Source organism: Aythya ferina, assembly GCF_964211825.1.
Source record: "Aythya ferina genome assembly, chromosome: 2".
In the NCBI taxonomy this organism is placed as follows: Eukaryota; Metazoa; Chordata; class Aves; order Anseriformes; family Anatidae; genus Aythya; species Aythya ferina.
Genome location: NC_140297.1, coordinates 131,731,027 through 131,875,205, shown reverse-complemented (window position 1 = coordinate 131,875,205; position 144,179 = coordinate 131,731,027). Strand labels below are relative to the sequence as shown.

Below are 144,179 nucleotides of genomic sequence, written 5' to 3'. Positions count from 1 at the left end.
TAGATGTTAGGAAGAACTTCTTCACTGAAAGGGTTGTGAGGCACTGGAACAGGCTGCCCAGGGAAGTGGTGGAGTCACCATCCCTGGAAGTCTTCAAAAGACGTTTAGATGTAGAGCTTAGGGATATGGTTTAGTGGAGGGCTGTTAGCGTTAGGTTGGAGGTTGGATTCGATGACCTTGAGGTCTCTTCCAACCTAGGAAATTCTGTGAAATTCTCTGTGAAATTCTGTGAAACATCTAAATTTTGTTCATAAAGATAGAAAATGTGGTGAGTTATCTTGAAGAATATCTTTGGTCCAATATACTACTTGCTTCAAAGAAGAGGCTGATAGCCAGACACTGGTATAAATAATCATGTTAATACAGTGAGTTCATTTTCATTGATAACTTTTTATTTATTTAAAATAAATCTTTTTTCCCACATTCATTTAATATCATTATTTTAAAACAAATTTTAAGATGAAGATAAAAGCTTAGTGTTATGAACATAGTATTTGGCAATGCCTCCTAAAGTCACCTATAAATCATATCATCTCTCTCACATATACCAATCTGATGCATGGAAGTAACATATACTTCTATAACTGGAGGCTTCAAATGCTGAGTACCATTTCTAAAGTTCACAATCATTTTTATTGTCATTTATAACTTTTTTTTTCTGTATAAGTTTCATTTATTGAAAATATTTTCTACATTCTTCAAGGGGGAGAATATACTATTTGTCTTCCATTTATTTATTTATTATGTTACATTTATTTATTTTGTTTATTCCAAATATTATTTATGTTCCATTTTAAAGTATTATGCAGCTTTTTATCATGAAGATAGAAAAAAAAAAAAAAAAGCCAAATGCATTTCACGTTTCTTTAAGTCACATTTTCAAATATAAACAAAATGCTATTCATTATCCCAAGGTTCACAGAATCACAGAATTGAAGGGGTTGGAAGGGACCTCGAAAGATCATTGGGTCCAATCCCCCTGCCAAAGCAGGTTCCTTAGAGCATGCTGCCCAGGTAGGCATCCAGACAGGCCTTGGATATCTCCAGAGAAGGATACTCCACAACCTCTCTGGGCAGCCTGTTCCAGTGCTCCATCACCCTCACTGTGAAGAAATTCTTTCGCATGTTGGTGTGGAACTTCCTGTGCTCTGTCTTATGGCCATCGCCCCTTGTCCCGTCCCTGCAAACCACTGAAAAGAGGTTGGCCAAATCTCTCTGTTGCCCACACCTCAGGTATTTATACACATCGATGAGATCCTCTCAGGTATAATAAAATCCCCTTTGCTATAATAAAATTCTTGTTTTAGCAACTGTTTGTTTTTTGTTGTTTTAGCAACTGGATAATACCATTTCCATAAGTTCCTCTGGAAAAATTAATAATAATAATAATAATAATTATGTATGCCAAGTCCCCATTTCCCTGAACAGAACTTTCAAGTACTGAAAGGAACAGTCAATCCCTTAGGAATATCACAATTAATTCTTTCTTCTACTCCCCTGTTAATCTCTTTTTTTTTTTTTTTTTTTTTTTAACATCAAACCTATTCACTTAATCATTAAAAATAACATGGATAGGATTCACATCACCTAACTTTAGAGATCTGTATTACAGGTCTCCTTGTGAAGTACTTATTCTCAGTTCAATTACATTAAGCAAAGAGAAACAGGTATCATTAGGATGAAATTCATATGACTAATTTAAGAGGTCTGCTATAGGTCATGAACACACTTTCCTGCATGAAATGATTTCTTACAAAGAATATATTGTGACTTGTAGACATTACAACACAAACATATACATTGCCTATTCTGTTTGTTCTACCCTATTCCTTATTGCTATCTTTTATAACAAAAAAAAAAAAAAAAAAAAAAAAAATCAGATTTTACTTTTTCATGATTTCTTCCCTCTTAATGGCATTTCAAATTTGGGAACTTGCCAAACAATCCAGTGACCATTCCACAGCAGAAACAAAAATCATTTTACTTCATCTGAGTGGACAACATAAGCGTGACCAAACTAAAACATTCTTAATGGTTTTGCAGAAAGGTTTATTCAGTGGGCTCATGCAGTAGAAATAAAATTACACATCAAGACTAGAACATTTCCATCTTCAAATTTCTCATTTCTGTGTTCTGTGCAGTAATAAAGAAGAAGAAAAGGAAAAGGAAAAGGAAAAGGGGAAAAGAGAAGAAAAAGGGGGGAAAAATAAACATCTTTTATAACAGTTTTACTCAATTTATCTATGATATAGATGGCACCGATCACAAAATAGTATAGTAGATGTTTGTCTGGATTTTTGCAAGGCTGAGAGGAAGGGGCAAGAAGCTGGAGAGACACTGAGATGATTTCAGGAATATATATATGTCCTCAGCCCAGTTGGAGTTCTGCACATGACCTCAATCAGGTTACTAGATACAGAAGCATAAATTTACAAGATCCAGTAGCCCACAGCCAAGGGGTTCATCTGTCTGTGACCAAAAGCCCAGTTTTGTGTAGCATAACTAGGTGACTTTTCAATCAGAGAAAATTGTTGCTGAGGTGTCAAAAAGTACAAAAAGTACAAAAGTTAAAGCCAACCAAGATAAGAAAAGTAAAAACATAGGCAGAATTTGTTTTAAAAATAGTTACTATTTCAAGGACTCAAGAATGGAAATAAAATAAAATAAAATAAAATAAAATAAAATAAAATAAAATAAAATAAAATAAAATAAAATAAAATAAAATAAAATAAAATAAAATAAAATAAAATAAAATAAACAAGTTTCATTGAAAAAAAAAAGGGGGGGGGAATATTTAAAGAATTAAAATATGGGCATTTAGCAACACAGAGAATCAACCGTTTGCAAGGAGCAAGGCAGTTCTGCAACTGACTGATGACTTCCCAGCCAGCAGAGGCTTGCTGTGTGTCTCCTCAGGGCCACTGAGCAAATTAATGCTTGGCCTAGTAGCATGTTAGAATTTTTATCAGCTGTGTACATGAGACAATAAATAATTGCTTTGAAGATTTACGTTGTATATTCTGCATGCAGGATCTCTGTTAATGGTAAAAGATGCCTGCACAAATGTGACCCAGTTAAAGAGTTTATAATTATTTATTTTACACTGGGCAACAATTTCTGTACGGAGAATATACCCCTCCTGAGAATGTCATTTACTTGCATGTTTTAATACAGTCTGTGAATGAACTCACTTTCTAGTAGTGCTAGTCCAGACTATTGCTCTGATCAGGACCAGAACAAAATTACATTTGGTCTGTAGAGGAAATATAATACTAGATAAAACATCCCTAGGAAATTCACAACACATTTGTATATTTCCACCAGCATTATAAATTCTACCTGATAAATTCTACAAGGTTAACATTCATTTTCATAACATAATTGCTGTGACTTCTGGAAGTTGCAATTATGCATTACACTCTTGACAACATCATTTTGCTAAAATGTCTGCAGTGTTGTTACAGTTAGATCTTTGTGTGGTGAAGATGCTTGTTTTGTTATTCCTCCATCTTATTTTACACCTCTCCCCTTAAATTTCTTCAAATTTTCATCAATTTCTACTGTATCATTAATGAGTTCAGTACTGTATTTTTCCCTCAGGAAGATTCTAATTGTGAAGCAGATCTCTCAAGTAACAAATAGCCGCTTTAATATTCCTTCTTTCCGCCAGTCTATATACAACAAGAGCTAAAACACTTCCTGTTCTATATATATAGTATTTTGATAGTTTTATAGCAAAAGTTTCTGTATAATCTACAAGCTACATGACAGCTTACAGAAACAGTAGTAAAGGAGTTGTAATAAACCTGAATTGCATTGTATTACCGAATCAGAACCTTTGCCAGTAAAGTATTTTAATCATGTGTATAGATATGTATACATCTAATTAAACACTTCCTTGAGCTTTAGGAAAAATACTGCAACTTTAATAGCTAAAATATTTTGCCAGTAGCCTTAATCAATATTTTATATTTTATTCCTTACAAAATAGACACAGGCAATATACTGATCAATACAATAGCTGAGCCATTCATTATTAATCTTAATCTGTTCTGGGTCAACATTCTGATACCTTCCACTGTGAACTTTTAGTGTTCATCTGATAAATAAGTATATTTTTTTCTTATTCCTTGGCATTGTACTTTTCCTACTCATCCCCAAACAGGGGACAAGCTTGTTTATGGTGACTTCTATTTTAATCCCAACATAAAATTCAACGTCAGGTGTTTTTTGTTGTTGTTGTTTGTTTGTTTGTTTCCTTTTTCTTTTTTCTTTTAATAAATCATTCTTACCAGGATGACAGTAAAGTGACGGCATTCATTTGAATTAGCTTTTCCAACACTATTATTTAGCACTCCATGTATTAGACAGATGTGGGAATTCTTGATGCTAAAAAGCTATCTCTGGAAAACACAGGCTCAGACAACTATTCCAGCTCTTACATGTTTTCTATCATTGAGGAATTGCCATGAACCGTGGAGCAAAACAATAGCTGAATAGCCATTATGGAGGGATGCAACTCCAGGTCACAGTGTTTCCCTTCCTAAGATGAATATCCAGAAGATAGGATAAACATCCTCAGTTATCATGAAGAAAACTAACATATGATGCCAGTTTGGCAGAATATCAGATTGATTATCCAGACTTCTAAGATCTGTTCAGCAAACGGTAGTAATAGTAGTAGTAGTAGTAGTAGTCATAGTCGTAGTAGTCGTCGTCATCTTTGGTACTAGCCACAGGTGTTTGAATTCATATCACATAATTGGGGCATCTAAGAATATTCATGAATTAAGAATCTAAGAATATTCAAGAATTCATGTGATGGAATGGATTCTGGGTGGAATCCTTCATGCTTTAGAGATGCCTCTGTCATTTCCTTTCCAGTGATTATGAGAGATAACCAGAATCATTTATAAGCTTTATGTTTTGATGGCTCAAATTGAGGTGAATTCAAACCTTCTTGGGCAACTGTAAAGGTTCTTCCTATAAAACAAGCTATGTATGGCTTAAAGCAAAAAGTATCAGATCTTTAATATGTTAGTAATATACAGAAACTGATTTCTTGACCATTCAAACAATTAGTGTAAAATCTATTTACTAGAGCTTTGAAATGTTTTAATATATTTAAAATCCTCAACCATTGCTAGAACTTGAGTCCTATACTTTGCCATGAACTGAATTCAGTACTAATGCTAGACTGTTTGGCCTGGAGTTTCCTTGACTGTTCCCTAAACTTTCAGAAAGGAGCTAGGTATTGACGCTGATTAATAATTTGCTTGGGATAGCAGCAGCCAAAATATTAACCATATAAAAAGAAAATTCAAAATATTTACTTTAAAATATTAATGGAAGTAAAATTTATTATAATTAAATTTATTATAATGAAAAAGAAAAATCTTACAAAATGAGAAATGTTATACTAGGACAAGAGAGCTACTTAGTTATTTCTGCTGATAGAAAAATAAACATAAAATCAAATGTAGCAATAGATATAAGCAATTAATCTGCCATGATTTAACCAACCTGAAAGTGATTAATTTTGAGTAATTGAGCTCATCTATTAGGCTTTTACTTAATTATCCTAGAAAGCAAACAAAGAACAGTTTACACAAATGTGTTTATCTGTATTGGGCTCCACTTGAATTGACACTGACAGAAAGCTGAAGTATCAACATTTCACATTAAGGTCAGAGAGAGATGGATATTTCTGCGAGATTAACACCAGAGACAATAATTCTGTTGTATAGGAACTCTTATTTCCCAATAAATTTGAACAATTCCCAATGTATTAATGCCTTGATTTCATTTTTGTTATTTTGTTTTGGTTTTGCTATTGTTGATTTATTTTCAATCATACTGTAATCAAAACAATAAAAAATAGTTCCCCTTTAAAACATACTGAATTTGGAAGTTTAAGTGGTTTCTAGAAATAAAGAGCCCCTGAATTTGATGGCATTTCTTCCATTTTCATCAACTGATAGTGGGGCATGTTTCTATAGGAATGGAAACCATCTCTGGGAACTGTAACCAATAATATATATGAACATATTTCTTATGGTTTATCTTGTGGTTTATGTTAATTACCAGCTAACCTGTACCACTGGTTGTAAGCATTAGGCTCAGAGGAAGGAAAGACACCCTAAAGATGCTAAGGAGCATGTAACAGAACCTGTATACTTACCCAAAACTACATATATGTCCTTGTCATCATTCACAGCTCAGAGCAACCAACCTTTCTTATTCTTTCACACCAAGTACATAGCATAACTATTCTACAAGTAGAAAACTATTTTTAAGGGAGTGCTGGGGTGACATACAAATAATAGATGTATATCTGCAATATGCATGGATTCCCCAGCTAGCTCCAAAACTAGAATTATTGAAATCTCCTAAACACTCTGTCAAAGCTAATTTAAAGCTACTGAAAAGAGGAGGTAATTAGCCAGGGAGCATCCCTTCACCGACAAAGCCTTATCTTTTCAGGTATCAAAACTTCTGAACCATGTTATTATTATTTAACAATATAAATATATAATAGCGCTGCTTAACAAGCTAAGGTGTCTTTTATGGTATGGCATTGACTAGTACAGATAGAGACTTCACAGCTGCTCCATGGCTCTGCAGTTTGGCCATCTGTTAAACACAGGATGCAGAAGGATGATAGCACCATTGTGTCTCACCAGTGTGGTACTAGGAAGTTGAACAGAGAGACAGGGACACTCCAAACATCAGATCTTGTACCATTTCCTGAAAACAGCAATGCTACATGCCTCTAGAATTACAGGAAAGGGCAGAGGGCTCAAGACATGAAAGCTGGTCCAGAAGAGAGAATGTAAATGGGAAATGGTGATATAGGCAGAGCCATGGGGTCCATCTAAACAAGCCCAGGAACCTCTGCTTAATAAATTAATTAATTAATTAATTAATTGATTGATTGAATAAAAATTTCCTCTGCTGTAGCTGTCCAGACTTCTAAGGTTCAGTTTGTGTAAATGAATATATTTTACGGACAAAATGAAAATGTTCATAACGTAAATGTCCATAATGTAAACTAAATATTGCATATTACTTCTGATGCAAAGGAATAAAGACAGACAGACTCTTCTCAGTGGTATCCAGAGACAGGGAAAGAGGCAACAGGCACAAACTAAAACATGAAAAGTTACACTTTAAAACATAAATAAAGTTTTTCACTTGACCAGACAGATAGTGGAGTGTCTGTCCTTGGAGATACTCAAAACCCAACTGGGCACAGCCCTGGTCAGCCTACTGTAGGGGGCCCCCTCTGAGCAGGGGCTGGATTGGCAATCCCCAGATGTGTTGTCCTACCTCAGCTTCTCTGTGGTTCCACAGCTAGTCAAATGTTCACACCCTCCACTCAATATAGCAGACACTAATAGTTTTCATTCCTAAGCCAGGCACACCTTATTTAATTCAGGTCGTAGCTAGATTATGAAACACAGGAGTCCTGAGTGGTTCAGCAGCCTCATTTTTAGATGAAATCAGATGCAAAAATTTATTCAGGATATTCAGGATTCAAATTAGGCCAAAGGGTTAAGTAAAAAAAAAAAAAAAAATTAATAATAATAATAATAATAATAATAATAATAATAATAATAAAGTTTGTTAAGAAAATATATATATATATTTGATCACAATCATTTAAGGATAATGCAGAGAAATCTAATAATTACGTGACACAGTTGATTTGAAATAATAGGAATAAAATGTCAAGAGGCAATTTGATTTATGTGTTTGATTTTGAGTTTCAAATGAAATACAAAAAGTAAGAATCTAGACAGACATTATACACAATAAAAGAACATATGTAATTATATCCTGAGCAGTATTGATCAGCATATGCTGTTGTACCACAGTGTATAGCTGGTATTCACTCCCACCCCATTTTTACAAGAATGCTCTGTCCTTAAAGAAAACACTGGTTTATTACCATCTGCACAGAGATAAATGTTCAGCTCAAGAACAGATATTATTTTACCTGACAAATGTATATTTTAGAAAAGGGCTGAGGGTTAATTAATAAATGGTAGGATTTTCTCTTTTGTTCCAATTGTAAGGCTCTTTTAGGCAAATGCTTTCACTGCTTTCAGTGGTACTTTTCTAGAAGTTTTATTCAGGAAAGGACCTGTGTTTAACAATGCTCTACATTGTAAAGGCAAATTTCTAAGTGGCTGGTTACGGTATGAGAAGGCACAGTCATTTATAAGGCATCTGTACTATGAATAGAGGTAGATATGCACATAAAAATGGGAAAAGAAAACCTGGAGTCTGACCCTGAATGTGCACAGGATTTGCTGCTCCACCTGGATCCATACAAGTCCATGGGTCTGTATGGGATTCATCCCAGGGTGCTTAAAGAGCTGGCTGATGTCATCGTGGGACCTCTCTCAATTATTTTTCAATGATCTTGGGAATCTGGAGAGGTCCCAGTAGACTGGAAGCTGGCAAATGTTGTGCCAATTTTCAAGAAAGGCAAGAAAGAAGACCATAGTAATTACAGGCCTTTCAGTCTCATATCAGTGCCTGGTAAAATTATGGAGAAGATGATCCTTGAAAGCGCACCTGGGGGCTTCGGCAAAAGCATAGTCAGCAAGCAAAGCAAAATATTTATTCCTTTCTGCCCGGCACTTACAAGGCTGCTTCTGGAGCATGTGCCCAATTTGAGGCCACTCTAATACAAGGTAGAAAAACAGATTGTCTGGAGAGACTGCAGAACCTCTTTTTTTTGGAGATTATGAAAAGGCAGCAAACTGAGCAACACAGACAAACATAGGAGTTCATCTTGCATTGGACCAGGTGACTCCAAGAGTCCTTTCCACCCTAAATGCTTGTTTGGCTCTGCTACTTATCCTTGAGCTGAGGAGTATGTCTTCCTGATATGTCTCGGTATTCACTCAACTCCTGCCCTCGAGACTTTCTCTGTGTGTGAATGAAGACCTGCAACCCCATCTTTTTCTTTTGACACTCAGGAGTATTTGGATCAGCTAATAAAAAGCAATATTTTTTCACTTTGAGAAATGTATCCCTTATTTCAGTCTGAAGTGTAATGAGTGTCCAGGAAACAACAATCCACAAACAATTATACTGGTCATTTATCTCATTCTAATATATGTAGGTAATCAATAAAAATTACCAACTAAGTCATTACTTCCAATAACAATGTGTCCACTTTAATTACAAAGAAATTGATAATAAATAGAATTCATTTAAATCTGACAAATTAGGGAAAATAACATTCACTGTATATGCTTATCACCATACATTTTATCACAATGAAGAATTCTCAAAGGAGATATGGATAAACTGTGTAATTGGAGATATTAATTGATTCAGCAACTGTTGTCCATAAAAGCTTATCCTGGTATCTAATACATTTTATGAAATCTCCAGAGAAAAAATATTTTCTTTGAAGAGCAGCAGTCATACAGCCTGAAATTGTAATCAGAACTCAAATTTCCCCATTACAGTAGGAAAGTATTAAATATTTGTTAAAAATAAAAGTCCTCTTGTATCCATCTATAGCCAGAGGTTTTCAAGACTGATAACTGTGGCTGTTGAACTAAGAGAGACTGTGTGTGTGGCCACCAAAGGTTGTCTTTTTCCTCGGAGACCTTCAAGAGCTTGGTCCTTTCAGGACATGGTCCTTGGAAATGGCCCTGCTTGGGCAGGGATCTGGACTAGATGACTTCCAGAGGTCTCTGCCAATCTTACATTCATTAGTATGTAACTGTATTATTACTCAGGTTTCCTGAATTGAGCTGCTACTACTCTTGCCAGTGCAAATATGCTGGTGTCACACATAAAAGATATAAATAAATAAATAAATAAATAAATAAATAAAATATTTCATCAGAGAAGCCATACAATAAATATACATTTCCATACCTAAAGAATATGTCTCAGACTCATTTAGCAGCCTGTTTCTCATTGTTTTACTGTTTTGTGTTTTGAAGTTACCATAGCTAAATTTTGATTAAAATGAAATAAGAATTCTGCATTTTTTAACATTCCATTTCAATAAAAATATGTTTTGAAAATGGTTGTTGAGAAATTCAAGTGCCATGAATTATAGAATAATAATTATTATAAATAAATAAATAAACAAATGAATAGAACCACTTCTAGTAAGCAGTTACATTTGAGGGGGAACATGATTAAAAAAAAAAAAAAGTGAATTTTGCACATTGCCTTAATTCTTAATACTGGTGGATGTATGGGGAGGGAGGTTCTGTCCCTGAGGGTGGAATTCCTCCATTCCACCACAGAGTGATGAAAAACAACATGTTTATAGCACAGAGTAAAATTCAAGAACATGGTACCTGATCTAAATTATCCAACCTGCAGTCTTCATCTAGCTCTTTAAAAAGGGATTGGCCATGATAAAATATTTCTCTAAATACCCAAAAGAATGATTTGTTCACAAGTGGTCTATAGTCTATGCTTTAAAGGAAAGGCACCTTAGCATATTGCATTTCATTTTAATTCCAAATAGTTCTTAGTGATAAAATTTTACATCACTTCTTTCCTAATTTCCTCTTTACAAAAAAAAATTTTAAGAAAAAGTGTGATACCTGGACTGTGATTGAAATGATGTGACAGCAGACTTCAGCATGGCTCCTGGTAGATTAGGGGTTATAAGTGTGAGTTATAAAAGCACAGACCTTGTATGACTGATGTCAGTGATTGCTCCTGACAGAGTAATTGGCCAGACTCATGAGTTTCTCAGCTTTCTTACCTCACATCCAGGAATGACTTTTGCAGCGCAGGAGCCTTGACCCTGGGAAGCATTCCATTTATGTTTGAACTCAAACTGAAGGAAGCCTTCATTATACATTCTGACTAAAAGTGACTACGCAAGGCCTTTTCCTTGATCTAACCAAATACTGCAGTGATCAGCATGTCATCTTTTGATATGGAAAAGAAGGTAGCTTTGTGCTGAAGGTCAATTAGCACTGAATAGTTATACATTATACCAAGCACGCTCAGCTTAGAAAGTTACAAGTTGGGAAAGTTCAGAGCTTCAGCAAGTGGCTCACAGCAACTCTGGTTCTAATTTGCCTTAGAAACAGAAAAGGCAGAAATACAGAAATAATACATAATGTATTGGTTCAATAATCAAGAAAACAGTGAATTGATTGGGAAAAAAAAAAAAAAAAAAGAAAAAAGAAAAAAGAAAAGAAAAAAAATGTGGCAGTGCTTTTACTCTTACTGTTGAATTAATTTTCACTTGCAGAGCATTTTTGTAAAAGTTGGGTTTGGAAAACTGGTTCAACTTTCAGGTAGAAAATATCAAATTAGCTTAATTATCAAATTATCAAATGTTTTGCACCTCAAAACAGCTTGTTTTGCTTTTGTTTTTGTTTTTTACCAGAAGTAGGTAAGAAAGTAGCCTTGCACACTTTAATCAAAACTATAAAAATTGTTCCAAAAGAAACAAGAATTATACAGCCTTCTAAAATATTTCTAAATGCACTAATTATATATACGGTATTTGTTTTTTTCTGTTTGCCACAAATCACCTGTCAGTGTCAATCTCAGCTAGTCCATAAAATCCATAAATCCTTATCATACCAAAGAATCCATAGGAATATACAGGACTGACAGGTAAATAAATCTCACCTTAAATGTATTTTTTATTCTATTTCCTACAGATTCATGCCATTTGTATTGACTTTTTCCAGACAACTTAATAACCACAACATAATATTGCTCTCCAGTGCACTACCTTTATTCATTTACAAGTGTCTAAAATGTTTTTCCAACTAAAATGAATCCATTTTGTCAGATGCAGAGTTTTAGGTACTTAGAGCTGGCAGCTAGGGGTCTTCTGGCCATAAAAATCTGCAAACTAGCTAAGTCAATGGAATTTAAACTCATGCTTAAATCTTGGAAAAAAACAGCAGTTAAGATGGGCTATGAAAGAATATTTCTAAGAAAGTAGACCTTTCTGGTAACTACTTCCCATCTTCTAAAAGTAGCAGAAATTGGCCTCCTGAGGGATCATAATTAGCATTACTGTAGTAACATCTCACCTATTACGTAACCATTATTATCATTTAAAATATATATATATCTTTAAGTGTAACAAGTAAACATTTACGTCCATATAGGATGTAAAGTACTTTCACATTATATCACATATTAATATACTGTTGGTTTGCAAGCTGCCACTGCTGTTGCAAACTCATTTAGTTCGTTGCTTAAATACCTTTTCTTGCATATTCCTATTTTCTATAAAAATGCAACTCTATATTGTATATGTGATTATATGTTTATTTTTGTGCGGAGGCTGAAGGACTTTTTTCCTTTTTTTTTTTTTTTTCATCACACAATAAAATCACACAATACCTCTAAAGTTCTGAGATATTTTGTTCTCTGAGCTAGTTCTCTCACTCACTTATGAACAGATCTTATGCTTATTAAGGCTGTTGTTTGCTGTTTTGTTATTGTTGTTGTGATGTTTGTTGCTGTTTTATCTCAACACAATAACCATCAATTCTGCTTACAAGTATTCAGAAGGTTCCCTAATCAAGGTAATTTTTCAACCTTGTTTAAATGCTCTAGCAAATTTGAAGATTTTTCCTCTTCCAAGTCCACTACAGCAGCTGATCATTGAGGATCAAGGGGATGTAGCAAATCTGTGATCTGTAGTAGCTAGACTCTGGATATCAATATGGCTCAAAGTCTGGAAAATCATAAAGAAAAAATATTGATTTAATGTCATCTTTGCAGGCATATCCTTAGAGCAGATATGCAAAGACCATACACCAGATCTGAATCCCTCACTGTTTTAGGCTTCTAAACTTTAATAACAAATAGAACCATTGTTCACTTGTAACTCCAACCACTTAATGGGAGACATTCAGGAAAAAGGAAAAAAAAAAAAAAAAAGTTACATATTTCTCTCCTAATCCTCTCAAATGCTCTGGTGGTTTCAGTTTACAGAACTGTGCGTGCTCATTTGGAATTATAACACAAGGTACAGAAGAGAATGATACACTGTTAATAAATAGAAAATGCATTGCCACTGATGGGTATGCATTTCCCTTGCAAGACAAGCATTATCTTACAATATATTTGCCCTTCCCTTTAACCACTTTGCTGTTAAATTGAGAAACAGAGACTGAGCTGTAGATTTTTTGAAGCAAGTCGGATACATCGTCTTGGTAATGTGGAAAATTCTCTAAAGATATTAAATAGCAATGAAAATGCCCTCGAAGCAGACACACCCATATGTTTGCATCGCTGCTGCTAAGCAACAAGAACAAAAATACAATTCAAGGCAATTCTCACCTAAAGAAACAATGCTATTTTCATTCTTGTTATGAAAACGGAAAGAAAGGGAAAGAAAACAGATGCAAAATGGAAAAAAAATAAAGGCTGTTTTTCTTCTACCACCTTTCTAATAATACAGTATGATTTATCTTATCAATTTATCTGAGTGAAAGAGAATAAAGATTTGTTGTTGTTATTAGCCACATGGAACAGAAGTTCATATGATGATTAGTACAATGAAGTCTAAGTCAGTGACCAGACTGAAATATTTCTACTGTTGATAATATTGGGATCTTTTTAATCAGCATGCATTTATCATTTTTCAGTTTGGACTCACAAGTTGTTCCTCAGATCAGATCCGGAGACCTAAGCCTTTTAGTACAAACTGTGGTTACCTCCAAAATAATGACCTCTTGATGAGACAAGATGACCTGTTCTCTGCAGAAATGCAAGTGTGAATTTCCAATTTCCACTAACAAATAAAAATTAAAAATAAAATAAAATAAAATAAAATAAAATAAAAATAAAAATAAAAAAAGAGCAAGAGAAAGCCAATGCCTAATTTAGAAATACCAGAAAATAGCAATTGCTACATTGATCTAAGGCAGGTTTCTCTGATATTCTCACATATGGAGATCTCACATATGGATATAAACAAAATACTTTTAGTTTTCTGAGTTTCAGTAAAAAACTGTGTTTTAGGGTAAACATCTCCATCCTTAAGGAATGCTTACTTAGGTTTATAAGGCTTCTCTCTTATATATTTCTGAAAGCAATAAGCATGAATTTGATAGTTGGAGTTTTAATATCTGCTCTATTTCTATCATAAATTGATTATCTGTAAAACAAACAATGAATATAACAATGATTTGGTACACAAACTCTGTGAGAGTCATTTTGCTGTCACATAGCAGGCAAAACATAAGGAACAAAATGCTACTGGCTTTGCAGATAAATGCCTGTTTTGCCACATGGTAAGTACCACTGCAGAGCAGACAGAAAAATAACACTTGGCAACAACTTGGAAATCAAAACTAATTGATGCCCCATGGTTGCTGATAAATTCAAAGATAGAGTGGACTCTGGCATCTTCTACAAGATGTATGAGAAAGAAATTCTTCTTAGGTGTCCTATTCCTAAATTTTTGGTATGGAATTAATTTTAGACAAGCTAACTGTAGTACTGATGCAAGTTACTGAGTACACTTACATTTCAGGTACCTGTCTGGCACAGAATATGTGTATGAAAGTAATCTGGTCCTTCCAAAAAATGCAGTAATGAAATATGCTTCCAAAACTGGAAGCAAAAACAGAGTTATGCTATGCCAAAACCCTTTTGCTAACAATGGGACCGGGTCATAGAAAGATGTGTAACCATCATATTCCATTTGAGATTAGAACAAATATCCTTGAAGTAACTTGGAAGAAGCATCACTGACAACTAATGAAGAGACTCATCTGGATTATACCTTACTGGTCTACTGACACTTATGTCTTTCTTGGGTGTTAACAAAGAGACCTAAAAAGCATAAATACAAGTGAAGTATTTCAGAGAGATAGGAAGCAGTAAACATTTCTTTTATTAAGATGAAATAAAATGAATAAAAGGAGACATGTACAATACCTTATGAATCATGGTCTGAGGCTAAGAAAGGATAGAAAACTGTCACCAGACTGGGCAAGAGAGAAAGAGGCAGAGGCAAAGGCAAGCTCCAAATTCCCATGACTAATTTCTTAATTACAGTGTTGTTTGTTTGTTTGTTTGTTTTTGTTTGTTTGTTTCATAGAATAAATTAGACCAGCTCATATATCTTTAAATTACATTTAATGGTACCTTTTTTTTTTTTTTTTTAAGAAAAGAAAGTGGATAGTGGATTCATGTGTTCTTGGAAAGCTATACAACTCAGATTTCCTAAAGGCACAATCTATTTCATATGTATGATTCAGTAAGATTTTGACATGGCGTTATCAATGTGTGCTTGATTTCCCATAATATGGCACATCTAAAATTTTTCCTAGTGTTACATAGCACTAGCTCTATTTCAGCTGTGTGTTATAATGCATGCAAGCTGCAAAACAAGTATTTATTTCTATTTTAATGTATAAGCCTGTATTAAGGATGTGTTCCTGGTACCAGCTGTTGGGCATTTTTTTTTTTTTTTTGGTATAACTGATTTGATGTCTAATCTATTTATGTAGTTCCCATTACTACAGGAATCTACAAACATCTCAAAAATATAGTGTCACTGCCTTTATAAGACCTTTCATATGAGAAAGCAATGACTTCCCCACATTTTACAGCGGATGACTGAGATTCAAATCCCTGGAGATGAAAGGTTCTGAATTCCTGCTAAAACCAGAGGAATACTGCCTTGATAGTTTGAAGATCTTCACCAGAGAGATTTGTGACAAGATTCACAAAGGATTCACATGTTGACATTCAAAATCCAAAATGAGTGTTAGTTACCTGGCTAAATAAGGGGCACTTCGACAAGTAAAGGCTGCAATATCATTCTTTCTCAGGGTTGGTTTCTGACCTTCAGGAGGTTATTAAAGTTATGGGACACAGAGAGAGAGAGGGGAGGGAGAGAGAGAGAGCAGTGTCTGGCCAGATGAACAAGCAGTATGAAAAAACATCTGAGTAACTTTGGGATTGAGCCTTCAGTAACACCGTTTTCAAGTCACAATATTGGTATGCACAGGGTGCTGTGCAGACAGCACATGCCATTAACAAGATGAAATGACTTAAAGAGATAATCTAAGGATATTTGAGATGAATGGAGAGTCTAAAAAGTTTTATTTTTATAAAATAATCTTCCTCCTGCTGAGTTGTGATATTGAAGGAATATGTGTGACTATCAAAATGTTATTTAGAGTTTAGTTTTATAGGCTTATTTGCAAATATTCCCGCATTCTCAGTATATAAGCTGTGGCTTTTTTTCCTGCAAAATAAACAAATTAGACGAAAAACTAAGGGTTTTTTTGTTTGTTTCTTTCTCAGTGTGGGTGAGAAAGGAACATGAAGTAATGTGTTGTGGGGATTTTTATCACCTTATTTTTAATTTATGGAGAACTTAACATACAGGCAATTTTTCTATGCTATGAAGGGAAGCAAGCATGAGTGATATAAGGAGGTATCTCAACCCTACCTCAGGCCACAGTCAGAAGCGTCTGATTGTCTGACCCATGCAGACTTCCTCCTGAGATATCTGCCAAACCTATCAAACTTAGATGAAGTAATTAGGAAAGGAACAGAAGATGAATAGGCTGACTAAGTCTGGTGCTGACCGAAGGTGAGACTTTGTTATGCCTAGAAGAAATGTTTTTTAGTACTTCAAGAACTACTGTGTTCCTGAAAGGAAGAGAAGGTTCATTAAAACTTCTCAGTGGCATGGAAATCTCAGTCATAAGTTCACCCTCTTGAAAGTCCAGTCGAACCTCTTTGTTAAGAAGACTGCTCAGACATCGTGCTAAGAGGCCTAAAGATCAGCTGGCTACGAATGCATTCTCCACGTGGAATGTGCAAACTGATTAATGTTAAAGAATGAAGGAATGATTCATCGGGTTCCTTGAAGAGCAAGGAAGATGTAGAAAGGGATCAGATATATGTGTCTTTGTACAAACACTTAGAGAGAAATTTCCAGATTTTTTAGGCAAAATAAAGCACTGTTTTCACCTGAGGCTTGCTTTGTTTATAGATCCTGCTAGTTTTATTTCTTTGGAGACAACTCCCACAGTGGCATACATGGAGAAATACTTATTTCAAGAAACAATTACAAGCAGTCCAGCAACATCAATATTCACTATATGGATAGAAATTGTCATGAGAGGGAAAAAAAAAAAAAAAAAAAAAAAAAAAAGGAAATAAAGAAATGAGGAGGATAGTAAACATTACAGAATTTTTTGATTGATTCAAAGTAATTGATAAGTGGTCAGCGTCAGATGATGAGGTCATCCAGACAAGTGTGGGTAGTTGCACTTCAGGCAACATTGGACAGAAAAAATTAGGTATATACTGTAAGATAAACTCTCTATGTACCTTCCAGGATCAACAGAAACAGATGGTTATTCTTAGGCTGCACACTATTTTAGATTGCACATTTCATGCTTTGATGGATGAAGTGAGACAAGATGAATCCCACCCTGAATCACCAGAAAAATAATGTCATTCCTAATGAATGTCACTTTTATTCAGAGCTTCAGAAACTTTCAATATTAACAAAGTTGCATAGTCTAAAAAGACCTACATCTGTTATTCACTTATTTTTTGTATTCCTAAGAAACCATTAATCAGAAATACTTTGTCCTTTTTATTTTCAGACTATGATGACAACAGAGATGTAAATGAAACAAATACACATCACTCATTCAATGTGACAGAGGAAGTTTTTCTTACACTCCAGGCTTCTGGTAGCAGCACATGCACAAAAGAATGCAGCAGTCTTGCACAATCCTCAGTGTGATTTTTTACTCATGGGAGGTTTACAGTGTTTTAGCAGTACTTCTTGTGTTACCTAAGTACTTGCTTTAGCATTATGCTTCCATTTGGAAGAATTTTCTCAAGAAAGAGAAGAGAATCTCTGTGACCTATTCCCAGGTGACTTTTCTGGCTCAATATCTGTGTATTACCCAGTAGCGTGGCTTTTATGTAAAATTCTATACTTGTTAGAACTATTTGTCCACTGCATATCCTGTTTATACACTCCTGTTTCCTGTACAGTGCTGCTCCAGTTGTTGATTTAATAAAATGTGCTGCACTGCAGTGTGAATGGTTACAGAAGTCAATTGAGCTAACTGTAATAAGTATAATATCAAGAAAGATTTCCATGAACATGTTATAGCAAAATATCTGTTTCTTTTGTATTAAATATATATATATATATATATATCATTTTGACCTACAAATATTACACTACAAGCAGATATTTTTCAAGTAGAAGATCTAGGAAGACCTCTTCAGCTTAGCAACAATGTCATATCCTTAAGCATTCAGGTTAAGAAAGAACATATTGGGACATCTCAATTTAAACAGGTATCTGAAATGGAATCTAGAGTGGGCTTGTGCTATTTTCCTAATTGCAGTACTTTAATTATTGCAGAATGGAATCTTTGAAAAGCCTATTTAATAAAGTTTATGGGCAATCTCATTTTCATTCCCAAGAAATTTCAAAAGGAAATGTTATTGTTCCTTTCTGAAGCAGAATGAAAAGCTGAAAATTCTATAGAAATATTTTAATGTCTGGAATTACTCAGATGCTTCAATTTGGAAATATAGGTTAATTTCATATTCTGAACATGAGTCAGCAATGTGCTCCTGCAGCATAGAGGGTCAATTGCATATAGTGCAGCCATCAGGACAAGGAAACTGATGTTTCCTTCCCACTTAGCACTCATGATACATCATCAACTACTGAATCCTGTCTTGGGCTCCCCAGTACAAGAGGGACATTGATAGATATGAGAATTTCTAGCAGATGGGCATTAGATGGGTAGGAGGTGAGAGGCTGTGGCATACCAGGACAGTCTGTTCAGTCTTAAAAACAGAAGATTCAGGGAATACATTATTGCAGTTTTCAGTTCCCTAAGAAGAAAGTATAGAGAACACAGGTCAGAAGGGTAACTTAGAAGAATGCAAGAGAGTGGACAAAACTTGGAATATGGGAAATTCTGACCTGATTAGGAAAAAAAGAAATGCAAAGATGATGCAAAAACACAGGACTAGTTGCTCAGAATGCTGTGAAATCTCCATTGTGGAGATGCACAGAGCTTAGTTGGACAGGGTTCTGAGCAACATGTACTAATTGGAACTGCTCTGAGCAGGAGATCAGATTACATGAGCTCTGAAAGTCCCTTCCAACCTATAGGATTCTATAAAATACAGTATATAAAACCTTTCAATACTTACTTGTTAATATTTTAACAAAGAAAAAAAAAAAAAGTTTAAACAGGTGATTTCCACCATAATCTAAAAACTTTCATTATTATTTTTCAAGTTTTTCACTTGTTTCCATAGTATTTTGACTAACAAAATCCCTTCCCAGAACATCACAGTATTATAAAATGTCTAAATTTCAGCAACTCTACATTACTTTAAATGAAAGTTTTGGAACACTCATTGTGAGAGAGCTTTTGTTGCATGGCTGTATCTCTGAAGGATAGTTTTAACTTACTGGGCATGGCCTTGAATTTGGGCAATGCAGAATCTCTCTGTTCCTGGAAGAATGCCAGCTCAGCTGGCTGGGTCTACTGGCCAGCATATGGGTAAGGCTAAAGCCCTGTCTCCTTTGAAGCCTCTTGTGTAAGAGAACAGAGGCAGAACATCTTGTCATCATTCTCCAAGCACAGTCAGGGACTAACCATAGGTTTAAGCAAAGAGGATGGACTGCTTTGTAATTCTTCATCCCCACCCCACCCCCATCCCCCTTTTCTCCTTTAAGAGTAAATCACTGTAGAGGAAGGTGAACTATATAGCTTGTCAGGGGAGATATGGAGATGAGAAAGTAATTACCATGGTAGCAGTAGAAAGTAGGTTTTCAGTCTTGGCTGAAAAGCATGGCTTTAGAGAAAAGTTCTTTTAGCTCATATACTCGTATTTGGACTCAATAAACCTGGGTTAAGTCACATAGGTAAGATTTGCTGCAGTTTCTGTAAAACTCTGTCTTGCTAAAGATACCCAAGGTAGCTCTAAATTAGCTTTTACACATACCTACACTACACGGTTTTCACTTCCGAAACTACATGGTACAAAATATATTTCAAAGCAACAGATTTCCCACTGCATAAAAGAGGATGAAGAGTGTGATGGAGCAAACATGTACAAAGTTGGCTATGGAGTAGAAGAGTGCAGTCCTGTACTGGGAGTTCTGGGGAAAGGTTCCTGTCTGCTCAGCTTTCAAGTTTTACTCCTGAACCTATCGGGATTTCAAGCCTATCTATGCAAAGTTTATTCAGCAGAAAATTCCAGGAGTCCAGGAAAATCTGGATGAGATATAGCCCTGCTTTGAATCACAGTTAAGAAGTTTTCAGAGTGGTAGCTCAGCAAGTGAGACAGCTCAGCTTCACATGCTCTATAATTTGGTAAAAGAATCAAAACAACAGTTGTTCAGGCATCCAAAACCAGGCTGGCCCTGGGAACCAGTCCATGTTGTTGGACTGTATGCCAGATACATGCGTTACGGATGGCTTGATGAATGTTGATCCAGTTATATGATGTAGCCAAGAGTGCAAGTCTATTCCTAGCCCTTTCCATAGCATGAGCTCTCTAAGGAAACTTTTCAGACTCTTTTTTTTTTTTTTTTAAGGATAAATTTTATTTAAATATGTAATTATGTTTGATCTTTTCAGATCTTTGAGTGTCTGAACTAACTTGTTCTTTGATATTACTTTACTATACTTCGTTCCTACAGCTTCCAAGTTCCTTCTCAAACAAGGTGCCTCTAAGATCACAGAGTCACAGAATGACAGAATGGTTGAGGTTGGAAGGAACCTCTGAAGATCTCCAAGGAAGGAGCCTCCACAGCCCCTCTGAGCAACCTGTGCAGTAAAATACTTCCTGGTGTTCAGAGGGAATCTCCTGTGTTCTAGTTTGTGGCCATTTTCTCTTGTCCTGCCCCGGCTCTGTCCACTTTGCAGCCTCCCTTTAGGTATTGATATACTTTGAGAAGATCCCCCATGAGCCTTCTTTTCTCCAGGATGAACAGTCCCAGCTCTCTCATCCTTTCCTTATAGAAGAGGTGCTCCAGACCCTTTATTATCTTGATGATCCTTCACCGGACTCTCTCCATTATGTCCATGTCTCTCCTGTACAGGGGAGCCCAAAACTGGACACAGTACTCCAGATATGGTCTCACCAGTGCTGGGCAGAAAGGAACAATCACCTCCTTCAACCTGTTGGGAATACTTTGCTTTAATGCAGCCCAGGATGCCATTAGCCAGGCTGTTTCCAGCTGGGTGAACCCCATCAAGCATTTTTGCATGGGGTGTTTCCTCCCCAGGTGCAGGACTTTGCAATTCCTCTTGATGAACTTCATGAGGTTCCTGTTAGCCCATTTCTCCAGTCTCTCCAGGTCCCCCTGGATGGCAGCACAACACTTTGGTGTATCAACTACTCCCCCCATTTTTGTGCAATTTGCTGATAGCACATTCTGCTGCATCATCTAGATCATTAATGAATATTTAAACAAGACTGTACTCAGTATTGACTCCTGGGGTACATCACTAGTTATTGCACTCTAGCTAGACTTTGTACCTCTGATCACTGTCCCCTGGGCTAAGTTATTCAATTATGTTTTGATCCAACACACTGTCTGCTCATTCATCAGCTTCAACAGCTTGTCTATGATGATCTTATGGAAGACAGTGTAAAAGGCATTACTGTCCATTTAGACAATACCCACTGCTTTCCTCACAACTACCAGGTCAACTATGTCATTGCAGAAGTTTATTAAGTTGGTCAAGCATGACTTTACCTTGGTGAAGAGAGAATCCTCCCTTTTCTTGCCTTTCATGTGTCTGAGCATGTTTTCATGATTCATTGCCCTATTATCTTCTTAGAGATCAAAGTGAGGCTGACTGGCCTGTAGTTCCCTGGATTCTCCCTCCTGGCCATGAATATAGGAGTGATATTTGCTTTCCTGCAGTCCTCATGCACCTCTTCCAATTGCAAAGATTGATTGAAGGTTATCACAACTGCCCTCACAGGAGGTCATTCCTAGTCTAAAGACCTCCTTACAAGGTCAGCTGTCATACTAGCAAAAATAGCTTTGGCCTTCTTAGTGGGATGAGTCCTGCATCTCCCAAGCCAATGCCATTCTGCAAACAGGGTCCCATGGTCATAGAACCCAAAACCCTGTCACCAGCACCAGTTCTGCAGACAGTTTTTGACCTGACCTATTACAGCCCCTCTCCTCACAGTTTCCCCTCACTAGCAGGATTTAGAAGAGCACCTGGGCCCCCATTCCCTTGAGTACTGCCCTCAGAACAATGTAGTCACTTTTGATACTGTCCAGTTTTCCCCTGGCAGTATCGTTTGTACCCTCATGGAATAACAGCAGGGGTAGTAATCAGAGGAGGAAGTAAACCTAACTAGTTGATAGGTGTACTGAGTCTGGCTGGGACGGAGCTAACACAGGTAGATCAACACAGGTATTACACCAATGTTTTGTCTATTACTGAGCAGTGCAGACACAGCATCCCTAAACCAACCAACCAAAGGGATATTCCATATTGTATGGAGTCACACTCAGCTATAAAATCTGGGAAAAGAGAAGGAGATGGAAGGGGCTCTCACTATGAAGACATCTGTCCTCCTGAACAACTGCTACATGTATTGAGGCCCCGTTTCCCAGGACATAGACAAACATTGCTTGTTGATGGGAAGTAGAGAATAATTGTTTTTTCTCTCTCTTTGCTTCCATGCAGCCTTTTTTGCATACTTTATTTTTTTATTTTTATTTTTTTACTCTTTCTTTTCCCTTTAATTAAATTATCCTTATCTCAACCTGTGAGCCTTTTCTTTCCATCATACTTTCTTCTCCCCCTCTCCCTTTGAGGAGGGGTAGTGAGTGAGTAGTTGTAGAATTCAGTTGCCTGTCAGTGTGAAACCATCAGAGTAGAAACCATCAGGTCTGCAGATGGGTGCCTCTGTCCCTCTGATGACAGAGATGACGATTGTTTCACTTGCATTAAGTTTTTGCTAAGGAATTTCTCTGAATTTTTGCATGTGCCAGAAAAAGTGTGATTTTCTGTTGTTTGTTTTTAGCACATTTTATGTTTTCAGAAGTATTTTAAAACTGTTTTTGTACCCAAGCTGCTGTGCAGATAAATCAGTAGTTGTAGTGCATGGGTCATAGCACTTTTCTTGAACCATAAAAATGGGATTTTAACCAAGAGTGCTAAACATCACAAGCCATTTATTCTGTGTTCACAGCACGGTTGAAAGAAACGTGACTATGTTACCTAATAAGTAAATGCCAGAGAGCAAGATTTATTCCAGACTGTTGACAATAGAATCATGGCTTGATTATGCTGGTTTTAAAGGCCATTAAAGCATTTTTTGAGGGAGAAAAAGAAGGGCAATATCATAATATGTCTTGAATTTCAACAAACTAACACTATTAATGTCAGACTGTGAGAATCATTAGGTCTAGGTTTGCTAATAGACTTTATATTTTCATTTAAATCCTTTGAAAGCTTGATTTCTGCCTTGTCCTATTTAAACAGGGGGCTGTATTTAGAATTTCTACTATACAGGGCAGCCAAATACCACATCTTAACTTTATTTCTGAGGAGATGTAGTAGTGATGTTTGAATTAGATGCTCACTGCAAGATGATTGTGTGGTTTAAGGACCCATGGTTGCTTTTCTCTAACTGTCTAGGACACCAAGATCTGCCTATCTTACATTGTAGGCTGCTGATGTTGGAGTCCCCATGTAGCTTGTATGCTCTTGCAGTGTTGTCCCAAGGCCAAAGTCAGACACATAGATCAGCTGTAGGGAGATTTCCAAAATGGTTCAGCCTTCATGTGTTATAGTAGTTTCGGAAGCAGCCTGTGGCTGGTCTCTGCTCTGGACAATGCAAGTGCAGGGAGATGGCTCAGGTATTGAGCCTACTATTCCCTCTGGCTGGGCCTCACAGAGTTGTCAGTATAGTGTGGTGTGGTGGTTGCAGCAGAATGGTATTAAAAACAACATCTGCTACAGGTCACACTGAGACTGCCTGCTACTGATGCCTCGTTTAATCAGCACAGCTACTCACAACTTCCTCCCCTATCTTTCTGATTCTTTGCAGAGTTAACAGAGTGGTCACTGTTAGCACTAGATACAGACATGCAAAGAGCCTGGCCATGAGCACAAGTCCAGACCCAGGACTAACAGGGGGCTTCTGCTCATCCCAGGGGCTGTGCGGAAATAAACTGAGGAAAAATGTCAGTAATCCTGTTGTATTAAAGTTTTCTACTGACATCTCTGTAAGATATGTCTAGTTGAACAAGTATATTAGTTTCTTTAAGTTCACGTAATTGGTCCATGATTTAACCACAATACTGATCCAAAAATAAAAAAATAAATAAATAAAAAAAATGACTGGATCAAAAGTTCTCCTCCCAAAAAAGTGTTTTAAATAATCACCCTACAGCAATAACTGTCCATCTGTGACTAAAAAAATGCATTTAGAACACTGCAGTTAACACAATATCAAAAAAACAGATAGAGAAATGACCTTCCTGAAGGGGTGCTGAAATGCCACCCATGGGGCATGCTCAGTAATGAGCTGCTCACAATTCCTGCTCTGTTAAAGCTGTGATGAACTGTCCCTAGTTGGTCTGTTACCTCTCACTCTTCTTTTGCGGCTACCTCCTTCCTCCCCCAGCTGTCACTACAATTTGATCCACTAATTATCTGTAAGGAATCCAGACTGTGTATTTCCTTTGCAGGCAAAGTTGATGACAAGAAATACTTCTGGCAGAAATATTTAGAAGAAAAATAATAAAAATAAATAAATAAAAGAATCAATGTAAAAACAAAAGCAAACACACATGACATCAAAACAATGGCTTGAAGAGTTTTATCCTATATAGAGAACAAAAATATTAATGTAGTAACAGAGATTGTACAAAATATGAAAGGTGAAAAAAATAAATAATTGATGAAGTCCAGAGGAGTCAATTTAGATATAATAGTCATTAAACTCTTCTGGAGATGGCTTGTAGTATTTGGGCCTTGCATGTTTCTGGTATAATCCAGGAGAATTTCATATATATTCATGCATACATTTTCATATATCTATGTTCTGTAACTGGGGAGAATGACTGTTGCACTTGTCAAACCAAACTGAGACAGCCTCAATCAAGTTAACCTCAGTATGAAAAATAGGAAGCCACAGATTCCAGATATTAGTCTCTAGAGAAAAAACAGGAAAGATTCTTCAGCATCATTTTCCTTGTCATCCAGAACAGATAAATTTAACCTAGTTTGCATGTCTGAAGTTGTTCTGTTCACCCATTTGATTACCTTGCAAACATGATCTGAATTCAGGTATTTTCAATGGAAGAGGCATTAAATGAACATGTTGCTGCACATCTTCTGAACAAAAGGAACTGCAAAGATGAGGGAACAAGAGAGGCACAACCAATAGGAACCAGCTGAGGAGGAATGGTATATTAATTTATTGGGGATGAAACATAGAATCATAGAATGTCTTCAGTTGGAAGGGACCTTAAAGAACTCATGGAGGTTCCAACCTCCATGCCATGGACACCACCGGGGGACACCACCCACTAGATCAATTGTCCAGGGCCTCATACAACCTTGTCTTTAATGGGATGAAGCTCAATGACAGCCAACTTATACCACAACTATCTTTTTACTTCACCCTGTTTGATTTCTTTTTGCTCTCTGGCTAGTTACCACTTTTTTCATACTAATTTTTCCACATGCTTTATTAACCTTGAGCTTTAGAGAAACTTATTTTTTCTTTGCAGTGTTACTGTGAGGTATTTTTTTAGGGGTGAAACCTAAAAAGCGTTCCAAGAATTCATTTGAAAATAACCATGTATAACATCCATCTGTGTAAGTGATATGAAGGGCAGTGATTTCCAAGTCACAACATCAGGTGAAGAAAAGAAGTCATCAGCTCAGAATAATAATTGTCCTTTAGAGGTCATCCTGAGAAAATCCATTTCCTAATTTGTCCATGCAGTAGCTCAGTGAATCCACCCACTCTGTTAAATTAAACAGCATAATGGTAGACATCTGCAGGAGATTCAAAGGAGCTTCTGAACTGTGCAAAAACATCAAATATTGACAAAAAGCCTGAGAATAGCTAATCATAGCTTCTGGTATATAACTGCTGTCCCACAAACATGAGTGATGACTATATTAAGTAAAGGGCAAGAATTAAGTAATGGTTCTACTTATCATAATGAATATTAGGTCAGATCTTCTAGTTTTCCAACATCTTATTGTCATTCTAGGTCTTCATTTCATCGTGTTTTATGGGATTGTGAGTTATGGAAGAGATTCAACAAGAAGAGATTTGTTTCTTTCTCTCCAGTTTGTGTTAGTAAAGAACTTAAATATGTCTTTTCATCCCACTTCTCTGCCACAAAGTGTTTAGTCTGGATCCGTATCATTGCTAAACCTTTTACCTCCCCAGGGAGAAGTGGAATGAGGTCCAGAATACTCTTACCTGTACACATGCATATATATATGCACACACGTGCACACGCGCACACAAATACACACACACACCTGGAAACAGCAGGTCGTAGTTGCAGAACATTAGGTGAAATTGACTGGGTGATTAACCATTTTTTTTTCCGTGACACCTGGAGAATAATTAGTCATCTGTGGTACTGCAGAAGAAGCATAAACACCAGATGTTTACACCCACTGAATACCTTAGCAGCATTTTATGAATTGTTTAATAAAATAACTAAGATTATAATTTCCTTTAAAATTTTCTGTTAATTGCATTTACCATTGTTTTAGAAAAACAGGTTTTCATTTCATTACTGTAGGATTGCTTTGAATTAATATGCACAGATGCATTGGCTGATTTGCATCATTAAGTCTTGAAAAGACTATTAAATTCTGATATCTTCCTATCTATTCTTATCATCTTTCTCAGTAAGCAAAATTGACTATTAGTGGATGAAGTATTTCAGCAGGATTACAGAAGCAACTTTGAAACTGTAGAATAAAATTTAAACATATAAATAATATTAGCTAACAATATAGGAGAATATTTAGTATATTTAGTTTATTGTTACTTAGTATAAGCTGGCCAATAAATATATAGATTGACTCACTATAATGAATAGGACTGTTTGTCTCACTATAATGATAAACTAAATCATAAAATTTAGTCTTGAATCTGAAACTAGTTTCAGATGTTCCCTTGGGTTCTAAGCAATGTGGAAGTGCAGGGAATCTTATATAGACTCAGGTTAAAAAAAACCTCCAGCGTCACTGCCAAAATAAGAATATAAATGGAAATGTTTAGCCCAACCTTATTTTAAAATGGGAATGCAATTTTCTAATTACTTTTGCTCATGCAATAATAGAATTAAGAAAATTCAGTTTAAAAAAAATATATGTATTTTGGAAACACCTTCAGGAGATCCCCATATTATAAAACCTTCTGGCAGAATATTAGTATTTTTCTTGAAATTTAACAAGATGTGTTCCTGTAGTTTTTCTGCTTGTAGGGTTATACCCCTTAAAGAGAATTTCCTGCCAAAATCAGATTCTAAACTATGTTGTGCTATCTCAAGCCAAAGTCATCTACTGAGAATACAGTAAATACATTTATTCAGAAATTTAATTTAAAGGTTAGCTGCCTCTACTTTAATCTTTTGAAAAACTGTGGCTTTACTCAATATTTGCCTCTGTTCTGGTGGATAAATCTAATTGATCACCCTGCTGAATAATTTTGTTTTGTAAAGACTGCATCTCACTGACTCACAAAATAAATAAATAAATAAATAGGTAGATTAAAAAAAAAAAAAAAAAAAAAAAAAGCTGTTTTAGAATAATACATCTGTAAACCATTTAAAAAATGTAGCATCTCAGTGTTGGAGTACTGTAAGTTTCTTACTATTGCTGCAGTAACATAGAAATAACTGTATTATGGGAACAGAATAACATTCCATTGCTTGTTTTTGCTTTATGGACAGCGATTCAGCTGCTGCATAGGTTCATTTTGTGACTGCTCAGCACAGTAGGTTAGATGAAGTATTTGCAGTTTAAAATAGACACGTACACTTTCAATTTCAGTGCAGCCCAATGATTTTTCCTATCTTGTCTGTTGGCGTCATTATGCAATCAAAACAGTGCTCTCAACATTAACGTCCTTGGAAGTTTTGTTTTGGCTCAAGGACATGTTGAGTGGCTAAACCTTGATCTCGTTCCCATTAAAATCAAAGCTTCCTTTGATTTCAATGGCTTAGGCAGAGATCTTAGCAAAACAGCAGGATCTGTCTGGTAAATTACAACAATAACAAGTACGGATAGATTTGTGAGACTACAAATGTTTTCTGTGCTGTGCTCTGAATGTTTTGAAAGTATATTACTCACAAAATGTAATGACCTTACATAGATGAATTGACCCAATGTTTTTTTTTGTTCTAACAGTAGAATAATTCTTTCCTGAATTATTTGTTCTATGTATAATTGCATTGCTCACTTATTCAGCAGTTTGTATTCACTGCTTCTGTCTGCATTTGATCTACAAACAGAAGTAGTCACTTCACCTTTTATAACCATTTCCTTCTTACTGCAAACAAAAATTGAATAATTCATAGTAATTATCTTCTTTCTGTATGTCTTGGGGAATAAGAATTTCAAAATTTTCATGGGTTTCATGAAGACCTAATAAATGAAAACTCTTGTTTTATACATTGTGAATATTCACAATTTACACAGTAATAGATCACATTTAATTGTTTCTCTTCACTGACTTAAGAAACTAACGCAATATGTACTCTATGTTGTGCAATCAGATGCCCATTTAAGAAAGAAAAATAATCTTAGAGTAATTATTCAGGCTTTTAAGTTTTAAATATATTGTTAAGGGAGTATTCTTGCCAACAAAGCATGATAGTGCTAATGTTTAAAGCCAAAATGGAAAAATCATGAATACCAATGAGAGAGCCAGGAAAGAAGAAGAAAGAAATGACATTTGTCACACACACACACAAAAGGTAAGACCTTTCTGATAAAATGTCCCATTTAGTCAAGTTATTATTCACTGTTCACTGAGATATTCCTTCAACTTCTTTCTCTTAAACTTTCAGCTCGGCTGGCCACCCATCTGTGCCATGCTGCTTTAGCTATCTGCAAGAGTAAAACTAGCTGGAGTTCCCTTTCTCTTTGCTGGTCACCCATTACAGCTCATCACTGTCTGTCTGAAATAAATAAATAAATAAATAAATAAATAAACAAACAAACACAGGGCTACACAAAATTCAGGGATGAACCAAAATGGACTGTTTGTTTTAGAACACATCTGCAGTTGTGTCCTTGCAAACAGGGCCCCTGAGTGCGGTTAGTGACTGTGTTTCTAGCTGCTGGCAGTATCACCATAATTCTGTAACAGAGACAAGGACTAATGGGTTGTGCTGGTGAAATATCTAGCATATCCATGGACTTCACCTTCAGTTTGGTACACAGGCTTCTTTTTGGTTTCAAACAAATATGATTATTTTCTTCAACCAGATGAAGAAAATATCCTCTCAGAGGATAGGACCCTCAGTAAATGTAAGGTAATTGCAATTATAATATAATGAATGTAATAAATGCTACTGTAATATAGTGTTAAGTGACAGAAAATTGCCAAGTACTACAGATACTTTTTTTTTACTTTAATTAGAGAGAAGCAACCATCTCATTTATTCTAGTTAAATCAGAGATGTAATTTTTGAAGTTAGCATCAAAGACCTCCTTATTTAACCTTACCAAGCACACTACTAATTTTAAGTGTACTTACATTAAGCAATAATAGCAGCTTTTCATTTTATTTTAAGATAATAATTTGGTCTTAGGGTAGATAAACCAGGTGATGGAAAGCCAAACTGGTGAACTGCAGGGTACCACAATATTGTTGTTAACCCTCTACTTCTGCAACCATCATTGAAATGGACCTCATTAAGCAGAAAAAGCATGCTCCTGAAGACTTTTAAAGCAAATATTTTTTGAGGATGGAGTGGCAGATGAGGTCATAGTGAAAATTTCAATATCTAGTACTAAATTATGTTGATTTGCTGAAAGAAGCAACTGTGACTGCAATTAGTAGGCACTTGAATATATGGAATAATTTCCCAAAGTTACAGTATGTTTCTAAACAGATGAATTACACACTGCTTGCTTTATTTTTTCTGATGATGGCAATAGGACTCTCAAGGGAGTAAGAAAAGGAAAATACGGACTTTTTCTAGTTTTTCCCATGGTGTTTTGAAAATAATGACACTGGTTTTTACTCGTTGCATACTCCTTAGAAATGAAGACATAAAAATCCACATAATATTGTCTGTCACTTGCTAGCTTTGTGCTATAGCATAGTGTTGTTTCTCCTGCTAAATTTGGTTTGAAATCACTCAAGCAATGGAGACTCCATTAAATAAATCATGTCACATGTCACAGTGTATTAGACCTCACTCTTCTCCATTACTGGAGAGGAGTTTCTGTTTGTTTCAGATGATATTGTTCATTTTGAAATATCCTTATTCCCACCTCACCATCACCCTCAAATTATTTATTCTAATGTCTAGATCTTGCATCTATCTTTTAATTAAACTTTACCCCAAAACACAACTGAAGCAGAATAAAACTTCACAATGAATTATGATTATTACTAAGGTCTTGAGGGACTTCCACACTGCAGATGATTAAGAACCTCAGAAGTACACCCAGAAGCTTTCTCACTGAAAAGCATCAGAGAACAGAACTTAAATTCATTTTCCTTTGGGAGATTCTGATCATTGTACAACACTGAATGGTTGCTTTGTACCATTGTGAGACACAAATGAATTTATTTTAGTCAGTTGCCTGTTACATCAGGTCCAGAGGAGAGTCACAAAGATAACCAGAGGTCTAGAGCACCTCTCCTATGTAGAAAGGCTGAGAAAGTTAGGATTGTTCAGTCTAGAGAAGAGAAGGCTCCAAAGAAACGTTATAGCGGCCTTCCGGCCTTCCAGTATTTAAAAGAGACCTACAAGAAAGATGGGGAGAGAATCCTTATCAGGGACCATAGCTAGAGGGCAAAGGGAGATGACTTTAAACTAAAATATTGTAGCTTTAAATTAGACATATGGAAGAAATTCTTCGCTTATAAAGACAGTGAGGCGCTGGCCCAGGTTGCCCAGAGAAGCTGTGGCTGTCCCATCCCTGGAGGTGTTCAAGACCAGGTTGGATGGGGCTTTGAGCAATCTGGTCTAGAGGGTGGTGTCCCATGGTGGTCCCATGGCAGGGGGTTGGAACTAGGTGATTTTTAAGGTTCCTTGCAACCCAAACCATTCTGTGATTCTATGATCCTGTTCACTTGAGACAGGCCAATAAGGACCTCCATGTATGTGCTTCTATATTGTTTATCTTTCCTAGGTTGTCTGGGTCTGAAATCTAAACCTGAGAAATAGCACCCATCAGGTTTTGTTTGGTTTGATTTGGTTTGTTTTGGCTTGGTTTGGTTTGGTTTCCTTTGGTTTGGTTTTTAGGCTGGGAGTATAGATGGAAAATAAACCAACTCAGCAGAACTGAAGATATCAGTTTTCTTCAAATTCAATATGTCTGGTCATCCAAATGCTTGTGCTGTCTGGAGGTTGTTTTTGTGTGTGTGTATGTGTTTGTATGTTTGTTTGTTTTGTTTTGTTTGTTGTTTTTTTGTTGTTGTTGTTGTTGTTTGACTGTGCTGTCTTGCCACAACTCTACATTTGTCTAGGTCTCTGCCTTTTTGCTTGATTTCTTCTCTCCCTTGATCTGTCTTTCTGCTTAGCTAATCTATGTAGCTAATAAAAAGAGTAACAAACACCAGAAAGACACAGACCTTCACGGTAAGGGTGCTACCTGGTTGCATGTAACTACCAGTAAGTTTTGAAGTAACTTACTTCAGAAGTTACTACAAGTAAGTTTTGAACCACAGTACTGGAAGATTTACCTGCTGCTAAACTCTCCAATATACTGTGTCCTGAACTTGTACAGCGTGAGAGATCCTGTGCCTATAGCTTTCTACAGAATCTGTTCATCACGTAGCATGCACAAAATCGATACATATGCTGAACTAAATGCTTAAGACTGCATTCTTACTTCTCTGTAGATATTTATTAAGTCTTACATATTTTCATACCCTTTTTTAAAAGCACTTTACATAGTTTTAAATCCAGGAGTCTTGCCACACCATATGTCTCTTCTGAATTGGTAATAAGAAACTACATTACTTATTCAGGATTTTGGAATCTTAGCCTCAGCCTCAATACAAGCAAAATACAGTTTTCATGCTATTTATATTTCTTTCAAAGGAAAATATATATTGAATTCCACTCCATTACTTTGAAGACAGTGAGTCTATGAAGTCTGCACTGGTGAAGTGGTAAATTAGAAAATCAGAACACAATTTTTTTTTGTCTAATACTCCAACTGAATTTAATGAACGTGAGGATTAAAAAGTCAAAAGAGCAAGAACGGCTGAAATAATGAGAACCAACCCCACCATTCAAATTCCAAGGTGTTATTTTCAGGATTTATTTTTATTTTATTTTAAACTACAAGCATCATTAATTTTCCCTTTCTTTTGGTAGCACAATATAACTTAAAAACACATGGAGGGGAAAAAAAAAATAAAAAAAATGGCAGCTTTCCAAAAATTGGTTAGCTGATTTAGGAGCTGAAATTGTATTTAAATCAGTAGGACAGATATTTAAATCTTCAGAGAGCTCAGATATTTTTGAAATTGTTATGCAAAATTCCCACTTGGAAAGGAGGAGAGGAGGAAGTGCCAAGCAAGTAGTCTGAACGTTAAAAGTAACCTCTACTAAAGCTATCCACATAGAATATTTACTGAGGTCTGGTACAATGCAGGGAATCTTATGTGGTTCGATCCCTTTACAGGACTTTTGGACTTACAGTACAAATATATCAAATTATTAAAGTTATTAGTAATACTTGAACAAAATATTATTCAATTAATAATTAATTTATAATATGATTTGAAAAAAATAGTATAACAACAGTTGAGTAATCTAAATATTGATGGTGTCAATATCAGTGTCAATGCTCTTTCTGGGCAGTGTGAGAGGGCTTGGGTTTTCCCTAATGTTCCTAGTTCCCCTGACATGCTGCTGAGGAGTCCCAACTACAGTCTGCCAGAAACACAATTAAATGACAATTTTGTTCTGGTAGAAATTAACTAACTATGTTCTGTTCAGCTAACACTAACAGAGCAGAAGATGAGGTAGTGTGAACTCATAAAAATTGTGTTATGTTCAAGAACCTACCTATCTACACAATCAGGTAAAATGCATCAAATGCTATGAGCTAGCTACAACTGTACTATGAAGTTTTATTTAGTTTGATCTACCTCAATTTCTTTCTTCCTCCAGTCTTTCCCTTTTCTATCTTGCTCATAACAGCTTGTCTCATAACTTTGTCTGAGCAGCATTTAGCACTACATCTGATGTTTTGGTCTGGTTTTTGAACACTGAAAGTCACCAAAAATGACTTCTGTACAACTAAAAGCTTTTTGAATTTAGGTTGAATTTGTTGAATAATTTTATTGTTAGAAATATTTAGAGACAAATTTAAATTTAAAGACAAACCATAAAATAAATGTGGTACCAGCAACTCAAAAGGTAAGCAGCAGTAAGCTGGCTACACAGACAGGCTAAATCAGCCATAGTGACCATGAAACAGTTGCAAACAAAATTTTGGTGGTAGGAAGAAAACAGCCACCAAAACTTCAAACCTGGATATGGGGACAGCAGACCTCAAGCTGCTCAGGGAACTAGTTAGTAAGGTTCTCTGGGAAACTGCTTTTGAAGACATCATTGCTGGTCATTTTTTATGTACCACCTCTTAGGAGCACAGAAACAGGCAATTACAGGGCCTTTGTTTAATATGTTAACAACACAAGGAGGACCAGAGAAAACATTGGTCCATTACTTGATGAGGACAATCACCTCACAATTAGGGATGTAGACAAAGCAGAGACATGGAATTGTCATTTCTGGGCAGATTCAAGCTCACAACTTTACATTTGTAGAGACAACATCTGTGCAAATGAAAAGGATATCAAGAGGTACAGTGATAGACAAGTAACAGACTGTCAAATAAAAAATCAACATTTGTAAAAAGAGAAAAGATAATCCAAGTCCAAAGCCTCTGCTTGACAGAGGACCAGAATTTGAACTCATATATTTTACTTTTCACATGAATGTCTTAATAAATAACTATTTAGGTATTCTGAGGCAGACGTTTCAGTCCCCACTTATACATTTCCTCTTTGTAAAAAAAAAAAAAAAAAAAGGCTTGAATTTTCATTATGCCAGGTTGCATAAATGATTCCATCCTGGTTGTTAGGCCATTTGCCTCATTGATGGATTCTAGAATCTGCACTAGCAAAGATCTAGCAATTTATTCAAAGTGCGAAAATGTGACAGAGTCTGCAGGAGGGACTGAAAGTACTTCTGCAGAGTGCTCCTACAGATTAGCAGGCTAGATTACTCTCTCAGAAGAGTAGTTTTTATCCTCTTTTTTTTTTTTTTTTTTTTTTCTCTTAATATCTTCAATGAGGTATTTTCTTTTGTGCCAGATAGAGAAGCAAAGAAAATATTTTGATTCTATTTTGTAATGCAACAAATAATGAAGCATTTTTAAATGCTGGCTACAACCCTCCAGTTGTTTTATTTTCTGAGTGCAGTTGAAAGAAAGAAAGCAGGGACTTGCACAGCCATGCACAGGGATGTACCCTGGCATCCATTTTACTCCTGGTAAAAATTAAAATAAGTGGAGAAAGAACAGAGAAGAACATCTGCTAAAAAAAAAAAAAAAAAAAAAAAAAAAAAAAAAAAAAAAGTCTTGACAGCAAAGAATTTATTTCAAACAGAAAATATGAGAAGTAAATTAACATGTTGTGGAAAAAAAAAATCAACTAAATCAACTAATTAATTACCTTGGTTGAAGATTTTAGAAATCTATAGTGTTTTCCTGAATTAATAAATGTTATAACAGTTTGAAAGGCCTTGGTTTTTAAGGGCTCTCTGCACATTATCTGCAGCAGCAGCAGCTTTATGCATGCATGAACTTAATGAACCAACAAAAACAAAGAAGTAAGATTATTAATGAGACATTTGCTCAAGGCAGGCTAAATGACTTGTTTCTGAGAACATCAGAGAGAGTTCTCTAATGATAGGCATAGAGGCACAGCTGCTGATTTGTTTTTATACAAAGATAGTGGTCAGTAGATTTATCACTGTGTGATGAAAGAGACACATTTGGTAGGCTCTTGAGTATAAATCTCTAAATATATGTTTCATCTCCTTTCTTCTTCTTTTTATGGTCTTTTCCCCCCTCTTTCTGTTCATGGCTCCTATAAGTTTTCTTAGTTTCTGACCCTTAAAATTCATTTTCAATTCTCTCTCTTCGTAAAATGTTTTATATTTATTCTTAACAACAGTTAGGCCAGTATAATCAGAACTGATCTAGGTAACTGCTTGAAAATTAGTTATCATTTTGAGTCACTGGGGCAATGACTCTCTTTGTATGAAATATTCAGTTCTTTCCTCAGTTTTTCAGTGCTGTATTCCTTTTTTACTATGCTGATGGGGAGATTAGTCCTCCAGTCCCCTTCAGTGAAGTTTACTTGTTCAGATATAAACAGGGAAAAAACAAAAATTCACATAATCACAGAACTGTAGGGGTTGGAAGGGACCTCCAGAGATCATCAGGTCTAACCCCCCTGCCAAAGCAGGTTCCCTAGAGTAGGTTGCCCAGGTAGGTATCCAGACGGGCCTTGAATACCTCCAGAGAAGGAGACTCCACAACCTTCCTGGGCAGCCTGTTCCAATGCTCCGTCACCCTCACTGTGAAGAAGTTCTTTTGCATGTTGGTGCAGAACTTTCTGTGATCCTTTCATGACGATTGCCCCTTGTCCTGTCCCCACAAACCACTGAAAAGAGGTTGACCATATCCCTTTGTTTTCCACACTTAAGATATTTGTAAACATTGATAATGTCTGTCTTCTTTTCTCAAGACTGAACAGATCCAGGTCTCTCAGTCTTTCCTTATAGGAAAAATGCTCCAGGCCCCATATCATCTTTGTGGCCCTCCACTGGACTCTTTCCAGGAGATCCCTGTCTTTTTTGTACCAGTGAGCCCAGAACTGGACACAGCACTCCAGGTGAGGCCTGACCAGGGCAGAGTAGAGGGGGAGGATCACCCCCCTTGACCTGCTGGCCACACTCCTTTTAATGCATGCCAGGATCCCATTAGCCCTCTTGGCCACCAGGGCACACCACTGGCTCATGGTCAACCTGTCATTCACCAGGACCCCCAGGTCCTTCTCAGAGCTCCTCTCCAGCAGGTCATCCCCCAGCCTGTACTGATACATGTGGTTGTTCCTTCCCAGGTGCAGGACACTTGCTCTTAATAAACCTAATTTTCTTTCTTCCTACCTCTCTCTCTAGCCCGTCCAGGTCTTGCTGAATGGCAGCACAGCCTTCTGGCATGTCAGCCACTCCTCCCAGCTTTGTGTCATCAGCGTACTTGCTGAGGGCAGACACTATTCCCTCATCAAGGTCATCAATGATGTTGAACAAAACATCACTTTTGTGTCAAGATGTTTAACAAAGACCTTCACCTCCAATGAGCCACACCATTTTTTGCAAGGCCTGGGTGGCCGCAAAAGTCTCACTTTTGAAGCCTTATAAGAGAAGTCACAATTACATTCACACAGACAATATCACAGAATCACAGAATCACAGAATTTCTAGGTTGGAAGAGACTTCAAGATCATCGAGTCCAACCTCTGACCTAACACTAACAAGTTCTCCACTAGACCATATCACTAAGCTCTACATCTAAACGTCTTTTAAAGACTTCCAGGGATGGTGACTCCACCACTTCCCTGGGCAGCCCGTTCCAATGTCTAACAACCCTCTCAGTAAAGAAGTTTTTCCTAACATCTAACCTAAAACTCCCCTGGCACAACTTTAGCCCATTCCCCCTCGTCCTGTCACCAGGCACGTGGGAAAATAGACCAACCCCCACCTCACTACAGCCTCCTTTAAGGTACTTGTAGAGAGCAATAAGGTTGCCCCTGAGCCTCCTTTTCTCCAGGCTGAACAAGCCCAGCTCCCTCAGCTGCTCCTCGTAAGACTTGTTCTCCAGACCCCTCACCATATCCATATCCATGGATATCCATTCCATTTCCACAGAATCATTATCTGAATTAAACTCTAAATTTACTGTGGCATTTGCATTATTTCAAAATCTTATGTAAATATAAGTAAAATAAGGATCTTCACAAGAGCTTAGTTGAGTATACTGGAAATATAAACTCATTTTGCTTTATGACTTGTCTGACCTTCTCCTGATAGTGAGAAAAATATAGATGTCATTGCCATGACATCAAAATCCATAACTGTTTCAAGACAAGAGAATAAAATATTTTTGTGTTCCTATGACAGAACTAGTTGAGGTTGAAAGAAATCATGTAGGCTACACTTGTGCACTGTGTCTCCACAGACTTTCAGAATTTTTCATCAGAATTTTTCGTCTCCAAGTGGAGCTCAGTGATTAAGTGTATAGTCTCTTCATGGGGGTTAAACAGGTGGTTTCACTGCTGCTGTTTCTGGGAGTTTCTTTAAGGCAATAAGCTTTTCTCCCCCATGGTTTTTTATCTCTCTATTGCGTTTTTCACTCTCCTGAATCCTGGATATTCAGAACAAGATCTGACTTTCTATTTTAGTGTTTTATCAAACCAATGCTATCTCCCACTGTAATATGATCCTACCTGTGATTTACATCTCCAGAACTAAAACTTAACAGTCCATGAAATTTATTGCATATTGTTTGATTCATTTGTATTGAGCTATACATATCACAAGCTAAATTGTAAATTTATCTCATATTGTTTTCAGAGTGAATGATTGGTCATAGTTCACATGCAAATCTGGAGCTGCAGTCAGAATTTTAACTGCTTCATAAAAATTAATGTCAGATGTTTTCTGATGACTGCCCCCATCTTCATTAATGGCCTTATTTTATTTATTTATTTATTTATTTTCCTGGACCAAGCTTGATGCAAGTCATTCTTTCCTATATATCTTCTGTAGCCCTGTGACAACAGTTTATTTTTAGACCTCTTTCTTTTTTTGCTGCTAAGTAGCATGAGGATTTGACAATAAAATCAAGATATTTCCTTCCACTTAACATTACATTTCATGCTTCAGTTTTCTGCACATTTCCCTATCTGTTTAAAACTTTACACAAGTCAGTGGTGTGTTTCTTAATGCCTACTTTTCCCCCCATTTGTCTCCTTTGAAAATGTTGACTCTAATCAGGTCCAGATGAATATAAAGTAGTCTCAGTCTAAATGCTGTGATCTTCTTAGGAAAGTGCATGCACGTGTCTATGGGGTGAGGGCAAGAAAAGGGGAATTAAGAAGGAGAAGAGGAAAAGCTATGGAAAGAGAAGACATGTAGGGTTTATTAATGGAAACCTATCAAAACCAAGTGCATTGCATGCTGAAGCTATATATATTTGATACTGAGCTATTAGAAGATGGTGCTCTTTATAACGGTATGAGTTCAGAAGACTCTAGTCTTTCCATCTTAACATAAGCGGGTCAGTCATTCTCAGTCATTTGTACTGAAATGAAAGAAAAGAGAAAAAATATCTTTAAGATATTTGCATCACTGTAAACATCATCCTTCAGGCAATTACTGCTGTGTTAACACTAGAAACATGAAGATGAAAGGGCCCAAGGTTAGGGAATTAGCCAAGTTTCACTGAGCTTTTCTTTACCACATATTAGTCACAGCCTTGGGAATGTCACATAGAACAAGATGTACAAACTCTATTTTGATGCCTGAAAAAAAGAATTCTGTGTAATTTTGATGTTCAAGCATAAGGAGCAGCCTACTCAGTTACCCAGAGACCTCTTCCCCTAGTAACACTACTGTCATCAAACTGTAGAGGCTCCACATCTCACTAGGTTCAATATGAAAGGAGCAACATTCTGGAGAGATTTATACCTAATCCATATTTAAAATCTGTTTCAATTCATATGCAGAAAGGAGAGAAACCTCTACTCTGCCCAAAGCCCAAGCAGTATCCAATGGGTTTGCTGTCAGCACACTGACAGCTTCTGTGCAGCACAAATTGATGGCATAGGAATTTTTATTCCAAAACCAAAGGATTGACATAATCCATCTTTTTGCGTAATTGTTCTTGTTAAATATCATTTAAATAAGACATAAAAGATCTGGGCTATGGAGGAGCTTGAACAAGAATGGTAACCATTTCTCCTAAAACTGCCCAAATGCGTGGACAAAAAATTAGTAGTCACGGATCTGAAAGAAAATCAAATAAGATGACCCTGTAACCAGTTGTCAGGATATTTTCTGAGGGCCAGAAAAAGTACTGCACTGTCTGTAGTTCAGGCAGTTCAGAATATAATGATTACAGAAGATACTTTCTTTTACTGTATTAAGTCCAAATTGATGACAGCCATCCTTAAGGTTTGTCAGAATGGTGCAGAAATCCAGATTCAAAATAGGCAGACTTAGATTACTGGAAAATATTGCATATTTATAACACTTTCAGAAATGTAACTCCAGTTTTATTCCTGAAAAGAAAGTCACATCTGCTTTAAAAAAAAATAAAAAAATGTTCAAAACATATGACTCTCTTTTTTTATAAATGTTTTTGCACAAGAATAGTTGTTTGGCATGACTATGGAACTTTGTTTCTAAATCAAGCAGTGGATGTCGCTGAATTATCTACTAACTTCCATTCTTTATATTGATATGAAAGCAGGATAAACAAGAGATTATGACATTTTATCTTTTAAAATAGTTGGTTTTCTGGTGTTGTTTTTTTTTTGTTTGTTTGTTTGTTTTGTTTTGTTTTGTTGTTTTTTTTGTTTGTTTGTTTGTTTGTTTGTTTGTTTTTGAAACTAATAATATGCTTTAGCAACATCAGGAGACCCTGTGACTAATTTACAGGTTTTCATTGCTTTTATAAAGTGGGGGGGGGGGACCGAATTCAAAGCTATTTCTTCTCTATGAGGTATAGTAGAATTTCAACTACCCTCACTACTTCTCTTCTTTAGCACAATCACTAAAATAAATGTGTGATATATAGTCACATTTTTAGTTAACTCAGCACTTGAAATAACGTATCAGCTCTCAAGAGTACAATTCACCAACCATGATGAATACACTAATGAGACTTGCTAATCTTTGCCTTCTGAATACAGCTTTTTGAAATTTTGATTCTTTAAGCTTCACATACACATTCTGTAAGGGATGAACATGAATTGCATCTTACAGGTATCAAGACCTGAAATGCATATTAAGCCTATTTATAATTGGCTTAATTGGATGCAAGTAGAGGCTTAGAAAAGCCTCTACTTAGATAGATACAATTTTTTAGATACAAGGTAGATACAATATTTCTGAATTTGGACAAAGACTGGAAATAATAGCAATTTCAACAACATAGTAGATAAATGTAATTTAATAGTGACATGCTTTAGTTATCAAGGGCTCCAATAAGTTATGCAAGCAATCCCACTAATGTTGGAACAAAAAAAACCTGTCATTTCAATGCTCAGGCCCACATCTGGCCCTGTTGGCCAGTATCATAGAATCATAGAATCATTAAAGTTGGAAAAGACCTCCAAGATAATCTCATCCAAAAGTCCCCCTACCACCAATGTTACCCACTAAACCATGTCCCTAAGTACCACATCCAACCTTTCCTTAAACACCCCCAGGGACAGTGATTCCACCACTTCCCTGGGCAACCTGTTCCAATGAAATGAGTACAGATGTAGTTTTGTGTTCTATTTTCTATGTTATGATGGATTGGCTACTAACCACTGTCAACTTACTCAACTGCTTGATGCTGTAGTTTTCTTGGGTAGAATAAGTTAAGCCACGCTTACCTGCTACACCACTGTGTGAGGCAGGTTTATCAAGTTTAAATGCTTTGGGGTCAATAGGTTAAACACTATTATACACTTTTTAAAATACCAAATTTATATGTTAAAAAAATAGCAGGGAATTTATTAAAAAAATAATCTTCATTAGGATAAGTTTTACTTCAAATTTGATAATCTAAAGTTTTGAAGAGGACATGATAACACTGAAAATTTTAGATTTAGATTCCTTCCTACCACTCGATACCACACAAGAAGTGCTTTACAGGATATTTATTTGTAAGTGTTTTAGTTTTGTTCTACGATGCTATTTTTATTGACCTTCCTTTCTCACTCCTCAGTCTAAGTGATAAGTAAATATCATAAAAGGATGGCCTTAAGTGTAAAGCTTCAAGATGTTTGGAGAGAAAAAAAAAATATATGCAAAAACATTGTTCCAAGAAAAGAAAAAGAAACACCTTTCAGATGAAAACAAACAAACAAACAAACAAACAAACAAAAACTAATATCAAGGCACTGTGTTTTAGACCTCTGGTGTCTTCATGCTCAGAAACCTAGATACATATTAAATGCATTAGTCTATCTGTGCCATTCTCAAGTTCTTTCTGCACAATAGGACTAACATCCTTAATGGTGAAAAATCTGAAATTTCTATATATACCTCCAACTGTTCCAGATATACCTCCAATTGTTCCGGTCACTGTGTAGGACTTCTGGAAGTCATGGCAAGTGTCTCAAGTGCTTTCTACACCTTTTTTTTCTTCATGTGGGTAGGATTTCCAAACATCAGATCTGAGAACACCTTCCACAGGGCAAAATGTTTGGAGAAACCTGAGTATCATGGTGAAAACTTGGTCCCTGGGTTTGCTTTTAAGGGGAGCATTTCAAAAAGCAGTGAGATATTTGCTATCCCACACATTGATATTAACTAAGATGACTGTATAAAGCATTTTAAAGATATAACTTCTTCCTGGGTTATTTAGCTATTAAAAATATATATATTAAAAAAAAATGTATGCAATTTATTTCCCAATTATTGCTTGCCTGTACAATTTCTTATGTTGTTTCAAAAGCATGTGACTTGACAGTTTATTAAAACTATAAGATGTACATATGAAGATTTATTTTTTTTCTGCCTTTTTTGTTCTTCATAGACCAGAGAATCAGCACCAGTATATATGGTGCTTTCATTGTCTTTTACTCAAAATTAAAATTTTTAAGCATAAAAGATCATAATTTATTTTATGAGCATAAAAGGTGTTCATAATTTAGAACTTTTAGCAAGACTATTCTAGCATTGATAAAAAATATTTTATCTTCCCAAAATAATACCATGTCTCTTAATTTCCTCTATAAAATTGCTCACCTACTTCAATATACTGTTTCACTTAGTTCCTCGTAATATATGATTTATAATTTCGGTAAAAAAAAAAAATATTAGATAGATCATTCCAGATCTACAACATTATTTTATTTTACAAAGGAGACTCATTCTGAGAGTCAAAAAAAAAAAAAAAAAAAAAAAAAATTACGATCCCTGTGGCAATATATAAAAGTCTATAAAAGTCTCTTCAGTACTTTGTTAAATGTCTTTGAATGCAAAGACTTGAATAAAGACACATTTTTAGAATAAAATTTCTGCACTAATTATTTGGCACTAGACTGATCTACAGGGACTTGGCTATATTTTGACATTTCATTTGGGGCTAGCAGAAACTGAAAGTCAGCAGGGTACCAATAAGGAAAACATTTAGTTTTAAATTACAGATGCCTAAGGGGGCTATGGTATGTTCATGAAACAAGTGGATTGACTGGAAAAAAAAAAAAATCAGAAAAAACTCAGACACTGTTTATCCCAGAGCTCATACACGACATTAATGTATTAACTAAAATCAAATTAGATCAAATTAGCAAGTAAAGCTTGCAATATTATTTGGGGCAAATTACCCTTATTATTTTATTTGAGGTAATTACATCAGATTTATATACTCAAGTAAACATAAACTCATTTACTTTTCCTACCACGGAAGAAAAGTTTAAGACAGAATACCTAATAAATCAAATAATTGTAACAGTGTTCTATGTCTCAAATGTAAACTACTTTCTACTCTCTAGCAGAATGCAGTGTGTTTTCATGTTTTACAGCCTCCCTTCACAGTTTCACTGTTGTGCAGCTTAGCATTCAAAGAGGGATGAATGCTGCATATCTAACAAAGTGAAAATAAATCTTTTTAAAATGCATAAAATTTAAAATACCTTACTACTGCTTTTCAGGTAATCATAATAACAATAAATAGTTAGAAATGCTTAATAAATAAATAAATAAATAAATAAAATCACAAACATGTTTTTCTGAGGCATGAAGCATTCCACTGACATGAAATAAAGGTGCTGGAGAAGCACTGGGATTAACAATAGACCTGCAATGCAAGGCAGTTCAAAGCAAGACAAAATATCTTCTTAAAATATCTCCAGAAAGTTGTAGTGATTTCAGCTGGGGAGAAGGAAACCATACTCTGCTTTGTCTACTAGACAGAGTAGAAGGTAGCTGAGGCCACTTTAGACAATCACAGAAGAAAGAAAAATCCGTTTTATATAAAGATTTATCCTAGGAGAATATGAAAAGGTAATGTCAGCCTTGGCCCACTGTGGAAATGGCAATCTTCAAGAACAGAGGATGGTTTTATACTCCTTAAAACTGCGCAAGGGAAGATAAATTGACAATCTTCTGATTTGGTTTGGGCAAGGAAACAACTAGGAATAACTTTTGGTGAAATACATATAATGAGATGAGAAGAGATGAGATGAGATGAGATGAGATGAGGTGATATTAAATATACAGATGGGAAGATAGACAGACAGAGAGACACCATCAGAATTGACTGATTTTGCCACAGACTCTGAATTCTTACTTCTTTTCTTTATAGCCATCCCAGTACTCCTGATCTGTATTTATTATTTATCAATCAAATAACTGACATTGGAAATAGAAATTGTAGTTATTTCTTATTGGCAACATTCACAAAGCTCTGCTGTAATGCAAAGAATGCAGCATTTGCAGCTAAATTTGTCTTTTCCATGCTTCCACAACATTCCCACCAATTACAGACAGAAAGGCTTTTTTTTTTTTTTTTTTTTTTTTCAGATAGAAAAGGCATAGAAGGACATCATAGTCCAGTACCTCTATCAAAAGCATAAGTTTTGTTTTTCTCTGTGAACAGCTTTGCAATTTACTGTTGGTCCCTAGCCCATTCTACAGAATTGCTTGATTTTTGACCAGTGCTTCAGTTTTTGACATCCTCAGGAGCTGAATTTGCCCAGGATATATTTGAAGCAATTTTGTAAGCCCATTCATTTTTAAGTCAATGCTCATGCACACATTTCCATGCCTTGTTGCAAGTCTGCCACTGTTTGTTGTATGCATGCTTTTTAAAAATTGTTTGGAGGGTGATCATGCTATTTCCAGAAGTAAATTTAAATTGGCTGAAGCATGAATTATATACCAAGTCTGTGGAACTTTTGATTTCTTTTATTTAGAAGAACAATTATCTTGATTTATAAAATCAGCTTCCAAAAACACTTTGTTATTCATTCAAATTCTTCTGCATTTTAAATACCCTTCATGCAGCCATGACCTAATATGGCTCTAATGAGCAGTTGTATTTTCCAGACTGAATGCCCATTCTGCTTCTTGATGCAGTTCTGTATTTTATCCTCTTTGTTATTCAAATAACTTCTGATAAATGATGAATATGAGCCAGCATTTAGTTCTAATTAATTGTATGGGGTAATCAGATATGACCAAATGACTGCATGGTGTATACAAAGCTTATGTATATATATATATATCTTTTTTCATGTTTTTCAGATTTAAATATGCATACAATACACATAAGAAGGCTCAATTCAAATATGCAGCTATTAATAAAGATTTCAGTAATGACCTGATACAGAAAATGAGGCATTTAATATTCCATGGATATCCACAGCTTTTTGTGTTTTTTATTTTTCACTTCAGACTGATGCATTCTGAAGACAGCTTAAAAACTAATATAGCAAATTGACATAGATCTACCCTCATTTATTACATTTCAGTAAGTGAGAACAGAGCTAAAGGAATTCTTCACATATCTAATTAGATTTGCTTTTGGCAATGTGTGTGATGTTTATCTAGAACATTAGATGAACAGTTGCCATTAAGCTTCATTAACAGGACACTAGTGTTTTATCTGATGCATTTTCATGTTCATATTTCAGTTTCAGAATAGAATGAGCTCCAGTATAAGCAGATTCAGCTTAATTTAGTTCAGCAGAGTTATACTCAATAACCTCCATTTTGAATGTTGTCTATTGTGGCATTTGAGGTTAGATACTATATTAAAGTCCAAGTACAACTTTCACAAAACAAACTTTGTAATGGATATTCAGTGATACTAATCCTTTCTTATAATAAATTCTCACCATCTGATCTAAATATAAAGGGGTAGAATGTATTGTTTGAAGTTTCATGAGAGAAATAAAATTAGTCTCATGGCAATGAGCAGTATGAAATAGTAATAATAAGATCTCTCATCACCATTTGACTATATACTAATAAAAGTGCAAAGAACTGGAGAAAAGTGTCTTTAAAACTCTGAACTATATGTGGGAATACAAAGAGACTTGACTGAAAGGATAATAGGAATAGAAAATGAGGAAACTTGAAAAGAAATGAAAAACACATAGATGTGAAATACAGTAAAATCAATTAAAAAGATGTAACCCAAAGAAGAATAAGCTTTTAAGTGATAACATTCAAAGTTTTGGCTGAGATGGAAGTGTCCTGAGCTGGATACTGACAGTTAGTATATACTCCTTTTATCTTAGCTGATTCAAAAAATGTGTGGAATGTTTCATTTGGCTTCAAAGTGATAAAACGTCTCAATAGAATAGCTTATAAATGTAACCTTGTAATTAATGTGAACTGATACTAAGGCACAGGATAATAGATTTACCTATTTCTGATTTCCTGTATTCCCTTCTCTACCCCATAGAAAGAGAAAGATGTAAATGAGACTCTACAAGCATTACCTAAAAGTGTCCTCTTAAAAAGCTGTGTCCACTTAAGAGATAAAAAAAATTATTATCTGTGAATCTGATGTTTCTCTAGCTCAGGAACTGGTATTTTAGGATGGGCATGTCAAATATAATGAGGGGGGCACAGATAACATAGAATATCTTTGTCCTGTTTCCACAGCTTTTTTGTTACTTTTATGCCAGAAGCAGGTAAAAAAAAACCTCTCCGATTTGTTGCTAAAGCTCACTACAACTGATGGTAACTTTGAGAACAAGAAGTATCTCTTTACAGTGGAATATTAACATTCCTGTTATAATTAACACTTATCATATGTATTTGCCTGGATGGGATGGAGACTTGAACAATGCAGAACATAATAATGGGACTTTTCTTGAAGTGCTTTACCAACTGCATATTCAAATTTATTTCTTGTCATGAAATGTTATTTAAAGGCTCATGAGAAACAAGCTATTTACCTTATATTTAACAAACAAATGCATACATGGATCCCAAGCATATCCAGCAGGGGTTATTACACTGTCCTTGACAGCAGTTTAAACAAAAAGACTTAAAACCTGTAAGCTACAAATAATTTTATTTTATTTTATTTTAAGTAATGCATATTCAGAGGTCTACTGCTGAAAAAGTGGTATAGGATGTTTGCCTTTAATGTTAGCAAAGAATACTTTTAGTGCCTGAAACTGTAAGTCCGATACCCCCATTCATAATGAAACTACCTGCCAAGGTACCTGGGATGTTAACTCCAGAAACAAATGATAATTGTGTGCCGCTATTAATGACATTATTTATTGCCTATGACTTTAGGAAATAGAGATGGGAAAAGTATTTCAAATGAAAATAGGAAGTAAGAAGTCAAAGGGAAAAAAGAATGACAAAAAAAAAAAAAAAAAAAAAAAAAAAAAAAAGGAATAAGTAATTTAGCCTCCCAAAAAGGAGTATGTTTCCGGACGAAGTGGTGCAGCAGTGACGCAGGTGAGGACAGGACAGGTTACATGGTAGATCCTAGTGCCCCTGAGGTGGCCAGAAAAAAACAGAAGTGCTCAGGAAGCTGACAAGTTCTGAAGTTTTTCTGAAAATAGGCCTTGTGCCTTAGTTTTGTGCTTGTGGAATTAGGGAACCCATCTCATTCCAGTCATGAAAGGGTGTGTTTGCCAAATGTTTTTCTTTGCTTAAGAATGGTTCTGTCAGAGGGGAGAAAAGGAACAGAAGACAGTAGATGAACAAAGACAACTTGGAGGATGACGAGTTGTTTTCTAGGAAACGGAGCACTCTCAAAGCTTCACCATGTTCAGTTTAGAGCCTCTCAGTACAAGAAAGACATTGAGGCCCTGGAGCATGTCCAGAGAAGGGCCAAGAAGCCGGTGAAGGGCCTGGAACACAAATCTTATGAGGAGCAGCTGAGGGAACTGAAGTTGTTTAGTCTGGAGAAGAGGAGGCTCAGGAGAGACGTTATTGCTCTCTACAACTACCTGAAAGGAAGGTGTGGGGAGCTGGGTTTAGCCTCTTCTTGCAGATAACTAGTGACAGGACTAGAGGGAATGGCCTCAAGTTGCACCAGGAGAGGCTTAGGTTGGAAATTAGGAGACATTGCTTCTCAGAAAGAGTAGTCGGGCATTCAAATGGGTTGCCTAGGGAGATGGTGGCATCACCGTCCCTGGGGTGTTTAAGGAAAGATTGGACTAAGGTCCCTAAGGAAAGGGACTTTGGAAGATGGTTTAGTTGTAATGTTGGTAGTTTCCAACCTTAATGATTCCATGATTCTGTGAAATTTCCAAAAATATTTAATAATAAATTATATAATTTTTGAACAGTCTCCTACAAAACATTTTGAAACTAATACCATTCAGCCATTTCTTTGAGCAAAAATAAGCAAATGCAAACAATCAGTTGAAAAATATCATTTGACATTAAATACTTCTGCACAATTCCTAGGTAAACTGCATTTCAAAAGCATTACGATATGTACTCAGTAATTCATCTACAAGGATAAATCATTATGGATGGCCATTTTATGCCTAGTGACTATGCTGATCCATAACAGATTTGAATAGTGAAGGTTTTATTTTTACTCAGAGTGGGTGCAATGGTTTTCTCAAGTGCATTAACTGAACAATGGAATCCTTTTTAACAGAAAGCAAGTGAGAAACCACAATTATACCTAGGCTGAATTCCACAGTAGGCTGTTAAATGATTGATGTTGAGTAATTTAGTTACAGAAAAAGATGTGTTGTTGGGGTTGGCCACAGCACCTTTTTTCATTTCCCACTAAGGCAAGCCTGTTATTTAAGGAAATAGATGGACAAGAGAACAGTGAGGTTATACACCTCAATTAATAGTATCTTGCAGGTCCCTTGGCTCTTTGTGTTGCATGCTTTTAGCTTGCAGAACTTGGTGCTTTGTAGGAAAAAGAAAACATTTATAATTGTAAGGCATGCTATGAGAAAAAAAAAATATATATTTTTGTAAATATTGAATGTTTCTCTACTATTCCTTAGGAATAGTCTATATACTATTTCTGAGACATAACTGAAAATCCTGGTAGCTAAAAATACTACCAAAAAAAAAAAAAAAAAAAAAACACTAACAAGTACAAAAAAAAATAATGCTGCAGGCTACCACAATATCAATAACAATCATCAGAGTATTTTGTGATAGTTGACCTTGAGAGCTTACTTGAACTCCGTTGTTTTGATATTTGTGTATCATCCAGATTTTTATGTGCTTATCCTCAGATCACCCTGGAAGACCAATTCAGTTATCCGAGGTCATAGAGGAAGACAGAAATGGCTTCTTTCCTGGACACTGTCCTTAGATTCATTCTTCTTCCTTTTAGCCATCAGAGTAACTAAACAAAATCACTTCAATGAGTATACTAACAGAAGAGGAAAGTGTTTAGTGATAAAAGCTCATCTGCACAATCACAAAGGAGCACAGAGAGACAATGGCAGAGGTGTGGGGAGCCCAAATAATATCCTGCCCCAGCTACTGTCAGGCCCATTACGGGAGCCATCAGACAGTCAAAGGGATGTTTGATGTCCACAAGCCAGAAGAGCACAGGGGCACATTGGCAGGTGGGAACACAAAAGAAGGACTCCTGAGGAACTAACTCCCTGTCCAGACCCCTCTCAGGCTTCCCCAGGAGATCCTCAGCCCCAGTGCCCAGGCACAAAAGCCATCACCACAAATCATCAGGAACTCTCTCCACTTCTCATGCCAGACTAAGGGTCATTGCTGCCTACTGGTGGATCACATTATGGGAGGCAGAAGAGTATATTGAAACTGCACAGGACTTCTACTGGAACATTTAGCGGAGGAACCAAAAGTAGAAAAGAGGAGAGATTTAGGTAATTTGGGGAAGAACGTATGTAAGAAATGGAAAGAAAAGGGGATAAAAAATGCTGGACTCATGTAAATATATGGTCATTATGCTTGCCTGGTCATGCCCTGTACATAGATAATGGTGTCTAGCAATGTTGACAGTTATCCTAGACAATCTGGCCTTGATATACAAAACAACAGTACAAATTGCTGTCCCTAAAATAATTAGCTACATTCAGAAGTTTCTATCTCATTTAAACATAGTGTCTCACCACCAACCCAGTTTGCTACCTTTTTTAATATCTATAACTTCACAAGTTTAAAATACAGATCTCTACATGATGTCATCCAAAGATTAAAGATTTTATGCTTCAGCATGCACGTTTATTACAGACCAACCAAGAAGTGTGAATAAGCATACATGTATCTGCAGCTGGATGGGATGGAGTTTCCCAGGTAACAGGAGATTATGTAAAATAGTAATCACAGATGTTGATATAAGAAATCTTAGTTCCTTATTAGACTTAGAATAAGCTTTGTATCCTTAAAGTATAAATTGACTGGGGTCTCAGTCAAAGGAGACTTCATTACAGCTATACCGTATCAGATTTTTAAATAAAACACAGTTTCTCAGTTTAGAAGCTAGAACCGTTCTAGCATGCAAATGATAGACTTAAAAGTATATCATGAAATGATTTCTCCAAATAAGTAAAGATTAGTTTCATTCTTGAAACTGATAAATTGAAATGAGCTGTACTATTAGCAAAACAAAAACTAATGTCAGCTAGGATCAGAATGACATCCACAATCTCCATATAAATGTTAAACAATGAGGCAGAGAGTATTCAAATGCCCACTTGGCACTTTCATGCAGCATTGACCATTTTTTATTCCTTTTCATGAGAAATATTAGTCATATCTTTTTTCTTTGGTTATTCCAGCAGAGCTCCCCTGAAGTAAATGCATTTGTACAGATGTAACTCAGATGAGAATTGTGGAATGATGTGAATCAAAGTATGCATCACCCTACTGAGATCACCCTACTGAGATCATCAGAGGTATTTGACAGCACCATTTGCTAATATTTTTCATTTTCAAATGCCCTAAAATATTAAAATAATGAACAGTGTGATCAACAATACCCTATTTTAATTGGTCATATTTTCAAATCAAGAAGCAAATCATCTCTGGCCAAATGTTATGCAGTCTAAAGCATGTGTTTATATTCCTGTAGATTATACAAGCTACAATGCAACTGTCACTTAGAGTTTCATCAGCAGATGAAAGTGCAAAATGTTTGTTTCTTAAAAACAGTCAAATTCTCTGGCTATTTCAAGCAACAACCTTTAAATAGAAAAAGCAAGAGCGCTAAGCTTTAGTACTCACACAGACAAAGCAATGCAGACATGTGGGAAAATTCCTCACATAGCCTTGAGATTGGAACCTACAAAAGTTAAACAAATTTTAGAAAAAAAAAATATATCATATGTATTTTTAAAATTGCCAGTATTCATCTTCAATTTATATTCATTAACCATTTGAGACAGAGCAAAGATGGAAAAGTAAAATGTTTATTATGTATTACAAGGAACAGCTTTGAATTACAAGCAGTACTGCATAAGGTTGCAGAGACACTGCAGTAAATCAAGGCAACTTGATGTCATAAAAACTCAGAGGTGTATTTATAGTCTTGTTCAAAGTTTCCCTTTTCATGAGGCAAATTGCATGAATCCTGTGAGATAGTTCTTGTTTAATTTAAAATAATAGGTATTGGAGATAGGAAAAAAAAAATATATATATGCATATATCATGCAGTCACTGCCAATGCCAGCACAAGATTGCTTTCTGCAATATATCCTCCAGAGCTCTAATATTGACTCCAATGATAAGTCTCCTACTACTTCCCAGTAAAGATTATTGCTCAGAATAATAGGCCTTACATCTTGAAAATATTATTTTGGAATTTCTTTGTATGATTTCTTTCCATTACTTCAGGACTGACTCTCTTTTTAAAAACAAAAACAAAAAAAAATAATCTACCTGGATTGCTGAAAGATGTGTCAAATGACACTGAATATGTCTAGAATAACTCTGGAATTGATTCTTACTATTTAAGCCTTCCTCAGCTACAAGGAGTGTTATATTTCCTTTATACTTTTCATTTTGATGTCATAAGGTTTAATTCACTATAAAGGATTTTTTTTTTTAATATTTGTGTAGAAAATGCTGTCAGAATTCTGCTATTAATTATTGCTCCAGCATGTATATTTGGATATCCTTTTCATCAGCCTAAATCCCTTGCCTTTCTTCATAGTTGTACTGTTAAAGTGTTTGGAGACTGTTACCTTTTCCTGCTAAGTTATCTGGCCAAGTTATAAACATTCAGATCCTTGAACAACTCCTCATAAGTCAGTCACTCTACCCCTCTACATTATTTCTAGCTCCTGACATTTACTAGGCATCTGAGAGCACAGAGTACGGATTCAGAGGTTTGCTTTTATACATGCTTGAAAACACGTTCCATCTTTATATTCAAGATTTAGTCAACCATGCATTTCAGACTTAACAACAAATCTGCCTTTAACTGTCAAGCCACATTATAATGCAGGTAGGAGAAAAGATTCACAATAAGTCTGAGGTAATCAATGATTTCATGTTTGAATTGTGCACTTCAAGAGATATTCAGCCTTGCTCTTGACCTTACCAAACTATGCAAGTGATGCTTACCAACCTGCTCTTGCCTTTATTCTGAGCTGTTAAAGCAAATACAGAAATTCAGGATTTTAATGTTTCCTTTTAAAGGATATTATCTGCTTCAGTTACCCACTAAAACCAAAGCATCTTTCCTCTTCTGTTTCATTTAACTCAAGGGGAAAAGCAATGAGCTAATGTATTAGGTGATTTCACTGGGCCGTATGTCAAGTTACAGCAGCAAAGAATGTGTCCTTATCACTACTGACATGGACCCCTGATGGTCTTCAAAGGAAGAGCTCTCACACTATTGACAAAATACATACAGAACTGAATGAGTGGTATGAAGGCCCAGCAAGAGAAAGAAAAGGGAATTTGGATTAGAGAGCAAAAATCAAGAGAGTAAGTGCTCCCATTCTAGTTTTGCACTGCAAGACGGTGGAAGAAACTGATAACGCTTAGAATCTTTTCACTTTGGAAAAGCTAGTAATGGTGATAAAAGGAGATAGATCCAACAACACCAAGTACAATGCCTTGTACATTTGTTTGTGACCAAAATTAACTCCTCACTAATCTTTGTGACTTAAATCATGGCAAGCCACTTTAGCAGAGGAAAAAGGTTTAAAGTCTGTGATCAGAAAACCTGAGGTGAAACATTTGCCTCAATATAGTTACGTGGTGTCATTTGAGATGCCTTGCATAATACAGCTGTCTGTCTCTCTGTGGTGGTTGGCCAGACCCAGTGCACAGTCCTCATTCAGGGAGGCAGGTCTCCCCAAGTCATATGTACCTGCCCTGTTTGGATGTCTCAGATGTGGCACAACATTTTAAATGTCGCTAAATGGCAACTGAATCACCAAACGGATGGAAAACAGTTCTGTAAAGGTCTTGAAGCCTGAGAAATATGCATCATCTTCATTTGGGCAAAGAGGGCCATAAGCACACCTACCACAGACAATAACAATGTTGTTATTGATTAAAGTGGAGGCGAATCTTACTGTTAGTCCCACTATGAATATTTAATCAAGTAAATTGGACAACATCAATGTGCTTTTTGTGCCTTTTGATCCACTCAGGAAAGATTTTCAGCTAAAGGTGGCTTCCTTTTTCTTTGAGCTAGCAAAAGAAGACTGTTTTCCTACCAAATCTATTTATCTTTATTGTCTTTTTTTTTTTTTTTAAATCATGACATTTCCTACTTTTGCCTTTTTAATCAGTTTTACTGGCCCTTAAGCTAAAAGCACATATTGTAGATGTTCGGTCCCATTTTCCTTAGCTGACTGCCAGTAAAATGACTAAAAACTTTTCAAACCTCCCAGATTTAGTCTTCCTTAATGGTTCTAGTTAAGAAAACTTTATCTGAGAGATGTGGTCTTTAGGATGCTCTTTTATTCTCATTACCTCTGTTATTGTGTGTCTGAGAGTAACTTCAAAATTCAAAAATAATAATGAGCAGTAATAGTAGAACTATTAATCCCTGTCTGCTTCTGGAATTCTGAAGTGTAAATTTTTACACTGTTTTTAGAGAAAGCAAGGTATGATGAACAAGAAGAGAGAGAAATAATTGTCTGCCTTTTTAATGGTTGCAGTAGAACAAATTAGAAACAGTTTGGAAATACAGAGATCATTTGGGTGGCTAACACTGATAAATGGGACTCTGAGTTAAAACCAATCAAAGAAAACTAGCAGTGTTTACACTGGGGCTGTGCTGACCTTTATTTTGATGTGTTATGCTCTGCTGATTTTGTGGAGGAAGGGCATTTCAGAGGGTTCACTCATTCATATTTGTTCTCTGGGTTGATATATTACTGGCTATATAAATTGTTTAGTGCCACAGGTATGACTGTTAGCAGCAAGAACAAGAGTGTGACCACACACAGACTGGCAAACATTATTTATCTTGAGGCTTAGCAGAACAAAATGCTAGACAATCTATTTCAGCTTTCACTTACACCATCCTCATTTTGACCAGTTTCTCCCATTGTACTGAAGACACAAAGCCCAGGAAATATCTGCTTTTCATAGGACAAAGCCATTGTTCCCATCTCAGACTAAAATGACAGTGTATAGAGTTATGAGCAATGACATTATGGAGACAGTCTGATGGAACTGGCAGTACTCACCCCATACTGAACATGCATCAGCTGTCAATGCCTGACAGTGGATAATCAGTGGATTCTGTTATTATCATTACTTAAATTTGCCTCAGTCACTTTCTAATTTCACGTTATTGGAAACTCATTTTAGAAAATTTTGTTAAACTTCCAAGTTTAACCTCTGAAATATAGCACAGAAACCTGGATGAAGAGGGACATAGAGCAAAAAGCAAAGGATTAATTGGATCAATTAATTGAACAGATAAAAAAGCCAAATTCTACAGCTGAAATTATTGAAATTTTTCTATTGTCGTAAAATCTTGTTTGTGGCAAACACAATGAAGTAAACCTATAACTGACAAAGCAACCCACCCTGAAAATTCCAGCATGGAAAAGTTTTAGTCCAATTTCCATATTTTTAGACCAGTCTTAATTATGCCTCTGTCACTTTGAATTCAACTGAATAACTCAGGATATTTACAGTAAATTTTACATTGTACACTGGATAGAATCCATAAGTATAGGCACTCCTACAGAGTCTGTTTGGTAATCATAGAGTTTAATCCATATTAAATTGCACAAGGTATTTCCTTAAGGTGGGATAATGCCCAAATCATTTCCAGATGCTTTCCCCTTTGTTTCTGTTATGAACCCCAATTGTTTCAATCATTTTACAATCAACTTGATTTTTTTGGATGTGACAGAATTAAAATGACAAAATATAAGATTTATGTAGTCAGAGAGCTGACTAAGCAAGAGCTGAATAATGAGATTTTAGATAAACAGTAGAGAGAAATTCTGGGGACAACTGTCATAAACCTACAGGAATGTTCACATTATACAGATTAAACTGCTTTTATTGCCTAGATTAGGCAGTATAAAGGCCTTTCACAGTATTTTTTTCCAGGCAGACACTAGTTAGAGACCCAGAAGACCTGGACAAACAGAGTGAGATTCTCACTGCTGAATAAAAGGCTTTCCTAGCTGGAGGCATGGAAGTAAACTTGGATTTAGGGATGAAATCTGGCCTCCACAGAAGAGCTAAAACAATAGCTGTAGTGATCAAGAAATGTAAGCACAAAACCACTCCCCCATTTGTTGGAGTCACCCCAACAAATTGAAATTATAAAGAAAAGTGAAAACTGACTTCTACTGAAGTTAAATTGTCCTCTTGTCATTCAAAATTGCAGCACTGATGTTCCCTATGTCCACAAATATTATTAGACAGAAATGCAAGAAACCACAACTGCAGTATTTTTGTTGGACTCAGTTTCTCCAAAGTTCCTAAGTTCCTAGAAGTGAATCAAACCCAAGTCTTTTTAGTGTTACAGTCTGGCTAATGGTATCCCAGAGGACAAAATTAAAGGGGCTCAGAAAATGAAAAGTGATATAAACTGCATAAATCCTTAATCCTCTGTGTGCAGTACCATTCCTAAAATGATTTAACCTGGAGAATTAATATCGTTTTGGCTTCCTTTTTTTTTTTTTTTTTTTTTTTTTTTTTTTTTTTTTTTCTGGATTTAAATTAGAATTAGGATATTTAAAAGTTATGAAGTGAAATGCAACAAAGCTCAAATTTCAAAACTAGGAAACACATATACTGCAGCAGGATTTACTGATTTGTCATTAATCTATACAAGAATTATCTCCAAATGCAGTAATTATAACCATTAGTTAGAAAGTTTATTTTATTTTGTAGTTCAGTTTTAGTCTGATCATGGATATTTCCTGAACATAAAATTAATGTACAAAGAGTAAATTACATTCTATAAAGTGCTTATCCACTTTTACTCTGTAATCAGTGTCACAAGATTTTTAAAGATCTCGTTCAACTGATTTATCTATAAGCTGAGAAAAATGTTTATAGGAAAATTCCCTTCTCAAAACTATCTCCACCTGTATTTCCTTTCCAGTGTTTTTTCTGTTTTTTGTTTGTTTTTCCTTCAGTACATGAACGTTTTAAAAAATAATAGGCAGATGAAACTGTTTCTTTTGTTTCCTTATTGTTCAAGAAGGCATTTAATTTGATCAGCTGTTTATGCCAGCAGCCTACAGTTTCGGAGCTTATAAAATCAAATTAAATGAGAGCATCTAACCCAGCTGCCTGCACTGCAAGCAGCATCCCATCCCAAGCAATTCACATCCTACATCATAAATGGAACAATACAAAAGCAATGAGTATTTTTTTCTGAAGTGGAATAAGCTACCTGGAAAAATGTCTGTGTTCTGATATCCTTTCATATTGTCTGCATTTTCTTATCTCATCATATTATAAATGTACTTCACTCTTTCTCTTTTAGAAGATAAGTCGAATGAAAGGTAATATTATAAAAATGAAAATACAGATGTTTTGTGTCCCTACTAGAAAGAAATACTAAAGCTTTCTTAATGCTATAATTAACTTATCAAGAAGGAAGACAGTAAAAAATATTTAAAAGTGTGTTATGTGTCATTAATATCATGCATAATATTTTTTTCTGTTCCTTAGGGAACTGCAGATAAGGGACAACCATACCAAAAGTAAAGACTTTACAAGACATCAGTTCTGAATTTCAGTTTTCTTTATTTAACACTACAAATCTATTTTTGGAATAAGCATTGAAAAATTAAACTCAGAGTAGTTCCTTTGTTCCCCTCTATCTAAACCTGTAACACAGGACATACTTTTCAATGTGCAATAATAAGATGACTCTACTTATTCTGCAGGTCAGTTCTTTACTCAGGTTTTAAAAGGCACGTTTCTGTATTTACATAATACATCATGCTAAACCATAGGTAATAGGAGCAGGATGAGCTAGAGATGCCAATATTTTTGTATCACAAACTTTCCTTCATTTTGCTTTCTCTGCAACTTTTTACTCATTTGCAACTGCATTTTTAATAGAAATGAAACTTGCAAACCTCTCCAAATAACTATTTGATGCTTTCGCTTTTAAAGGTGATTTTTTTCCTGTATTCCTAATGCATTTTTGTAGATTCAACTGCTGAAGGAATCAATTTTCTCCATAGATGGCAATGCTTTTCAGTAAGAAATGAAACCTGTGCTTCTTTTCGCTCAGCACTTCCTTCATGCTATTTCATTTTGCACAGAGTTCATTGCAACAGTCAACATTTCCTTGGACATCACTGTTAGAGGTTCATACAATTCCTAATACAATAGAGATAAACCTCCGAGTTTATTGTTGTCATAACCTACCACAAACACACACACACACACACAAAAATGTAAATATATATATATATAAAAAAAAAAAAATCTGCACATTTTGCCTCATCAGCCCTGCCTCATTTTTTGCCCCAGTGTAGCTGGGAGGCAGGAGGATTTCTTCTTGAAACCTTCACCACAGAGGACAGTGCAGAATAGCTGTTTGATGGCTGGAAGGAAGAAAAGCACCACTGGCAAGAAGGATTCGGTCCCTAATCTACGTCTGGCTCCTGATTTTAGAGGTGATGCACAGTGCAAGGAAACTAAATAAATGAATAATAAAAATTAAAGTGAAAAGAAGGAAGTCCAGGATTGTGAAATGTGATGTCAAAGATGTGTTGCAAATAGGCAGAAACAGGTTTTAGAACACTCCCTTGCTTCACAGCAATGAGAACATAAAGGAGAAAGAAAATAGAGTGATGGTGAGGGATACCTTTGCCAAAGAAAACTGTTGGGTTCTCATCCCTGCCATTGTCTGTGTAGGATGCAAGTCTGGCCCCTTAGACATTAGGAAGAAAATCTTCACTGAAAGGGTAGTGAGGCACTGGAACAGGCTGTCCAGAGAAGCTGTGGATGACCCATACCTGGAGGTATTCAAGGCCAGGCTGGGTTTTGAGCAATGTGTTCTAGAGGGAGGTGTCCCTGCCTACGGCAAGGAAGCCTGCAACTAGATGATCTTTAAGGTTCCTTCCAACCCCAGCCAATATTTGATTCTATGATTCTTTGATTCTATGATTCTGTGATTCTATGCTGGATTGCAGCATGATAGACATGTATATCATTGATCAGTTCCACAGCTCAAAAAGTATTTTCTGGGATATATTATTAATGTCCCTATACCTCTATTTACTCACTGCAAAATAAAAACCATAACTTCCAGTATTTGGGGGGTAATTTCCAATAGCACTTAGGAAAAGAAACAAGTAGGTCTTCAAGGTGAGCTGCTATGATAGTCTTCATAAGAAAACAATTAATCCTTTATTTGTTTTGGAAGGCCTAGTTGTGATTTATGAAAAAAATCTATAAAAAACTCCACCCCTAGTGCCCATGGAGAAAAAAAGAAAAAAAAAAAAAAAAAAAAGGAAGAAAAAAAAAAAAAAGATTTATGATGCTATCTGGGAAAAGATGAAATTCAGATAATAATACTTAAAAAAAAAAAAAAAGTGAATATATTATATCTTGCATTTCAGCAGCTGTCTTGAACATTCAGAGAGCACTCACAAGCATAGCCCAGGGGATCTTTGTCAGCCTGCATTTCAAGTGATGTAATTGTTCTCTTGATCAGTGGCAATAAGAATTCTGGCCCTGAAACAGCTAATGTAGAGTCTGACTCATGATCCGGGTCACAGAGCTATAAGGATTTGTTGCCTTCATCTGACCACCAATCCTTCTCCCATTGCAGAGCTGGCTGAATAAGTTTCCTGTTCAACCTTGACTTGCCACAGCCCATAACTCACTGTATTTATACAGACTGTCAACAGGTTCAGTTTATTTGCAAGCATCTCTGAGCTTAACCCAGAGGGGCAGGACTTAGATTCACAGTTCCTGAGGTGGTTAGGTGTGACTTCCCTGTCACTCAGGGACATCAACCATTGAATGTACTGCAAGTAAATTCAGTAGAGACTATGAATCCAACAAAGCCCTCCATACCAGGTGATATTTAGTCTGAAATATTTTAAAGTAGCAAAATGAGAAAAATGATTAAATATCCTGGTCCCCAGAATACCAGCCCCTCTCTCATCTAAGAGAAGAATTTGTTTTTAATTAAGATTTCCACTGGCTTGCCCCAGATCTGTAAATTGGCTTTGGGCCCTAACACTGGCCTGGGTGCACTAGGAAACCTTTATGTCTTGTTGCTTGGATGTTTAGGAAAAGTTAGCCAAGTTATTTCCCAAGGGTGACTAAGCTCTTCTAGTTTTGAAACAGACACCTGATAACAGTGGTGCTCAAAAAAATATACATGAAGCAATAATATAAAACAAATTGTCCTGCATGTGAGACTACATTCCTGTGGAACTTCATAGGTCTAGGTGCAAGAAGGCTATGAACTTCACCATGACTGTGGTTTCTCTGTGTTTGTAGCTGTGCTTTGTTAGCTGTGATAATTGTTTCTGATTAATCAAAGCTAACACTCCAAGGTGCTTTATAGAAAAACAATTTCTATCAATTTGGTATCACTGCAAATTGCACTCCAGGGCCCATATTCAGTTGAAGTGGTTTAAGAGCAAACTAATTCAAAAGATTCTGCTGAAGCTCTATATATTTCAGTAGCTTTATCTTTCAGGGCTTGTCTTCACCTTGGTTCTTATTACTTATCCTATTCAATCTCCCCTTTTCCAACTTTTTATTAAGTTCTTTTAAAGCTATCAGCAGATTCCACAGGAGCTTTTGAGTGAAACCAGCCAGAAAATTATTTACTTTAGTGTCTCCTTTCCTCATTTCCAGGAATATATAGGGAAGAAAAAATATCTCCCTCTGGTTACTATGCAGTACAAGAATGCCATATTGCAAGATGTGTACATACTGCCTGCAATAATGTGAAGATTAATTTGCCAGATTATGCACAGACCACAAGCTATATAGTTTGAATAATAATGATTGTGGAGCATAAAATATTATTGAAAATTTAGTGAATCCTATCTGAAAAACAATAGGGATATTCAAAAAATGTAAAATTGTAAATATTATTGTTCATTTATTCCTTCCAGTTAGTGGATTTTACACCATCTGAGAGACCTGAAATATCTAATTTTCATCTGTGAGGCAAAACAAATGTATGGAAGCCAAAAACATCAAGTTAGGCAGTTCTGCTTCTCCTATGATGGAGTTGGCTTCACTTGGTAGAGCACCTGAGCACAGATCAAGAAATTACATTTGTACAGCATCTTCAGCTGATTCTTATTTTAACAGACCGTATTCTTGTCCTTAACACAGACTTTAAATAATATTACATATTGTTTCCCTACACTGGGAAAATTCATCATAATAGAAAACATGTCAGTGCTTCTAGTGTTAACTATGAATAGCTGATACATTTTCTAACATGATGCATTTTGGTCATATATAAAAGAGATTCCTGACGTGTGACCATACTGCTCCAGAGAAAAAAAAACAAAAAAAAACAACAACAAAAAAAAGTAAAAAATAATAAAATAAAATCATATCAGGGCAATGGTTTAGACCATAAAACGTTTGCAGACCCATCAGTTATCACTGCCAAAATTATTGTTTTGAATCACAGACTATCATCCACCATGTTATGGAAAATGTGCTCAGCTACAGCAGTGACATGTGGTCATATAAAATCCTAAAATAGCTAAAGGCAATGCAATAGCAGCAATAAAAATATGCTGTCAGAAGAACTTTCTGAGGGTGGAAACAGTCTGTGGCTGAGGACTGAGAGATAATTATTGTATGCATATAATGCAAAGAAACTTGTGAGGTTGAAAGAAAGGGATGGGTTTAAAAAAAATAATTATTTCATGGATACACTTACAGCAGTAGATTCTTTGGAAAAATGTGGAATAAATATTTCAGGAAACCTCAGTCTCTGTTGAGATTCCTATTCTATCTGACATTGAAGAACTGGTCAAAAAAAAAAAATAAGCAAATCAATGCTTGTTTTTCATACTTTTGCATAGTTTTATGGTTCAAGCAGAAGTTTTCATCTTCATGTCAATACATCAAAAAAATATTTTCCTAAAATGTTAAAATTTCACTTTTTAAACATTTTTCAGTCTTCTAAACACGTTGTCATAAAGGGTCCACTGAAATTTTTGTGACTTTTAATGTGAAGAAGTAGGATCTTGCACAGTAGCAATGCTCAAAAAAGGCAAGAGAAATGTAACAAAAAAAAAAAAAAAAAAAAAAAAAAAAAAAAACTAGAGCAGTTCTCACAGTAAATTTTGCTTAAAATAATAAAAAAATACTTGAAAATGGAAAATTTGGGAAAGCATCATAACATATATTTTTTATTATTAAGTTAAAATTAAACATATTATTGTAAATATTTATGCCTTTGAAAAAGGTGCAGATAAAGAGCACCCAAAAGCCAAAGGGAGCTAGATTGCCACCTACTAAGTGCAATTTGTGGTAAGCAATCTTTTGGACAGGAAATTGTGGAAAATTTCTAAGATGTGTTTCAGATCCTTTTTCTTTATTTTGTATCCAATATCAAATCGAAGGCTTGCCCAGCTGTGACAATAAGGGATTTTACTTAAGGCAATAGACCCTGCAGGTAATCTTGGGCATCCTTTTGACCTGACTGCTCTGCAAAATAATGGAGTATACCCAAGGGTAACACTGCACCTCAACTTGTGTGAGGCTTCTTCTAATCTGAGTTTCTAAGTGCTCTGCAAGTTTGCTGATGACACCAAGCTGTGCAGTGTGGTCAATGCATGTGGAGGGAAGGGATGTTCATGAAGTTCAACAAGACCAAGTGCAAGGTCTTGCATCTGGGCTAGGGCAATCCCAAGCACAAATACAGGCTGGGTGGAGAATGAATTGAGAGCAGCCCTAAGGAGAAGGACCTGGGGGTGTTGGTTGACGAGAAGCTTGACATGAGCCAGCAATGTGTGCTTGCAGTCCAGAAAGCCAACCATATCCTGGGCTGCATCAAAAACAGTGTGGCCAGAGGGATGAGGGAGGTGATTGTCCCCCTCTGCTCAGTTCTCATGAGGCCACACCTGGAGTATTGTGTTCAGTTCTGGGGCCTACAGCACAAGAAGGACATGAACCTACTAGAACAAGGGCACAGGAGGGCCACGAGGATGATCAAGGGGCTGGAGCACCTCTCCTATGAAGACAGGCTGAGGGAGTTGCAGTTGCTCAGCATAGAAAAGAGAAGGCTCCAGGGAGCTCTTACAGAGGCCTTCCAGGACCTAAAGGGAGCCTAGAGGGAAGCTGGATAGGTGTAGTCAGTGTAGTGATAGGAAAAGGAGTCATGGCTGGAACAGGTTGCCCAGAGAACCTGTGGATGCCCCATTCCTGGAGGTGTTCAAGGCCAGGCCAGATAGGACTTTGAGCAATCTGGTCTAGTGGGAGGTATGCCTGCCCATGCCAAGAGGGTTGGAATTAGGTGATCTTTAAGGTTCCGTCCAACCCAAACCACTCTATGATTCTATGAACATATTTACAGTCAAGTAGGGATGAAGGCACATACCTGTCTGTGTTAATTTAATACAGATCTGAAATGCATGATGCCAAAGGAGCTGATGTCATCTGTGTCTCCTTAACTGGAAGGAGGGAATATGATGTGACATCTCTCAAACTTGTAGGTCCAGAATGTGATTTATCTGGTACCTCGTCTATAAGAAATTCTCTAAAAATTAAAGCCAGCAAGATGAGTTCTTTGCTGTTTTTCCTTTTGCTACAGTAGAAATAAGGAAGGGCATTAGGCTAGATATCTGGGAAGAAACAAACAGAACACCTGAAGCTCAGCTTTAGCTTTGTTGAGACTACACAGAAGTAACAGTAGCCCTTGGACTGATACCTTGAAATGTTCCTGTCCTTCTGACTTCTTATTCCCCCCTTGAGTAAAACAGAAACCTTGTCAACAGACCTGGCAAATTTATTAAGAAAATTTATTAAATGACCATTTTGTAAGCTTAAAACTTATTGCAGAAAAGTTCCAAGTTCCAAGGTTTTGTCATTGTCATACAAATTCTATAAACAAATGGTATTACAAAGTGGTAGTTGATTTTTTCAACTCTCTGGAAAAATTTAAAATCTATTGTGGCTTCATTTTGATTATCTGTCAAATTCCCAGTAAAATTTAATTTCTCTTGCCAAAGTAAGCAATACAATTCAAATCTGACCAGATGACAACAGTTTTATTCCATTTGTTGTTTTAAAAGGAAAACAAATTGTTATATATATTACAGATTTAAAAAGAGATAGCAATGTGAAATTCATGCAGATCTGAATAGAATTATCCTGCTGCACTGAGATAACCAAAATTTAATCATGTGGAAATAGCTGAAGAACTATTTTATGAAGTACTAATACCTAGGAAGTTTGGGAATAGGAAAGCAGGAACAATCTCTCTAATCATTCTCTTGATTTTCTGGGGCATGTAGGTGCTTTATGGTTGCTTTCTTTTTGCATCAGTAACTTGTCCTTGTAGAGTCCATTTTGATGATTATTATTCACTGTCTGCAAAAGGATGTCTTCTTGCTTTTATTATTTATGTTTATACTGTATGCCCTCTACATTGTTAACCATGCTGAGCTGATTTACCTGCTTAGATTAACACTGTACATAGTGTGCAAGATGCTGCATGTTTAATTATGTTCTGCTTCTCTTTATGGAGCAGCAGATGCTATGAAGCATCTATTTTTCCAGTGTGGATTCTGACATCAATAAAACCTTGCTTATGATATGCTGTGATTGCCATTCCAAAAAGTCAGAAATTGTCCCTGAGCTGGGTTGGCACTTTAATCATAGAATCATAGAACTGTAGAATCCTAGAATCGTAGAATCATAGAATAAAAGAATGGCTCGGGTTGGAAGAGACTTTAAAGATCATCTAACTCCAACTCCCCTGCCACATGCAGGGATGTCACTCACTAGATCAGGTTGGCCAAGGCCCCATCCAGCCTGGCCTTGAACACCTCTGGGTTGGTGCATCCACAGCTTCTCTGGGCAGCCTTTGCCAGTGCTTCACTACCTTTTCAGTGAAGAATTTCCTTCTAATGTCTAGTCTAAATTTATCCTCTTTTAGTTTAAGACCATTCCCCATTGTCTACCTGAGTAAAGAGTCCTTCTCCATCTTTTTTATAAGACCCCTTTAAAAGGCCACAAGGAGGTATCCCTGGAACATTCTCTCATCCCCATGATGTTAATATCAAGCCCATGATGGGTCCTATTCCAGAAACCAGATATAATCCAAATCACATCTCAAGGAGCAGAACTGAGATGGTGACTTTCATGGTCAGTTCAAGATTTCCCTTGTTTTATTCCACTAATTCCTAAATAGGTAGTGTCTGGTTTTATCAGGCATATTTTTTGTTGTTGTTCAATTGGTTTGTTGGTGGTGTTTTCTTTTTAGCTTTTTTTTTTTTTTTTAAATAAAGAAGAAAAAAAAAAAGTGTAATTGAAATAAGTTATCTGGTAAAATAAGCAAGTAATGTCATCTTGTTTTTATATTTCTCTGCATACAGGTTTTAAGGCTTCCAGCTTCTGAATCACTGTAAACTTGGAAGAGCCTTGTGACACCCATGTTGTCTTTTGTTTTCCTAGCTCATTTGGCTCTTGTTCTCATTGTATCTACCTTATCCACCAAGCTCTCAACCACATTTCTTCTTTGTGATTCAAGAGCAGCTTTTACCTTCATTTACCACACATGTTAATTTGTTTCAGTGAAGTACATGTATATATGATGAATATATGTATTATTCTCTTACTCTAGGTTTTACTTCAGCAAAATTGGTAAAGTCTGTGAGAAAATAAAACTTAAGTGCCTGATCAGTACATAAATGTATTTTATGTCAAAGATATGCTGATTCACAATTTCTAGGAATATTTTTGAAATTACAGTTGTTGAGAATTTTTTTAATTGATCTAATCAATTTAATTTTCCATGTCTGACATTTGGAATCCAGACCTTGAAATAATAATTTAAAAAAAAAAAAAAAAAAAAAGTAAAAATATATATTTTTTTAACATCAGAAAACTGGCAAGTTTCCTTCTTTATTGAGAATTTTGACTCCTGTTCTGATTGATAGAGAACATGCATGCAGTATGCAGCAGTATGGCAGGGGGAAATTAAATACCTTCCACTTGAATTTATTTTTGGTGACAGTTTTGACAATATATTTTCTGATGCTGACAAAATATAGCAGGAATTAGTAAGAATGAGGTGCTCACAGGTAAAAGGTTTCTTCTACCATTTCAGTTTTATTTGCCAGGAAGGAAATACAGCCATAAGTAACTGCTCCTGAAGTGAAAGAGAAATTATATTTTCCTATCGTATACATATCAGGAGGGTATAGAAATGACAAGGTCATGTTGTTTCCCTAAGTCCAAAACAGTTGCAATAAATTCTGCATTTTTAATTCAATTTAGAAAGCTGTCCTGCAAGGCTGCATATATTAGTACTACGCATTCATGGAATCAATTTTTATTTCCATATTGTAAACTCCATATTGTCTAGCACACAGCATGCCTATAACCTCTTTGTGCATTGCCAGCAATATATCTGTATCACATTTCTCCAAATAGACTTAATATGCTTGAAAGTCTGCATAATAATATGCCCTTTACAGCTCTTTTAAATGTCTGTATCTTTGAAATAAACAGCCTTCGAACAGACTATGCATGTTTCTCTGTATTTTGTGATATGCAGCAGCCAGCTAGGTCTGTGACATGTGTCACTAAAAAATTCAGTAGCAATCTGTATTTTTCCTACATTTTCATCAGTTACAAAATCCTTCTGAAGCATATCACTTTAATAAGAAAATGTTTTATTCAACCAACACACACATGTAGGAGCTAACCTTTGCCACAGGAAAGTATTAAACAGCACCATTTTCACAAAGTTTTCAGATCCTTCTGGTAGCAAAAGAATATCACCTGCTTCGTGTGGTGTGCAAAAAGATTACCCCTTTTTACCTCCCAGGCAGAGCAGCAGGGTATACAAAAAGCCTTCTTTTTCAGCTCACTCCTGGCATCTGAAATGAAAATGATAGGTTTTTTTATAACCCATTTACCAAACAAGAAGTAATGTCAGGGGAAAAAAAAAAAAAAAAAGATACATTGATGCACATCTCACATCAGGAAAAAATATGTTATTGCCATGACAGCAGCATAAATAAATAAATAAATAAATAAATAAATAAAAGCTAACAGCCATAAGCAAATGTTTTTGCAGGTCTAAACACATAAACGAATTAACATTCTCCGATTTTTCTTAGCTATATCTGCAGTTGTAACCAAACAGGAGATTACATTAAAATAAAGGTAAGAAATGTCCTGGAGAAATACTAGTGACAGATTTGCAGTTTAATCAGATTTTGCTAACCTGGGTCACTCAGATCATAAATTATTTGGAAAAAACAAACAAACAAACAAACAAAAAACCCTTCTCACAAACCCTTTCTTAGTTGTTTCCATTTGATCGGTGCTGGGGCCGGTCCTCTTTAATATCTTCATCGATGATCTGGACGAGGGCATTGAGTGTACCCTCAGTAAGTTTGCAGATGACACCAAGCTATGCATGTGTGTCGATCTGCTTGAGGGTAGGAAAGCTCTGCAGGAGGATCTGGATAGGCTGCACTGATGGGCTGAGGTCAACTGCATGAAGTTCAACAAGGCCAAGTGCCGGGTCCTCCACCTGGGGCGCAATAACCCCAAGCAGAGCTACAGGCTGGGAGATGAGTGGTTGGAGAGCTGCCAGGCAGAGAAGGACCTGGGAGTGATGGTGGATAGTGGGCTGAATATGAGCCAGCAGTGTGCTCAGGTGGCCAAGAAGGCCAACGGCATCCTGGCTTGTATCAGAAACAGTGTGGCCAGCAGGGCTAGGGAAGTGATTGTCCCCCTGTACTCAGCTCTGGTGAGGCCACACCTCAAGTACTATGTTCAGTTTTGGGCCCCTTGCTACAAGAAGGACATCGAGGTGCTTGAGCGGGTGCAGAGAAGGGCGACGAAGCTGGTGAGAGGCCTGGAGAACAAGTCCTACGAGGAGCGGCTGAGGGAGCTGGGCTTGTTCAGCCTGGAGAAAAGGAGGCTCAGGGGCGACCTTATTGCTCTCTACAGATACCTTAAAAGAGGCTGTAGCGAGGTGGGGGTTGGTCTGTTCTCCCACGTGCCTGGTGACAGGACGAGGGGGAATGGGCTTAAGTTGCGCCAGGGGAGTTTTAGGTTAGATGTTAGGAAAAACTTCTTTACCAAAAGGGTTGTTAGACACTGGAACAGGCTGCCCAGGCAAGTGGTGGAGTCACCATCCCTGGAAGTCTTTAAAAGACGTTTAGATGTAGAGCTTAGGGATATGGTTTAGTGGGGACTGTTAGCGTTAGGTCAGAGGTTGGACTCGATGATCTTGAGGTCTCTTCCAACCTAGAAATTCTGTGATTCTGTGATTCTGTGATGAAGGGCTGCCCTTAATCTCTTATGGCCCTTCCCCATGGTTTTGCTATGATGATATTTTCCCACTGCCTTTAGAGCCTAGGGAAGTGGGGCTGTTGCTTGACTGCACTAAATTTAGGACTCCCAATCTTATTCCTAACTTCTTCAAGAACTTGCTCACTCACTCTTCCTATTCTCAGCAATCAGACCCCCGTGAAAAGAGCATGCATATTCAGCAGCTGTCACTGGAAGGGGATCAACAGTTACCTTAGCTGTCTTCCCATGTCTTCCCACCACCTCTAATGCCCACGTTCCCAGATCTTTAAGATTACCTGACTCCACTGAAATCTATTTGTTTGCTAATCGCCAGACCCTGAGTCTATTTTAGTTCTCCTTTAATTTGTCCTTTAAGAACCACACTCCCCTGCTTTTCAATATGATATGTACACTGCAGAATAAAAGCCTAAGTGGAGTAATCTCTGCTCTCAGGTGAGGCCAGATAAAGTTCTTCACACCTCATCAGCTGCAATATGTCTTGCTCTGTCTAAGCTACAAGGTCATATCATCTCAATTTACCTATCTCTTACTCTTATAGACTTGAAAAACAGGCAATTTTTAGCATGAACAATCATCTAATTTTGGTTCAGAATTATTTCTCTAAATCCCAGTCCTGTCTTTGCAGGTTGGTAATTCCACTGTGATGGGAAGGGGTCCCATGGGATGTGTCCACATCCCATCCAATATGTAGTAAGCATGACCTGCCTTAGTAAAGCTGAGCTACAGATTTCTCTGTTATATAAATGTATATCAATATGCTTTCAGTTTCAGTCAATTTTCAGTTCCAGCTCTACCACAGCAATTATGAAACAGTTGTGGGGTTGTTGTTTTTTTTTTGTTTGCTTGTTTGTTTTTGTTTTGTTTGTTTGTTTGTTTTGTTTTGTTTTGTTTTTTGTTTGTTTGTTTTTGTTTTTCAGGAACTTATCAGCTTTTAATTGTCTCATCTGGAGACAACCTCCATAGCTTTAGAAATTTCAAATGAAGTAGCTACTGAGCAAGTGTCATTTCCTCTTAACACTCGTCTGCCTTTCAATTGTGACCTAAATTCCAGTGATGTACTTGAAATCTTTAAGATTAGTTACCATGAATTTCCATCTAAGACAAATATACTTACCTGAAAGGTAAGCAAGTAATGTAATCATTGCTAAGGTTTAGTTTATAGTCAACAGAATCACAGAATTTCTAGGTTGGAAGAGACCTCAAGATCATCGAGTCCAACCTCTGACCTAACGCTAACAGTCCCCACTAAACCATATCCCTAAGCTCTACATCTAAACGTCTTTTAAAGACTTCCAGGGATGGTGACTCCACCACTTGCCTGGGCAGCCTGTTCCAATGCCTAACAATCCTTTCAGTAAAGAAGTTTTTCCTAACATCCAACCTAAAACTCCCCTGGCGCAACTTAAGCCCATTCCCCCTCGTCATGTCACTAGGCACGTGGGAGAACAGGCCAACCCCCACATCGCTACAGCCTCCTTTAAGGTATCTGTAGAGAGCAATAAGGTCGCCCCTGAGCCTCCTTTTCTCCAGGCTGAACAAGCCCAGCTCCCTCAGCCGCTCCTCGTAGGACTTGTTCTCCAGGCCCCTCACCAGCTTCATCGCCCTTCTCTGCACCTGCTCAAGCACCTCGATGTCCTTCTTGTAACGAGGGGTCCAAAACTGAACATAGTACTCGAGGTGCAGCCTCACCAGAGTCGAGTACAGGGGGACAATCACCTCGCTAGCCCTGCTGGCCACGCTGTTTCTTATGCAAGCCAGGATGCCGTTGGCCTTCTTGGCCACCTGAGCACACTGCTGGCTCATATTCAGCCAACTATCCACCATCACTCCCAGGTCCTTCTCTGCCTGGCAGCTCTCCAACCACTCATCTCCCAGCCTGTAGCTCTGCTTGGGGTTATTGCGCCCCAGGTGGAGGACCTGGCATTTGGCCTTGTTGAACTTCATGGAGTTGACCTCAGCTCATCGGTGCAGCCTATCCAGATCCTCCTGCAGAGCCTTCCTAACCTCGAGCAGATTGACACATGCACCCAACTTGGTGTCATCTGCAAACTTACTGAGGGTGCACTCAATGCCCTCGTCCAGATCATCGATGAAGAAAAAAAAAAAAAAAAAAAAAAAAAACAAACAAAAAAAAACACTAACATAAATAGATAACAGTTCACTAATATTGTCATTAAACTCAGGTTTGGCTCAATATTTAAAGCTTTCTATCTATCTACCCTAAGCCAGAGAGAAGGATTCATTGTTCTTAATTTTGAATAATTCCAGACTACAGCATTTAAGCTATGTTAACCTATGTCACACTTTTTAGCAGAACGCACTACAGAGGAAATGAAAAGGAAAAATTCTAAGCCATCTTTCAAACAATAATGGGAAATTGGAGATAGATTTCTGCAAGTATTTATTCTTTGAGGATCTTATTCACAGAACAAAATACAAGAGAGTCAAGTAACAGAATTCGGGAGGCATTTCCTTTATCTCAATGAAAACTGAGAGGATCCTTCAGAAAACAAGGAAATTGCAGCCACTCAATCCCAAACACTTTTGTGAGATCAGTGTGTGCACCAACAGGGTCTTTTTTGACCTCAGTGGAGCATTTCACCTCCAGCAGTTGTGTAATTAGCTGGAGTGTTAGAACACTTGTACTTTCTTCATTGCTATTAGTGTAAGTACAGACTCTGGCTGCTGTATCACAAAGGATGATAGGCAATTGCCATAACCAGCCTATCTGCTATCTTTTCAAGTTCAAGGAGTCTTCTCAGCATAGTGATTTCCGGGGATATAGACACTCTTGGCAATTGGAGGGGGAAGGTGAATTCTTTTGCACTTTTTGTTTTAAATTAACAAGATCAGTTCAGGAAATGGTTGACTCAGTTGCTAGCCCATGAGAGATGCCCATTTAATAGGAAATCATATTTCAGAAAGGTGAGTTCTCAGATGAATAGAATAGAACAGAAAACATTGCAGGCAAAGTCACAGTATCAGTAAATGTTTCAGAGTTGCAGACTCATCAGAAATACTTTATTCAGTACTATCCAAAAAGATGGAGCATAGTAGAATAAAAGTGGATTTGAAGAATAATAGGAATGGCTAAGGACACGCAAATACAAAAGCAAGTTCTCTGAAGAAAGACTGAAAAGACTGGGATTGTTTTCTTTGGAAAGGAAAAGTATAAGGGATAACTTGAATTAAAATATATAAAATGGCAAAAGCATGTTGGAAAGTAACTCTCTGATTCTTTCCCTCACCTGTAAAATGGGGTAAATGTAGACCTTTATCTGGAGTTTCTGAATGAGAATAAAAGCATCATAGCCTTCACAATTATGACTTCAAAAGATATAAAATTAATATACATATATATGGATCCAGCAGGACAGTTAGATTCATGGTATAGATTTGATAACTTTAGAAATATTTAGAAATATATCCATTTTTATCCACTGCAATTGCTTATGTCCTTCTTAACATGGCCATTTGCCCTGATCACCGTGTTACAGATTATCTTCAGACTGTGAGGTGCATATTGTTCAAAATTATGTTCGTAATCCAGATTAGTTCCAAAAGACTCTACTGTTATTAATGTTATTATCACAGGAATGAGGAATAAGCTGCTGTCCACGGGGTATGGTATACATTCAGTGGTTGTACTAGTACTATTTCTACTAGGAATGTCATTTCCTACTGAAATATTTATACTACTGCCTTTCTTAGTGTGGGCACAGCTGCACTACATCTGCATGTGTGTGTACTGGAGAACAGTGTGTTCTCCTTCCCTGCGGGGGAATAGATACGCTAAGATAGCACCTTTATCCTGGTGTATCTACATCCTCACAAGAATGTAATTAAGCAGTGCAATCTTCCTGTGATTAATTTCAAATCAACATCCAAACTTATTATTTTATTAACTACTGCAGAACTGGAAAGGTGTTGCTGCTATCCAGCACAGGTTTATAGGCAGTAATACATTTCTACTAGAAAATAAGTTATCTCACTCCAACATATAACAGCTTAGAATCAGAAGTTGTGATAACATAGTACCTAATGGTATTTATTATACCATTTAGAAAGGGCTCTGAGGACTTAAATAACTAGTATTTGCATATTACATTCACTTTCAATATCCAAGATAGCATCATCTTTAAGTTAATTTGTTTCCCCAAGCTAGAAAAGTGGTTGTTTTAATAATAGGTATTTCCAGGCTCTCCCTTGCTCCTCTTAGCAATAAATCAGAAAGTTGCTCAGCACCATAGTTTAAACCATTTGTTTTACTCCAGGTGTTTTGGCATTGCTGCTCCTCATTTCCTTTTAAAACACATACTTATTCTGAAAATAATAGCTACTTCTGGCATATAGGTGCCCTTGACTAAGTATTAGTTCAATTTGGTAAAGACAGGGAAAAAAAATAATAATAATAATAAAGAAAGAAAGAAATAGTTACCATCTTTTCCTTTTATCAGAAAAGTCTCAGAAATGGAAAAACAATGTCTTATGCTGGCCACCTTGAGACTCAAGACAGTGAAGATCATTTCCTGGGTTTTCTACATTTGTTTTGCAAGATCTTGACAAAATTTTCTGATCAGGCTTGTAGCTTAGTGGTTGCAAGCTTCAAGGTAAACCTTAGTACTGTTTCCCTATCAGTTACATGGTTTAAACATCCACTGCACACATCTGCAAAAAAAATAATAGAATGGTTTTGGTTGGAAGGAACCTTTAAAGACAACCTAGTCCACCTCCCCCTGCCATGGAGTTGGCATCTTTCACTAGATGACCAGGTTGCCAAAGCCCCATCCAATGTGGCCTTAAACACTTCCAGGGATGGAGCACCCACAGCTTCTCTGGGCAACATATACCAGTGCCTATCCACTTTCATAGTAAAGAATTTCTTCCTAAGGTCTAATTTAAATCTAACTTTTTTTACTTTAAAATTATTACCCTTTGTCCAATCACCACATTTCCTGAGAAAGTCTTTTAGCCTTTCAGGAGGATGTGATGGTCATTTTCCACTGTTTTAGTTCTCCACCTCTAAAGTCAGACAAAAATACTTTTTCCTGATAATATTTGTTTGCCTTCATTAAGTCCTCTTTACCATCTCAGAGGTAAATGTGGTATAGGAGTTAATCCTAGCTAGTGCTATTTAAAATTGTCTGAATGCTTTTTCCATATGTCCCATTGCTTCATATTTTTACTTTCACATGGTTTGCAGCATTAAGCAATCATAAACTAGTTATGCTAGTTAATCCCTTTAGTAAAAAAAAATTATATACTTAATGAACCCACTTGCAAAGCAATTTTGAGCGAAGGCAATAGAGCTACTCAGCTTTCACCCCTTGCAGAATTCTTTTGCCTCTTTGCCGCCTCCAGAAATGAAGGGGGAAAAAAAAAGGAAAGTAAAAAAAATATTTGAAACATTCACCCCATTGCTGGCTGGTCAAGTCAGGATGTTTCTATTTTCTTACAGAAATAAGAAAGTACTATTCCTACTCTTTCATCTGATTGTGCTAGATTGACCGTTCATTTGTCCTCCAACTGCTTAAATTTACAGGTAGAAGTAGAGTTTGATTTATGAAGATTTTCAGAGAAGGTATAATGCAAAAATATTGTATAGTGAGCCAACCTCTTTCCAAGATGCATAATTATAAGACAATAACTGAGAACATCTCACTAGAATTTGAACTATATCAAGCATAACTGGTGGGAAAACTGATTTCCTTTTTACAGTAAAACTTCCTTTTGCCAATAGGTTTTGTTTCAAAGAGCACATCAACAACTACAAAAAAAAAAAATAATAATAATAGCATGGGAGTATTGCATTTAGCACCACTGAACAGCAGTGATGTAGTAGCATTATTAGTAGCAGATGTATAGTAGCATTGCCTCTCATGTCATTCCAAGATTTGCAGGCTCCAGTGCCATGGCAGAGAACCAGAAGCTGCCATGCTCAGGACGGCCCTGCCCTTTGCCTGAGCTTTCTCTGCTTATTTCTCCGTCCTGTATCAGTGAGTAGTGTTTTGTGATGTATCTTCAACATTTCATTGGTGTTGCCTTTTGCATTTAAAACCAGTCAGGAATTCTTTAGATACAAACAAAAATACAGCTATCTTCACAGTACTTTGAAAACCTATAGTGGTCTAAAAGAATTATAATTGCATGAAAAAAAAATGAATTGATTTAATGTTACAGTAAAAGGACTACCATAGCAATAAGGATCAAGGCCTAAAACACTGGGCAATTAGCAGTCTGTCAACATTAACAAAATTTTTCAGCTGGTCATAAAACCATAAATCCTAAAGTATGATTGGTTCTGTTCCACAGGAAATGTCTTTGGCTAGTTTTCGATATCAACAGGAAAACAGAAAACTGTCTGAAGACTTTGTCCACATAACACACTGCTTTAACTTCTCGTGATTTAAAACATAAGGTAAGCATTAAAATGCCTCACTTCACATGCAAATTTGAGATGACAGTGTAACTAAGGATTAAAATCTGTTTTGTATGTTTCCCAGTGGATTATACAGCTGCATATACCCTCCCTCCAATAGGTATTTTTGAACCTTTTAACAGCTATCTAGAGTCCTTGAAACATCTTTCATCTCATTAGTTGCAATGCAAGTAAAGGCCTAAGTCATGAGATGAGTTACATCTGAATTTCCAGACTGGCTGATAATTAAAGTAGGATTGCTCATTTTGTGGTTATCAGTAATTCTGGAAGTAAGGTCCAGTTGTAGTGTACAGAATTTTCTAAGAAAGAGCTAAACGTACAGTCTGCTTGTTGACTGGCAAAGATTTTCTTGTCACTGCAAACTAGTTAATAAAGCCATTGATTACTTGAAAGACTAGCAGAGCACTAAAAATTCCCCGGTGTTAAAGTAGAAAATATTGAAAAAACAACAGAGAAAAATATTAAATAAAAAGTGTTTATGCCTTGGAATATGCTTTGGGACATTTTATTCATAATTAAAAAAAAAAAAAAAAAAAGTCTGAGTCTGTCCAGAGTAACAATAAACATCCTAAAAAATATGTATGGAAAGCTTTAGAAGATAGAAGAGAGAAGAGAAAAGGGAACTCAAAACCGAAGTGGGAATTGGTCAATACTGAAAAAAAAATAATTAGATATTTTTTCTTATCACAATTACTGAGAAAGCAGTTAAACTGTCTGTAAAAGAAAAATTAAAAAGATTAATATCTGAAAAAAAGGTTCTGACCCTACAAATATGCACATGGCTTAACTTTAAGCATGCCTGTAGACAGCTGGTTGAAAGCTCAACAAGTGTCTAAAAACTGGTCAAATTTGGCCAAAATTGAAAATAAAAATTAAATGGGACAACTAAAATATATTCAGAGAACTAATAAAATGGATGAAAGAGATTGAGTTGAAGAAAGAGAAGCATTTCTTGAATTTGGAGATAGGAACTTGGCTATCAAACTAGTCCTTTTTTTTCCTTCATACCCTACATTCCTCTCTCCTCTATGTGGTTGATCCAGGCTGCAGCCCCTTTGGGCATGTGATCACTTCTCACCTGTTTGCAAGCATTATTTCAGTTTCTATGTAAGTAACAACAGCTTTACAACAACAGCTTTACAACAACATCTTACCTAGTGGAAAAAAAAGTTAAAGGTTTTGACAGGGACTGCATCGGATTCACAGGGAACTAAGGCTATTTCAAGTAGCAACAGCTTCAATACTGTCTATGAAGGAGAGCTATTATTAAAATTAGTACCATAAACATTGCTCCTTCACCTTTTTTGTTGTTGTTCTTGTTCTACCGTATCTCCATATGTCTTTTTATTCTCTCTTTTTAAAGGAAGAAAAGTCTAGTCTGCTATACTGAATAGAGCATAAAACACTCACAGATGGCACACATACAGAGCCTGCATGATAATCCATTTACAGAAAATACCACAGTCACTGCACTTAAATGCCATTTGAAAGAGGAACAAAGTTCACATCACAGTAAGTGTCTTTTTTTCCCTTGCTTTCTTTTAAAGCCACTGACTTAGCTTCTCAGGTATCTGTTGGGTTTTTATCACTCCTTATACTATCACAGGAGATTCTGTATAGAGATAAGACTAAACTATTTTTAGGTAGTAAGCAGATCTGTACAAAACTCAGTTATTTCATGTTGCAGGGATTCATGAAGTCTTTTGGCTTTTGATTTATTTGATCTCACATACTCAGAGCTATGCTTTGAATTTTATATTCAGATAAATCTAAAAATTCAAGGCAAAATTCAGTTAAAAGTGCCAATACAGTCTTGCCACTACAGACAGGCTGCATGAAAGCAATTATAACTGATTTCATTTGTATGTGAAAGAAAAAGCACAGCCCAGACCTGGTTCACTATAAAATTTCACCAAGTGTTACCTTAATCTAACACAAAATTTGAGGATTTGGCTCTCCACTGGGCTGAAGATATAATGTGTAATTTTTTGCTAATTTAAAATCTAATGAGTTTTGCATAACTTTAGATTTTATAATGAATATCCTACATGGCTTAAAGTTTAAAATCAGCTAAAACAGTTTTCATAGTTTGCCCTCTTTATAGGTAACCAAATAATTAACATTGCAATCCACATTGTTTACAAAATGAATGATGAAAATTTCATCCTTGTAGAATCGTCAATATTTCCTTCATGCTCTTCATAGAAACCTTCCCTTTTTCCTTCTCCTTCCCCCCTCCCTCATTGTGCTCTCTTCATTTTGTGAGGTCTCCTGTTATATTCTGTCTAAGGTCTGTAGGTTCTTTGTAGAAAGGATCAGAGTTTTGCAACTGTATCACTGCACTGTTTAGCATTAAGAATTCAGTGTGAAAGCTTCCCTCGGCTTTTGTACCATAGTACAAATAACAGACCCACCTCTGGAAATACATGATGAGGCTGGACTCACAGGATTCACCACATTTAAAAGAAAAGTATTCACACTTGAAAAGAATTCCCCATTTCTCTATAGACTTTTGTCCTTGACCAAGATGTGGCAGAAAACCTGTCTTCCACAGCTGTCATAGCTACTTGTTTCTCTTGGTATTACATTAAATCCAAACTCTGACCCTCAGCATTCAGCCCTTAGAAAAACCCTGAAGAAGCACAATATTGTGCCTGGTTTCTTTAAACAGGGCTTTTAAATAAGTGTCACATTTGCCTTTCAGACACCACTGCTACTCTTTGGTTTTAGCCTCCAGTGAAGTACTCACTGATTTTTTCTCCATGCTTGCTTGCATGTGAGTCAGCCCCAGCTACACTAATGTCTTTCCATGTCTCCTCCAGTGCTGCAGCCCTTCCCCACGCAACACTCTGCCTCCTCAGAGCAGTAAAGACTGTGTGCCACAATAGCAGCTGTTTTGAATGCCGACAAAAACCTTCATTTGGTAGGAGACAGCACACGCTTTCCATCTCTCTGCACAAGCTCAGCAGCAAAGTGACACCAGGGGTCCCAAGTGCTTCTCAGATTTACCCTTGGCTTGAGGGAGATGTTTTTAACAGCAGATGCTGGAGCTGAGCAAGCCCAAGTAGACTGCCACAGTAGGGCACTCATTCATAGGGTATGGCAAATAACAGCAGCAGCTATTAAGTACAATTTTCAGAGCAACCTCCATTTACCAGGTCAGTGCCCCAGCAAATGAATAAAAATAACAGATACGAAGTAAGTGTTTTTGTTTGAAAGGTTGAGCTAATGCTCAACCCACCCTTCTTCCTTACAGTAGATATTGTCATTTAAGAGGATAATCCAATTTTGCTTTGGAAGGATGCTCTGAACAAAGAATCTTCTGCAGCAGAGCTGCCTGGGAGGCTTTGAGGGTTCAACCAAGTTTGACTCTGTGCTGTTCCTGACAAACAATATCCTCTAGCTGCTGCATAGCACATGTAGATTCTCTGCAGCACACTACCTACTGACTTCTAATGAAAAAACAAACAAACAAACAAACAAACAAACAAAAAAAAAAAAAAAAAAAAAAAAAAAAAAAAAAACAGCCCAGTCAAGCCTGTATAAACTTTCTGCAATTTATAGAGACAATTTTTCTAGGACCAACAATATTACATTTTTTTTTCACAGAAAAACAAGATTACAGAAAACTGTTTGCTCTTGAACAGTAAAAACTTTACAACTGTGTATATAGGAACTCAGTATTCATAAAAAAAGGAGTCACAATCACTCCTCAGAAAGTCTGTAATCAATTTTTTTCAACCTGTAAAGATGCACTGGTCATCTGCTTCATTTATTCTGCTGTAAACTCTTTCTGTTCAACAAACACTGCCATATGGAGCCTCATAAAATACATGTATGTAGAGAAATCTAGGCTAATATCAAAGCCGTGAACCTCTATTTAAAAAAAAAATTAGAAATAGTGTGCTAGATATTTTGGAGATAAAATTAAAAATAAAATAGCCAATCCTTTGAACATGTGATAATGTGTCACTTTAACCTTGTGCTAATAGAAATATCAGCCTTTCAGCTTCTACTCTTTGTACAAGGAAAACATTCATGGAAAGAGGTCCATTTTTCTTTCTGCATGACTTAGTAGTCCTCTTGTTTTTAAAGAAATTTGAGGAAAAGCACCTGCAATAAAGTCTAAATATCACGTGTCATATAATAGATAATATTGTTGCCTTCACCACATTCTATCTAAGTATTTATATTTGGAAAGCTGATCTCTTTATGTGTTTTGATTGCTGTAGGTCTAAGTAAAAAAAAAAAAAATCCCTCTGCTGAAGCCTCTGTATTCTGCATCTAACCGAAGATAACCATGGTTACAATGCCAAGTGCTAAGCATGAAATTGCAGGCTTTAGATGCAGCAAAAATGATATATTGGCTCTCCACATACACAGACACATCTGCACCAGATCTTGTATTGTGTACTAAGAACAGACTGTTTACAAGATAAGGTGACTGACATTCTTAATTACAGATGCATATCTCCAGATAAAAGAAGATTATTATTTGCATAACCTGATTGCTTACTAGAATATTATACAGTGTCAGAGCTAATAAAAAGGTTTTGATAACTTCGAGACCAAGAGGTAATCCTTCTTTTGTTTTGTTTTTGTGGAAAACATATGTAGTCTCCTGGTCTTTATATTCATACATAATTGTATATATACTGGATACACACATGCACACATACATACCCACACTGAGAAAGAAGAAAGTGTAAGACAGATTCAGAATTAGAGCTCAAAATAGAAAGGATTCTCAGAATTTTTCTCATCACTAACAAGAAAGCAACTGTCACTGTCACCTAATTTAACACAGATTTGTTATCCTATCACTTTAGGATAGGATCAATCCTATCCTAAATCAAATCAAATTAACCTATCACTCAAATCAACCTGTTGTATGTAACAAATAAAACAAAATTTAAAAAGGAGTACAGAGAGAGGACCAGAATAGTTTTAGATTCTTTACCCTAATTCTTTCCTGTAGCATTTTGCTAATAAGATACACAGTGAAATTACATCACTCATGCATTATTTAATAACATGCCCTCTGGAATTTGTACAGCTTGAGCTTAGATGACTCATAAGCTTGAAATCAGGGCAGCTCTAGGCAATTTAGGTTTCAGAACATAGAGCAACAGTGTACATATTTTTCTACATCTATTACTTTTCAATAAATAGAAATTATTATTTTTTTTTTTTAATGATCTGGGGAAATGAACATGTCCTTGGAATGACAGTTGCAGAAAAGTGATCTGGGTGTGATGACTGATTTTCTACGCCTAGATGTGGTGTTCAGGTAAATTCCTGAAAGACAGATGCAGAAATCTTCACGTTGGTAAAAATTACTATGATTTAATGAGAGAAAAATCTTGCCCAACTAGGCAAGAAAACAGCAATGTCAAATGTGTACTTGTTTACGAAGTGTCAGAAGTTCACTTATTAGTAGGTCCTATCATCCAAAGCATAGATGTGTCAACATAATGCTAGCAGTAGCTATTGGACAAACAGCAGCAAGTTTCCTACCATTACAAGGCTTTATGCAGCTGTTTTACTGCTAGGTACATTCTCCAGGGCAAGCCTGAATGTTTTATCAACTAAGCTAACTATGAAGGACACATCTGAAGTAAATGGTAAGATTAGATTTTCCCAGTTGGCAGTCTTTAATTCTGGAATCTAAGAAAATGATGGTAAAATGCAGCGTAACATTCAGAGCAAGGCCTGTCTCATAATCATATCTGAAATGATTCACCCACAAGCAGGAGGGCAGTGACACATGGAGAAAGTTAAAAAAAATAATAATAAAAATAATTAAAAAAATAAAAAATAATAATTTAAAAAAAAAAAAAAAACTACAGGTTGCCCTTGTTTTATTCAGTGTTCATAGCACATTTTAGGGCCATGCTTACTTTCCACAAAGTAGCCTGAAAAAGGTGGTCGATCCTCTGCAAGGGAATTTCTTTCTTGTAGTTCTGGTCTTTGGCAAATAGTCCTCAAAAAAATGTCCAAATACAGGCTACCAGCAACTGCAAAGGGCAGAGGCCCTCATACAATCAGGGGCAAGCTCTGTGGGGCACACCATCTCTCTGCTGTTCAGAGCAGATGGGGTAACTGTGCTTCCCTCCATTAGCTATGATCCATGTTCACTTGGAGCTGTAGAGGGCGACAACGAAAACCTAAGAAAAGGGTTTGACTGCTTGTTCACCCTGCTCAGCTGAGAGTTTGTCCTTCAGTTGTGCCTTGATATCAACTGTAGTAGGGCACAACATTATAATAGATATATACATGCATTTCTAATATTGACAAATGCATGCATAACCATACACATTCAGCAAACCCAAGACGTAGCATCAGATACTAAGTAAAGCCCTTTGCTTTCAAGAACATTCATGTGACTTGGAATCTGTTTGATCAGCAGAGGAAGCCAGTTGTGTAGGTGAAGATCAGATGCTAGCCTTGAGAAGCTTCAGTCCAGAGACTGCTCCCTTGGCAAGCTAATCTCAGTGGCTGCAGTATTACACAGGGCAGAAAAGGTGACTTCTCAGATAACTAAGACCAGACAGACTCCCTCTTTACAGACAAACCTGAAGAGGAAAGGAAGGCAGAGAAGCCACAGAGAAATAGTAAAACACGTACCGTGTGCTCCAAAACCTCCATGACTTGCTGCTGTGAGTAGTTCTGGATTATGGAATGATCTTCAATGTCATGGCACGGTGATTCAACCCAGAAGACCAAAACCACATGCATAGAAGTTTCTTGGGGATATTTTCTTCCTTCAGAGAGAAAAATAAATAAATAAAACAAAACACACACACACACACACACACACACACACACACACACACACAAAAAAAAGTCATCTCCAGTGATTTTATGTTTACTTATTAAAAGAGAAATCTTATCGTTTATGACCTTTGCTTAACAAGATAACCGAAGAGGTTAGGTCTTGACTGGGGCAGAGGGGAGACTTGGCCAGGGACAAGACACTGTGATAGAGCGATTCCCTTGTTTAGTGCTTCTTTAATGAGGCAGTGTTAAAATTCAGCTTATTTTCCCTTATAAAGTTAATTAAATTCATTGTCTTCTTAAACTCTCATCACTTCACTATGTCAGCATTGACTTTGTCTTTATTATAATAAAACCAATGGGACTCTATCCTGTCATTTGTTTTTGTTAGGATAGCTCATCCTATTTACCTGTTCTGACAGTTTATCTGGCAGACTGTTCTTCCAGAGTTTATCCATCCAGTTGGACATTTGTACAGGGTCCAGCTCTCTCACTGAATTGTCATTGCCTTGAGGCATTACCGCAGCATAAACAATACATAACCATTCATCCTCGTCAAGGCCAATGGGTGACTGCAAATACAAAATCAATATGACAAACAAAGAAGTATCAGTGCAGAGTAAAGCCACAAAGATATATGTAAATGCTTGCCAGACGCTTAAACATCAATGAGGTACTATCTTGTGAGACACTGAAGTTGTGTGTACTTAGGATGACAGAAAACTAGACTCCAGAGCACTAGAAACCCAAGAGTACTAGCAAATCCAAAAGAAATAATTAGAATAAAATGTGCAAGTTAAATGAAATAAATTGCCACGTTACTCTGAGCTGTGTCTGTGGAAAGAAATACATATGCTTTCAGAATTTTAGATACACCCTTAAAAAGATTTGCTTTTCCTATAGTTTTACCTCCCCAAATATATATATATATATATAAATTACAAAAGTAAAACAAAAACAACAAACAAGAACTGTTTCTATCCTCTCATTCTTTCTAGCCTAGCCTAACCCCAACACCAAGTATCAACCAGGATTTACACTGCACCACAACCCTTCCCAAAGACTGCAATAGCACAGTGAGATCATAAAGCAGAATATATGAGCTCTTCATGTAATTATCACTAAGGAAGACACATTTCTGACAGAGGTAGAGGAAGTGCAGCCAGTTCTTTAAACCCTTTCTGGAGGTACTGCCTTAGGCCTGTCAGATGCAAGCTGCAGGCAGGCAGGATTTGTTGCATGCAGTGTGGAGGTTAGCACTACATTCAGGAAAGAACGTATTATCATTTGTCTTCTTTCAGTCCATCTCCTGTAGCCATAGTTTCTGTTCTGGTGACTCTCAGATATCTTTCTTGACTTCTCAAAGCCATTTTATGACGAGATTACTAGTCAGACTCCCAGTAACCCAGGAGTAAGGTTTTTCACAAGGAAATTCATACATTCATACATTACTTTTCTATTAATAGAGAAGAAAACACCTCTATTATTTAACAGGATACAGTGTCTGCAGATATAGACAAGTAGAAGTTTACCTAACATTTTCTTTTGCTGAATACCTCAGTATCCAAGCTCTGCCATTACCTGTTCCCACAGGCCCAGAATCCCAACATCACTAACAAAGGCCTAGGAACATGAGTAGGAAATCTGTGGGATTCAGAACCATCTTTGAAGGGAACCCATTTGTTAGGATCATCTATAGCTTGCTTTCAGGAATGGTACTTTAAAGGAGCATATTATAATAAAAATGTCTCTGGGAAACTCGAAACTTAGCAACTCCATGGTGATATGTGGTGGTGTGTTCCCCCTGCCCCGCCTTCAGTCTGTTGCCTTGCTCAAACACTGGCCATTGCACCCAAGGCCCTGCTCAGGCAGATAGTGGAATCATGGAATATCCTGAGTTGGAAGGGACCTACAGAGATCATCAAGTCCAACTCCTGGCTCCACACAGGACCACTCAAAAATCAAACCACACGTCTGACCAGCATACTGGCTAAACTGAGACGTTGCTCAGGCAGATAGTGACTGCAATATCAGCTCAAACTAGGTTCTGGAGAAACAGACATCTTGCTCAGCACCTGAGAGCCAATGGAGCATGCACCAAAAAGTAATATGACCATTAGGCCATCCTCTTATCCCATAAATAACTAGCAGTTCAAGAGCCCTCGGAGCTACCAGGATCTCCCCTTGAGTAGGTACGCCTCTCAAGGTCATGCCTGCTGCAGAAATCCCCTACTGTTCACAAGAGATTCCTTGCCAGAACAGAACCTTGGTAAGTGGTTAATAGCTTGCTAAAACATGTAAGCTTCACTACGATTATATCTTAGATCAATTGCAACTACCTGAAAGGAAGGCGTGGGGAGCTGGGGATCAGCCTCTTCTCGCAGATACCTAGTAATAGGACTAGAGGAAATGGCCTTAAGGTGCAGCAGGGGAGGTTTAGGTTGGAAATTAGGAGATATTTCTTCTCAGAAAGAGTAGTCAGGCATTGGAATGGGTTGCCCAGGGAGGTGGTGGAGTCACCATCCCTGGGGGTGTTTAAGGAAAGGTTGCACGTGGTGCTTAGGGACATGGTTTAATAACATTGGTAGTAGGGTGATGGTCGAACCAGATGATCTTGGAGGTCTTTTCCAACCCTAATGATTCTATGCTATAAACCTTTAGACATAAACCACTGACCTAGTCTGAGACTAGGAGTGATTGAGCTGCACGTAAGCTCCTTACCTCTTTAGTTTAGGAGTTTAAAAAGCAAGAGGGTCTACTCTGAACCCCATGACTCAATGAGAGCTTCTCCTTGATACATTTTACTTACCCTGTCCTCTATGCAATAAATAAACAAGTGTACCTTGCCATCTCAAATCTTATTAAGTCACTATCTTGTTTACAATTAACCTTTGTTAGATCACTATATAATACCAATAAATACACTGATGCTTCTCTCTTACAAGTGAAGTGTATAATTTCATATGTGCCAAATTATACCTTTCTTGGCATTTTTAAGTGAAATAAACACAGAGTCATTAGTACCACATCCTCTTCTTCCTTTTTTCTCTTCCCATGACTGTCTTCCTTTACTACCTCCACATCCTTTACCTCCTTGGGGTAACCTGACCCCCTGCAAGTAGGCCTAAAATTTAGCTCTATTGTATCTTTTGTGTGACATATCTTAAAAGTCCTATCTACCTCTTGTAAGCAGCGAATTCCTTCCTTATACATGTATGTAGCCACCTTACTCCTTGTCCAAATTCTTGATCATCACATTTCCTCTTTCCAGACTGCATCTCAAGACTCCAGAAAAGGCCTAAGCAACAGAGGATATCCCTTTTTCCTCCAATCTGTGTCATGTTCTTCACTTGTAAGCTCCAGACCACTTCTTAGCTCTGCTTTGCTCTGCTCCTATCTCTTTCTCCTTACACTGGAGTTTGTTACAGCACTGTACGAGCTGCAGTATCTGCCCCTTCTACACATGCAGCTAGGCTGAGACTTAACTCTTTCATGTGCAACTATGAATTACAAGCCTGAGATTAAAAATAATAAATAAATAAATAAATAAAATAAAATAAAATAAAAAAGATTTTCTAGTGTGATATAATGGATAATGGATACAAAGAGGCTAGAATCATAGATTATCCTGAATTGGAAGGGACTCACAAGGGTCATGCATCAAGTCCAACTCCTGGGTCCACACAGGACCACACAAAAATCAAGCCATGTGTCTGAAAGCATTGTCCAAACACGTCTTGAACTCCTACAGGCTTGGTGCTGTGCCCACTTCCCTGGGGACCCTGTTCCAGTGCCCAAACAAGCCCTTGGTGAAAAAACATTTCCTAACACCCAATCAGAACCTGCCCTGTCACAGGTCCATGCTGATCCCTCAGGTTCTATCAGTGGTCACCAGAGAGCAGAGCTCAGCGCCTGCCCCTCTGCTCCCCTTCATGAGGAAGTTGCAGGCCACCATGAGGCCTCCCCTCAGCCTTCTCTGCTCTGGGCTGAACAATCCAAGTGACCTCAGCCACCTTTCATACACCTCCCCCTCTCAACCCTTCACCATCTTCGTAGCCCTCCTTTGGACACTCTCTAGTAGTTTTATGTCCTTCTTATATTGTTGTGCCCAAAACTACACATAGCACTTGAGGTGAGGCTGCACCAGAGCATAACAGGACAATCATTTCCCCCAGCCAGACGGTAGCTGTGCCTGATGAACACCAGGGTACAGTTAGCCCTTTTAGCTGCTAGGGCACACTGTGGACTCATATTCAACCTACTATCAACCAGAACTTCAGATCTGTTTCTACAAGGCTGCTCTCCAATCACTCCCCCCCCAATCTGTACATAGACGCAGTGTTGTCCTTATCCCAGGTGCAGAATCCACCATTTGCTCTTGTTAAATTTCATACAGCTGGTGATTGCCCAGACCTCTCATGTATCATGATCTCTCTGCAAGGCCTCTGTACCCTCAGGGGGATTCCACAGCTCTTCCTAGTTTAGTATCATTTTCAAACTTACTTATGCAAGTCGTGTGTCCAAGTCATTCATGAAAACATGAAAGAGAACTGGCTCTAAAAATCTGTGTCTGGCTTCTTGCTGTGGCAGGTAAAGATACAGACTACAGGTTATAGGAACAATATCATACCTTGTTATACCTTGTTTTTCCCGTCAGCACCTACACTGGATACATATGCTCAACCTCAATGGGCAGAGAGAAAGCAGACAGGGAGGGAAACCTAGGAAGATTGTAAGGAGATTGTCTGCAATGCATGAGTGATATTTTGGAATAAGAATGTATTCCTTCTAACAATTAGAATTTTTAAACCATTCTACTGGATCACTACTTTGTGGTTTTGGCCTTTTTTTTTTTTTTCCTTCTCTATATGTTTCATCCTTAAAACTCATTGGCAATTATAATAAGATCTATTTATTTTTCAAATTTTCTTTGCACCAAATTCCAGGCATGCATTGAACAAAGCATTTCTGGACAAGTACATAAAAAAATTATAGTTCCTGTCTTCAGAACTCAATCATCAGATTGAAAGAAAAAAGCCAATAGATACCAAAAAAATACATCTGTTGTCAACATTGTAAGCAAAAGCCTTATCATAGAAACTGAAACATTTTTTAACTGTTTTTCAGTTCAGGTAACATTTAAAGAGACATTTAAAAGAGAACTTCTTTACTTACATTTATAAGGAGCTTTTTCAAATGACAAGTAAAATAAGGGAGAGCAGAAAAAAGCTTGTCTGAAAACATAACTAGTCAATGACAGTAGCTGATTTCCTAGGCCACTGAAAGGTAGAAGCTGACCTCTCAGTACCACCTAGGAGAAGATAGATTGAATGTGGATAGCCCATGAATGCATACAGATTTGAGGATTCATGTCACATCCAACAGCTACCATCAAAGCTTTCCTCTTCCGCTTTGCCTGTATACTTGATTATTCATAGTGCTGTATCTGTTTAAATTAGACTGTTAGCTTCTGTGTATCCTTCCACATGTTTGCAAAGCTTTATGGACACTTTTAATACTATATAAATAATAAATAATAATAAAATAGCAGGGTGTTTAATTTTTTATCACTGTAAATGCTTCCTTCAGGTTGTATTATGAGTATCTCTGTTCCACAATGCTTAATCCTGATTGTATAGGAAATTGATAAATAAAAATATCACCTGGAATCACTTTCAGTTGAAAAAGTTATCAATGTGATTAAGAGCAGTAAACTGAAATCTTTTGGCTTTCAGGGCCCTAAGTTCTGTTTCTTAAAAGCAACTATCTTTCTACAAAAAACAGACCAAACCAAAACAACAATAAAATCACCTTTCTTAATTCCAGCTACACATATATATCTTTGTGACAAAAAGCAGCAAGCTGGAAAAGTAATTATTCCTTTACTGAAGGAAGAAATTGTTTGGTTTTCTTTGTCTTCAATGATTATTCTCCATTTGTGTAATGTTCTGTTGCAAATTTGCCCAGAGAAATTTTAGATGCCTCATCCCCGGAGGTTCAAGACCAGGCTCAATGAGGCCTTGAGCAACCTGACCTAGTGGGTGACATCCCTGCCCATGGCAGGAGTTTTGAAACTAGACAATCTTTAAGGTCTCTTCCAACGCAAGCCATTCTATGATTCTATGAAATTGCCCTTCTTAACAATCTGGATTGACATCTTAACACTCTTAACACTCTTAAATGACATGATTTCCATTTTTGATTTATGTGAATAAAGTTGTACCATTTTCTATATTTCTGTTGCTTAAGGTCCATTTTTTCCTATTGACTTTTCAACAAAGTTCAGAATTCATTGTAACAACTTGGCTTTGATTGGTGGTAGTCTATGGCCAAGCGCCAGGTATAGATCTTAGTAGGAAGGAGATGAGCAAATTTATTGCTTCTTCATTGTCAGCTCCATGCTCTGGACCTTCACAACCTCTACTGTTAAACCAGTGTATCCTGGAAAAATATTATTATTATTATTATTATTATTATTATTATTATTATTATTATTATAAAAGATTGCTTCATTAAATGAATCAGGACCATTTTGAGTAAGAGGCTATGACAAACGCAAGACATTTTTCCTGCCGTCTCCTCAAATGTGAGATTTCAGTTGCATGATCCCATTCTGCACCTTTCCCTGTGTATACTCAATCCACTTTTCAATTTCCTCCAGGAAAGCTCAAAAGAATGTAGAGTCCTCTTTTGCATTTCGATGAATTAGAGAAATACTGGAAACATTATGTTAAGTCAGCATGCACCACACAAGGTGTTTAAGTATTTACGCTAAGCAGAATGTAAATCTGTGGTGATATATGAATTTTGCACTCTCAGAAAACAAAGGAAACCCCTACAACAGGCTTATCAGCTTCTATGCTAATTAAGCAGATGAAATTCAGGAAATCCAGTTTACCAAATTTCCACTAAATAAACAAAACATGGGGGACAGATGAAGGAGGACAGGACAGGACAAGAAAAATAAAAGAAGAAAAATTCTTGTAAAAATGATTTTTTTTTCCCAGAAGGGACTGATATTTTTTCTTGTTTTCTTTTTAATATTATTGATTATAAACAAATCAAAATACATGTGTTTTTATGGGGAAAGATTTGCTAACCAATCAATACAGGCTTTCAGATTCATGATTCTGTTTTACACCATAATAGAATCTTTAATGATTGTGTTAAGTCCTATATTGGTACCATGCATTGTACATTGAAGTTGACTAAGGGATAGTTATCTTCAAGTACAGAGTCCAAATGGTTCATGACGAACTTGAAAAAAAAAGACAGCAAAATCTTTGAATGGCTCTATTTTGGATATTATCGTGAATAGTATTAAATCCATAGACTGATTAAAATATGTTAACAAGATTCAAGAGGCATGTGTTAATCCAGTTGATCTATAGTTAAACCCAAATTAGTATATCAAATAGAAAATAATGTACTCTTAGTAACTCCTTTTAAAGCAACATTATCTACTGGGAATGTTTTTTTTTGTTTGTTTGTTTGTTTGTTTGTTTTTAATTTCAGTCACCAATTACCAGCAATTATTGCACATATACAACTATGGGGGAATTTTTTGCTTTTTGAAAAAAAATCTTCTCTACAACATGCCTTAATATTCTGAATGTGTCAAACATATACTTCAGTCCTCAGTAGCATGACATTTTTGTCTCACTTACAATGGTGTAAGTCAGAGAAAACCAAGTGTAGCTAGGATGAAATTACATGTAAGTATATATTATGCATCAAGGCCTTTTAAATGCCTGAAAGAGGAAATAAATAAATAAAAACAATTGTCCAGGTGATTCTCCGAGAAGAAAATTTGATAAAAATATTTCAGAGATATATTCCAGTGGATTTTTACACTCTTCTATATTTAGACAAGTTTAGATTGATACTAAAGTAGCTTGGAACCTCTTCTTCACTTACGTAAATAAATGAATAAGAGAATTTTGTCTGTGTTCTTGTTTAGGTCAATGAATGCCAAAAGTGACCAAAGCTGGCTGTCAGGGAGCCTGCCTATGTTGTTTCCCCTAATATGTATACTGAAAACAGGAAATGCTGCATGCAGATCTATGGGAAGTGTATATGAAAGTAAAATAAACTGCTGACCAACAGGGACATCAGCAGCATTTTTGCTGATCTTCAAAATTTTAATAGCACTGCAACCACAAAAAGCTTGAGGACAGAGTATAGGGATTAACTTGCCACGTAGCTTCTGTTTGGCTATTCCACCGTGAATGATTAGCTGCTCCTTACTTCACTTGAACAAATAATGCACACATAGAATGATTTTTTATAGAATAGAATAGATAGGTACAAACGTAAAAGTTTCTGAGGAGTGTGCCATGGTGCTTTGTCCTGGCGGTACATCAATGTGTTATGACACGTGCTCTGAGCACACTGCTTGCATTCATAACAGAGCCTTGAAACCATTAGAATGATGTGATTTATTTCCAAGATTCACCTCTGAGTATGCAGAAAACAGTGGTCCAATTTGTATGGCTGACAGTCACTGATACATGCAGGATACATAGCTGATGTTTCAGCTCTGATCACTCTCCACTGTGGTGGCACATTCTGGCAAGTATAAAGTAAACCCAAAGGAAAAAATTAATATTTTCATGGTGGAAAATATTTTTTTTTTTTAATTTTTTTCAGGAAAAGCCAGTCCATGTCATGATGCAGGAGAGCTTGCAGTGGACATGTTAGCAATTGTCTTTATATCTTTGCAGGAAAATTAGTTCTAGAGTTGGAGAACACCAGGCTGAGACAGAACTCCAGGAAGCAAGGGAAATTAGTTATTTAGAAAAGCTAAAGACCAATCGGAAATTATCTGAAGGATGAGATTTGCAGTAAGTTGAAAGAACTGATAAACTGCAATGTGTGTGTATTCATCATTCTGCTTTTGGAAACCAACCCCAACCAAACATTCTGAGCATGGCTTTTATTTACACCTCCTTGTTATAAATATACCTGGCCAGAACTACAGCTGGCATAAATCAGCTTGACTTCAATGAAGAAATACCAAATTACAGCAAGTAAGGATCTGGCCCCATGGAAATAGTGTATGTCCCTTTTGTGGCATGCTGCTGGTTCAGAAATCAATACTTCATTTATCTTCTGTCCCTGGTACAATAGCACTCCTGCTGTAATTGTGTTGCTTTGAGCCTGCTGGACGTATCAGTATTATGCAACTGAGACATACTTTCATTTGCCAGAGAGCGCTCATTTTTCAAAGCAGTTCTCCAAGAGCTTTTATTTGTTCCATGCTTCACTTAATATTATTCCAGTTTCCTCTCACAAGAAGTTGGTCCCATTAAAGGTAGCAGAGGTCTGAGACCTGACCCAGCTCTATTCGCTAGCTGACACATCTTCATTTTCACGTGCATATTGCCTAATTTCAAACAGCTTTTTATTCATTCCCATGTCCTACCCTGTGTCACTGCTTGAATAGGCAAAGTCAAATGTTGTCACTTACCCTTCCCATTTATTCTGTACTAATCAGAAAGAGAACATGCACAGGATTCAGTTTGCCAATAGAAAGCAATCACACACAAAAATAAATAAGAATGACAAAGCCAAGAGCATACTTACTCCTTGGGCTACACTGATATCACTGATGATGATTTTGAGCACAGAAACTGGTCAGAAGTGGGGAGACAATAGATATAAGTAAATATTAGTACAGTGAAAAGCATAGGAACAAATCCTAACAAAGTGACTGACAATGTATACTAATGAAGGAACTGATAATGTATCATTCATCTCTGGAAAAGTGTCTCCACTACCTCCTCTCAAAAGACTTTTTAACACTGATATAAGAATAACCTATTTTGTCACATAGGAGCTGTGAAATGCCTTCCATATCATATCCATCCATTGTTTATTAAAGAATTTTAGGTTTCTGTCTTTTTCCTCACAACTGTACATATGTTTTTGTGCCACATGACTATCCCATTGTGGACTTTTACGCACTGAGCAGACTGTACATTCCTGTTCCTGTTCTGAGCTTTTAATTTTTTCTGCATTCCACGAGTGTGAAGGATAGCAGACGTAAATAAGCCCTAAAGTGTGGCTAGGGGATTGGTGTCAGTAAAGTTAAAAAGGGCAATTATTTAGGCAGATCAGATACAAAACCCTATCACCCTATCATGAATGCAACTCATTTAACCAGAAAGGTATCTGAATGCCCAATTAACAGCTATAATTATGGTGATGATTTATTTTGTGCAAATGTCTGTCACTGTGGTGACACAGAATTAGAGATTAATATTTGTGTATCTGACACACTTTTCATGAATTACAATATTGTTAATGCAAATTGCGGGAAGTGTTTCCTGTTCCATGAAATACCTAGAGAGAGTTCTTCAGTGCACTGCAAACATTATAATTAACCCTAAAATGTCCCGATGCTCTGAAGCATCACCCACTGGAGCTACCAGTACGTTTGCTTACATGCCAGCCTGGGGCACTCACTAATGTACTTTCCTTCAAAATAGAAACCACATCATTTCTGCTAGCTGAGTAGTGTTTTAGAACAGGAATTTTGCTTTTTATCTACTTTGTCTCATTCCACTCTGAGAAACTTCCTTTTCTCAGCCTTCAGAGGCTCATGTTCTGTCTGGAACAAGATGCAATGAGGTTGTGCTCTCCCCATCTAACATTTGGCTGGTCAAGGCCATGAGCAGCCTCAACTCCCTTTGAAGTTGGCCCTGCTTTGAACATTGGTTGGACTAGAGGATCCCTCCACACCCAAGGGCCCTTCCAGCCTTAATTTCCCTAATTCTATGCATTTTTTACATATGCTCTATGTCTTGAGTAGCTATACTAGTTTGCCTTTTCTCTCTGCTGGAATTTCTGCCCAAGGAATTATTACCTTAGTAGGCTTTTGTTAAATAATTTCTTGACAGATGTGACAGGGGGTGTTTATTTTTCATGAAAGTAAGGCAGAGATATGCTAAAATTCTGCTGGTGCTGCAAATTTACACAGTTATAATAGCCAATATAAATTACATCTTTTATCTTTAGTAAATATGTTGGGTATTCCATGCAAGGCAAACATTTTGCAACAATCATTTATGGAATCTACTTCTTATGTGTGAGATCTATTTCCCTACAATCAACAACGGATATGATATTTTATTTCCCTGTAATTACTGTTTAGTCCATGCCTACATCTTTCCAAGGCCAAGAACCATAAATTCATTAGAAAATTTCTTTGAATCTGTCCTAGCTTATGAACTTTGACAGCAGATATAGAATGTGTTAAATCTACACAATGCTTCAGCATATATTTGGTTGGAATGTATATGGTTTGAATGTATATGTTTTGACTGTACATGGTATAGATTTCAAAATCCATAAGTTTTCATACTTATTTTTTATTTTCTTATAAGAGCACCATTCTATTTCTTCTTGCACACAATATTCATAAGCAGAGCTGTTCAAAGTGTACTGTGCAGAAAAATAGCTGAAAACAAAGTTTTAGAGCAGTAAAACAAATGCTGATACTATTTGATTAATAGTCTAAGGTGGGAAATGCAGGGATTAAAAGTGAGAAATAAAAAAAAAAAAATCAGTTTTGACAAACAGAGCTATGTAAGTGCATTTTAAAATGAAAATAAGGATTGAATATGTTCAGTAAACCCCAAGAAATTCCAGGTATATACATTTCTGAAAGGCCACTGAACCAAAAGATCTATTATTTGCACAACTCTATTCATGAATACTAAGCGCCAAATCTTCCTTTCTGTTTTACCCTTTCTTTTCTTTTAATGCATGAAGTAAAATATCTTCTTGGATGTGACTGTTTGTCAGTCTTTCTATATCAAAATAATCCTGCTTGATATATTCAAGTACCTGGTGTTTTCCTGCTGTTGTGTACTGAGGATTTCATAAACAGGATTGGCAGCATACACTATTACACTAGACAAAGATACTGCCATGAACCAGATAGCCTAATTTGTATTATATAGGCAAGTGATGTTTTGGAATTTTCAACAACATGGCCCATTTGAAACTTATAACAAATACATTTTGAAACTAGATTTGATAGATTTGTTGTCCATGTGAGCTATAAGTCAAACCTGGTATTCAAAAAGGAAGGCTGCATGAACAGTTTTGCTCTGCTGAAGTGACCTACCTAAAGGCAAATGCTTAAGGCATGCTATTTAGTAAAACATTTCTCCCAATTTCTATTCAAAAGCCTTGCAGTTTCTTCATCTCAGATGTGTTCAGTATTTCAGAATGTGGTAGAAAGTCACTTACTTAGATTTCATGGAATTGTATGTGTTTGAGGACAGATCCAGGCATTCATTGAGGGACACCACTGCCCAGTACAAGAGCAACAATGACCTATGTGTCATTAAAGGCTGGTCAGAAATAATAAACACTCTGTTTATTCTGATAAAAAGAAATGTCTAAAACCACTTGGAGAGACAATGCCTTCCTTTGCTTTTTGATATTTGGTAGTCCATTGAGAGAGTTTACTGAGCATTAAAAATATTTTGTGTCCCATCACTTTTTTCCTCAATTTTTACCTGTCAGATACATCTTGTTCTTTTTTTTTTTTTTTTTTTTTTTTTTTTTGCTTTCATGTAGCTATTCATAAAATATGGTGCAGGAAGTTTTTGGTTTTGTTTGTTTGTTTGTTTGTTTGTTTGTTTTGTCTGTTTTGTTTTGTTGTTGCTGTTGTTTTAGTTAAGCAAAAAGCATGGATTTCAAACATGAAGTACAAAGTTTTTCTAGTGTTCACATTCCATGCTCAAAATAACATACATATCGGATATCTAACAACATGTGAGTAAAACTGAGAAAATGCAAAGAACTCATGATTAACTTCCTGACAGCAGAAAGGCAAACTGAATAAACATTCGGCTTCATATATTTTGTCATATTTGTCTGGCTTGTATGTGAGCCTCAGTTCAATGAGTTAAACAGAAATGAGAGGCCTATTACCTGAGAAGGATGAAATTCAAATGATATCTGTACTGTCCATTGCTTTTAGTTTGCCTACACTTTGAGTGATTTCCGTCTCTCCAATGATTATGAATTTTCTCAACGCTTCTTCAGGTCAGAACTGACTATGCAGAAGAGCTTTGTTGTATCCTATAGAAAGTCTTCACAATTCTGTGTCAGAACTTCAGGGGAAAGCCTGTAAAATGCTGTTAGGCTAAGCAGATCATCCAGATTACCTGCTCAGAAAGAAAATCTCAAGTGAAGAAAAGGCTCAATCAAAAATCAGTATGAACAGAATTAAGTTGGAAATGGAAAACAGAGCCACATTAAATTGCCAGTTAATTAGTAGAGCCAAAAGACTTTTCCTAGTATTCTTTACAGAACATCTGTTGTCCCTGGTTAATTTAGATATGCCAGAAATAACAATGTGTTTTTCTCTGCACTGGGCCATAGTCCAGGTGGCCTTTGTGGACTGTTTACAGCAGTGAAAAGGTAACTATCTTGGCAAAGACTGGGCATGTGGAAGTTTAGAGACTTAAAGCACAGGAACGGTATGGTCTTTTGACCTTGAGATATCAAATACAAAGCAGGGGCGGTAAACAGAATATTACAAGAGGTTCGTGCTATAGTCTTTACGCTAGTTGGGGCATTCAGGAATTACATTTGGAAGAGGCTGGAAATCAGCATTCCTTATGGTTAATTGTAATTCTGGGCAGCCCTACACTCCTGCTTGTGCACTGGTTTAGGACTGAGGCAAAGTTACACTGTTTACAACAGAGAAACAAGAGCATGCATGGCATATGTGAACCGGTTTGCTCCCCACGCCATTAGAGAATGAGAACTGAGTGGAGTGAATGACCAGTATAATCTGCACCCTGTTCAGGCCTGGGAATTACTGGAAGGGTGTGTGTGGAAGCGTGACTAAGGTACTGGATACAGGTAAGAAATTCTGGTGAATGATCCCAGCTGAGGCACGGGTACTTTCTATGTCATTGCTATAGTCTGGCACCCAGCAACAGTCCAATGTGCCACTTATTGTGCACCTTGTGAGACAGAGACCTTGTGAGGGGCTAGCATAACACTGAGGAGACCACCACATTTCAGAGTACATCCAGTACCTTTTCCCATGGCAGATGAAAGAGGCTGAACTGAATTGTGAAGGTTGCAGTAGACAATCTGGTGACGGATATTAGCAAAACTAAAATGTGTGGACTAATAGTCAACTAAACTTGCCTGCAATTGCAATGAGACAGTACCAGTGGATGATAATCGGGATCAGGCTGAAGAAAAAACCTCTTTTAAATGGGCTGTAAAGAATGAAGAGGACATGATAACCTATACTGCACAAGTTACTGCCAGATAGCTCCCAGATGAATCAAGTTAATAAAGTTTTAGGCTAATTAAACCATATCCCCCATGCTTTGTCATTTTTTCTGCATGTCCAGCACAATGAATAATTTAAAATGAAACTTCAAAATATAGCTGTTTAACTAGCCTTTTAATCCTTTCTTAAATTAGTAGCACTGATATCTTTTTCATTTCTCTTTATTTCCCGTCTAGCATTATTTAAAGCACATCTGTGGCTTCCAGGTAGGTTTGCAGTTGGTGGCCAAATGGGATTGCCATTTCAGCTAATGCAGTATTAGTATCTCTTTCTAGCAGTCCATCTTTTGATATGTGTAGTCAGCAGGCTGGTCATTGGGGACCATATTTGAATGAATGCTACTCCACTATATAAATCAAGCTATATTTATGAGCGTTGATTTTGTATCCCGTGTAGAATTCCCACCACTCATTTTACATGCTTCTCTTTCTAATGGGACAACCAGATGCACTAAATGAACATAAAAGTCATCCATCTTACTGAAAATGCTGTTGAAAGATGGGGATATTTAAGCAGATTTAATGTCCAGAAGGAAGGGCTGTACACAGAAATCTCCTTTTTATCTCCAGAACCTGCACAATGCAGATTACAGCAGTGAAAACTTCATGTCTGCAGAGAGCTGAGACAGAAAGTTTAGTGTCAATGAAGTTGTTTTTAACCTGTGGCCCAGAGACTTCTACCAGACTGAACAAAATTTTAATGAGTCCATGAAGGGTAAGCATAGAAGAAAAAAATCCTTTTGTGAAAAGGCTTGGATTCCATCCACAAATCTATATTTCCACTAGAAAATGCTTAGGAATCTGCAAATCCAGAAAATAAAAAAGACCTGCTCTAGGAAAATTTAGTGTGTGAACTGGCTTTTGGGATGGTCAAGAAAGATGAGGCTGGTGATTGTTATTGAAATAATTCAATAAATATTTCAAATATTCAATTCAATAAATAATTCAAATAAATATTGCCCCTGGAACAGGGCAACCCTGACTATACGTACAGACTGGGTGACAAGACGCTGGAGAACAGCCCCTCATAGAGAGATCTGGGGTTGTGGCTGACAGCAAGTTGAATATGAGCCAGCAGTGTGCCCTGGCAGCCAGGAGGGCCAACCGTTTCCTGGGATGCATCAAGCACGGCATCGCTAGTCGGTCAAGGGAAGTGATTGTCCCACTCTACTCTGTGCTGGTGCGGCCTTACCTCGAGTACTGTGTGCAGTTCTGGGCAACACAGTACAAGGACATGAAACTGTTGGAGAGTGTCCAGAGGAGGGTGACAAATGTGGTGAAGGGCCTAGAGGGAAAGACATAGGAGGAGCGACTGAGGTCACTGGGCCTGTTCAGAAGAGGAGGCTGAGGGGGGACCTCATCGCAGTCTACAACTTCCTTGCAAGGGGGAGTGGAGAGGCAGGTAACCTATTCTCTGTAAACACCAGTGATAGGACCCACAGGAATGGTGTTAAGCTGAGGCAGGGGAAGTTTAGGCTGGACATCAGGAAGAGGTTCTTCACCAAGAGGGTGGTCACACACTGGAACAGGCTCCCCAGGGATGTAGTCACTGCACCAAGCCTGTCTTAATTTAAGAAGCGATTGGACTGTCCCCTTAGCCACATGGTCTAAAATTTTGGGAAAACCTGTGCGGTGCCAGGAGTTGGACTTGATGATCCTTATGGGTCCCTTCCAACTCGGGATATTCTATGATTCTATGATTCTAAATATGGACACAACCTCTGAGAAAAAGACTGAGCCCACTGATCCATCTCATGTTCAGGAAAAAAAAAAAAAAAAACTGTTTGGTTAGGAAAAAAAAAAAACACTGTAATTATTACCAGTCATTTTGGAGAGAAATACGAGATTAGAGGAAAAGTTAGATCTGAGATTCTGAATCTGAGATAGAGGAAATAATATTAATTTAATTCCTACCAATGAGAAAATGTAACACAGAAGAACAGAATCCAAACTGTGAACTAGGACGTGATTTTTCAAAGCAATTTAATATCATATAGGATGTTTAAATATTCAAACTTCAGTTCACTTGACTTTCAATTGCTGTGGAGACACTCAGCACTTGTGCAGATCAGCCCTTGTGATACTGAATCAAATTTCCAGAAACCAAAGGCTATTCAGTAAATTAAAAGTTTAGTTTTAATCTCATGATTAATTTTAAATGTCAATTGACAAATCAAGGAACTAAAAAAACAACTGCCATTCCTCCTCTTCCTGCAGTGTGTTTTCTAATTTTGAAGGACTAAATGGGCCTAAAAATGAACAATGTAAACTGATGTATATATAGCATTACTCAATAGACTAATGTTCAAGTAATTAATATAGAGGCTTTAGCCTTTTAGCCTACTTGTTTAGCAATGTAAACATCATTGTATAAACCTGATATTGAATTTATTTGATCTCTAAAATATTTTAAGGGTTTTCTTTTCAATAGCATCTCCTATTCCCTTATAAAGGGAATAAAAATATATAAAAATATAAACTGTAGAAAGTTTTTTATTAAGAAAAGTCTCTTCTGACCTATTCATAGAAAGATTCTTTTCTTTTCTTTTCTTTTCTTTTCTTTTCTTTTCTTTTCTTTTCTTTTCTTTTCTTTTCTTTTCTTTTCTTTTCTTTTCTTTTCTTTTCTTTTCTTTTCTTACTCCTTTCCTTTTTTTTCTTTTTTTGGGGGGGCAAAACTAAATTTTATTATTCCTAGAAGGAAAGGAAAAAGGGAAAAAATATTTTCAGTGGGAGCTGCAGACTCCTACTTGCAAGCTCAGTGCTAGAGAAAGCCAAACACATCACACAGCCTTATCAGCCTCCTCAAGATCTGGCAGATGCCAGAGTCAGGTTCTTTAAGTCAGTGCTGTTAGCTGCCCTTCTGGTCATGGGTCACTGTACTGTTACAAAAGATGAAATCTTAGCTGGTTACATAAGGCTCTGTATTTAAACAGTAGGGAAAAAATAAAAATAAAAATAAAAATAAAAATAAAAATAAAAATAAAAATAAAAATAAAAATAAAAATAAAAATAAAAATAAGAGAGAGCAAGAGAGAGAAAAAAAAAATAACCCCAAGAAGGCAAAGGAGGCCTGGGAGAATATTGGGAAAAAAAAAAAATCCTGTTTGAGGTGTTGTCATTCATAATTAAGTCTAATTGCAGTCTTACAATTGCAATAGATTGATTTCTAGCCCCACCTTCAATTTAAACACCAGTTGTAATGTTACCTCAGGCTCTGGATGACATTAGGAGGAATAGTTTGTTTTCATTGTTTGTTACATCAACTTGTTTGTACAGCAGAAAATTTGGATTGTAATACTCTATACAATTTGTCATATTCATGAGTATTTCCACCTTATGCAAAATAAATACATAAATAAAGTGGGGAGATTAGCATCCTGCTAGTCTCTCTTTTACTAAACAGAACTGATGACTTTGAAGGAGATATCCCTTCTGCACAATGAATAACTCTAGGTGATATGCAAAAGTATTGTGTGATCACACAGAGAAGCCTCATGAGATATCGCTGAATCACAGCTCCTGTGGTCCCAGCCCCATTTCTACAGCTAATGATTCTCCCTGGACTCCTCACACCATTTCTGTCTCAGCATCCTTGCCTAAACACACTGATTCTCCCAGCCACCTGTCCCAGAGTACTCACTTAGGCAATCCCAAACCTATTTATTCTAGTTCTGACCCTGATCTCTCACATTTTCTCCCTTCTCACTCTTTCCATGGTCCAGTTTCACTCACACATTCCATAGCCATTTTTCTGCCAGCCCAATGCACCTTCCCAGGACTCCACATTCCAAAATCTGAGTCTCTGTCCTCAACCCTTGGTCCAACAGGGTCAAACAGGCATCTTTCCCAAATCCTCCAGCTCCTCCAAATAAAAGTTATTTGAGCATTTCAAAGAAAACCTTCTGAATCATATAGACAAAACAACCTGTTTTTTTCCCCTAGCATCATTCACAGTATTGTTTGAAACATTATGATGCAAAGATTCACCTGGAGGCAGAAATTGCCATGGAAAAAATCATCACAAACAGCTAGAGTCTGCCTGAGTTATAAGAAACTGGAAAAAAAACATGTATCAAGGAGAATGTCTGGCAGCCTCAGCAACAGAAAATGCTACGTAGTTTTGCCGAAAATAAGAAAGGGAAAGAAAGGGAAAAATGGTAAAAGTAACAAATTCTAAAAATATTGGCTTACAAATATGGAAGTGAAGAGAAATTGAAAAGAGCAACTGCTGTACATTAACATGGAAAGCCACTTTTACACTGTTAGATGCACAAAAAAGAAAAAAGAATGTCTCCCCAGGTGTATGATGTGGTTACCAGTGAGCCCGCATATTGGCTCAATGCATGTGTTTAGACAGGGTCTGGCAGAGCGTGACAGCTATCGTGCGGGTGTGAAGTATGGCCACAAATATCCAGCCCCACACATGTCCTCCCTCTGGATAAGAAAAAGACCCTGCATGCAGCAACCTTCTCTTGCCAAGTCGCCACTTCCAAGGGAAGGGAGGCTGGAAGGGGTTTATGATGTATCATAGAATCATAGAATATCCCAAGTTGGAAGGGGCCCATAAGGGTCATCAAGACCAACTCCTGGCACCACATAGGTCTACCCAAAAATTCAGACCATATGACTAAGAGCATAGTCTAAACAATTCTTAAGCTCTGACAGGCTTGGTACTCTGACTACGTCCCTGGGGAGCCTGTTCCAGTGTACGACCACCCTCTCAGTGAAGAACCTCTTCCTGATATCCAGCCTGAATCTCCCCTGTTGCAGCTTGACTCCATTCCCTCAGGTCCTATCACTGGTCACTAAAGAGAATGGACTGGCGCCTGCCATTCCACTCCCCCTCATAAGGAAATTGTAGACTACGATGAGGTCTCCCTTCAACCTCCTCTTTTCCAGGCTGAACAAACCAAGTGACCTCAGCTGCTCCTCATACATCTTCCCCTCTAGGCACTTCAGCATCTTCGTCGCCCTCCTCTGGAACTCTCCAACACTTTAATGTCATTTTTGTACTGTGGTGCCCAGAACTGCACACAGTGCTCAAGGTAAGGCCACACCAGCACAGAGTAGACCGAGACAATCACTTCCCTTGACTGACTAGCAATGCCGTCCTTGATGCACCCCAGGATACAGTTGGCTCTCCTGGCTGCCAGGCCACACTGCTGTCTCATATTCAGCTTGCTGTCAACCACAACCCCCAGATCCCTCTCTGCAGGACTGCTCTCCTGCATCTTGTCCCCCAGTCTATAAGTATAGCCAGGGTTACCCCTTCCAAGGTGCAGGACCCAGCATGTACTTGGACGTTTCCTCCAGTCTGGTCCAGAGCAGCACCTCCAAGTGCTGTCACTGCCTCCAGGGACAGTGGGGAGGCTTCAGCACTGGATCAAGAGGCCCCTAGTATGGCCAACCACTCTGCTGAGGGGAACTTCTTTCAGCAGAGGCTGTAGTGCTTGGATCTGGCCATAACTACATCTGCTGCTGGGGTACAGGAGAGCCTGTGGGCCCGTCTGATCCTGACCCCAACCAGGGAGGTGCCTGATGCCCTGCTCTGCCACCTTGCATGGGCCCTGCCACTCTAGGCCTCGTGACAAGCCCAATGGCTCAAGATGCAAAACAGTGAAATGAAAATCCATAAAATCCTAAAGAATAAAACAGGGAACTGCAGATGGCAACTCAACAAAGCTAATTCAGCAAGCAGTAGACATCAGCTCTTCCTCGCCTGACTGATGATCTGGCCAGCAGACACACACCAGGCCCCTAACACAGGGTAGTGATGCTTAACATAGCAGCGCACTAATTCCAGCTCTCTGTTATGTGCTTTATCTGAAAATAACTGCTTTATTTTCTTATAAACTGCGCAGAATTTCTCTGTGCATGACAAACAGTACCACAAAAATGTGATCCAGGGAGGAAGGTTTATAGAACAGGTATGAAAGCCATCATGTAAACAAGAAGTTAAAAATAAAAATGCAGGGAAAGCTTCCTTTTTAAACATTTTGCTGGCTCAGGGAAAACTTATAATATTCAGATAAAAAATCTGATTCTGGTTAGAAGACCAGAATTCAGGACACAATTTTATGGTTACTTAAACATTCTTCACCTTCTTTTCCTAGCACCACATATTAACTTGGTCCTCTAGAAATGGCATCCCAAAGAAACCTTGACAAACCTTGTATTATTTGAACTGACAGAAAGAGAGAGAACACATTTCAATGTAGAGGTTCAGGAAAATGCAGAGCTAATCAATTCAGACACAGAATGATGTTTCCAGGTTAAGTTAAATCAACGGTCAATTCATAGCACAGAAAACAGTAGCAAATTTCAACAGTGTATAATAATTTTTTGTCTGTGCAGTCTTTGCACATCTACCTGTATTGAAGCCATTAGGTGTTTTGGTGCATAAAGAAATTGGGATTAGGTCTTCTACAAACTCCACAGGTTCAAGAGTAACTGAAATTTATGACTTCACAGTCTGGCCATCCAGGCATCTGATCCAAAGGCTCACATTTCTAATGGAAGCTTTCTGTTCAATCTCTGACCTAATTAACTTCGCCAATTCCTCTGTATTTCTGCAAGAGAAATGTTAAATTTAGGGAATCAAAAACACTGACATTGTTTCCCAAAAAAAAAAAAAAAAAAAGAATTTCTGGTTAACATCTTCTTTTATTTAATTCCCTGTCAAATTAAGTTCATATACATGTATCCTAAGAAATTCCTCACCTATCTGTTAACAGTTGTCCATGAGAACTATGGTTACACAATTTATTACACAAAGGCATGAATACAGCCACCAAGTGACAAGTCTCTTTCTCTCAGACCAAAAATCTAAGAACTTATATCTTGCTCTACCTCTCTTCATTTTGATTTGCACTGAGCTGCATCTAAATTATTACTATGATATTATGTGAGACAAATTAATTACCAGGTAACCAAGAATACTTTTTTCACTGACAGAGCAATTGTTGCACGTTCTAGTCTGTGGCAAAACATTGGGAAGCTGTCCGGTCCAGTCGTCCAGTCATCAGCTGATCAGCTGAGGAGAGAAGCTCCTGAATAGCTCACATGCAATTATGCATTACTGCTCCCTGACTAGGAATGCCAATATGTCTGAACAAAAACTCACATTACATCCTGGGGAGGAAAAAAAAAAAAAAAAAGACTGCCATAAAATTTATAGAGTTGTCATGGTGACTGTTTCCCTCTTAAAGCCCCATTCACCTGTGGTGCACTCTTGTTACACATCGCGTATGAGATGCACTCCCTGAATGCTTATAGTTCCAGAATTGGTCCAATAGCACATATGTAATGGCAAAATGAAATCTAAGAATGAAGCTAAAATCTATCTGTGATAGTTTCTCAACATTTTACAAAGAACAAACATTCAAACAGCATCAGTAAATACAAGACATACCACAGTATCTGAAGGTTTTACTGTTTTTTCTTTTTTTGTATGCATCAAACTCTCTCCCATCATTTAAATAGTGATTCTTATTGTATTTATGTATTATCCATGTTGCCTGCATTTGCAACATCTTCAAATTTCCCACATTTTCTACAGTATACTTTGGCACAAAATTTACTTTCAGAATTCACTGCCTTTGTGAATCAACAGCAAGTCTCTGTTTCAGAGAAACTGCTCCCCAAACTGCAAACTTGCATTTTACTTCTTTTATTTACATTGTGCATTGTGTCTGGTGTTATATAGCTGGCATCTTAATTCATAGCATAATATCAATGACAGATCACAATGCAAACAGAACAGAGAAAAGGAAACCCGCTTCATATAAGGCAGAACATAAAAATAAAGCAGCCTCTCATAAGTATCTCATAGATACTTCTATGAGAATGTTTATGTTCTCTTTACAGTTTTTGAAATCAGACCCTTTATAAAAGAGAAGAAATATCTTAAGTGCAGGACATTTGTCAGCAGACAACACAGGTATATATCCATATATCACTGACACTTGATGTATCATTATGCATATGTAAATGAGACACAAGATAGCGCTTTTCCAAATGCAAGCATTGGCAACAGCTACGATAATAATAGCAACATTGGTTTAGACAAATTACTTTGCTATCACTACTAAAAAAATGCAAAGGACTACTAAATTAAAATAAAACAAAACAAAACAAAAGGAACAAAGCCACCAGACAGAACAAAATAGTACAAGGATATAGCAGAACATAACACATTATTTGTAGTGTGGGATTAAATATTTCATTTAATTTTAGGGAGGCTTTAAATTGTGGTTTTCAGTAGCCTAATTTAGAATACATTTTAATAGGAATGTGAGTGCTCTTTTAAAATAAGTAAAATATAAACACTGAACTAAGTGTAAACTTTTCTTTAACAGACTGCTGTTGGAATCATTCAGAAAGAATATTTTATTTTTTTATATTTAGCTACAGGAGAAGGTACACTAAAGTCAGTAATAAATTACAATAGGGTAGGTCTTAACATCGATGGAAATATCTAGAACTTGGTTGATAATTTTGAGGTTTTGACTGTCCCATAGCAGTATGGCTATACCTGAAAAATCCTCTTTGTTGCATCAGCTATGGGATCTGCTTATCCTATTCAGCTCAATCTGAAAATGGTTTAATTGCTAACAGAGATGGGACTAAATCCATTACGAGAACTGCTGAAAGAATTCTAATAGATGTGGTTTTCCACCAAATCTCTTTTTCCATGGTAGGGTTGACAGTGGTCTATCACAGTTTCCACTGGAGCAAAATCAATTTCACTAGTGGCTGACTTGGCTCCAAGAAGAATTTCTGACAAACATTGTCATCACTCAGTCATATTTTTAGTATACTATCTCAATAGTTTTTCTTGGTTCTCTGTATTTTCTAATATCCTGGTACTAAGACCTCTTCAATCTGTCCGATTTTTCTTTCATCACTTCCAATTTCTCCCTGTTGTTTTTAAGATCAGGCACACAGTTTGAAGGTCCTTACAGTCCCAGGATCACTGGGAAAATCAGAATATTAACTGGACACTAGAAAAGGAAAGAAGATGCCAGAAAAAGTCTGATACAATAGAGAAATAATCAGAAAGATGCAAGGAGAAAGCAAAAGAGAGCAAAATAAATCCTAAAATATGAAAAATAATAGTTGGCCAGATGAGATCTAGGACTTGAAACTGCAGAGAGCACTGAGCTTAATTTTCTGAATTGCAGAAAATTGAAACCTGACAGGATTTTCAGTGCTGCCAGAAGGGTGGCACCCAGTGCTGGGAAAGGGCAAAGGACACCGGGGAAGATGCCCTATAGCCAACAGGGACTCAAACCCTGTTAGGAAGTATGGCATTACAAAGATAAATCCAAGCAAATCTGGAGGGGAAGAAGAGTTACTCTCAGGAATGCTCCTGTGCCTGACAAGATGCATCATTCCCCTAAGAGGCCCTCAACAACACCGCTGGTGGCAACTTTTAATGGCCAAGGAAGTAGCTGCAAAGCAAACAATAAGTTTTATCAAATAGCTTCACCTGACAAGCTTCACCTGACAAGGATAGAAAGCAGAACAGAAACAGAAGAAAAAGAAGAATCTGGTATGCTTGACAAAAGAGGCAAGAAAGAAGAAAGAAAGGCAAGAGAAAAAAAAAATAAATGGAGAAATGAAAGGAGAAAGAAGGAAACAGCCCTAAAAAAAATATGGGGGGAAAAATCACAATTTGAGGAGCTTATCTAATTTCACAACCTTTTGGCAGATCATCTGTTATTATTTTTAATGAGGCCCATCTGCTGCTTACACCTTGACACTGACCAATACCACTTATGCAAAAATGTCAACTGAATATTAATCCAATTATTGCTGAAAGACTGAACATACATTTTCTGCCACATATCTTAATTATAACTATATTAAAGGTTGCCTACAGGCATATTGCGTATTTAGTTAGTCACAATGTACAGATGAACTTTCCAATTTTCTGTGGAACCTTTATTTCTCATGTAGGACTGAGGTCTGAGATACTATCATTAGCTTTACCATTTAATCTATTTAATAAATTTCTGTTTGGCTTTGGGCCAGACTAAAGCAAAATTACTTTGGCAAACTGCTCCAACAACCTACTTAATGTGTCTTGCCCTTGTTATTAGTACTTGTGGATATATCTATAGGGATCAACAGCTCAGATTTAAAAAAGAAGCCAACTCATATTTTTTCCAGAAGTCCTACTTCTTGGTAGAATTTGCCTAGACTACTTTTTGTTAGAATTTATGTTTCTGAGAAGATGTGACAAAAGTAAAATAAATTAGGAAACTAGAAATCTGAATAAACTTCATGTGCAATTTTTCAGGCTTAACAGCCTGGTTTTTGTACTTTTAATATATTTACTTAAATTACACATCAGAAATAGCACTATTTATAAAGATTCATCTTTGACAGTTTTAAATCAAAGGCAGTGTGGTATTAATTTTCTACTAGTCCAGTCCCAATTCAATTTCTCAAAGTTTTCCTCTTTTTACTGGAAAGTGTTAGGCATCGTAGGCTTAGATGTGACCTCAAGAGACAACCTTGTCCAATAGCTCCTCACTTTTTGTAACTGTAACTCACTGCCACTACTTTTTCTTCGTAGGCTAAACTGACCTCAGCCATTGTGCCACACTGCCAGTCTCTGCCTGTCCCTTAGATTCACCACAGACTCTGCATTCTTTCATTCTCCAAGTATTACCACAGTATCACTTACCTAATAGCCCAGGCAGCCAAAGCTGAGTCTGCTGGAATTCAGGCTGACACAAATTTATGTAGCTTTTCAGCTTGAGATCTGCCTCATTCCTGTATGTCATTTGGGGGGTGGGGAATAGAATTATATAAGTTCTCTTCCCAAAAAGTTGTACATAGCACATTCTTGAGGGACATATATCCACCTTGCCCTTTAAAACCTGCAATGGCAGAAGGGTTTGCAACCTTCAAAATCAATCTATTGTAGGTTTCTGTGTGTGTGTGTATTTAAGTATTTTTTTTTTTTAATTATTTAAATTGAATAAATTTGTATTTACTATTTCTTAGTATATAATCCTTATTTTGTTTTTGTCAAATTAAGACTACTACATGTCCAAAACTCCAGCATACAGAAACCAATGTTTTTCACTTTCATTTGTTCTGCAGCTACATTTGAAATTAGCTATAATGCCTTTCTGTCACTTTCTCTAAAACAAACAATCATGTTTCTTCTAATGTTTCCTCACACACAGTTTTCTGAGATTTCTGATTATTATTTTGTCTCTTACCTACTTAAAAGTCCCATGCTTTGAAGGAAAAAGCACCAATACGAGACACAGTACTCCACTTATACTTGTACCAGGGCAGCTGAGAACACAATGACTGTACAAGCTTTACACACACATGCATACTCCCATACCCTCACATGAAGTAGAATGGTTGATAACTTGCACTTGCCAGTGGCAGTAGAATGGTTTTTCATGTGAACCTTGGGAGTGATGCAAACTTAACCTTAAACCATACACTCATGCCAGGGAGCTCTGGAGCCTTGACTTGTAGAATTTTTTACCAAATCAAGGTGCCAGTTCTGCACGATTTCAGGGGAGTTTTTAATAAATGTGCATTGATGCCCTGATTCTGTACAATAAAACTCTGCATTTTGAAAGGTAAACATGAAGTTACATGCTTTTCTAGATGAGATTTAATATAGTAGAGCTCCTTTATGTTTATAAGGAAGAAAAAAAAAAAAGTCTTAAAAGTCTTAACAGCCACAATGTCATAGAATCATAGAATCGTAGAATATCCCAAGTTGCAAGGGACCCACAGGGATCATTGAGTCCAACTCCTGGCATGTTGCTAGTGATCAGGTGCTAAATGTATATAAAGAGGATTCTTTCATTTAATCTCTTCAATATTTGGTGTTATATGGAACACAAATGATTAAAATAACTTATTGCCATTGTGCCTCTCAACAGGAGCTACACACCTTGCCTCCTATGAACCTCCTTATTTTGAACTTTCATTTGTTCTTCATTACTTCATAGCTGCAATCCCAGTGCTACTCCTACGTGTTGACATCAAACACTAAGTCCTGGTTTGTTACTGGTGAGTGTAATTTAGGAGTTTTGGTAAAGATCCTAAGGTGCTGGTTTCATTTGTCTTTAATTCAAACCTGCAAAATTATCATGATAGCATTCTCCCAACCCCTGCACTTAAAACTAGGACATCATGATGATCTTTGACCTCTAATTTAAAGCAAATTTTGTTCTGCCTATAATGTGTAGATTTCTTTTATTAGGGTCACATGCAGACTATATAAATAATGTTTTGTTCTGTGATGACTTCTCTGGATAAGTTTAATTTCCACGGGGTTATAATGTACATCACATTTTCTGAATTTCTGCTTACAAGATGGAAGTCTAAATACTGTGGTCAGCATCGTGACAGATAATTAAATTAAACTTTGTGCTTTACATAAATCATCTTTTCTCTGTAATGAGCGCAATGAAAAACATTCTATAATTCCATTTATGTAGTGGGTTTACATGGCAAGGTTTTGGTAGTGGAGGGCTGCAGGCATAGCCTCTGTGAGAAGAATCCAGAAGCTGCCCCATGTTAGATAAGGGCCAGTTTCAGATGGCTTCAAAGGGTCCCACTGCTGCCCAGCACCAAGCCAATAAGTGATGCTGTTTGTGCCTCTGTGCGAGCAGATTTAATTAAGGGAAACAAATCACTGTGCAACAGGAGCTGGGAGAGTGAGAAGTGAGAACCAGCCCTGCAGCCCCTAAGGTCAGTGCAGCAGGAGGGCAGGAGGTGCTCCAGGCACTCAGCTCCCCTGTGGAGAGGCCCCTGGTGGAGCAGGCTGTCCCCCTGCAGCCCATGGGTCCCACATGGAGCAGATCACACACACACACAGAATTTCTAGGTTGGAAGAGACCTCAAGATCATCGAGTCCAACCTCTGACCTAACGCTAGCAGTCCCCACTACAGATCTCCACGCTGCAGCCCCCCCGTGGGTGGAGGAGCCCCCAGTGGAGCAGGTGGATGTGGCCTAGAGGAGGCTGCGGCCCATGGAGATTCCCCGCAGGAGCAGGCCCTGGGCCGGAGCTGCAGCCCGTGGAGAGGAGCTCACGCAGGAGCAGGGGGGCTGGGGGGAGCTGCCGCCCACCCGTGGGGGACCCGTGCTGGAGCAGTTTGCTCCTGGGGGATGGACCCTGTAGTACGGAGCCATGTGGGAGCAGTTCTTGAAGAGCTGCTGCCTGTGGAAAGCCCCCACAGGCTCAGTTCAGGAAGAACGGCATCCCATGGGAGGGACCCAGTGTGGAGCAGGAGCAGGGTGACTGAGGAGGAGCAGCAGAGGTGGCGTTAGGGACTGACGACAGCTCCCATTCTCCTGTTTCCCTGTGCCACTTGTGGGGAGGAGGTGGAAGAGGGTGTAAGGGGGGAAGATATTTTTAATTTGTTTTCTTTTTTTCTCATTTCTACATCTTGTTGGAAATAGACAATAAATTCCTATAATCTCTCTATGCTGAGTCTGTTTTGCCCGTCACAATAATTGTTGAGCAATCTCCCTGTCCTTATCTCAACCCTTGAGCCCTTTTCTCATTTTTTCTTCCCATTTCCCTTTAAGAAGGGGGAGTGAGAGAGTAGCTTGGCTGCCCAGATGAGTAAAACCACCACACATTTCTAATTCTGTTTTTTGTTTTTGTTTTTGTTTTTGTTTTCTGATTCACAGTATGTGCTATGCTTTGCTTTGAACACTGACCCAGGTCTCACATGATTTCAGGAGTTTCTCCTAAGCGACCTGGTCTGTCTCACTGTCACTTATGTCACCTTTAGGGTTCATTGTTGCTGAGCATTGAATCAGGCCTCAGATATCTATGGTACTAAAGAAGTACCTTTCCTCAGATATTGAAAATAGCGCTTCTCATAGTCCCTAACATACATGGATAAGTATATACTAGTCCAAGGCTGTGAGACATGTCTACATGAAATGTGGCTTCCTTCATTATTGAGGAAGATGATAAATAGGACAGAGCTCTGTCCCATCTGCAGGGATGGTAGCTGTGGTGCTTGTCCACAGATACACCAAGACTTAAAGAACCGCTGGGTTTCCATCTAGTCAGCAACCTATTCCTACTTTCCTACTCTTTATGAAAGTGGAAGCACAGTTTTTCAAAAAGAAAGAAAACAAACATTTTAAAATATCATAGGAAACACATTTTCTTTTTTAAGACTGAAGTTCAAAAAGATATCTTGGTATATATCTTGTTTCTGAGAATCTATAAACAAAACTGTGGTTACCAACTCTTACCTCTCTGTACTGAATCATGTATATCTCTGTAAGGTCAGAAACTGTATTACCAAATAAATAAATAAATAAATAAATAAATAACTTTTCTCCTATACTTTAGAAAAAGATCAGAGCGATCTGGTAGAGTTTTATGTGTCTCCACAGGATGAGAGTGAAGACTTCCCAATCATAGCCTCAATCTATTTACTATTTTTTAAAAAAATATCCTCAGGCTGGTCAGAATTGGGGTGAAAAGAAGTGAAATATAAGATCTGATATTTTTATTTAAAATGTATTTAAAAATCCCATAAGGTGTGAGGCAGAAAATCTTTAAAAGTGTTTTAAAAAATAAATGAGAATTTCCTATGTAGCATCAAAGAAAATATTGTAGGTATAAGAAACCCAATAAAAGCTGATGTGTATTGTAGAGAAAACATACTGTGCATTTTAAATTTTATATAATGAAATGTTCCAGAGGCAGAAAAAGATGAAAGTAAAGGGAAAAGGAAAAAAAAAAAAAAAAAAAAAAAAAAAAAAAGTTAAAACAAATACTAAACAGAACTACTTGAATTGATTGCTCTACAAAATGCCTAAGATAGCTGAGAAAAACAACTGCTCAGTTTTAATAAATATGAAACACTATAAAAAAGATTTTACACAGTTTGCTTCCTGACAGAGCAATTACATCAACATTAAAAACAGAAAAAAAAAAAAAATGCAAAATGCAATCTAGTTCTGCTAATGCTTTTAAGTACGTACAGCATATACTGTATCTGGATCATCACAGAGGTGGAGTGCCTTGTGTGGTTATGTACCTCCTCCAAATATACCAAGCCTTCCTTGTCGGTGGGGTGAAGGGTTCCCACTTTCTATATCACCATAAAAGGTCTCTCTAAAATGAATGAGAAGAATTGATATGTGAAAACTTTTTGAAAAAGTGATTCTTATTCCACACCTAATAGTGGAAACTGCGAGCATACAGTCACAAAATTTGTACACAAAATGTACACAATATGAAAGGTTTGTTGTAGAACACTGAGAAATGATTAATGTCCAGTCATGAGAAAACACAAATTTAACTAGAGCCATCATACTAGGAAACTTTTACATTACTAAATATTACAGGCAGGGAGACTAGAGGTACTGGTATTTAGGGCATTCCAGCTTTCCTTTCAATCTGTGTTCACAGATTTTTCCCTTTCTTAATGTTCGGCAATGTTCATGCATAACAGAGTTGCAAAGCTTTCAAACTGATATGTAGAAGCATTACAGTAGGCAGAATGTAAAATAGCACTGTTCAGGAACTAATGTTGTAGCATGTCTGTTGTTAAAATACGTAATAACGTGATGCTGCTTGATATATTACGTGAGACATTAAGAATAAAATAATAAATAATAATAATAATTCAGCTTCTTCCATTGATGGGTATTGGACCAAAACCTTTTGTTTTCAAGTGCAGAATACTGTTCCTATAGAAAATTAATGACCAAAATACCGTTAATTTAATTGGGATCAAGACTGTCAGCATTCTTTATGTCTACCATTCACTTTTTAAAAGCCTTTTTGTTTGGTGTATATTTTGAGAGGTACATTCAATACCGCAAAGCTCTTTGAAGATGAAGAACAGACACAGTGAATTCATCATCAAGAAAATAGTTTGACTTTTTCTTGGAAGAGCTGCAGAGGAAATTTAAAAAGGGTAGAAAGTCTAGTGTGGAAAAAAATATCCTGACATTCATTTCAGAAAGGGGAAGAATGGAAAGGAATTCAGAAAGTAAAAATAAAAAAATAAAAAAAGTGAAATTTATTGACTTTTAAAAATCCATCAGGAGACAAGAAAGTGAAAGAGCAATAAGAAATATTCCATATAAATTCTGTTTACTATATATTAACACTAAATAGCCAGCTAAAAACCTTATATTCAGGGATTTGAGCAAGAAAAGTATGTCAAGATGGGAATGGCAAGTTATTTCACCCATAATAATTGGTCAACAACATACAAGACCACTTGGTGATAGGATCATTTGTCTCTCTGGCAAGTGTTTTCCAAGTATGTCTTGATAACTTATGTGGACCAAAACACTCCCTTGCTCCATTTCCTTAGTTTTCCTTTGCCATATTATCTGGAAAAAATATGCCAAGTGGCAGAGTGTGGTACGGGTAAAGGGGGATGGAAGCAGAAAGAGCAGCTGGGGAACAGGAGGGGACAGTAGAATGGTCAGAATCTGACTCTCCCTTAGTAATTATTTGGCCATTACAAATCATTAGCATTTGGCACTCAGGTGTATATAAGGATCAGATATAGAAACAGAAGCACACAATCCTCTCCCTGACAGACTTGCTGTGTCAAGGGCAATCTACCACAGTCAGTATACAATACTTCTCTTTCAGATGGGTATACTGTTACCCAAGGGTCAGAAGTAACTAGTAAACATCTTTGAAGATGTAGACTTTCTTAATTCTGTCTCATTATATCCCAATTTTGCAAGACTATTGCAAGATGATAGCTTTGTACCATTTGCAAGAGGCATAACTAGTCCATTAGGAGGAACACATGTACCATAAATTCAAGATAAATTTCTTAATACTAGAGCACAATGAAATACATCACACAACCACATAACAGATATTCAGAAGTGACAGAGATTTTGAGGCAGCATGGTTAGAGGTGTATTCACACTGCCTGCTTCAGCTGCTTTGTAATGACCTGAATTAGATAGCTCTAGTGGGTCAGCCATGACAGCATGGAATTTACCAGTAGCTGCAGAGCTAGCAAGGGTAAAGCCACTGAAAGCTAGGCATTTGCCATGGCTCATCTGCTGTCACTGTTGAAGGATGCAGTTAGTGTTAGGAAAAGAGGTTGCAACTGACGTTAGGCAAACACCACCTAGGAATTATGCCACATATGTTATTGTAAACTCAAAGTGTTGATGAAATTAATAAACCTTAATATATTTTTCAAACTTACAATCTCAGACAAAATGTTAGACTTCCCAGCAAACTGTGATGGATATCAATAACAAATGCATTTAAAATTAATACATCTTTTCCCATAAGTACACTGTGAAAATATTAAAGTATCTCTAGATCTTCAGGTGCTCAGGGGCTGACTACCAGATCAAAAAGTGTGATCTATTCTACCTTATGTTCATTCTGCCCATAGGATATTTTTCTAATACAAACCAAAGCAGAGTACTTTTTCACGTAGCCAGCATTTCAATACAATTTATTTGAAACTTTTGAAAGGAGTAAGGGCTGAAACTCAAAGTATGCTTATTGAATTATAATTCATGAGTAACATATTACCCAGGTGTTTTGGACAAGATAGTGAAAGGGTAAATCAGGAAATATGACACACTGATTTCCATTAACCCCCTGGCACTGGCAATTTGAAGCTCTCCTTACTAAAGGCTAATCCATTTTGCTGTAGTGCTTAGCATTTTAAAATCTCAACTCCTAGTGTCAAAATATTTATATGCTTTTAGATATTAGAAAGGCATGTAGCAGTTTTGATCCCCTTACTATTTTACTCATGGTCATACCCAATCAAAATGAACAGCAACACAAAGCTTACCTATGGAAAAATATAGCTTTTTAGTCTATAAGAATGAATTCGTTCAGCCCATTTTAAGACAAATGCTTTTGTCCAATCTCTGGAATTTTGTAAGAAATAATAAGTAATCACAGTAAAGCTGAAGTTTAATATATCTTGGTTCTAGCTAATACTGATAATGATGGTACTTGTGAAAATGGCTTTTCATTGTTGTTTTTAAAGGTTTGGTCATAGCAGAAGATGCCTACCTCTTCCTTAGTGCTGAAACTGCAATAGGCAACATTTTGCTATGACATTTTGCAACATATACTCTTCTTAATGAAAGCTAAGTGCTTGACTTTGAAATGAAATCGTCTGTTAGGAAAAATATCTATTAGCTGAGTCAGTTCAGCAGGTCTTATATTTCATTTTCATAACAGATTTGTTCTGAGAGGAAGAAAGGAAGATAAGAATCTGAATATCATTTGGGTTGTTATGCCATTTTACACCTCAACGAGCAGAGTAAGGGAACCCTACTGTCATTACTATTAGGAAAATAACGACTACAATTCAAAGATACCCTTTGTAATATAGACTACATTGCCCTTGGTACCAAACTATCATTACTCTTTCCCACACAAGCAGGAATCAGATAAGCTTCTGGAGTCAATATAAGTTTTCTCTAAAGTGATTAGCTCAGCAAGCTATATTGTGATGATATTCATTTGTTTTCTTTGGATTGGATGTTTTGACATCTCTCATTTAAGCTTTAGAAAATCTTGTGTCACTGAAAATTCCCAAGTTAATATGGATGACAATCATCTGCTTAGGATGGAGCTATTCTTATGATGAGTTTATACCAGAGCCTGCAGAAATGACATTAATTATTAGAAAATGGAAGTGTCAGTTTCGTTGCTGATACGGCGAGCAGATGCTGCCTTCAAGTGACTGCACTCATTCTTGGAGCTGCAACATAATTTACTGATATTTGTCTGTTTTCTCTTGAAGAAGTCTCTCATGTTTAATGTTGCAGAATTCCCTTCTGTCAGTTAACATCTGTATGACTTCCAGGTAGAGCCAAGGGAAACAGGAGCTTCTGTGATTATGTCTACATAAAACTTGTAACTTTCAAGCTCATTTTCACTGGCAGGAATATGGCATTGGTATCAACACCACTGAGTACAGTGCATGTAGAACATGTCCTCATGGCAGTCAATTTTATAGTGCTGTCAACATTCTTGTGTCTAATTGACACACTCGTCCAACAAAGTATAATTAATCAATGCTTTCTGAGAAATCTGAAAAAGGCTGCATACTTACTGTATGTCAGCTGTCCTAAACACTTCAAACAATTCAAATGAATTTTTGGGTAAGTCTACATTAAATGCACCTACTTCTTTATATTTTGTTCTCTGTTGTTCTCAGAACACTGACAGTAGTGGAAAGGAGAAATACTGGGTAGCAACTTGCATCTTCAAAATGCACTCAAAGGACCTCACTTTTACCTAGTTATTCGGAATACATTTACAAAGTAGTTTAGAGAATTAAAAATAAAATATTGCCATGTGTCACAGACTTTATAAAACCCTTCTTCAAATAAAACACTGTGGAAACAGCTAACCTTTACATTTTTAGATTTCCAAGAAAGCAGCAAAAATATGTGTCTGATGATATAGCTAGGAATCCACATTTCAGGAGGCACATAACAAGATCTGTGAAACCTACTGTGTAAGCAAGAGCAGGTCTAATGCTATTTGACATTAAACACAAGATGGTATGATGCTTTTATAGTGTACTTTGTATTGAATTTCCAAGCCCAGTAAACTTAATGAGGACAGAACTAACAACTGCAAAAGTGGAAAACATCAAAGAACAAAACAAATAATGATTGCATTGAGGTAAACAAAAAGGCCTGTGTTCTGAATATCTCAGATTCACAGAATCACAGAATGGATGAGGTTGGTAGGGATCTCTGAAGATCATCTAGCCAAACCCCCCACCCCACCCCCCACTGAGCAGGATCACCTAGAGCACGCTGCACAGGATGACATCCTGGCAGCTTTTGAATATCTCCAGAGAAGGAGACTCTACAACCTCTGTGGGCAACCTGTTCCAGTGATCTGTCATCCTCAGTGCTTTGTCATCCTCACATCCTCATATTCAGCCAGAACCTTCTGTTCTTCAGTTTATGCTCATTGCCTCTTGTCCTGTCACTGGGCACAACTGAAGAGACTGACTCCATCTTCTCGACACCTTCCCCTCAGATATTTATATACATTAATGAGATCTCTCCTCAGTTCTCTCTTTTCCATGCTAAACAGGCCCAATCTCTGAAACATACAGGCCAGACTAAATATATAACAGACACTGTATATATTGAGTATTATACATAATATAGGAGGCAACATGATCAAGGGTGCAAAAGTCCCAAAATACAATCCAGTTTATCATATAAATATGCTATATAAATATAATAATAATAAAAACAAAATCATATATTAAATAAAGAAAATCAGGAAAGAATAATATAGTAAACTCCAAGGGAAATAAAGAGGGCAAATGTAATTACTCTACCCTCAATTCACACTTTTCTTTACATAACCAAAACAGCAAAATTGCATATTTTAAAAATACTTTATACTTACTATGTTATAAATCATTCCTTGACACAACATACAATATCAAGAGTGAATTTTAAATTGACCTTAGTTCCAGTTTGTTTTGTAATTTTCTATAATCACTGAATGTGTTGTTACCATGTTACACTGTGCTCTGATTCAGAAAATGGTGAATATAGAATAAGAAGGTAAATAAGAAATCAAATACCAGGGACTAGAGCACTTGTAAAAAGAGCAAAAACATATCACTGGATGTCGTGATTAAGAATCAAAGTGAATTTTAAAAAGACAAATTAAATCCAAAGAACAAAGGTTAATAATAACAATGTAAAAGAAAAAAAAATGAAAAGGGAAAAAAAAAAAAAAAAAAAAAAAAAAAAGAATCCATCTCCCCCAAATCCTGATGATATTAAACAGATTCATAGTTAGAATACAGAAAAGTAGTTTGGCCAAATATGTTCTGGAGTCAGGCACAGCTTGAAGACCTCTACAGCAAGCTGTGTGTGTTTAGAGTGACAGAGCAGCAACAATAAACAGTACAGATATAGTACTTTACAGGCAAAAGCATCAGAAAGATCTTGAGGTACTGGATGAGCTCCATTTCAAAATTTTACTGATATCTGTTTAGATTAGCACATTCTAAAAGAAGGATGGCACATCTTCCTGTTCTGTGCCTTCCCATTACAGCAATTTGCAAGGGCTAGGTCTGTTTAGCCTCATATCACTATTTCAACCACATGTAACTGTTACGAAAAAATCTCAGCAGGGCAAATAAGAAAATTATGAAGGTGTACAGAAAATGCATTGAAAAATTAACTTCACAAACAAGTGTGAACAGTGTTGTATTATTTTATACAGATACTTTATATAAACTTGATATAAATACTTTATATAAAAAGTATGACCATGGGAGTATAAATATGAGGAAAGAAAATGCATATGTTGGGAATTGGCATAATTGTTCGATCTAAGTTTGCTTTAAGCAACCAGGGGTAGGCCTTAGAAATCTCAGGGCCTGCTGTAGCTGAGCAAACCAAGCTGCCAGAGTAACTGTGAGAAGCTCCCACTGCAATGACTCCCACATCACCCAATTAAGGAACTCAGATAATATTGTTATCAGCAGCTGGCCTCAAGGACTAGGTCTACGTGGCCGTTAAGCACAAAGGGGGTTGTTTTCCTAACTTCTAATCAAAAGGGGGGCTCTTTTCTTGCAGTTGGTGTTATTTTCTTAACGGTTTGTCTGAGTGCTTTTGACCAATAATCTTGTGTGAAACACTGTCCACCCCTGTAAAATTCACTATAAAAGTTGGGCTATTCGGGCAATAAAATGGTGAAGCATGATCTGACTCTGCTGGTGTCTGTCATGCTTTCGTCCGTGCTTCGCAACATGCATATATGATATTTAATGCATGTTTATATTGTGGGTTGTTTAATGCATGTTTATAATGTAAAAGCGGTGGCTTTTGACTAATTTTGAGCTAGCTTTTCAGAAAAATTTAGAAACTCTAAACAACAGTAAACATCCATTCACATTTGGCTGTTCCATTGGTTAAAGATCTGACTACAAAAAGTTTTCTGTGCTTTAAAATACATTATTTCCAACCTATAAATCTAGCTTTTGGTTTATTCTTGTCCATGATCATTAGCATATCTCACTAGTCATTACTTTTCTTTCTGTTATAAAATTTGAATAAGCTGCCTTTTGTCAAGTTGAATTCATTGAATTGCTAAAATAGAAAACTTGAGTTCCAGGATTTTTTTGCAATCCTGATATAATTTTTAGCTCTTCTCTTTTGAAACTCTTATCTTAAAAGTTCTACATAAATATAAATATAAAAATAAGTGTGAAGAGAGTGCACAAAAAGAAGGAGAGAGAGATTTTGTGGATGTCAATGAATTTACAAAATTTTCCAGAAAGAAGATATTTCAGGCCATGGAATATTTTTTGAAGAGAAACACCTTGCATCCCAACAATGGGAACATTCAAAATTAGATTTGGAAGAAACCTTGTAACCATCAGCTGAAGAAATAATGCATAGCTCTCATAAAGAGATATAACATATGACTCAAAGGTATTTTTCTTTTCTGATGTCTATATTTTGTAATTGTGAAGCAACTGAATATTTCACTGCATATTCAAAGTGTTCATCAGAAGCTAACTCAGTGTCCTGGTTTCAGTTAGAACAGAGTTAATTTTCTTCCTAGTAGCTGGTAGAATGCTATGTTTTGGCTTAGGATGAGAAGAGTGCTGATAACACCCGGATGTTTTATTTGTTGCAGAGCAGTGCTTATACCAAGCCAAGGACATCTCAGCTTCTTGCTCTGTCCTGCCAATGGGCAGGCTGAGGGTGCAATAAGAGCTGGGAGGGGACAGACCCAGGACAGGTGACCCAAACTAGCCAAAGGGGTATTCCATACCATCTGACATCATGCTAAACAATATATTGGGGTGGCTAGCCGGGGGAGGGGGGCCAGACTGCTCAGGGTTAGGCTGGGCATCAGTCAGCGGGTGGTGAGCAATTGCATTGTGCATCACTTGTTTGTACACATTATTAGTAGTAGTACTATTATCATCATTGTAGTAGTAGTAGTAGTAGTAGTAGTAGTAGTAGTAGTAGTAGTAGTATTTTCCTATCTTATTAAACTGTCTTTATCTCAACTCACGGGCTTCACTTTCCATTTCTCTCCCCCGTCCCAGAGAGGGAGGGGGGAGGGTGAGCGAACGGGTGCGTGGTGTTTAGCTGCCAGCCGGGTTAAACCACAGCACTCAGGGATTCTGGTCATTAACCAGCCTGGGGACCATAGTTTTATAACCACATCTAGAACTCAAAATATCTCTGCAATGGAAGACATTATTAACTAAAAGGTTATTTACCTCTCAATTAGTTTCACTGAGAAAGCTACTTTTAGCTACATTTTCTTGAGGAAAATAATTCCATTTAACCCAATTGTGTAAAGATATGTTTCAAACAGAAAGAAAAACAAACAGACAAAAACTGATAAAGCGGGGAGAAAAATGGTTTTTGCTCCTTTTTCAAAGGAATGTCCAAAAGGATGTACATTTAAGTAAACCAGCCTGTTTTTCTTCTTGTCTGTATTTTTAGTTTTAAATCATGCACCTGTCCATACCTGGCATATGTATTCATATGACAATTAAATCTCAATTAAAATTTTAAAATTACTGAAACTGAAAAGGCTTATTTGCAGGCATTTAACTGTAGGTCTAAATCCATATGATCCAATCTTTTGTTTTCCTCAAGCACTTTACATACTTAGGTAGTCAGAAATAAAGTAATTGCAAGTTTGATCTTAATCTTCCTCTATTTTATTTCTGTGCTTTTACGCCCATTAAGTATGTGGTTTATTCCTTACTGCACATGACATCGCATTAATATAAATCCCTTAGAATAAGGTCTGTAGTACCAGCACTTAGCAAGAGGTTGCATGTAAATCATTTATTTTCCCCTTCTTTATCTCCTGCTATTTATCTCCTGCTTCTTAATCTACCACTAATCCCAGCAGAAAAACAGCCTTATTTTTCCAAATTAACAAACACGCAAAACCTCCAGATTACATACTGCTTAAACAGAATTTGGGGGGAAGATATGGGATATGGTAGGCATATGACATTAATCCTAATAAAGAGTTATTAAATCCCAAATGTCTGTTGGGGAAAAAATAATAAAGCTAATCTGTCAGGTTCTTTTGTTGTTTTTGTTGTTCTTTAAGAACATTCTGTTGGCTTTAATTGGAAAACAAAAGCTTAGCTAATAGTCATTTTGTAGAAGTATACTGTAGATTGAGTTTTTCAATTAGGAAACCAAGAATTTCTTGAAAGACATCTTTTATCAGATGCTGTTTACTCAGAAAGGGAGATTTACTCTTCCTTTCATGGAAAAAAAAAAAAAAATCCTACAGAATTGGTTAGCATTCCTGTAACACTGTAATATGATTGAAATGTTAGCATATTATAGAATTTTAAAATATTTGAAAGCCCCATACACCATTAAATATTGCTTAATTACAGACTTCCTTAGAAACTGACTGCTTTTTTTTTTTTTTTTCAGGGTTGTCATAAATCAGTTTAGCTTTACAGTTTAGGCATAAAATACTTCAGGAAAACTAGAAGCAGCATGGCCAGACCTGAACATTCTGTTTACAGACTTTCCTTTCATTGATTTCTTGTTGATTTATGAGACTGAGAAAGGCTCTGGTTTATTCAGTTCTGGAAACAAATATGTATTCAAGAGAGTCATCACAATATGTGCTTGAAACACAAAAGTATGTTGCCAACGACGCAAGACAGGCTAGTGCAGCACCATAGCTTCCCAGGAGATCAGAAACACAGTCTTGATACTGCTGGCTCTAAGATCACTGCAGCTCTTGAAGCAGAGAAGAACAGATAGGAGGAATATTCAGGAACCCAAAGAGTTGTGAAGGCACAAAGAGGTTTGGAAAGCAGAGGGGCACATCAAGCTATGTTTTTGAAATTTGAATGTACAGAGACAGAGAACATACTAAGAGTCTCACTCAGATTGCTAGGAAATATAAGACGACACCACCTGAAAAGAGCTTACTGCCTATATAACTAAGATATAAAAATAGGTAGGAGGAGCAGCCAAGGAGCAATAGACTCAAGGTCACCAGTACAATGATTCATCACAGACCTTAAGTTTTGCAAGTACTTATTCAACTACCAGTTTACCCAACAGACCATCTCTGAAGAGAACATAGTAGTAAACATATCAGTTGCTTGCACTAAGCTTGTTATTTTTCTTAACATTATGATAAGTTATGCTTTTGCCAGCTTGTTCACAGAATTCCAAATAGATTCTCCTTATTCTAAAGAAAGTAATGCCCAGCCTTGGCAACACTCCATTTAGTTCAAGCCTGCTATATACTATATCAAATCTGCTTCAGTACATTTTAATTTTAGACTTTGTTGCCTTTTTTTTCTTTGAGGATATCAATTTTTCTCCCCTTCAGTTCCAGTAATTTTCAGTTACACCATCATTTTTGAAACAATGGAATTGATTATGGAATTGATTATTCCTCCACTGATCCATGTTTTAGCAGCTCCAAAGATCAAAGCCAAAAAAAATCACAGGATGACTTCTAAGTAATGTTGAAGTATTAATGACAAGCAGTTATTTTTAAGAGTTTCAAAGCCTTAATAAATACGCCATATTTAAAAGGGAAAGGGAGATGTATATGTAGTTAATTGTCATTGGATTTCAAGTTCATTGCACCCCAAACATATGAGTTTTTCAACATAGAAGGGGCATAAAGCATTTTAAACTCTTTCCATTCTGCTGCAAGTACACCATGGAATTTTCACCGTTAATCTTTTCTTACATTCTCTACCAAAGACAACTGCTACCTAGATTAGGTCCACTCTGCAATGCAGCTCCATGTAGATCTATCCAACCTAATTCTAACAGCCAGGCCATGGTTCACTGCTAATGTGACTGTACCACCTTCAGAACCAACTTACATGGTAGAAGGACATATTATTGCACATTAAACACACTCTTAGGTACATTTGGATGACACTGCTTTGCATAGATGTGCTCCATGAGATCTCTGGCACAGGGAATAGCACCTAATAATATAAATTTACTTTTAGCATCACATCATCTTCTGAGATTGTGCATGTACAAAAGGAAGAATACTTTTTCTCTCTTCACAGTTTTATATCACTTACAGGCATATGTAGTCTGTCTGAGTAATCACAAACTCCCTTTAATACATATATCTGGTGTTTGCCATGTAACTTTCTTCATGTATTCTTCATGTACTGGAAATACATCTACTAAATTCTTTGCATTTAGCATGTTAGGGGGCTCAGTTCTGATTTGTAGTTCAGGTGCTCTAATCATACAAATAATGAAAAATAACAATAGACAGCAAGATTTTATGGTCGCTTGAGTAGCAATGTCAGATTTTGATTAGGAAAAAAATGTGTTATGGGACTTTCTGAAGTGAGGTTTTCAAAGTGAAATGACATTCTACCTGTCAAACACTGTTAGTTTATGTTTTTATGTCAACTGTTTATTCAGAAATTTAAAACATATTCATTTAAAAGCAAAAAGAAATCACATTTTTACAGGCAAAGGACCAGAGATTAACATAAAAGCAAAATGTGGTAGAAAAGAGAGTAACACAAACTGAAAGCAAATTCAAATTTTTCAATTCAAAACACATTAAGAATAGAGGGAAGTCAAAAAATACCAAATGTGCTTTTGATTTAACTGACAATGTCCTTTTATCTAAAGAAATCACATAGCATTTTAAGACAGTAATGTATATTCCACAGCATGCAATCCCCATGACAGCTTCACTAAGAAATAACCAGCTGACATCTCAGAGTAACAACTACTCCCATGCTTAAACATTAAATAAGGATATGCCTTTGCTGCATTCTGCCATGCAGGGTGTACATCCTCAGGCCAGCCATAAATATGATAGTGAGAGTACCAAAAGCAGCCAAGCAGCCTGAAACATCACATAATGTTCAGTTCTACTGTATTCAAACTACTATGGAAGTGAAAGCAACTTCACTGAATTGCTAACCTCATCTTCCTCATCTTACATAGAATAGACAGATACTGTTTCTAGAAATATATGTTTTTTACAATTATACAAGCAAAATCTGTTCCTTTTCAAAACTGTCTGCGGATGTTAAACACGTGTAATGATTTCCAAAATGGTCATTCTAGTACTTTAAGTTAAATAGAATAAGGGCGTGATATGTTTTTGACTTAGTCGTTGTCATTTCATATCAGCATGTTGACAGAAAGTATCATTTTTGCTTTATTTTTATCTAAAATGAAGCAATGCTCTATGCTGAAACTAAATGAACACTGTCATTTCATTTCCAAATGTCAATTCAAAACCAAACTATTTTTAACATTTCTTAATATAATCTGTTTTCATTGGATTTGATATACCCCTACAAAACTTTCAGTTTCAGCAAAGTATTATTATTCTGCAGAAAAATCTTCAGCACAAAAAGTCAACCAAATATCTATCGTAATATCAATGGATCACTTCTGTCCAGAGGAACACCTAAGGTAATGCATTAACATGTGTATACAATAAAATGACTCCAGAGCTGAATTAGTCTTTAGCAATAGCTAAGGTCCTTTAGCAAGGGACCAGCAAATAGCTAAGGTAAGTACAAAGGGACTAGCAATAGCTAAGGTCAGTACATAGCCTTTACATTTTGGTTAATTAGTCAGCCAATGTTATATATGGATACTAGAAAAATGAACAAAATACCTTTTGTTCATAGCTTCATATTCTGAAGGTTTTTCCCCTTGATGGTTTTTTTCCACACGCTTCTGCCTATGGCAATATAATGGGTTAATATTTAGTATGAATGTTGAGAACTTCAGTCTAAACATGCTTGCAACTATCATTACATCTGAAATGTAATTTTATTAAATAATGTAATGATGACTAATAGGTATGAAAGAGAAATCTTACTACTTCATTTTCTAACTACAAAATACATACAAAAATGAGGAATGTAGCTGATACATTAACATTCAGAAAAACATTTAGGGATATAATTGGTACTTACTAAACCTATTAGAATAAAGTAATCAAGATTCAGTGAACATATATAATTTACTGCTGCCACTTCAAGTGGCCAAACTCTTTGTTTTTTCTCAGTAAATGTGTACAAGCAATTGGAAGCAAACAATCTGATATTTAGTGGACAATTTCCTCAGAAGGGTTTATTACTTGACTAACATCTGTCTGCACCAGGACTGTCAGCAGTCAAAAAACAAACGTTCACATTGAGTATTAGCTTGGCTTAGCTCTTAACCCTACCCTTCAAGCAGAGGCCTATTTATGCTTTGAACATGGGCTTGTTAGGACAGCCAGCTGTGAAGTTTAAAGCAGAAGCTAAGTTTCCTTCAGGTTGAAAACTGTCCACTTTCTAAGCACATTGAGACCTGTGAATGCAGACACAGCAGGAGGCTTGGGCATCTGCACGCAACAGCGCTTGAGAAGCCTTTTGTTGATCTCCTGAAAAAGAGTGAATTTTACCTCACACAATATCAATTTCTGTGGAATCTCAGGCTTGCAAACCAGTGAACATGAGCTACTTTCATGACAGGAATACTGTGTTGGTTCATTTTTAGGACTCTCAGTTAGGTAAAACAGGGCTAAAAGCTTCAAAACATGGAAAATACCTACCGATTTATCTGCTCATTCAGGGAATAAAAAATATTTGGAGGTTTACTACTCTGAAAGGAAGCCCAGATTTGGAAACAACAGTCTTATTTTAAACTTTTAGTGCATCTCAGTTAATATTTTCTTAGATTATCAGATTCCTTCTAAAATCTGTGGCCCTGTAATAATTTATAAAGTGTCTCACCCATCTTTTGTGTAGCAGTCAGGTGATTACAGGTATCTTACATGAATGGAGACACTGATTTTGTTTCTTCCTCAGCTACCAAAGGTTCAGAAACTGTAATGGAGAATATTTTACTATAAAACAGGCTAGGTTACCTTTGTTTTTGAAGCTGTGTAAAAGAACATCCACTTTGGGGAGGTGCCAGGGGGTGGGAGGGGATAACAAGTAATTGCTCCATTTTTCTCAGGGAGGACAGATGCTGATTTCTTCTTAGAAGGCTTTCTAGTCTGCAGGTAAGGCTACCTGAATGTAAAATACAGACACAATCCTGAAAACAGACACAAAATTGCAAAAGCCTCTTTTCCTTGAAGGAAGAACAACAGCACACTAACCTCCATGCTTCACTGATGCCTCCGTACTTGTGCTCATTTTTTTGAGTCTCATTCAAGCCCTTGTATCTCCCCCAGCATAATGGCATGGCTACAAGCAGCAGGGAAGAGATATGGTCCCCATACGGACCCTGGTTAATGATCTCATGAAGTCTGCAGGGGACTCCAGAAGATGTTCCAATCTGGAGGTGTTTCAAGCTGGTGGTGTTTTTTAACTTAAGTGAAAAATGTATTAATATTTCAGAAAGCACAGGTTTAAACTGTGGACTCCTTTTTCTCCTTCTAGTCTTTTATCCACAAACTTTTAATTCTTTCCTTTAATTCCTTCCATCCATAAAGCACAGGAAGTCCAATTTATAGTGATGGTAAGCATCACAAGACACAGAAGTTTGAGGAAATTCAAAACTGTGGAGAACTATAAAACCTGACATCTTTGATTAGATCTTTTGAGACATTTCTGTTCAGGCAAGACTTACTACAGAAGAGTCTGTTTTATTATTTTAACCAAATACTGAAGCTTTCCCTGAAAAAGCAGTACACCTTTCCTTACATGCTGTCTTACTCTTCACACTCTCTCTCAGGCAAAGCTAAAGCACTCCACAGGATGGACAAAAGCAGCAAAAACAGTGCTTTCAAGTTATTCATACCTCTAAAAAAATAAGAGTAAGGAAGGTTTATGCTTAAGGGAACCACAAAATAGATAAAAAGTAGATTATATTTAGTCTGAAATGGTTTATCTACCACAGGCATTCTGAGCAATTAAATGCCTCCTTATTGGGATCACTGCCAAAAGAACAGATTCAATTAAATGAATTGCAATGACTCCTAATAATAGTTAACTGGCCCACCTAATCCATTTAAATAGCACATCTGGTCTTGCCTGCTAGCCTACTCGTGGTTCACTCATATAGCATTTGCTAACATAAATGGCCTGCAGTGAAATCCTTTTTTTGCTGTTTTATTGCTGAATTCCTGCCACTAAATAAGTAGATCTAACTTTGACTGGTGACATCTTTCAAAATTTGCCTGCCTCCACCTCATCTATTGTGAGAAAGCTGGGAGGAAGAAAAGAGGAATAGAAAAAAACACTAGCTGTAAAAAAATGAATGCCAATCATTTTTTAAGGAATTCAAGCAATGTCAGAACTGAATGAATGTCTCTAAGGAGAAGGAGAATCCTTCCTCACATCCTGTGAATGGTGGCATCAGCTAGTTAAGAAAACGTACTGAGGGTAGTAGATTTTTTCAACTTCACGTATCTGAAATCAAAATGTGTAAGAAAAAAAAAATCAAAAATCAAACTTCTAAATATTGTCATCAAGAAAAAAATAAAAATAAAAAATTGAGACTTCCATACTGCTGATCTTGAATGATTTAAAACAGAAAAAAATGGTCTATAATTTCTCAAAAAAATGGTGAATGAAACTAAAAAACAAATATTATATTGAGGATAAAATATTAAATAATAATAATATTTTTTTAAAAGCCCAAATATGCATGTGTTGGTTTTGGAGAGCTTTCAAAATCTACTCCTTTTTCTACAGATCATGAAAATGAGGACAAACATTTCTGAAATACATAAACAAACAACAACAAAAGAAGCTATTTCCAAAATAATCACTGCTGACAATAAAATAGCTTTTGTCCCCCATACGCGACTGCTTAAGCAAAATTATATTTCATACACCAGAATTTATGGAATGACACTAGAATTTATGGCATTCTTTGCAGCTAAACCATATTTACATATGGTCTTGAAAACTCCGAGGGCTTCCAGGGATGTATTGATTGCTCCTAGATGCCCTGGTAACATAAATTATTCTGAATGCTTTGTACCAAGATTACCTAGGTGGAACAGACTTATAGCAAGGCTCTCCTGGGAATAGTTAACAAGATCGGAGGAGGGTTGGTGTCTCCCCTGACACCAAAGTCCCTGCCACTGATTGGTACCCAGGAAACTGCCTGCCCACCCACTGCAGCTGGCCCTGGCTCTGCTTTTAACCTGTCTCTGCCTTGAAAACAAATGTCAGCACAATCTGATTACTTTGTAAAAGATTATATCATTAGTGAGAGTACCCATAAGGAATTGCACAGAGGAACGAGCAGAGGGAATGTGAAAACCCCCAAAGCTACTGAGTCATAATAGAGTTACCAGTCTTTCTCAAGCAGTTTTTCTCTGGCAGAAGAAATTGTAGTGAAAAGTTATAAATCATTAAAGCTATTTATCACATAGTATTGATATATCAAATAAGGGCTAAAAACAAGGTACTAGTGATTATCTGAATCTTAAGTCATGAACATGAATTTTTTAATCAGGTGAAATCTACTTAATTTAGGATAGTCAAATCAAACTAATTGTCACCAACATTAAGTATTCATGTTAAGTCTTTAGGTGATGAATAGATCCAGCATCTAGGTCTTTAATAGAAGTGTAAGGCAGTGCTCAAATATAAAAAGAACATTAGATATTTAAAGAAGAATGTTCTCTGTAAATATGAAGGTTACTTATTTCCTCTCACTAAAAATATTGTTATCCAAAAAAATGGCAAGTAGGCATAAACATCTATCATTTACCAGTGAAATATAAGTTAGCAAAATTATAATAGCATAGTCAAGAAGCAAAGCAATGCAAAGACACATAAGCAAAGACAAGTGAACAAAATCTTTTTCTTTTTTCACTGATTATTTTTGATTTCATGGAGTGCCTAGCAATTGTATGCTTGCTTACTATGTTTTAAGAAAGAGGAAATTACGTGATTGATATATAGATAAACTGCACATATGAGTACCTTTGTCCTCTGACAAAGTGCATGCTCATTAATTCCTCTAGCTGATAATCAGTTTGGAGTAGAAAATCCATTGCTGAACTACTAAAAATAAGCTGTTTCTTCAAAGCAAATACAACCCTTTGCCACTACCCAGTGTGGAATTTCGCTTTTTTATCACCAGAGGCTTATGACTAAAATATTTGGAAGTAAAGATGAACACAGGCAAGGTCTAATACAAATGACTCAATCGAAGAAGAGCTTTCTCAAAGAAAGCTAGAAAACAACTTTTTTCTGAAAAGGCACAGGTCTCCTGATGTTCAGCAATGTAAACCTTAAAACTTACACTTCTTTTAGGGTCAGTGGGACACCGGAGAACTTCCCAGGATGCAGATATGGGTGTCCCATGTAGCCATCCCCAGAATGTGTGGAGGGCAACACCCATATGCATGCTATAGATCCCTTCCTGCAGTGCTGTGGCTGGTAGGGCAGGGGCGAGCAGGGGCACATGGGGTGGTCCTGCCAGGTACCCCTCTAGCTCATCAGGGCTACAGGCTGGGCCCACCATGCACCATTCTCATTCCATGTTCCCAGCTTTGCCTTAAGGAAGCTACCTGTTTAAGAAGAAGATTAAGAAAAAAGATAATTTTACCATTGATTTCTAAGATGGGTTCTCTGGTTGATATGTGGTGCTGTCCCTGCAGCTGTGCCTGCACAGCTGTGTAGAGCACCAGGTACACAGCGTCTGTCCAAGCTGACAAAAACTCTAATTCCTAATTCTCTTTTTGGAGCCCACAAAGAAAGATCCACAAAGTTACATAAGAAAACACTGGACACTAAAGCATATACATTATGTAAATTGTAATTACTCAAGAATTTAGAAACATCAAGGCAAGCCGCTCTTCTACTGGCCCTACTAAGACCAGTTTCAATCTCTAAGAATAACATTTCTGGTTGATCTGGGAAAAAAAAAAAAAAAAAAAAAAAAAAAAGTTACTTCCTTTTAATGTCATGGCTGAAATATTATAACAGTCTCTACATTTGAAAAATATGTTGCTAATGTGAAGAAACTCCCCAGGGAAAAAAAGTTTGCCTTTCTCTGAGTGATTTAAACTACTAAATAATGCTCACATGGGGAAAGGGAAGCTACTTAATTAGAATTTGTAATATTCACATTATAGATTAGAATATAAAGCTACTGTATTTATGGAACAATGCAGGGAGACAAGGAATTTTCATTAATAATTAGCATAAAAATGATATGAAAAACAAAATTTGCATCTACTGTTTTGACAGATGATCTTCTCAAGAACTGCAGGTAGCAATCAACAGTTTCTCATTATTGCGGAGTTTGTACTTTTAAAATAAATAGTATTTAATAAAACAGTTTAAAGCTTTCACAGGAAGAAAATGGGGCTCTTTCATTCAACAGATGAAGGAATAACATGACCAAATGGGGAATGATGCTGGGCAAATTCAAGGAAGAAATATAGTGCACATTTTTAACTGAGGGTAAATAACCTCAGTTAATTGAAATAATTTACCAAGGGCTGTGATAGATTCCTTGTCACATGAAATCATTAAATAAAAATTGAGAATCTTTCTCATAGACATGTTGAAGTCATATCAGAGAGAATAGTTTGCTCTGTGGAGGTACAATTTTATTGCAGTGATTTTTTCTGAACTTAGGATCTGTGAACTTAGAGAAGCTAAGAATAGTGGACCCATGATTTATTTTACAAATACATCATAATAAACTACTCTGAAAAGTTATCCAAAAATCGAAGAAAAAAGTCCAACAATTTCACAATGAGAAAACCTCATATTTCTTATACGTTCTAATGATCAAGGAAATAAGATACACCTTTTATTCCATCAGCTAGTGACATTTACTCTGGTCAGTATTGGATGATTAAGTTAAGCATTCTTCATTTGGGAACTGTCTCCATGATTTATGGTTGTTATCACTGTGCTCTGCATGGTTTTAATACCTTACAAGAAAAATTATGATGTTGATTGAATACAATAAATTACAGATATCCAGTGAATGAAAAGATCTTGGATAGATCTGGGCAATTTTTTTCTTTCAATTCACAGTCAGTGCTCCACAAAATGGAGTTTCAGGGAGACAAAAACTATTTTAAATATATGCCACAAGTTTGCAGTTCATTACTCATAAACTCATCACCTTCACTCTCTGGGAGATGTGCCAGTAGTTCCTCACTAGTACTACTCAAAGGCTGTACCATTTTTGCTTGTTAAAAAAAAAAAAATATGTTACAGAGAAAAAAAATGGTACCTATCTTTAGAGACAGGAGCTCAGGATAAGATGTGATTTGTACCAATCTAATGTGGAGTCTTAACTGCCTGTTAACCTAATCTACTCTATATAGATATTTCACTTTTTTATTCAGTACTAAGGCTGCATTATATGCATATGTAGAACCTGTCTAGAAAGGAAAAAATAATACTCTGACAACTCTTGCAAGTCATCCCTCTCCTAGTCCAACTGCCTATGCTGAGACTTGGCAAGTGGACTCAGCCATACAGCTGTCAGTTATGAGGCTACTAATACAGTAAAACTATCATACAGTGATAAAGAACCAATTAATGGAGAATAAATGTGATTGAAAATGCTAACATATTCACAGCACCCTTCCTTTGAGTTTAATCACAAAGTAAACCTCATAGTAAAGCTCTTTTTATGTACAGATGGTCAGATTATGCTGACCATTAAATAAAAAAAAAAAATGAAGTACAGTCATTTAAAATCCACAGTGTTTTATCTTTGTGGAAATGTCCTCCCACTTTATTTTCTTTATTTGTAATGTTCAGTCCCGTATCAAGTCCTGTTCAAGGTAAATTGCATATTACCAAGCACATTCTGTGAAAAAAAAAATAATAAAAAAAAATAGAACTAATATTTCCAGTAAAGGTACAATCAAACAATTGCCATTCAAAATTACTGCATAAAATGTCCATAGATAAAATCACAAACAATTACCATACAATTACAACATGAAAAACGTACCAAGTAGAGATACAATCACAAAGACATGTACAGCTGATGGCAAATCTAGAAGCAATTACACACTGCCTTTGAAGAATTATGCACATTTGTTTAAATTTGATAAATGTGTATGTCTTAGCAGCTCCAGAATTGAGCAGGATTATTACAGCAAGTGATATGGGGCAATTTCATTTGCATAAGTAGTTTTGCAAATTTCTAATATTTAAAATTTGATTAAAGAATGATGTTGCAGTTCTTAGCATTCAGGTTATTCACTTTTCTATCTTACAATCATTAATTATTTTAAAGCCACCAAAAACTTGCAAAATATTTCACAGATGTGAGAATCTATAATCCTTTCACAAAAGCTCTTGATACTTAATCTTGGCCAAAATTTGCAACACAGAGGTAAAAAAGCAGGTAGTAAAAAAGACAGAGAGTTTTAGAAATCATTAGTTTCTTGAGATGACACACTTAACAGCACGATCTAAATTTCTACAAGTCAAGACTCATTTAAGTAACTTGCGGGGTTGTTGGATCAAGTACTTTCCTAAGGAATGACCATTTTTTCTGCTGTTCACAATCACCATTCAAAAAAATGAGTCTTATTTTGGCTCATTTTTTGCAGGGTTTGGAGTGAAAATAAATCTGAGCATGATTTGAATGACAAAAGGATAACCATGAAGTTTTTTCCTCAGCAAGCTACTAAGAACAATAAACCTAAGTTTGTTCAAAGCAGTGCCCTGAAAAATTCAATCAGAATAGTTAGCATCTAATCTTGAGACATATCACTAACAATAAGATGTTTTTGAAATCATAATGATAAGTATTTTAAATTGCTAGAAACAGAATCACATACACAGAAGAAAAGTAAGTCAAGATAATGATACACCAGTACTGTAGGGGCACAATGAATCACAAGATTTTACTTTTATTTGACAAGGACTTGACAGACTTTGGCATGAACATCAGAGCAAAAATTATCTTTGGCATCAAAATCAAGTCAAAGACTCATGGATAATTTTAGTCTGTTGTCTCCTAACTATGCTTGACATGCTCTTTCATGGATTCTGCTTCTGGATCAAGGACATGCTCCATACAAGCCCTAAAACAATTGTTTCAAGTCAAAAAAGTCAACCTGTTAAGTTGTTGGGTTACTGAGTGCTTATAATCAAAACCCAACATGCCAAAAACTTCTTCAGTCCTCCTGCATTGTCCAGCAATACTGTTGTTGCCAGACCTTGCTTTTGGTGAAATCAGTGACAGTACAGTTTTGTTATTGTAGAGCAAAACATATGAAAACTCATTTATCAGTGTTATTGATGAATTATAAACTTAAGACATGCAATTTCATGTCTTCACTGCAACTTATGTTGTAGGAATCTGTTTTGCATGCCAGCTATTATGAAACAAATATGTTCATCTTCATTTGTGAAATATCTAAATGATCTAGTCTAAATTTTCCCCTTCAATGTGTCAATTTTAAGATAATGCACTGCTTTGTACTTTTAGTTCCAAAATAAAAGAGCTCTAAAGGGTCACATTCCTTTACATTTCACTAAAATTAATTTTATAATCAATACTTCACTCTGCTTGCACAGCCCTGTTCTATTTAATTCCTACTTCAAGTTTGTGAAACTTCATGTACAACTTAATGCCAGATTGCTGGGATTAAGCTTTAAATACCCTACATCCCTTTTCCGACACAGAAATAAAACATGGGGTGTGGAAAATCATTCAACTGGAAAGTAAGGCAGAAGATTTTATATTTTTGGAATCATCTTTGACTACTAGGCCCTAAGAAAAAAATTTTCAGGGCCTTAATTGAGTTAAATTCTAACTAACAAGTACAAGTATTCCCTGGGAAACACACAATTTGATCCACAGAGTTATAGTGCTATTCATACTAGAAGTTATTAATAGTTTAATCATGCAACTATGAACTTTGTTGAGTCATCTGTTCTCATATCAGTCTTCCCATTACTGCTACTCCATGTTTACAAGATTGGATTCTGGATCAATTAATTTATTCTCCCATTGCTACAGAACATGACCTTAACTTTACAGAATTAGTAAATATCATATTTTCCCAGCATGTAATTGTAGTTCTTCCACTCTGTATAGATTACAAAATAAATAACATAATGAAACAAAGCAGGGAACTCAACAGTTGGTAAATCTACATAATACACTCTACTTGGTATGCACACTACAGCAGTAGAATGAGTACAAAAGGAACTGAAACAAAATTGCTTGACCTATTTTAATATTTGATGAAGAAATGCTAAGCCTAGAAATATCATGTCTCCAGGGACCTTGTAGTTGATATTATTAAAAAGCATTTTAAAAGGAGTCTCCTATAGTCTATCATAATAAGCTTTGGGTAATACTTTAAGAGTCCATTAACTTATGCTCAACTAATCTTGAATTACAATAGAAATCCTTTGGAAGCATGTATGATAGTCACACAAATACCACGTAAATTCATTTCTATCCTTTTGTGAATGTTTTCCCCTAGACACTCTACAGTTTTTAATCCCTTTGTCTAATAGTCCAGAACTTGACATTTTAACGTTAATTAAAGTCTAATCAATTCTAAAAGAAATCAGAATGTTTTCACTTTCGAAGAATACAAATCAAAACTGCTTGTGAAACAAACGTAATAATTTTTCTCTAAAGTTATTGATCCATAATTTGAAAGTACGGAAAAAAAAAAAATCTTATAGCATAATAGTAATTGTAGCATACATTATTTCCAAATATTATTGTTGTGTTATATTATCTGAGTTAACAATCCAACCTAAAGATTTTCCAAGAGAATTCAAACTTTTTTTTTTCCAGAGAATCACTATCTCAGCTGCAGCTTGGAAAGCAGCAGTCTTTTAAGTTTCTGTGGGAGAAGCTAAAAGTCATGAAAGGAAATCAGCCGTGCATGGCTGAGCTATTGAACTGAGAGGGCTAAGAAAAATGTTTGAATAGAAAACATCTTAGTCAGAAAATTAGACCTTGGACTAAAACTTTGGAGACTGTAGATCCATTTTTCCAATAGCTTTCCAAAATCATTGCACTTCTTTTAAGTTTCTTCACTAAAGATTTTTTTTTTCATCAAATAAAGTCATTTTAGTCAAAAAAGTCAAAATATTTGCAGAGGCATCTTGCTATCGGCGAGGTCCAATCATTTCAAACAAAAGACAGATCAGAGAAGCCATATGTTTTCAGTATCAGAAAAAAAATATTTCTAAATATTTCCCCTTGGTTTTAAATACATTTGAATGCATGGAAATGCTGAAGTCATGGTTATGACAAAATAGAACTACTGTTCTTCAGTGGCTCAGATCTAACCTCTTTATTTTTGTTAATTCTGAGATTTTACGTTTTTTGAAGGTAGGAGTTCCTATTATAGGAACTACCAAGTGGTAAAATTAATCCATATTCTACTGAGACCTCATATTCTATAGTAGTATAAATATCTGTGTCTTCTTCCTTTATATTTGGAGTTTTCAGTGTTTTGCCCAGTTAGTGGGTGCAGAAGTTTAGGGGAACTGCAGATTTTTAATGGAGATCCACACAAGCTTGGTAATGTGAACTCCAAGAAACAGTCTGCAAAGCTTGGGGGCAGAGTAACTAGGACCAGAGATGTCCCTGAGTGGCAAAGAAAGCATCATTAGGTGCCAGCCCCATGGACACCCACTGTCCAGTAAGCACATCCGGTAATGCTCCTACTGATGTTACTTTAGAAATTGCCTGTTTCATTCTTCTTGCAGTGTCTGAGAATTCCAGCATGAATTTATGTTTGAGAGAATATACTGCAGCATACACATCAAGAGACAGAGATCATCACAGCCTCTCATCAGCCTCTAATTTACAGCCAGTGACGAACATTTTGAGCAACCCTCTGTGTACCTGACAGGCCAGGCCTTTGACTTATCCATGTGGTAAAAGGTCATGATGACATCTATTGCTAATTTGAAAATAAATAGCTTCCTGTAATGTTAAAGAATTACTGTAGCAATCAGGCACATAAAGATAAAAGCTCATATAGATAAAGGCATGTTAATTAGTCCATAAAGCCTTATTAATCAGGCCTGTAATGGTAGCAGTTTGAAACCATAAAAGAAAAGTTAAGATATTTGTCTGCAGGCTTAAAATAGAGAAAAGAATGAAAACCCGACCACAGAGCATCATGTGACATTAACACCCTGCTGCTGGGAAAAGGAAGATATAATGTAAGAACAGAATCTTCTTTGCATTATATGAAAGAATTAATACATTTGCACTGGTCTAGCTGAGGAATAACAGCAAAGGCTGGTTCAGACATACGCAGACACATTAATCTACTTCTAAAGTAGATTGACTAACTTAATCCATTGCTCATGGAAGTCAGTGGGACTCTGACTGAGAGTGGGATCGGAACCTAAGAGATCCATTTGTAAAGAAGAAATACTAGCCAAACTGAAGACAATAGCCACTGACACAAAATATATATATATATGTGATATATATATCACACAGAATCACAGAATTTCTAGGTTGGAAGGGACCTCAAGATCATCGAGTCCAACCTCTGACCTAACACTAACAGTCCCCACTAAACCATATCCCTAAGCTCTACATCTAAACATCTTTTAATAAATATATATATAGTCAGTGTATTTTCTAGTCACTAAGTCCTAGACATTCTTCAGGCAAAATTTCCACTCAGATTGAGATCAGATGAAATTCAAGGATTCTATTAAATAAAATATATTGCAATTTTTTTATGGAAATGCTCTATTTCCATCTTCATTTAGCATTTGGTACCTCTAAAGAAAGGCTGCCATTTTAATCCTTTGAACTGTCTAAAAAACAGAGACATTTAGAAAATCATTTTTTTTGTTTACTTCTTTGTTACACCTCACTAGTTCTACAACTTTCTAACAAATCTTCCTTGTTCCAATAAAAACTTTTTTTGCACACAGTACAGATATCTCATTTCATTATAAATAACTGGAGCAATTGCAGCAATTTGTGATTCTGAAACTATCCTCCCCAACCACTAAACCTGCATCACTTTTATACATATTTCTAAAAGATTAGAGACATTTTCTGGTTTAAGAAACCATGAAAGAGAAAAGTATTTTTCCCTTTTTTGCTTCTAATTCTGTAGCAAATGCAGAACAGATTTACAGGGAAAATGTAAGTTCCAAGCCTCTCCTGAGCAGATGTGAGTAGCGGTGGCAGTACAAGGTCCTTGTCACTGACCCACCTCCTCCTCACACATTTCACAATTGGGTCTGACTCAGGTAAACCAATATTCATCCAGAACACCATCCAACATGGTCACATCAGGGCAAAGAAGCCTTGCATTTCATTTTAAGCCCTTCCAAAGGAATGTGTCTTGGGACACCAGTGAAGTTGATTTTCATCTAGCAAGAGATGTATATTGTTTATTTTCTCTTTCACCTAATATTAAACTGAAGTAAACATTATTTTACATATCCAGCTGTTCATCACTTACACTGAAATAATGGTAACTCTTAGATTGTCAGTGTATTCACCCTTGTACTTTTTAATAAACATAAGATGGTGACAATTATAACATTTTCATTTATTCCTCTGTCATATAACATTGTTTATATTATTGCAAAACAACAGTGACATCCAGAGGCACAAAAGACTAATCAGAATCATTCATTATCTATGGCTATGTGTTCAAAATCTGAGTTACCCAGGCTTTTAAAAGCTTTGATTCTTTGTAACTCTATGGATTTTAGAAAAATGTATAGAAATGCAAGGAAAATATCTAAACTTTTTTTTTAATTTTTATTTTAAATCTATCTCCACATGGCTTTACACTCGTCAAAATTCATTGGAATATGGTTGACTGAGGTAATGCGGGGACTGTTATGTCCTATTGCTGAAAACTGTAATTGATAAGGATCTCTGTGAAACCTCTTAGCTCCAGATACATTTTTGCAGTCCTTTTGTTGAAAAGAGAAGAGGCAAGATCAAGAGAAGAAATTCAGGCACTTCCAACTGAGGCATGAGAATTCTTTAAAACTAGGTACAGTTAGACACCTTCTTGGAGAATCAGTGCTGTTAAAGTACAGTAGGTTGCTAAAAGCACACCCCCTAACAGGATATTTGGCAGACTTCAGTGCACAGTTTCTCTTGAAAGTGATTTGGCAGAGTGTTGAGATGAGCTTGCTTCTGTCCATGTATAGGAATAAGAATAGGAAATAAAGGACATTTAATGTTGTTTTTTTTTGGGGGGGTGGACTTTGTTATCTAAATTTCACTTAAATTCCCATCTACTGTTTAGGTGTGCTTCTGTGGACCTAAATCTAAATATCGGTTCACTTCAAAGAAAAGATACTTTTGCAGCTGTGTTAGTTCACTCAGACTGCAAATCTGGTCCAGCCTATGATTAGAAGTGACCAGCTTCAGTGCACATTTGCAGATGTCTTGTTTCCACACAGAGCCTGTGTTTGTAATGAGGCTGACTGCTCACTGAAGTCTGACTGCTGAGAGCTTTGCCTGAAAAAGGACTCAAGGACTGACAGATTAGAAAGCATTATGAATTCTTCTAATTATTTTATACTACAAGTTGCCCATTGCAGAAGACATAAATTTATACATAGTCCTGAGGAAAAAATAAAATATCCATAACACTTACAATTGCCATAATCTTAGAAAAGCTCAAGTCTCAAAGCCATGCATTTACTGACCAGCTCCTCTGCTGGCATGAATTATAATAGCTCCATTTATTTCAATGGAGCTCTGTCAGTTCGCATCAGCGGAGGCCTGGGTCCTACCAGTCTCCTTTTTAATGTTCCTGTCATTCCTGCAGGGATGTAAGTGCTGTATTGGTTTTCAGCTCTTTAGCTCCTCACAAATGCTGAACATCTGCTTGCAATACAAAGAAGATTGCATATATTTACCACTTCTGTCTACCGTATCTGAGGAAAATGCAGGTCTATTTAACTCTACACACTTCTTTCTTTGTCAAGGAAGAGTATTTTAAAAGATGCCTTTTAAGTTATCTTTTTATACACTGAAGGAAGTAGCTATTGTAATAACCACGGTGCCATTTTAGCTTTCAATAGAAATTTTCTCCCACAGTAGCTTCTGGTAGTAAACAATGCCTGTTAGTAGTCTATTTTAGGGGGTTACCTTGTTCTCCTATTGATACAGCTCTCACATAACATTTTGCCCAGGATTTCATTCAAGGGGATAAAATTTTTTGGAAGGAGAAATGCTTTCCGGTTCTCTCCTTGTCAGACTAGCAGTTGACAAATTGGTGAATTGTTTACACAAAATGAATGCTGCATTCTGTACCCAGCTGACAGACTCCTGTGGTTGATAATTTATTAGTTATTCTTGCTATGAAATAATATGCACATAATCTCCTTGTTGCATTCATTTTTGTATAAAAGATACAGAATAATTAGAATTTTCACCCTGACTCTAGAAAGAAACCATATTTGCATTCTCATTACATAAATCGAAATATTGGGGGGAAAAAAAGGAGGTAAAATAGCATGACCAAGGTTTCACAAGTATACAGGTCAAGGCTGTCTGAACAGTGTTTTCTATAACAGTATAATCCTCGCAAAAGTCACTGTATTAAAATTTTCAGAGAAGGGTAATCTTGGATTAGGCACCAAGGACAAACCTCAATATCACAAGTACCTACCTCCCACTAATTATTTAGAAAGCACTGCAAGGTATTGTGAGACAGATTATTTTTATTATTAAGACAGTACTTTAAAATTGAATAAATATGTATCACCATATTTGGGGATGTGAAAAATGTTTTCTTGAAAAATGCTAAGCTTAAACATATCCTCTGATTATCATAATATCACAAATGGGACAGAGGAGGCACAAAGAAGTGAAGGAGCTTGTTCAAAACTGTACAACAGTTCATTTATCATCTTCCTTTCTGGCTTAAGGTCTGTGTTCCTGCAAAACTATGGCAAAGACAATAAGATAAGGAGGGGTTCATGTTATGCTATGCAAGCCTTTAACCCATACTTTGATTTAAGTAAAAATCATCAGCTGTATTCCATGTATGTTAATAATAAAATTTGGGAAGTAGATGCCTTATAAAAAACATGTAGGGAAGTTATGTTCCCTTCCTGCCATACCCAGACACCTGGACAGGGACCCACAGCTCATCACCAGAGAATATGTGGTGCTTGGCAGAGTGTAACTATTGAGCCTGACAGTGCACGTGCACCAGAGTTTCAGACCAGTGTGGATAGGGCAGTGTGTACAATACACCCCAGCTTCAGTCGTGGCCTCCAAAGATCCTGCAATATCTTCCAGTCCCCACTAGGCAATTATTTTTTGGGAACAGGTTTTAATAACCTCTGTAAGTAGATGACCTTGTTATACAAAATAAAGAGTTGTGCTTAAAGGACTGTTCAGGAGATGCTTGTGTTATTTGGGGAAGAGGTTTGACTATGAGCAGTAGAGGTAGACATCTGAATGGCTTCCATGAAATGACCTTGCAGCTCCATTTCTCTTTCTAAGGAGAATATGCGTGTATAACAAAACCCCTAACCTTTTAAACAGTTCTATTGATTTCGGTAGCAGAAAAGTCAAATCTATATTCCTCATTCTGAGATCTTCTTTTAAGAAATATTCATGCCAAGAGATTAATGCAGAATTAAAACTGAAGATATGTGAAAGCTCTACACTATATTCCTCATGTGCACTTAAATCAGTTATAATCTACTAATCTCAAATTTGCATGTGATTAGGCTTCAAGAGTGTTCCTTGTCTGCCTATGCTGTATCTCTTTCTTCAGTGTTATTGCTAGACATATTTCAGAACTGATAGTGGCTTATCACTATCAAAAGCAGCTCAAAGTATTGAAAATCTTGAGTTTAGCAACTGTCCTTTCAAAATTGTAAATCATACCTGTTTTTCTTCATCTTTATAGTCTATTAATAGGCATACTTTTCATGACAACAGGATTTGTTTGCAGGGTTATGAGATATCATCTGCTCCTTCTCTCTCCTCCTCACTTAAGCTGTAATTTTCTGTCATATCACAGCTGGTTGTCCTGGATATAGCTTGTCACAAAACATAAGATTTGTTGCTACTGAAAGAGCAGAAGCATCTGTAAAACAGCAAAAGTTAGATTTCAGCTGAATATTCTTTAAACAAATGAATAGGAAAAGAGGAGGCCCTAAGCAGAGTTTACTTAAGATGTTTTGTTTCTCCAGAGAGTCTTTGTGAAGTCTGGGAGGATAAGAAGAGACCTACAAATGGTTGTAGCTTCAAATAGATTATGTGGGTGGATAAATATAGGGGAGTGTACTGCATGATTGAAATAGGATGAGCTTGGGTCTGCACACAGAAAGAAAACAGATTTATTTTCTAGCAGAAGGCAATTTCCATAAATAAATAGGATGGCTTATCATTACTTGCTTTAAGCATGATTAGACTAAATATGCTTCCAGCAGTCAAAAAAAAAAAAAAAAACTGAGTTAATTTTCCCTTTTCTCTGAAAAACTCTGTTGCACTTGGTTTGAGCTAGACATGAAAACAGGAGTGGCCAGGTCCGAGTTACTGCTCTCTGACGTTCGGTCTGTCTTTGGTCCAGGGTGATGGGTGGAGAAATGTAGCAGCTATTTCCATTGGTACACAGGGTTCTTCTGCCCAGGGTTGTTCTGCTACCAGGACATGCTAGAAGACTCCATTCTATATCTGCCGAATGTGATCAAATATGTGTGTGCCTTTTGAGCAGACCCATAGCCTACCAACTCCACCTGTATGTGTGGGTATGTGTCTGGACACAAGTTTCTCACATGCTAGAAACAACCCCAAAACAGCAGTGATAAACAGTCCCTCTTTCTTCTGTACCACATGAGCAGAGAAATGGGCAGAGTTCAGTGTTTGCAGCACACAAAGAGTAAGTCTATTCAGATTTCCGCAGTTGAGAACATCAGAGGAGAAATAAATGTTTTTCTGCTACCCAAGAGTCAAGTGGTTACACCCAGTGAAATTACAGGCATAGGCAAACACTTCTAGCAGAAAGATAACCAAAGCCTGTAAATATTCCCATGAAGGTGCATTTTTAGTTGATACACTGTGCATGGCATGGCCATATTCGGTTTTCCAGTAGTATTTACTCCAGACAGGAAATGTGTAAATAAATTCAATCAACACAGGTTGATTGAATACTTGAAACATCAAACACTTGAAACATCAAATACTTGATGTTTCAGTTATATTTAGTGTGTACAAACATAAATAAGCTTCTGATATTGCCTCTAGGCTTAAAACCTGATCTTATTCATTACCTTTAGTAAGAGGCTAACTTTTTATTTTCTGAATAGTTATTACTGTGGCTATGCTGATAAATTCTGGTAGTGGCCTGTTGTTCCATTCATAACAGCCAATGTTATGCACTGCAAACATATGCTAAAGTAGTCTACCAGATGATGATAAGAAAAATTATTATAATTTTGATGTACTTGTTCTAAAGTAAACATTAGTAAACAAATTACAAGATATACCTTATTTTTTTTTACAGATTCTGTGAATGGAAAAGAATCACTGATTACCAGTTTTGTTTTCAGTTCTATTTGATGAATCACATTTAATTACAACATAATTAGGCAGCACCTCAGAAAAATATACACAGTAATGGATAAAAAGAATGAAAAGAAGTGATCATATAATAATTTGGAAGTACATCATAGCAATTCTTTTCATTAAATTTCTGTTGCTTATTTTAATTGTCAGTGTCAGTACCATCATCTTAATATTATAGGTTCCAAAAAAAAAAAATTTCAATCCCAAGGTAAAGTCTGTGTTTACTGAGAAATCATCCCAGACCCATTTAACTTCAAACACTCAAGGAATCCCATTAGACTACTAATTATAAGAAAATATAGAATTCTCTGCTTTCTAGAAGCCTTAGACAACACTGGAGTCCTTTAGAATAATTCTGATTTAAAACAATTTTATGCATGTTTGCATATATGTTTTTGTCTGTATTGAATAAAAATACTACTAAAATCTTTAAAAAAAAAAAAAAAAGCAAAACAAAAATAAATAAATAAATAAAGTCCATGTTGGATTTATGCAGAAAGAAAACAAAAATACAAACATAATTTATGAGGCAGATATCTCAGCGCAGCTTTGCTTCTTGACCTGATGACTAGGTAGTGAAATAAGCAACAATGCATATGGATAGTCAGTAACCCCATCTTTAGAGTCACAACTTTCTCTAAATCAACTGGGTCCAACCCTGGATATAAAACTTCTTGCATATCACCAGCAGTGCATGTATTCTGCTGACAGGTGAGTTTCTTTTCCATTTAGTATGCATTAGGCAGGCAGCGCACCATCAGCCCAGCACCACAAATTCTGAGATCTCCTTTGGGGGACTCACATCACATTGTCTGGAGCGCAGTGGTTTGTTTTCAGAATCTGGATATGGGCCTGATTCATCACTTCATTACACAGATTTTACCCAAATTTATTTAAAAAATCTTATTAGGATCCAGGGCTGCCCATAGATGTTTCACTTCAAGTGGGATCCTTCAGGGTGCTGAGGTCAGGTGGAAGAAGTCATGAAGAAAATGTCCTCAGTTATCAGAACAGACTTTAGCACACCCTTATTTTGCCTGCTGTTGTAACAGTCCTGTTATCTGACTATCTGCCAACATTTATCTTTCAAAGGTGGTGAGTCAATCCTAAAAAATTCATGGCTTGGCTTAAAAACCACTGAGTCTTAAAATGACGTACTGAGCCTCAGTTTATTTGTCCATTGGATTTCTAACCTATCAAATTGGCATCTTTACTTGTTTACCTTGCTGAAAAACCTAAACATATAGATTTTTTTTTGTCTTTTTTTTTTTTTTTTCTGTTTTGTGGGTGGTTTTGTTTGTTTGTTTGTGGTTGTTTTGTGTTTTGCTTTGTTGTTGCTTTTTTTTAATGGAAGTTTGATTTCTTCCATACCACAGGATACTCTGTGTCACCATCTCCAGGTGAAAATGCCAGACACTATAGCAGTCATGAGGGTTATGGATGTTGCAGACTGAACAGCAAGAAAAAAACACAGACTGACTAAACATGTGCCCTTCCTGGCATGAAATATGTTTTCTATACAGAAACCAACTGGAATGTCAGAGGATCCTACACCATGTTGCTGCTGGTGCAGCTATGGGGACAGCTGAGAAACTCCCTAGAAAAATTCCTAGCAAAACATGTCATGTCTTCTGCCCCCTTTGCAGCTTCTAAAGAAAACTCACAAGCAAAACACCTGGCACAAGGCAAGGGAGCTTCTGCAGTGAAGCCCAATTATGAAGCCCAATTCATAACCCAGGAGATGGGTTTTTCTCCTCTAACCATTTCTAACACACTGAGGAGACGGAAACAGCTTTCTCTCCATCCCATGCCCAGTGGCACAACTCCTCCTTCACTGGGGCAGGGGAGCCATGGGGGTCAGCAGGATGGGTGCCCTGATGCTTGGCCCCAAGGCTGCAGATATCCTGGCTCCCAAAATGGTACTTGGCAGAGCCAAGGGTGGTCTGGGCCAATGGTGGCATAACAGGGCTGCTGTTTTGCCAGGTTTCTGGCATACTTTGGGTGAGGTTATTAAAGAGGTTTTTTTAAGCCTGAAGTTCTTACAGAGAAATTATCACAGGCATCATGTCTGTGGTGCAAGAAAAAAAATTCAAGGCCAGGTATTCTAACTAGCTGTAAAGCTGCTTTCCAAGCTGCAGCCTACAGGAAAACTAACTGAAGAAATGCGAAGACCATCAAATTCTTCTCTTTTTGACATATGGTTCACATTACAAGCTGTCACCTACTGGTCAACAGATGCCAGGAATGTGTCCAGGCCCTCCACAGCCTGAGTTGCCAGCCTGTCGCAAGGACTGGGCACGGTACTGCCCTCCCTAACTTCTCCAGTCCTGAACAAATTCCAAAGCATTGCCTGAGTTTTACAGGGGGCATAAAATAAAGAAATGTTGTTATGGGCTTTTGAATAACTTTAAGCACATTAAAACTGTAAAGGTTCTCAGATGTATAAACAGTTAAAAAGAAAATCAGGCATTTGTAACACTAAAATTTTTATTACATTACAAGAAACTCAGTAGTAGGTTGACTTTAAGTACTTTGGGCTCAAGTCAGCATAACGATGTGTTTTATCTTTTGCAATTGCTGGTGTTTTTAGTACTGTCTTGGCTAAAATACTTTAATGCTAAAGTCCTGTTTGAGAAATGTTATCCAAAAATCCCAAAATGTTAAAATTATATATGATCAACTGAGAGCATAATAGAGCCAATTATGAATATTAAATGGTATTTTTCAAGTTTTTAAAACAGATAGATAATGCTAACAGGAAAGAGATTATATAGAATTACTGAAATTTTTCATTAAAAAAAAAAAAATAAATTTCTTTCTTTCCCATGCTCCAAATGAATGGAAATTTTCTGACATGATCACAGGAATTCTTGAAGAAATATTTCTGGAGGGTAACACCAAGATAAATTGCTGAGATCTATATTGTATGGAATATAATTATGGTAGAAGGAAGGAATGATCACAGCCATGAAAAAGAAATATAAGCTGCTTTGGAGAATTAAGTAACTTTAGCCCTAGAAAGTTCAGTACATTTCTCATCAGCATTAATAAAAGTTGTACCTGCTCACAGTATGAGTAAATTTAAACAAGTTAATTTTATCCTTCTCAATCCAGAAAGATGATTTTAAGAAATGAAGGATGAAGATTGCTAAGATATCCATCATAGGATCATGATGGCTACCTTGTCCTTGTACAAAACCCATTAATTCCCTTTCCATTAGTACCTGTCTGCCAAGTCAAATATTTGTGAAGGCTACTCCTTGTTCCTGGATAATACTCAGAATTATGTTATAGTACACTGTAATACAATATTAAAGTATAGTATACAATTTTTCAGTATTTGTTTACAGGCTGGATTTCTTTCATTTTACAGATATTACAGAAACATGATATATTTCAGGGGAAACATTTGTGCTTTATGGTAAATGCAATATTTAACAGATTTTGGCAAGTCAGTTTTCACTGGAGTTTGTACATGCTCCCACACAGAACAGTAAAATTATGATGTTTACCTAACTCCAAATTCAGCTTAAAAACAGATCAGTGAACAAGGACTAAGATTTGGGTCTAAACATGAAGGTACTAAGCTACCAAATCTGTCTGCAAAAGATTTTTGTCTGAAACAAAAGAAGCTTTGAATGACCAAAATGATTTTAGAAGGTAAA

The 144,179-nt window shown here is 36.6% G+C and overlaps 2 long non-coding RNA genes across 2 annotated transcripts; one reads left to right on the top strand and one right to left on the bottom strand.

Moving 5' to 3' along the window:
• Window positions 1-50,282: 50,282 nt before the first annotated feature.
• On the top strand, window positions 50,283-104,310 carry LOC311431883. Its single transcript, XR_014689689.1, has 4 exons — window positions 50,283-50,400; window positions 73,766-73,871; window positions 75,256-75,404; window positions 104,183-104,310. It is a non-coding gene; the product is annotated as an uncharacterized lncRNA (long non-coding RNA).
• LOC311431884 lies at window positions 71,983-81,232 on the bottom strand. The gene is made up of 3 exons (XR_014689690.1): window positions 81,080-81,232; window positions 80,520-80,656; window positions 71,983-72,121 (listed from the first exon to the last, which is right to left on the bottom strand). It is a non-coding gene; the product is annotated as an uncharacterized lncRNA (long non-coding RNA).
• Window positions 104,311-144,179: the final 39,869 nt, after the last annotated feature.